The following is a 135,699-nucleotide window of genomic DNA, read 5'->3' on the forward strand; positions in this document are numbered from 1 at the left end:
CACGCAATCAATTCTCTTGGAACTGCCCAGGCATTTGCATGTGGAATTGAAGTTATTCACAGCTTATTATTCCCCGTTTGGTTGCTCAAAGCGGGGAGATCATTGGCATTTCACTCATCGGCGTTTGAAACGCTGATGGTCTTCCACTAATTTGCCCAATGCATGTTTGGTTGTTATTTTGTGTTGAAACTCACTTTGAACCCAAACATCTTCCAGACATCATAATTGCCTTTTTGGCATATGTGGCGCCTACATGGCGGCAATGTTCCCTCCTCTAATCTTCTCCTCATCTTTCACTATTTTGGTGGAATTTGGGTGAAAGAATAGGAGAATAATCTTGCCATATTATGTTTTCTCTCTCTTCCCTTTCTCTCACTTCCACCCTCTATTTTGGTAATGACATTCCTACATCTTCCACTAATCTTCTCGAGGATTGCAGCGCAACCAAACACTACTTACCACTCCTCCGCTATTCTTCTCCCCATCTTCCATACTTGTCTACTCTCCTTCTTCTCTTGATCTTCCAGCCACCATTTAGCAGTTATTGTATTCTATTAGGCTCTATTTCTTTCGGTAAAAATGGGCATACAAAATTTACGCTCATTTTTAATTGAATAAGTGGGTGTAAAATTTGTTTTACGCCCATTTTATGTCAAAGGAACCAGAGCCTGAGAGAACAATGTAAAAATATCCAACAACCTTTTCAGGGAAAACCATCTAAAGCTCGTATGACATTGGAAATATGACAGAGATTACCTTTTTATTTGATACGAAGAAAAAGATTGGTAATAGTGTGTTTGGATCGCTTGAAAAAGGAATCGGAATAGGCATCATATTCTGATTCCTGTTTTGATTCTCCATTAAACATAATCTTAAAAATAATAATAATTAATTAAATTTTAGTTCAAAAAATTCTAATAAAAGTTCCATTCCGACTGGGTGGAACAGAATACCTCCTCTTGGGGCAAGAAAAAAAAATTCTGGCATATCCACCACCCCCACCACGCCCCACCCCACAAATACAACCATAGTCTTAATTCACTCTATTGATTCCATTCTTTTTTTGAACCAAACATTGGAATCTGGTGGGATTGCTTGATTCTGGCAATCCAAACGCACCCTTATGGGGAATGACAATGCTAGAACCCTCGGAAGATTTAGCGATCTTTTACTTTAACCGTTGTTAATAATTTTTGGAAAAAATCCCTCATGTTGTACCCTTCTCTTGACCACCTTGGCCTACGAGTTTGTCTTTTATGTTTATATATCTCTCACTATTTTAAAAAAAAATTGGAAAAAAAATTAAATATATTTTTTTCAATGTCTACCATGACCATTGATTAGTAACTGTCCCCTAAAACTGATTTAGTTTAATGTTAAACTGAAGGGTGAAGGGTGAATGGTGCCCTTGCAAAAATCCAGGGCAAACACGCTTGTCATTAGATCCAAGCTGATCAAACATGCATTTATAACCATTTAGGGGCCATTTGGATACGCGGATTTTAGAATCCGAGATTTCATCAAAATTGTAGCTAAGAGACAAGACAAGAAGCGGACCAGCCGTCGTTTTTGACTTCTCACCCTTCTTTCCGACAGCAAGAGAGTAGCAGATCCTCCCATTTTTCTAGGTTTTAGAAATCTCAGGAGAGATTTCTAAAACCTGGGTTTCTAACTTTAAATCCAAGAAATGCTGCCAGGACAGCGGCGGCAGCTTGATCATGAACCATCTTTTACACTATTTTCAAACTAAAAACCTGGATTCTAAAATTTGCGGTTTGGATTCGCGGATTTTAGAATTCACGTTTTTAGTTTGAAAACAGTGAAGCGTTTCTTGGATTTTAAGTAAGAAATCCAGGTTTTAGAAATCTCTCCTGCATCCTGAGATTTCTAAAACAAACATGGGATGATCTGCTACTCTCTTGCTGAAAGAAACAAGGGCGAAAAATCAGAAAACGACGGCTGGTTCACTTCTTCTCTTGTCTCTCATCTACAATTTTGAAGAAATCTCGGATTCTAAAATCCGCGTATCCAAACGGCCCCTTACGATTCTTTAAATTTAGCATTCCTGTTCTTATTATTACAAGAACATGCTCTGTTAAAACTTAAAAGTGGCTTTAATAAAGGAGGACAGCTTTGGCTCCTAGCCCACACCTCTCTTCCTCGCTTTGGCTTCATGCTAGGGTTTAGGGCAAGTTGGTTTTTCTCTTCATACACCATTTTCCCTAGAATACACAAGACATACCCCAGGATTTTCATAAGTGTGCAAAGCTTAATCTCTCTAAACTATGCTGAAACTAGACAGCAATACAAATTTACTAACAGGGTGAAAATGCTAAGGGGTGGAAATATCACTTCACAGAGTTAAAATGCATTAATGTCATATTTTAGGTCCTGTCTAGGGCTGGAATCTTCCACACTCCGAAGTCTGGGTCGTCTTCTTCTTCTTTTTTTCTTGTAAGACCATAGAATTATATAAAGGAAAGCCTTTGTAAATTGCTCTTCAATGCATTTTTCCATAATTGTAAACATTAGTCTACAAAGTGCTTCATCTAGTTTTGGTTATCTCCTACACCTTTGTAATTTAGACAGGTTTCTTTTAGACTTGTGAGACCTACACATCTCTGTTCTTCCATGAGATGACCTCTTAGATCATAGCGGCATTGGATCTTTATTTTTCATATGTTAATGATTTTACATAGCGTAATCATATCTTGAAATGGATACACATTTTCTATCAGCCTATCATCGTCCATTTCCATCTTCATAGTGTAAAAGCTCCTCTAAAGCTGTCCGTGGCAGCTATCTTTGTACTTCACCTTGCGTAGGTGACTTTATAGAATGTAACTCTCTCTCTCTCTCTCTCTCTCTCTCTCACACACACACACACACACACACACACAACACATGAGCACATTCAACTGTACATAAAGGTTCTTAAAATATAAGAGAGTAAGAGAGATAGGCTCTAACAACATGCAATAATTTTTATGATAAAAGAGAGGAAACTTGGTGAATTACGTACAAATTTGGCTCAATTCATACTGGCCTCTTCTTCAATCCTTCCAAGCATTTGTTTAACAGCAGTTGCGATTTCATCAACCAAAGTAAGCCCACTGTCATCCTCAACCTACATGAATGGAGGGAGTTTGATTAGTGCATTATGTTGAAGTATAAATGATCAAATAACACCAACTCTACCAACTTAAGCTTTTGGACTGATTAATTATTTCACTTGGTATCAGAGCTATTGCCTCACGGCTCTGGGTTTGAAACCCAACAACTATTTGATATTAAAAATCCACATGCACGGCTAACCCAAAAGAGAGGCTACATGTGCCATGTGTACGGCCAACCAAAAAAAAATTGTGGCCACATGTGAGGAAGAGTGTTGAAGTAGAAATGATTAAATAACACCAACTCTTAACATATACGCTTTTAGAATAGTTGGTTGTTTCACAAACTATTCGTGGAAAAGAATAAGAACACCAGAATAAAATAGTGAGAGAAAGGTGATTTTTTTTAACCTTGATAGTGATAGAGTGGAGAACCATTTGAACAATGGTGGTTACATTGAGATGAAGAACTGTGAGATGGATGTTTTGCAACCCGGCCACCTTTTTTAGAGTACTTTGAGGTTGGCATGACTTTCCACCATGGTTACTTCAATATCGGCAATGGAGGAGCGATTCCCTGCCACCGTCTCATTCGTCGAGTTGGAATTCACTGAGCAAGAGGAGAACTGAGGGAAGGCAACGAAATTGGTGAAAGGAGAGGTGAAACCTGCATCTGATTGTTGTGTTTTTCTCTTTTGAGCTTCAAGAGATTGGAGAAGTTGTTGAAGCTTCTTAACGAAATTTATAGCCCCTCCAATTATAGATGCTTGGTCACTCTGAGAAGTCAAAGAGAAACAAAACAACGAGAGCTCGAGGATTAAAACAATACAAGTAGATAAAGTATGATTGTAATATAAGCAAAGTGCTCTATATAAGCACTGATTATGCCTAATTGTAATCAAACAAGATTAGTGAAAATAATTTTTTTGTAAGTGCTCTATTAAGTACTGATTGTGGCTAATTGTAATCAAGTAACATTAGTGAAAATAATCTTTTTCATGGTATCATAGCCGGGCGATCGGAGCCTGCCCTGGTCACAACATCGAGCGTGTTAAAGTATAAAAGATTAAATAACACCATCTTCAACAGCTCAAGCTTTTGGAGTAATTGATTGTTTCACATGGTAACAGAGCAAAGGTCCTATGTTCAAAATTCCTCTATACTAAAATTCCACATGTAATGGCCAACCCAAAAGAGGGGCCACTTGTGCCACATGTAGGCCAATCCTAACAAGAGGGGCCACATGTAAGGGGGAGCGTTAACGTATTGAAGATTAAATGACGCCATCCCCAACAGCTTAAGCTTTTGGAATAATTGCCTGTTTCACATGGTATCCGAGCTGATTAAATAACTCCATCTCCAAAAGCGTAAGCTTCGGTACCATGTGAAACAACCAATTACTCCATAAGCTTAGTGCATAGGGTTCACTACTATCTGTGGTAATAGAATTCTCCATGGTGCAACTATTGTAGTCATTCGAGCTCACCTCATCCACAGTATGTGCACCTCCTTCATAGTTAAACATTGTCAGCTCAACTCAACTCAACTAAGCCTTTGTCCCAAGCTAGTTGGGGTCGGCTAATGAATCTTTTAGAAAATTTACACGAAGAAAGTGAACGGATCTACCCGATTCAAATTGACTAAGTCTAATCCTGACACTAGCTGGGTTCGTCTACATGGATCATTTTCTTCCATTCTATCCTATCCAAGGTCTTGTTCTCTGTTATGTTCCTAGCTCTCAGGTCTTTTCCTTACTGTCTCTACCCAAGTTGTTTTCGGTCTTCCCCTACCTCTTTTTACTCCATCAACTTGGCATGAGTCACTTCTTCTCACTGGAGCATCCAAAGGCCTACATTTGCTATGCCCAAACCATCTTAAGCGGTACTCTCTCATAGTTAAACATTGTCGTGACAAAAAATGTAGGTTAATAAAAGGTTAGGGGTCATATAATTTCAGACATTAATCCCCATTTGACGGGTATGTATTATACTCCCGAAAAAGAGAAGAGGAAGAACTTTAATTGTGATTGAGCCTCTAGATCAATGGTCAAGGATTTGTTCTTCACCTTGGTGGTCGGAGTTTAAATCCCAGCTTACACACAAAAAGAAGAGAAGAAGAAATAGGAGAAAGCTTTAACTCCTAATTGCATTAGGATGCGCTCTAATTCTCGTATATTTCAATAGATTTTACAACTATGTACACACGAACGTATGGGTGGGCTCATAGCTTCAGAACAATTGAATATCACCCATATCAATTTGAATTAGAATAACACTTCGGAGTGTATGTAGAGGAAAATTTTAATCCATATGGCCTGTTTGGATTGCAAGAATTATATATCTGGACAAGTTTGGGAAGGAAAATATTCCTAAACTTTTCTACTTTTTGAAACACAAAAAATATAACTTGAAGCAACCCTATTCAATTGTTATATTGAGGGACCTTTGATTTATAAGAATATTTTGGGCTTTCACCGTCATTCATGAGCGCCTGTGAAAATACGGATGAATGCCAGTCTAACGAAGGTTTTGCCGATCGTTGGTAAATAAAGCGTCCCTAAAGGGTTACACCAACGTTCAATAAAAAATGTTGGTGAATATCTTTACACCGATGTTTACGACCGTCCCAAAAAAGTTCTTAAATGCTGGAAATTACAAATTCACGACGTTGGTGAAAAATAGCATTCACTGACGGTATTCTAGCGATGGATAAAAGGCTTAGTCTTTACTGTCGTTTATAAAACGTTGGAAACTTTAGCAACATATGTCGGCGAAAATAATAACACTGCCGGATTCCATGTTTCACTTACGGTTTGTGACCGTCAGTGATTGTTATATCCACCGACCCTTTCATTTAAACGCCGGTGAATATTTTATTCACCAACGTTTTTAATCAACGCCGGTAAATATGCATTTTTTACTTCAATTACAAATAAACCCCAAATAGGGTACAAGAACCTGTTAATTTTGACGTACATTTAATACCTGCTATTCTGTCACACATACACATTCACATTCAATCCCATTAGAGAGATGTGTGGATCAAATATAAAAGGTGGCACCTTGATTATGCTCATGTATTCGTTGGCACTATATAAAAGCTTAGGTTTTGATATCTCCTACTGTTTGAGCTATTTTTACCGAGGGATTGAGAGAGTCTCATTACCAAGAGGTCATCAAATGCTTGAGGATTATTGACTCTGCTAGAGATGTAGAAATCAGGCTGCGGATAGTTGTTGATGTAGTCATTGCGGCCAATATTAACCATGAAAATGGCTTTAGCCAAATACTCAGAAAGGGCTTCCCGGGTTTGAAAATTTCTTCTCAAATAAATTTCTAGAGTTTCATGAAAGTAATCAAGCAGTTTTTCAAGGAACAGGCGCTCCCCCTGCAAAAATCCACAAGTTAGGAAATGGGTTTCCTTTGCTTACACATAGGATTAAAAGAAATAGGTTCCATTTATTTATAGGGCTACAATATTTACACCCATTATTTCCCAATATGTCCTGCCCTTCGGTTTGTCATTTCTTGGAAATGACTTCATTTTCAAGAAAAAAGATACATAAAAGATGGAAACGCATGAAGACATAGAAAAGGAAGTGGAAATATTATTTTTCATTATTTATATTGCAAACGAAGATAATGCTTGCGTCTCTTAGCCATTGCTGATACATAAAAAGGGATATATGCAACGCGTATAAAGGTTCAATAGTCATAAACATAGTAAGGGATTTGTTAGGCAATTTCGTGGAAAGCCATTTCCACTACAAGAAAAAGGGTTTTCACCGGCGTTCATGAGCAAATCCCAATAAAATAAATCTGCCCCACTGACGAATGCTCTTGATAAAATATTCCGATCAAAATTTAATTCCCAAAAAAGGTCGATGATGACACCAAACCATAGCGAACAAAAGAAAATACACATAAACATGCACACACTCATACAGACATACATATGCATATGATGCTGACATTTCATTTGGGTGACACAACTTATAAACGTTGAGGAGTATTCACCAATAAGAGTATGCAAGAAAGAAAATAAGCTCTAAAAGCTCCAATTGCCATGTGCCCCTGTGGCAATTTCCAACTAGGAAACATGTAATATAAAGACCAGCAATGTAAGTATGAAATAAAATATATCCCACATTTCCAAGTGACATTACCTACTTCAATAAACTAATGAATATATAAAAGCTGCGTGGAGTTCACTTTTAAGTCATGTTAAGTGGTTCCATAGATATGTTTTTTTATAGAAAATAGTATACAATTAAACCCTAGATTGCAGTATAGAATTTTGAAGATTTCAAAAGTATACAACTAATTCCGTCGTGTGAATTAAAATGTTCACAAGCAGTCCCAGAGTTGAGTTTGAATGCAGCCAAGCAATCAAACAAATTATTGTATAAAATTATATGGAAAATGATTGAAGTTGAGTGATTCCATCAAGAAGAAACCATGTATGAATGAAAACAAACAAAGTCGTTATTAACAGACCTCGAGCAAAACAGAAACATGGTTTAGAAAATATGAAATAATTATCTCTTGTACTGATATTTCATTAGAGGGAACAGAAGGTGGTGTGATGGGCTTTTCATTTTTGGGTTGGGGAATGGCTTTTGGTCTGAATTATCTGAAAAAGAATAAGACACAACATACATGAAGCCACTTCCAAAAGAAAAGGAAATACAAATAGATCTTATATGAAATAAAAAGAAGATAAAAAAAATTGCCTATTTTCGATATGTTGTCTTTGGTCCTCATTGCTCTGAAGTAGAAGTTAGCCTTAGAATATGGAACGCTAGGCCACTTCTTTAGTTGAGGATCTGTCATCATATTTTCACTTGGAAACTATATTTCCAACATTCCAAGAAACATTTAAGTTACATACAAATAAAATCATAGAATTGAGGGCAGCTCCTTCGCATTACAAATTCAGAGATGATTACCTTGCCTCCTTTGGAGCAGTGTTGAAGAACACAAAACTTACGAATTTCAACCTTTAAAACGAATTTCTACCTATAGAGCAGTGTTGAAGAACACAAAACTTACATATATACACTGAAAGCAAAATATGTTCCAAAACATAAGGATGACAAAGTCAAATACAATGCACTAAAACAAGAGGCAACAAAAGCCACAAACATAATAAATAGTCTCAAGATAGCCCGTACGTGAAACATTAACTCCGAACTGAATACGTAAGAAACATGAAGACAATGTCGATCAAGTACTCTGGGCTCATCTAACATGATAAAGAAAGGGAACACAAACAGATAACGAATCAAAAATCAATATACTTGTCAATGTAGTATCATCATTCAAATTTCAATCTATCCTCGTATCTAAAGTACTTACCAAGAAGGACGGCCAAGCGATTTCTCCTCCTAAAGCATCTCCAATAAATTCATTGAGTTCGGATTCTCTTATCAGAGGCTCTTTTGGCTGCAATGCAACCGTGATCTGCACCTCAGTGAAAAACTGTCCTAATGGCTGCCCGTTGTCTAGATGTGTCAGATCAACGCTCTTACGAATGATGTGCGCCACTTCAACCCCCTCATTCGAATGCTCAATAAGGTAACCTTAGAAAATGAACAATGATTAGGAATTAAAAAAAAAAGCAGTTATTTAATTAAGAAGAAAACCAAGACTAGATTTATATTAAAATTCAACGACATTTATACCCATTCGTCAGTGAGGTCTCTATGGCTATCAGAGGAGGTTGCACATGATCGTGACGGAGTCGGATCGTTGATTTTGTTCCATTTGGGCCTTCTCTCTCATACCTACCACCTCATTTGTGAGTTGCTCGTTGGCCCTTTCAAGTGATGCAACCCTCCCCTGTGACATCACACCGCTGCGCATAGAGCCAAATAATACATTAGGGGTAGGTCCGGGCTCCATCATGTGCACTCTGTCGCGTCTCTCGACACCAAATATCCAGCCAAGGCTGTCATCTGGGGCGGGTGCTGGGCTGATATCGGGATGCTGATATTTGCTATGTTCTGTAGATCATGTCCCTCCGGATAATATTACCTAATTAGTCATTGAATTATATGCATATCATGGATATGACGAAAAGTGAACTATATTATGATATTATATTGAGAATAGTATTTCTGAGCTAGAGCTAAGATAAGCTTATCTGATCTTGAGCTCAAAAATAGGTGTGGGCCCACATTGTTGGGTGATCCAAAGCATTCATTTGGAAGCCCCTATCATGGATAGGGTGTCCACAAAAAATCAGCTCCATAGGATCATCCTAATCCTTCCATTTGTGGAGGGGAAAATGAACAGATATTGTTTCTCCACAAATTTGCCCATTTTTACCTCCACAAATGGAAGCATTAGGATGATCCTATGGACCTGATTTTTGGTACACAGACTATCCATGATAGGGTCTTATAAATGAATGCTTTGGATCCCCCCCCAAAAACATGGGGCCATATGAGTTTTTGATGCTCGAGTTCAGAAACACTATTCTCTCTCTCTCTCTCTCTCTCTCTCTCTCTATATATATATATATATATATATATATATATATATATATATATATATATATATATATATGAGGAAACTGTTGGTGAGCCCCCCATCTATGTAAGGGACTTTCAAATGAATGCTTTGGATCACCAAACTTATGGTGAGCTAGCTTGCCCAATCACATGGGTCCCACATTTTAGGGAGTGATCCAAATCATTCATTTGCAAGTCCTTATCATAGATAGGGGGTGTACCAAAAATGAGCTCCATAGGATCATCCTAACCCCTCCATTTGTGGAGGACAAAAATGGGGCAGATTTGTATCTGTCCATTTTTGTCCTCCACAAATGGAGGGGTTAGGATGATCCTATGGAGCTGATTTTTGGTACACCCCCCATCTATGTAAGGGACTTTCAAATGAATGCTTTGGATCATCTTAACAAAGTGGGCCCCCATGTGATTGGGCAAGCTAGCTCACCATAAGTTTGGTGAGCTTAAGCTCACCAACAGTTTCCTCTATATATATATATACACATACTAGTAAAAAACCCCGTGCGATGCACGGGCTGACAAAGAACTGTACGGACCATGTCATAGGTTGATCCAAACCGTCCATGTGATGGAACACAACATAAATAGGTTGTGCCCCAGAAATCATTTCCATAGGCTGATCCTAGCCCTCCAATCTATAGAGGTTTCCATAATTCCTCTTAAATCGGACGGTTAAGATCACCCAATAGATTTTTTTATTAAAAAACTATAAAGGAGGGGGTAAGATTGATATTATGTGGCTTTAATGGGTGCCTTTATTAAAAAGCATAAAGGAGGGGGTAGGATTGAAAATATATGGGTTGAATGGGTGCATTTGTTAAAAAAAGTCAAAAAAGTAATGTGTAATTCTCATAGAATTTTCAAAAAATTCAAAATATATATATATATATGAGAAAAGTGATTGTGAGCGGCCCCTCATATAAGCTTATATGAGGTGACCGCTAAAATATGGTGGGCTCACATTTTTGGGGTGATCCGAACCGGTCATTTGATAGGCCCTGACGTAGATAAGGGGTGCCCAAAAAATCAGCTCCATAGGATCATCCCAACCCTTCGTACTATGGAGGTGAAAGAGGGGAAAATGGACGGGTAAGTGGGCAAAACTATACTCGCCCATTTCCCCTCTTTCACCTCCACAATTCGAAGGGTTGGGATGATCCTATGGAGCTGATTTTTTGGGCACCCCCTATCTATGTCAGGGCCTATCAAATGACCGGTTCGGATCACCCCAAAATGTGGGCCCACCATGTTTTTGGCGGTCACCTCATATAAGCTTATATGAGGGGCCGCTCACAATCACTTTCCCCTATATATCCGTCAGAGGGGGGAAAATATCATTCCCCGTTCAAAATTATAAAATTCATATTGAGGCTACTCAGAGATGGCAAATATTTCCTAAATGGAAATGATAAATGCGCCCCTTTTCATTACTAGGGACACCCAACTACAGTGTATCTATGACTGAAAAAGTGCTGATGTACTTCATATTTGAAGGAATGAGGTAACTAGATTGCCACGGACAGTGCAGCTGGGTGTCCCAAGTGATGAAAAGGGGCACATTTATCATTTCCCTTACTAAATATTCATAAATGTCATAACTATAACGGGTTTAGAAATCACAAAGAGAAGGTCGATCAAAGCAAATTTGAAATGCCCTTGAACGAAGGTCTAATCTATCCCAAGCCAAGCCTCGGGTTGAGGAGGGTCAGCCCTAAACCAACCTGCAGGTAAATCTCGCAACCCTAAGCCAACCCATCTAACCTGATTTGCTAAATGGGGTTGGGTAGGGTTCGGTTTGGCTTGGGGCAAAAAAAAATAGAAAAACTATATATAAAAGAAACCATTAACACATAATTCTCAAAATCACAATAAAATCAGAGGGAAGATGGTTGGGATTGGATTGGATCCAGTTGCCCAAAGCCTCAGCCCTAACCCAAACCGAAATTAAATAGGATTGACTTTTCCCAACCCTAACCCAACCCAACTCAAGAAAATGCCAACCCAGCCTGAGCTGAAATCCCAACATTGTTCCCGTCCCAAGTTGAGGCATGATAGATTAGTGGCCCAATGGATCCGACCGCATAGACAAAGTTGTACTGCTGTACAAAAAATTTAGTAGGGTTGCAACTCGGGTCAGGAGGGTCGGGGTTTTTCCAAACCCTACCCTGCCCAAGAAATTATCTCGGGTCTGGTGTTTTTTACAAAAGCCCGAGATTCAAAAACCCGGCCCTACCCGTGATAGTTTCTCTAGTCGGGTTCGGTCGGGTTTTTTCACATTTACGCGGAAGTATATGTTAATTTTTTTCGCTTATTTCTCTAAAGGATTCATTTAGCCGACCCCAACTAGTTTTGGACAAAAGGTTGGTTGGGTTGAGTTGAGTTGCACTAAACCTACTGATACGACAATACAAATAAATAAAAAAATTAAGAAACTAAAAATGGGTACATTATTTACTCGCCTAAAACCCTCTTGCTGAGCCATTTCCCCTCAGCCGACGAGTGCACGGGTCTTTTTTTTTCTATCCAGGGGTTTTCTTTGTTTAAGAACTTCCCTATCTAAATGACCATACGACCCATGTTATCTTGTACATTTGTATTGCACATTTGCACTATTGCTAGATGAGGGTAATGTGGTAATTTTATATAAGTCTCAAAATTTGGCTGTCACATTGGTCTTCCTGTTTTGATGGGATTCAGGAATGACCCATTTGCTTGTTAACGAAGGTTGTACCAGAGAGTGTCAATTTTACTGTTCACATTTGCCATGTAAATGACTACATTGTCCTTAGTTGCTTTTGTACTACCCTTCTTTTTTACAAAGCGACGAGGATAGTTTAGTCATATCCAATAATATTTTACAGCAAAAGTTAAAAAAAAGTGTTTGTACTTTGTCATCAATAGCACTCGGGTCGGGTTTTTTTTTCTGTCAAACCCAACCCGACCCGAGAATAAGCTGGGTTTTTCAACATGAAACCCTACCCTACCCAAGACGGCAAGACCCACTATTTTAAAACCCGGCTCGTGGTTTTTTCGGGTCGGGTCGATGCAGGCAGGGAAAACCCGACCCAAGTTGCAACCCTACAATTTAGAAAGGAGCCTAACCACTCTAGGTTCTTAGCGTTTTCATTATAAACTGAAACATTGAGTACAGATGTAAATTGGGCTCAAATATGACTAAGAGCAAGATAAACTAAATATATAGCTAGACTTCAAGTTATTATATGCTTAAAACATTTCCATCATTTAAGTTTGGAAACATATAGTCCTTCAAAGGAGTTGGGTCAAGTGAATCTAGCAATTGTTCCCACCTGGTCCCCCGAAAAGTATAGCATAAGCCTCACCAGGCACTTTTTCAGTAACCCCAATTTGATAGCATGACGGGGAGGTTCGAATCATCTCACGAGGAGTTTCGAGTTTGATGGAATGACCATTGCCATCTTCATCTATAAACTGCATGCCTCCAATGTAACTTGATTTCCTATATTCTTGACCGACTTCTGGCATATGGCCACTCCCCATTTCAGGCCAAGGTAATACACCATCATTATATACAACCCCTCCCCATTGAAGAAAATCAGCATAGTCAGCGAATGTAGAATTAAAGATGGCCTTTGGCCAATAGCCCACCCTCTCTTCGCCATATAATAACCACCAATCTTTACTCGCAGGATCCTACGATAAAATGGAAAACCAAAGAGTAAAATGGTTAAAATAAAAAAATTAGTATGTCAAGTGAGAAGTAATGTTTCACAAGGTGCAACTCATTTTAACTATATTATGATGCAAAATCTCTTTTAGCTATTGCTTTTCCATTGGCCGGACTGTAAGATTTAATAAATAAGGGATTTGAAACATCTAATGGGAGAGAATTTTTTGGCAAGACATATCTGATAAATAATTTAGATCTTTGAACAAGTGTCACCTTCTCCTTCTCCCCAATAATATTTTTCCTTCTTCCATGATGTAACAAATATAGGTATACATATCATTTCCCTTTTCTTAGAAATATAATGATTGGAATTACCTTGTACACAGTGACTGTAATGTAATGTTGGGTTCCATTGTAGACCGAAGATGGGGTAATGCTAGCGCCTACGGGTATTTGTTTGGAAATTTGTACAAAACCTGAGCAGAGAACATCATGGCAGCCCGTTTTTCCAAAATTATCATTCTGTAGGGATGCAGAGTAAACGAAGGAAAAATCAGTAGAACATCTTAATGAATTTAAATGACAGAAAGAGTGTGTTATTGTTGAAGCATACCGTCCATCCTGTGTATAGGTGTGGGTGAAAGTCATTATAAAAGTCATTATTTACCTGGAGATTTGAAAAACTTCAAAATTAGAATACGAGAATACGAGATATGGTCTTGCATTTTTACTATGATTGATCATTTCCTAACTCTCCGTTTCTTTGAACATAAAATATGTGTAAAAGAAATTGTATGGGCGTAAAATTTGTTTTATGCCCATTTTATGTCAAAAGAAACAGGTCCTAAGGGAATGACCAAACATATAAAGGACCCTATCCGCATGTTGCATATCAATGAATTATTTGATAATGTTTCAACAGTATAATAAGATCACACATTTTCTGATCTTGGAATTATGATATGTTGTTAATTCTTGGGCATTAGTTACATTCAATAGATAACTCAATCTTTTTCTAAAGAATGTATCAAACAATAATGGATAGTGGAATTAGAAAACTTACCATCCATCCAGCCTGTATCGCGTGTCTTTGCTCACTTGGTGACGCATCAAGAAGTATAACAAGAGCAGCACTATTTTGCCTGGCTATAATTTTTGGCTCCCATACATTGAGAACTGCCCTGGATCCATATACGCCGCCATCACCTTTGAGTGTAGATTGCAATGCAAACTGAACAGGCACAGAGTACAACAAACTAAACAAATCATACTATTGTTGATAAGAAAATAAAGATACATTTTTAAGAGGTTCCAATCATTCGGTTACTATTTCCATTCGTATGAAAGTAGGGGTATATTTTTTATTTAATTAAAAAAAAAAACCTTATCATGAAAAGTGTAATTAATTTTGTTAGGTCTAAAATCGGTAACAGGTTATGGTAGGGCCGGAAGGGCTGATTTGACAAGCCACGGCTAGAGGGCTGGTGGAGTCCTGCGCTGCACAAGGTCACAGACAAGAAGACAAAGGGTCAGAAGACCGACCCGGAGTGGTACTCCGGACGGACGCTTCAACACTCAAGTCAGTATGAGCAGGAGTGCAGAGCAATGTCAGAGGACAGGTGTTGGCTTTGCAGCGGCCCCTGTGAGGGCCACGTGTCAACAGCCGGTTGGTCGTATATTTTGGACCCCATCAAATTTGGTGTTGAACACATGGTATGAAAGGTGGGTTTGTTAGATATATCCTTGAAAATTGGAATCTCTATCTATACAAGCTATCAGTAATATAAAGCTTTCGGTTGAACAAATAGTAACAAGACATAGCTATTCATCTTTACATAGAAATTAAACTCAACAACTCAGGAAAAATGACTAAAATTGAGAGAAAACGTGTTGAGTTATCAGATGATTTCATTGGTTTTTCTAATTAAATTCTACAAGAATGTACATAATGTATAAAATTTGCAGATTTTGATGTATAAAACTACTTGATTTTTATTTAAGTATTGAGCAAGTAGGTCAGGTAGATTTGACACACCTCACTTTTCAAGTCCGAGTTTCCAATTATTTGAATTATTGAATATAACTACTCTTTCCTCCAGTCATAAATTTAAATTTAGAGTAAAATAGGATGACAATAAATACGACTTACATTAAAATGGCCTTGACCATTTGAAGGGGACAGAGCATTTGAAGGATATCCTTTCCCAAAATTTGGGGAAGATTTAGCCCTTATTAGGTCTTCCTTTTTAATTCTCCGAATAGGAACTGTTCCTAGCGGGCATCCTCCATTCTTGAATCCTATCTTTAATGATACATCTAATGATGAAGCTTTTTTATCTTTAATACCTTTTGGAAGAGATCCTAGGCTCATCTGCATAAAGACATTTTTCATCAATAAAAGTGTGGTTTCCTTTTCTTCCAAAAAAAGAAGATATTTTTCCATAGACAATCGTTGTAAGTTCCCAAGTGATGTCAAAGAAAAAGTTAATCCCAAATTTAAGAAATAATAAATAAATGAATATATCACATAAAATATTAAGAACATAAGGAGAAAATTAAAAAACCTGGATCTTATGATTCTTCAGTAAGGGATGATCAAAAGCAGGTTGTTTGTTTATATCAACACAACTAAATACCTGTCCATATTTCGTCTGCAAAATTGTGAAAGAAAAAAGTAAACGCTAATAATATTGTATCAATATATATATATATATATATATATATATATATATATATATATATATAGGAATAAGATTGTACGCTCGACCGTACCTAAAGTTAGGTACGGTAGAGTGCCAAATCACATGGGTCCCACATTTTTGGTGAGCATCTAAACCATTCATTTGCAAGGCCCCATCATAGATAGGGTGTGTACCAAAAAGCAGCTACAGAAGATCATCCTAACCCATCCAAAAGTGGGTGGCAAAATGGACAGACACTGCTTGTCCACAAATCTGCCCATTTTTGCCACCCACTTTTGGATGCGTTAGGATGATCCTATGGAGCTGATTTTTGGTACACACTCTATCTGTGATAGAGCCTTGCAAATGAATGGTTTGGATCACCACAAAAAATATGGGACCCATGTGTTTGGGGAGCTCTAGCGCACCATAAGGATGGTGCATTCAAGCTCACCATCCTTTTCCTCTCTCTCTCTCTCTCTCTCTCTCTCTCTCTCTATATATATATATATATATATATATATATATATATATATATATATATATGAGAAAACGGTTCCTACACATATGTGTAGAGAGTTCTCTACACACTAGCTTAAAATACAGTGGGGGCCCACATTGTTTGGGTGATCCAAGCCATCCATTTTAAAGGCCCTCACATAGATAGGGTGTCTACAAAAAATCAGATCCATAGGATCATCCCAACCCTACGATTTGTGGAGGTAAAATGGATGTCTTTAAACCTTCACAAATTAGTCCATTTTTTGCCTCCACAGTTTGAATGGTTAGGATGATCCTATGGATCTGATTTTTTGTGGACACCCTATCTATGTGAGGGCCTTAAAAATGAATGGTTTGGATCACCCAAATAATGTGGCCCCCACTGTATTTTAAGCTAGTGTGTAGATAACTTATCTACACATATGTGTAGGAACCGTTCTCTCTCTCTCTCTCTCTCTCTCTCTCTCTCTCTATATATATATATATATATATATATATATATATATATATATATATATACGGTTCCTACACATATGTGTAGAGAGTTCTCTCTCTCTCTCTCTCTCTCTCTCTCTCTCTCTATATATATATATATATATATATATATATATATATATATATATATATATATATATATATATATATATATATATCATTTTCAAATGCTAAAGAAATAGTGATACCTTAATGGTCTTAACTGCCGGTTTATTGATAATTTTCAGTTGTCTCTCAAGCTCCAAATCCTCTTCTTTGGACATACTTATACTCCCTCTTCCTTCTGCAATATTTCCAATGATACCAAGAGAAAGTAGTAGAAAAAGTAGCAAAAACATTTCCTTCAAACTCATAGTCCAACGATTAAAAAACTCCTCTATCAAAGCCCTGAAACAAACTTCCTTCTTTCTTTCCCCAAACGCCCTTCGGCAATGTGAGATGTTGTATTTATAATCACAAGAGATAAGGATATGTTTGGAAATCAATGTATGTTTGGAAAAAACTATGAAAGAAGGCAAAGAGATATATAAAGCAAGATTATTGCTTGTGATGCAGCTGTAAGAGACCTCCTTTGAAGAGACACCCTTGTAAGAAATCTTTTACGTATTAACATGGATTCCATATATTTGATGCTTTCCATATATTTGATATTGTGAAGATTTAAGGATAAGGATTATTTAAAATAAATCTTAGGAGAGATTTGCAGTTATTCTAATGTATTTGATGCTGTGAAGATTTAAGGATAAAGATTATTTAAAATAAATCTTAGGGGAGATTCACAGTTATTCTCACTTAATTGGAGAAAATAAAAAGAAAGAAAGAGAGATCTAAAAAATAAAAATTAAAAAGGAAGAGAGACTTAATTCCTTGTATTTGCTGCTTAGAAGGTATTAGTGTAAGGGTAATTTAAAGAAATAAATCTTAAGGAGAGATTCGTGACTGCTCTCAATTTGATAAATGTTCGGTGCAAGGAAATGTATTACAAGATCTCTGTCTAAAATCATGCCAATTGGATAATCATAATATATATATATATATATATATATATATATATATATATATATATATATTGAAATTTGGTTATTTTAATATACTCAACGATAATGGATCAGATTTGGGCACATTGGATGGATCTCAAAAGGCCCGAAAATTAGGTTTCTCAGTAGACCTAGCCAGTCCGATGGATCTAGAGGATGAGAACATTAATGAATGGGATTTGAGGTTGGGCCTGTAGCTCAATGGTTGAGGTTTTGTTTCTCAACCTTGAGGTCTCAGGTTCGATCCCACCTTACCGATCAACAAAAGTTAATGGATGGGATTTGGGCACATTGGCTGGATCCAATCATGTCCATTGGATCCATATCATAAGGTCCAAACTTTTTTCGATCATGACCTAAACATAGCTACAAAACCCAATGGAACGTGCTCTAGATGTTGAGTAAAATACCCTTCATAATTTTCATCATTTTCTGTTTATTGATGGGGTAATTTTGTAAAATTTTATAACTTACTTGAAATGACAATCAATTTTTTTAATTTTTTTTTGCTTTTCATTCTAATGAAGACTCTCCTCTTTCTATCTCGAGTTTGGTCACTCTTCCCACCCTTAACCCTAAGACAAAACTATCAGTATTCCCACCCTTAACCCTAAATCCAAACTATGTACATTGTAAGTAGGACCTAGGACAATCCAATGGATGGTCCAATTTGAAATTGATCATGGTCCAGACTTGGGGCGTAGTCTGAAAAGCACTTTGAAAAGAATATATATGGCCGTTAAGAGATCTGAACGGATCGTTACCAAGTCATAGGTGGGTCCAATTTAAAGTGGATCAATTGACACCCCTACTAAAAATCATACCAGTAATCCAATCCTAAAAACCCAATAATTTGTATTTTTTTGTCAATGATGTAAGGTTAAAAACTACATATAATTTCTCCATTCCAACTAAGGGTGTGTTTGGCATACCGTTTGAAATAGCGTTTAAAACGCCGTTTTGCAAAACGGCATTTTGGTTCAAAACGGCGTTTTCATGTTTGGTTGGCCAGATCAAAACGGCGTTTTAAACGGCAAACAGAGGTATTGTGTGTTTGGTTGCAAATGCCCCAAAACGGAGTTTTAGTGGTAAAATGACCAAAAAGGGCATTGTTTGGTTGGCCTCAATGTAACTCAACTACTCTCTCATTAGGCCCAATATTAAAATGTCATTAGGATCTCATTCAAACACTATTAAAATTAAACATCATTGCCAAAAAAATAAATGGTTGTACCTTTGGGGTTCTTCTCCTCCTTCTCAACAGCCGGATTTGATGGACGAGTGGAGGCGCTGAGGCAGTGAGGCGTGAGAGGGTTTGCAATTTTGCAAAGTAGATGAAGAAAGTAAGAAACTAGGGTTTCTTTTAATTCTTTTGTCTTTAGAAAATCAAAGTTAAGAGATCATAAAATGATATTAGCAGCCCCTTGTTTTGAATCAAATATTAACAATTTAACAAATTGTGTCCTCAAGAATGATATTAACACCCCCACTTTTTTGGTATTTGACGTAACGCATAAAATCACGCGCATATACGTAAAAATGGGTTTTGGTGAGGGCAAACATGTAACAACCCACAGCCCAAAAACTCCGTTCAAAACGGCGTTTTGCAAACGGACCTTCCCCCCCTCCGTTTGCAAAACACCGTTTTGAGGGTTCAAAACGGTGTTTCAAACGGTGGTGTAGACACCCCATTTTGACTGAACCCCAAATTGTCATTCTGAATAAGGTTCCTCTAAATAAGTGAATTAGTGTTCCCAAATATGCCCTAACCTGGTTTAGAACCTCAATAATGTGTCCGCTAAATTTCGTCGAAAACCGTTAGAGTTTGCCTAGCAAACGAGCGTAGTGCAGTGTGCATAGTGCAAAGGCAGAAGGGGAGTGGATTGTCCATTCAGGAAGGTGCCTATATCAATCCAGAAAAGAAGAGAAAACGTGCCCTGTTTTCTACTTGGACCACCCCCTGTAGAGTTGAAAAGAGCATTCATAATACACTAGAAGGGGCTCTTAAGAGTAACAGAAGGAGTGCTAATATATCATTATTTTGTATGGTCATTCTTACCCTAGTCCACCCCTCGTAGGTAAAAAGAGTAGTCATAAAATACTAGATGAGTTTGTCCAAGGCAAGAAGAAGGGGACTGAATTTGTCCTTTTTGCTTGTCTTGCAAGCATCAAGCAAGGACCATAGGATTAAAAGGGAAATGGATGGCTGAGATTAGGAGGAGGGTGGCAACCCTAGCTATAAAATCATAAATCTCGTGGGTATAGAGGAGGGATTTTCGTAGAAAATGACAGAGTAGAGAGAAGAGGGAGAGAAAGCAAGAGGAGATCGAGTCCTCTTCTCCGACCGGCCAGCTACCCACCACCACCTCCACTTGGATTTTCACCCAACCACCATCCCTCCAACTACCATCTTATTCTTCTTCTTCTTCTTCTTCGTTTCATCTGCACCACCACCACCATCACTGGAATCCGAGCCACCTCCATTAAACCCAAACCCTCTTCCATCATCTTCCACCTTCTCAAACACCACCACCACCACCACCATAACCCACCACCTTCTTCTTCTACTCTCCTCTACCGACCTTAGCACCACCTCTCTAAAACCCAATACCCAAACCCATTTCACGATCTTCATAAACCCATTCTCGTCTCTGCCATTAATCCACCACCAATCCAACCAACTCCATTAAATCAGACCACCTCCACCATCATCACCTTCTGATTAAACCCACTCTAATCAAACCCTCATTTAACCCCAAACCCCTTCTCCATTTTGAAAATCATAGTAGCGTGTAAGGAGGAGAAACCCATTCTCGTCGAGGAAAAACACACACACAGAGAGAGAGAGAGAGAGAGAGAGAGAGAGAGAGAGAGAGAGAGAGAGAGAGAGAGAGAGAGAGAGAGAGAGAGAGAGAGAGAGATGGGAGAATCCGATTCCCTCTACCCATCTTCTCCGGTGGTTTTCTTACCGGAATCCGGCCTCATCAACCCCAAACCTCCATCTACACCACCACCTCCATTAAACCCAAACCCTCTTCCATCATCTTCCACCCCCTCAAATCCGACCCCGTCTACTTCTCTTCATCTCCTCCACCTTCTCAGCCACCAGCTACCATCTCAGCCACCACTTCAAGCTTCGGCCATTACCCCTACCCTCAAACCTTTGTTATTTAACCCTCATTGAAACCCCTCTCCCTTAGCCTCCATTCAAACCCATTCTAATTCACTTCCAAGGAAAAGAAAAAAAGGAATGTTGCAGAGAAATCAACATCGGCAGCAAAGGGAGGCTCTTCATTTATTTTGGGAGAACTGACAGAGAGAGAGCTTTGAATAGAAAGGAAAAATTGAGGGAGCCAGACCGCCATCAACTCCATCTTCTCCCAGCCATCATCCCATCATTTCTCTCTACCCCGCTCTCCGGCCACGTATCTGGCAAACCTGATCCCATCTCTACTAAATGTTCTTCACTCAGGTAGCTCATTTGACATTTTTATCTTTTCTTTGTGATTGATGATTTTCTCCTTTTAAAATTTTAGTTCCCTATTCTTCTATTAGATTGGTTTATGGGCTTCTATATCTACTAGTTTTGCTTTAACAGCCTTACGGATTTCTAATTCAAATGGTACTTTTATTGGGAAAATTTCAGTAGCTAATATCTCACTTGATTATCACTGGGCTGGAATTATAAGTGCTGGGCGAGGTTGAAGCTCATATGAATTTAGTTTTAATGATGTGTAGAGTGAAATCTGTGTGTCATGATATTGGTGTGGATGATGGACTAAAATAACAACCTTGGGCACTTCATTTGTAAATATCTATACTGCCTTGCTTTAATGTTCTAAAAGCCGAACCTGTTTCTATTATTTTAGCTGAGCATTTGCAGTTGTTAGGAAGGCTATAGAACCATTTATTCAGGTAGCTTAAGAAAGCCTTGTTCAAGGTTGTGTTGGGGCAGTTTTGGGAGAACTGTAGCATTAACATTTTCTTGGATGAATCTAACCTGTGATATCAAACCAATTATATCTAGCTAATCGCACAGCCCTGCCTTGTCTCTCTCTCTAAGTTGTGCCTCAACTTGTCCCCCGACTAGTTGGAGACCAACTTGGTCTGTTAGTTGCCTTTGTCTTTAATCATTGCCAGAGCGATGACGGAATGTTTCTTGAGCCAGCCCCTTGCCCTTCTTATCATTTCCCCATCTTAGGGTCTTCGCAGGGTTTGAGGGGTTTTCTTTCTTTCCGGGACTATTCTTTGCATGTTCCTCGAGATCCTTTTCGAGTTTCGGGATTCTATCGATTTAGTGGTTCTTCGTATATGGTTTTTGTCTATCCCTTTTCATTTAGAAGTTTGCCCTTTGGGGTTAGAAGCTTTTCATCTCTCGTTTATTTAGGGTTTTTCCTCATAGGTTAGAACTCGTCTCTTTTGGATGCTGGCTAAGCCCCGTCAGCATTTGGTCATCTCTTTGAGATTATTTTTCTCGTTTCGGAATTTTGGTCCCTCGTTTGTCTTCTTTCCCCCAAGGCTGTAGGGATCCCGTTTCCCTCTTTAATACCCTACCGTGATATGGTGGGTATAGAGGCTCTTCTATCGGATCCCCTTTAGCCGAAAGGGTGTTAACACACTTTTAATCGTCAAAAATATAAAAACACTTCAAAAACATTTGAAAACATCAAAAACCTTTAAAAAATCTAAAGTGTTGAGTTTTATAGCGTATTAAGAAAGTTCGTTTCGAACTACGTTGGCTTGATCCTCTTTCACGAGGTACGTAGTGCAGCTTGGGATTCTTATCCCAGGTCCAACCAAACCTTTGTAAATAAATCATTCAAACTCTTTAAAAAAGTACAAAAAATATTTCATAAACTTGTTTTCGAAAAATCTTCCTTTAGAGTTAGGACTTTGTCCTAGAAGGAGCGTTTTAGAGTTAGGGGTTTGTCTTTGGTTTTAGTCTTTGATTTGTTATGTGTTTGTTTGCGTTTGTTTTAGAGTTAAGAGTTTCGTCCTTGGTATGTTTTTTGATTGTTGTGTGTTTTGTTTGTGTTTGAGTTAGAGTTAGGGGTCTGTTGCGCCTCCGTCCGATCAGTTGGCGATTCACATCACCGACTGATGACTAGGTCTAAGATGCGTTAGTGATCCCATTATTTTCCTTAGGACGCACAGCCTAGTTACACATAGGTTGTAGGAACCACCTGCATTAGGTTAGGGCTAACCTGCATTTAGTTAGGGCATATAGGGTGTCCTAAAATCTACAATCCATTGGAATTTAAATAATCGCACCAGAAGCTTTAACAACTAGTCCGGTCTTTTAGGTCGAATCTAGGATAGAGGTCTAGATGTCTTAAGCATCATAGTTTAGAATATGTGCGAAGAACTACGTTGCCTTGATTCTCGTAGAGGCGGGGATACGTAGGCTTCTTTGGATGAATATCAGACCATCCGAGGACTCGGGCTAATCGTTTAGAGTCTTAGGATTTGTTGTGTTGTTATTGTATGTTTTGATGTGTTTTCTTACTTTCTTGTACTGATCCTATACCTTTAGCTGTAGCTTGTATGTGTTTGTCCATCAAAACATAGACACCAGTTAGGTATGTCACTCATAACCTAGCAATATTTAGGTGGCACCTCTTTCATTTATTTTTTGTGTGCTTATTATTTCTATTCTCAGGAAATGCATGCTTAGATAGACGACTCTGAGGATTGTTCCCATTTCACATGATTTTTGCCCAAAACTCTTCGACGTTAATAATAAATGGCATAAGAGACCAAGTGTTCGCACTCGGGCGAATTGGGGGTGCTCTTCAGACCTTCTCCATTCGTCATCAGGCACAGACCTTTTGTATCTCTGGTTATCCATTGCAAACAGAGCATTTGTTTTGGTTCCATGGCGCATCCATGGATGACGACTCTGAGTTTATTTTAGGTACATCTTGGTTTCGAGCCCTGGCTCCGGATCAGGATGTATCTCATTCTTTTTATATCGCCACTCATGCTATGCTGTGAGGGTGGCACCTGTTTCGAGAGTTCCTTGGCAGAGCTCTCCTTCACGTTGTGGAGATCCTGAGGGTGTTAGGGACTCGTTCCCTCACCGTCCTCGGATAGGGGTCCACAGGTGGCTGTGCACCCAAACACTCCCAAACGGCCGTTTGGCCCCAAAACGGTGTTTCAAACGCCAAACGGTGTTTTAAATGGTACGCCAAACACGCACTAAGTGTGTGACCCAGGAATGAGCCTTTCCCCCTTAAGGACTGAGATTAAAATACATGTTTTTAGTGAGACTAATCTCAGCCCTCTACAAAAAGTGGAACGCAGCTTTCGGGCAACACACTTAATTCTTAGTATTAGGAACCATGATACATAGCCAACCTACATAAGTCATCATCCATATTATGTGAAATCCTCACCATGGGGGGCCAAAGTTGCACATACCATATAACAAGGAGAAATTTTTGGGATTTTGTATTCACAATAGTGCTGGGTTAGAGTTGCAATATCATGTTCACTCTTATAATTAATTGGATATCTTGGGAACATTCCTTCTACTTCTATATGTGTATGTATATTCAAGAACTCTCTTTAAGTTTATCTTAAAACTAGAGTGACCATGCAAATGTCAAAGCCATGCAATCAATCCTGTTGGAACTGCCCAGGCATTTGCATGTGGAATTGAAGTTATTCACAGCTTATTAATCCCTGTTTGGTTGCTCAAAGCGAGGAGATCATTGGCATTTTACTCATCGGCGTTTGAAACGCTGATGGTCTTCCACTAATTTGCGCAATGCATGTTTGGTTGTTATTTTGTGTTGAAACTCACTTTGAACCCAAACATCTTCCAGACATCATAATTGCCTTTTTGGCATATGTGGCGCCTACATGGCGGCAATGTTCCCTCCTCTAATCTTCTCCCCATCTTTCACTATTTTGGTGGAATTTGGGTGAGAGAATAGGAGAATAATCTTGCCAAATTATGTTTTCTCTCTCTTCTCTTTCTCTCACTTCCACCCTCTATTTTGGTAATGACATTCCTACATCTTCCACTAATCTTCTCGAGGATTGCAGCGCAACCAAACACTACTTACCACTCTTCCGCTATTCTTCTCCCCATCTTCCATACTTGTCTACTCTCCTTCTTCTTCTCTTGATCTTCCACCCACCATTTAGCAGTTATTGTATTCTATTAGGCTCTATTTCTTTAGGTAAAAATGGGCATACAAAATTTACGCTCATTTTTAATTGAATAAGTGAGTGTAAAATTTGTTTTACGCCCATTTTACGTCAAAGGAAACAGAGCTTGAGAGAAAAATGTAAAAATATCCAACAACCTTTTCAGGGAAAACCATCCAAAGCTCGTATGACATCGGAAATATGACATAGATTACCTCTTTATTTGATACGAAGAAAAAGATTGGTAATAGTGTGTTTGGATCTCTTGAATAAGGAATCAGAATAGGCATCATATTCTGATTCCTGTTTTGATTCTCCATTAAACATAATCTTAAAAAAAATAATTCTTAATTAAATTTTAGTTCAAAAAATTCTAATAAAAGTTCCATTCCGACCGGGTGGAATCAGAATACCTCCTCTTGGGGCAAGAAAAAAAATTCTGGCATATCCACCACCCCCACCACGCCCCACCCCACAAATACAACCATAGTCTTAATTCACTCTGTTGATTCCATTCTTTTTTTGAACCAAACATTGGAATCTGGTGGGATTGCTTGATTCTGGCTATCCAAATGCACCCTTATGGGGAATGACAATACTAGAACCCTCGGAAGATTTAGCGACCTTTTACTTTAACTGTCACGCCCCGAACCCAGAATTCGAGGTAAGGCGCACGTGACAGCCGCCGCACGCCCATAGGGTCGTCCCCACAAGCATGCAAGGCTCCTTCCCAATCAACTATTCTCAACATTCATAGTAACTAATAAATGCGGAAATTTTAGTCTCAATTAAAGTTCAAATGAAATACATATATAGATTAGGTCCATAAGTCTAAATCCAAACAATTCTTATTAGACGACAATCACCTTAATAAAGTAACAAAAGTTTTTTAAATTGGAATAATGAAATAAAGCAAGGAATTTCCTAAGCTCCAATCCAAGTGCCTGATCTCAGCAAGTCTACAGTCGCTCCTCTGTATCTGAAAATTGTTAAACCACATAATGAGCTAACAGCCCAGCCGGTTTTCCAAATCCAAGCCAGCTAATAGGAAAACGCAAACAATGCAGATGCGGAAAAGAAGTAACATGCTATAGAAATTTAGCCAATGCAGAAATTGATAGGAAGCAAATCATTTCTACATAAGCTTAAATAAGAAAATACATTCTTTTACAAAAAAAAAGTTCCAACTACTCGGTTATGCAGTTTTCCGCTTTGAAATCAATGACTAAGAATATAAATTTCTAAACACTTGGTTTTGCAGTTTTCCACTTAGAAATCAAATACTTAACAGTCTTCTCTGTGGCCAATTTCCAACCTTATTGGCAAGTATCATACCCAAGGCGAACACTCGTTTGCAGGACTCACAGGTCCTAAAGTGCGCAATGTAATAATATCAATAGCCAGAGGACTCCCTACTGGCCGCCCGAGATCAACCTTACGGGCAGATAAAATTTGACCGGTCTACGTGATCACGTCCAGTGTACTGACCCACTGGCAGGTTGGGCACTTGATCCCCACCAGAGATCAACCTTACTGGCGGAATCCATTCCATACCAAGACTGTATACAAATATAGAGAGAAGCAATTTAATGTTTGCAATACCGTGCCATAAATTTTGTAGACGTTTCAAACCATTGGGGGCTCCCCCGTTCCAAACCATTGAAACCATATCATATATAAAATGCTTTTCAATAGTGTTTCATGAACTTGAGTTTCCAAAAATCATTTTACTCACAAAGCTCTTTTCTTTTATAATTAAGGAAGCATGTTAAGACTAAAGCATTTCATGGATAATGACAATTCAATCATTTGGAATGACATGCTAAAAGAAAACAGTGAGAAACCTTTTCAAAACAAGTTCCATGTAATGAACTGTAATAAAAGCTTGCAACAAATCTAAGTACATGGAATATACGTAATACACTGACATAGGGTAGGATCACCTACCTTATGCACTATCTCCAGAAATTTCCTTTGCAAAGGTCAAGTCCCACAAAGATCTTCTTAGAGCGTAGAGAGATGTGATGTAAAGTAAGAGGCTGAAAGGAAATCCAAACCTAGAGTTATATAGGACTGTTGAGGTGGGAAAAATACACTCATAAATGTTAGTTAAAAGAACTGTTTGCAATAGTTTCGCTTTCTAAACTTGTGGCTATGAAAGCAAGGCACATGACCATTAATGGGTTTTCGAAACAAAGGGGTAGTTGGTGATGGAGAGAACTTCCAAGAACTGGTTTACTAATGCTAATGACAGCCTCAATGGGCATCAACCTAACGACTAGTAGTGGGCTTTGGAGATTAAAGCAAATAAAACAAGGGCTGCTGTCAAGTAAGAATGTGTTGTTGGCTGATCAAGAAATGAGCAGCCAGCTAGCTTGTGTTAAAGGACATCAAGGTAATGAGATTGGTTGATACAACTAAAAAATATAGTGGGGCTGCCAGGTTGGAATCAAGGCAAAGAAAAACATAAAACATGATGTAGGATTTTCATTTTTGTAGCAGTGTACTAACCTGGATTGCAATGCGAGAAGAGATAGTAGATGTTGCCGTCACTTTGTCCTATTGAAGCTTGAAGAGATGCTGAAATTGTGAGAGGAAAGACTCTAATGGCTGGCGACGATTCAGCAATATACTTGTTGGAGTTTTGACTAAAAGCGGCTACTTTTGCAAGTGCTACGAGTTCAAAAAAAATTCTAAACTTTTGCAAGATGTTTGATCATTAAAGACAAGGACAACAAGATGGTGGAAAGTGGTTTATTTACCGGGCAGCAATAGCAGTTTGCAGAGGTTCTAGGACTGGTTTGCCATGGTTTCCAGGGCTGATTATAGACTTCGAAAGTGCTGTAGAACTCGGTCTTGTAGGAGAGTTTCAATCATCCCGATGGCCTCAAACACCACCTATATTCCTTCTTTCTAAAGCCCACAAACAACCAACTTTCATGTAATGAACAGAGGAGAGTGGAGAGAAAAGGTAGCAGCGTAGGAAAGTTTCAAATTTCCATACGTTTGAGAAGAGTAATAGTCTCAAAATCATTCTTGGTGCTGATATGTAAAGTAAGAGTAGTAACCTACCAACTTTAAGCCAAGTAAAAGAAGGAAAGAAAATCTCAGCCGTGTAGGCACTCCTATAAATAGAAGGGATGAATTCCAGTCTTCTGTCTTTACTAAAATAAGGATTTCTACTACATTAAGAAAAAGATCCATAATAATATACTCATATGGAACGTTCCCACATAAATAGAGGTGCTTCCCTTTTTGGTTTGCAAGGTGCCAACTCAATTCAATGCATTAGGTTGGTATAATTCCTAATTAGGCTTAATAATTCAAGAGGCATGGATCGTTTACTTAGCCTCTTACATTCTCAAAATGGTTTGAATTTCTAATGTGGCAAAATTCTGTAGGGTTTCTTTTCTAATTTACCCACCTAGTAACTGATAATGACACCCCATTATATGCAAATACCCATATGCTCACTATGATAATGACACCCGTTTCAAACAAATAGTTGTAAGTTAAAAATTGATAACGACACCCATTAGAAAACAAATAGCTAATTTGATAAGGACAACTATATATAAAAAAAATTTATTACTTGGGACCGGGTATTACATTAACCGTTGTTAATAATTTTTTGGAAAAAATCCCTCATGTTGTACCCTTCTCTTGACCACCTTGGCCTAGGAGTTTGTCTTTTATGTTTATATATCTCTCACTATTTAAAAAAAAATTGGAAAAAAAATTAAATATATTTTTTCAATGTCTACCACGACCATTGATTAGTAACTGTCCCCTAATACTGATTTAGTTTAATGTTAAACTGAAGGGTGAAGGGTGAAGGGTGCCCTTGCAAAAATCCAGGGCAAACACGCTTGTCATTAGATCCAAGCTAATCAAACATGCGTTTATAACCATTTAGGGGCCATTTGGATACGCGGATTTTAGAATCCTAGATTTCATCAAAATTGTAGCTAAGAGACAAGACAAGAAGTGGACCAGCCGTCGTTTTTGACTTGTTTTTTACTTCTCACCCTTCTTTCCGACAGCAAGAGAGTAGCAGATCCTCCCATTTTTCTAGGTTTTAGAAATCTTAGGAGAGATTTCTAAAACCTGGTTTTTGAACTTTAAATCCAAGAAATGCTGCCAGGACAGCGGCGGCAGCTTGATCATGAACCCTCTTTTACACTATTTTCAAACTAAAAACCTGGATTCTAAAATTTGCGGTTTGGATTCGCAGATTTTAGAATCCACATTTTTAGTTTGAAAACAGTGCAGCGTTTCTTAGATTTTAAGTAAGAAATCCAGGTTTTAGAAATCTCTCCTGCATCCTGAGATTTCTAAAATAAACATGGGATGATCTGCTACTCTCTTGCTGAAAGAAACAAGGGTGAAAAATCAGAAAACGACGGCTGGTCCACTTCTTCTCTTGTCTCTCATCTACAATTTTGAAGAAATCTCGGATTCTAAAATCCGCGTATCCAAACGGCCCCTTACAATTCTTTAAATTTAGCATTCCTGTTCTTATTATTACAAGAACATGCTCTGTTAAAACTTAAAAGTGGCTTTAATAAAGGAGGACAGCTTTGGCTCTTAGCCCACACCTCTCTTCCTCGCTTTGGCTTCGTGCTAGGGTTTAGGGCAAGTTGGTTTTTCTCTTCATACACCATTTTCCCTAGAATACACAAGACATACCCCAGGATTTTCATTAGTGTGCAAAGCTTAATCTCTCTAAACTATGCTGAAACTAGACAGCAATACAACTTTACTAACAGGGTGGAAATATCACTTCACAGAGTTAAAATGCATTAATGTCATATTTTAGGTCCTGTCTAGGGCTGGAATCTTCCACACTCTGAAGTCTGGGTCGTCTTCTTCTTCTTTTTTTCTTGTAAGACCATAGAATTATATAAAGGAGAGCCTTTGTAAATTGCTCTTCAATGCATTTTTCCATAATTGTAAACATTAGTCTACAAAGTGCTTCATCTAGTTTTGGTTATCTCCTACACCTTTGTACTTTAGACGGGTTTCTTTTAGACTTGTGAGACCTACACATCTCTGTTCTTCCATGAGATGACCTCTTAGATCATAGCGGCATTGGGTCTTTATTTTTCAAATGTTAATGATTTTACATAGCGTAATCATATCTTGATTTTATTTTTCACCCTTGGAATCATTACATGGATACACATTTTCTATCAGCCTATCATCATCCATTTCCATCTTCATAGTGTAAAAGCTCCTCTAAAGCTGTCCGTGGCAGCTATCTTTGTACTTCACCTTGCGTAGGTGACTTTATAGAATGTAACACACTCTCTCTCTCTCTCTCTCTCTCTCTCTCTCTCTCTCTCTCTCTCTCTCACACACACACACACACACACACACACACAACACATGAACACGTTCAACTGTACATAAAGGTTCTTAAAATATAAGAGAGTAAGAGAGATAGGCTCTAACAACATGCAATAATTTTTATGATAAAAGAGAGGAAACTTGGTGAATTACATAGAAATTTGGCTCAATTCATACTGGCCTCTTCTTGAATCCTTCCAAGCATTTGTTTAACAGCAGTTGCGATTTCATCAACCAAAGTAAGCCCACTGTCATCCTCAACCTACATGAATGGAGGGAGTTTGATTAGTGAATTATATTGAAGTATAAATGATCAAATAACACCAACTCTACTTAAGCTTTTGGACTGATTAATTATTTCACTTGGTATCAGAACTATTGCCTCACGGCTCTGGGTTCGAAATCCAACAACTATTTGATAATAAAAATCCACATGCACGGCCAACCCAAAAGAGAGGCTACATATGTCATGTGTACGGCCGACCAAAAAAATAATTGTGGCCACATGTGAGGAAGAGTGTTGAAGTATAAATGATTAAATAACACCAACTCTTAACAGATACGCTTTTAGAATAGTTGGTTGTTTCACAAACTATTCATGGAAAAGAATAAGAACACCAGAATAAAATAGTGAGAGAAAGGTGATTTTTTTTAACCTTGATAGTGATAGAGTGGAGAACCATTTGAACAATGGTGGTTACATTGAGATGAAGAACTGTGAGATGGATGTTTTGCAACCCGGCCACCATTTTCAAGAGCTGCTTAGGCCACCTTTTTTAGAGTACTTTGAGGTTGGCATGACTTTCCACCATGGTTACTTCAATATCGGCAATGGAGGAGCGATTCCCTGCCACCATCTCATTCGTCGAGTTGGAATTCACTGAGCAAGAGGAGAACTGAGGGAAGGCAACGAAATTGGTGAAAGGAGAGGTGAAACCTGCATCTGATTGTTGTGTTTTTCTCTTTTGAGCTTCAAGAGATTGGAGAAGTTGTTGAAGCTTCTTAACGAAATTTATAGCCCCTCCAATTATAGATGCTTGGTCACTCTGAGAAGTCAAAGAGAAACAAAACAACGAGAGCTCGAGGATTAAAACATTACAAGTAGATAAAGCATGATTGTAATATAAGCAAAGTGCTCTATATAAGCACTAATTATGCCTAATTGTAATCAAACAAGATTAGTGAAAGTAATCTTTTTGTAAGTGCTCTATATAAGTACTGATTGTGCCTAATTGTAATCAAGTAACATTAGTGAAAATAATCTTTTTCATGGTATCATAGCCGGGCGATCGGAGCCTGCCCTGGTCACAACATCGAGCGTGTTAAAGTATAAAAGATTAAATGACACCATCTTCAACAGCTCAAGCTTTTGGAGTAATTGGTTGTTTCACATGGTACCAGAGCAAAGGTCCTATGTTCAAAATTCCTCCATACTAAAATTCCACATGTAATGGCCAACCCAAAAGAGGGGCCACTTGTGCCACATGTAGGCCAATCCTAACAAGAGGGGCCACACGTAAGGGGGAGCGTTCACGTATTGAAGATTAAATGACGCCATCTCCAACAGCTTAAGCTTTTGGAATAATTGCCTGTTTCACATGGTATCAGAGCTGATTAAATAACTCCATCTCCAAAAGCGTAAGCTCCGGTGCCATGTGAAACAACCAATTACTCCATAAGATTAATGCATAGGGTTCATTACTATCTGTGGTAATAGAATTCCCCATGGTACAACTATTGTAGTCATTCGAGCTCACCTCATCGACAGTATGTGCACCTCCTTCGTAGTTAAACATTGTCAGCTCAACTCAACTTAACTAAACCTTTGTCCCAAGCTAGTTGGGGTCGGCTAATGAATCTTTTAGAAAATTTACACGAAGAAAGTGAACGGATCTACCCGATTCAAATTGACTAAGTCTAATCTTGACACTAGCTGGGTTCGTCTACATGGATCATTTTCTTCCATTCTATCCTATCCAAGGTCTTGTTCTCTGTTATGTTCCTAGCTCTCAGGTCTTTCCTTACTGTCTCTACCCAAGTTGTTTTCGGTCTTCCCCTACCTCTTTTTACTCCATCAACTTGGCATGAGTCACTTCTTCTCACTCGAGCATCCAAAGGCCTACATTTGATATGTCCAAACCATCTTAAGCGGTACTCACTCATAGTTAAACATTGTCATGACAAAAAATGTAGGTTAATAAAAGGTTAGGGGTCATATAATTTCAGACATTAATCTCCATTTGACGGATATGTATTATACTCCCGAAAAAGAGAAGAAGAAGAACTTTAATTGCGATTGAGCTTCTTGATCAATGGTCAAGGATTTGTTCTTCACCCGGGAGGTCGGAGGTTAAATCCCAGCTTACACACAAAAAGAAGAGAAGAAGAAATAGGAGAAAGCTTTAACTCCTAATTGCATTAGGATGCGGTCTAATTCTCGTATATTTCAATAGATTTTACAACTATGTACACACGAACGTATGGGTGGGCTCATAGCTTCAGAACAATTGAATATCACCCATATCAATTTGAATTAGAATAACACTTTGGAGTGTATGTAGAGGAAAATTTTAATCCATACGGCCTGTTTGGATTGCAAGAATTATATATCTGGACAAGTTTGGAAAGGAAAATATTCCTAAACATTTCTACTTTTTGAAACACAAAAAACATAACTTGAAGCAACCCTATTCAATTGTTATATTGGAGGACCTTCGATTTATAAGAATATTTTGGGCTTTCACCGGCATTCATGAGCGCCTGTGAAAACACGGATGAATGCCGGTGTAACGAAGGTTTTGCCGATCGTTGGTAAACACAGCGTCCCTAAAGGGTTACACCAACGTTCAATAAAAAACGTTGGTGAATATCTTTACACCGATGTTTACGACCGTCCCAAAAAAGTTCTTAAATGCTGGAAATTACAAATTCACCGACGTTGGTGAAAAATAGCATTCACTGACGGTATTCTAGCGATGGATAAAAGGCTTAGTCTTTACTCTCATTTATAAAACGTCGGAAACTTTAGCAACATATGTCGGCGAAAATAATAACACTGCCGGATTCCATGTTTCACTTACGGTTTGTGACCGTCAGTGATTGTTATATCCACCGACACTTTCATTTAAACGTCGGTGAATATTTTATTCACCAACGTTTTTAATCAACGCCGGTAAATATGCATTTTTTACTTCAATTACAAATAAACCCCAAATAGGGTACAAGAACCTGCTAATTTTGACGTACATTTAATACCTGCTATTCTGTCACACATTCACATTCAATCCCATTAGAGAGATGTGTGGATCAAATATAAAAGGTGGCACCTTGATTATGCACATGTATTCGTTGGCACTATATAAAAGAAATAGGTTCCATTTATTTATAGGGCTACAATATTTACACCCCATATTTCCCAGTATGTCCTGCCCTTCGGTTTGTCTTTTCTTGGAAATGACTTCATTTTCAAGAAAAAAGATACATAAAAGATGGAAACGCATGAAGACATAGAAAAGGAAGTGGAAATATTATTTTTCATTATTTATATTGCAAACGAAGATAATGCTTGCGTCTCTTAGCCATTGCTGATACATAAAAAGGGATATATGCAACGCGTATAAAGGTTCAATAGTCATAAACATAGTAAGGGATTTGTTAGGCAATTTCGTGGAAAGCCATTTCCACTACAAGAAAAAGGGCTTTCACCGGCGTTCATGAGCAAATCCCAATAAAATAGATCTGCCCCACTGACGAATGCTCTTGATAAAATATTCCGATCAAAATTTAATTCCCAAAAAAGGTCGATGATGACACCAAACCATAGCGAACAAAAGAAAATACACATAAACATGCACACACTCATACAGACATACATATGCATATGATGCTGACATTTCATTTGGGTGACACAACTTATAAACGTTGAGGAGTATTCACCAATAAGAGTATGCAAGAAAGAAAATAAGCTCTAAAAGCTCCAATTGCCATGTGCCCCTGTGGCAATTTCCAACTAGGAAACATGTAATATAAAGACCAGCAATGTGGGTATGAAATAAAATATATCCCACATTTCCAAGTGACATTACATACTTCAATAAACTAATGAATATATAAAAGCTGGGTGGAGTTCACTTTTAAGTCATGTTAAGTGGTTCCATAGGTATGTTTTTTTATAGAAAATAGTATACAATTAAACCCTAGATTGCAGTCTAGAATTTTGAAGATTTCAAAAGTATACAATTAATTCCCTCATGTGAATTAAAATGTTCACAAGCAGTCCCACAGTTGAGTTTGAATGCAGCCAAGCAATCAAACAAATTATTGTATAAAATTATATGGAAAATGATTGAAGTTGAGTGATTCCATCAAGAAGAAACCATGTATGAATGAAAACAAACAAAGTCGTTATTAACAGACCTCGAGCAAAACAGAAACATGGTTTAGAAAATATGAAATAATTACCTCTTGTCCTGATATTTCATTAGAGGGAACAGAAGGTGGTGTGATGGGTTTTTCATTTTTGGGTTGGGGATTGGCCTTTGGTCTGAATTATCTGAAAAAGAATAAGACACAACATACATGAAGCCACTTCCAAAAGAAAAGGAAGTACAAATAGATCTTATATGAAATAAAAAGAAGATAAAAAAAATTGCCCATTAATTCACCTTTCGATATGTTGTCTTTGGTCCTTATTGCTCTGAAGTAGAAGTTAGCCTTAGATTATGGAACGCTAGGCCACTTCTTTAGTTGAGGATCTGTCATCATATTTTCACTTGGAAACTATATTTCCAACATTCCAAGAAACATTTAAGTTACATACAAATAAAATCATAGAATTGAGGGCAGCTCCTTCGCATTACAAATTCAGAGATGATTACCTTGCCTCCTTTGGAGCAGTGTTGAAGAACACAAAACTTACGAATTTCAACCTTTAAAACGAATTTCTACCTTTAGAGCAGAGTTGAAGAACACAAAACTTACATATATACACTGAAAGCAAAATATGTTCCAAAACATAAGGATGACAAAGTCAAATACAATGCACTAAAAAAAGAGGCAACAAAAGCCACAAACATAATAAACATTGTCTCAAGATAGCCCGTGAAACATTAACTCCGAACTGAATACGTAAGAAACATAAAGACAATGTCGATCAGGTACTCTGGGCTCATCTAACATGATAAAGAAAGGGAACACAAACAGATATCGAATCAAAAATCAATATACTTGTCGATGTAGTAGTTATGATCATCATTCAAATTTCAATCTGTCCTCGTATGTAAAGTACTTACCAAGAAGGACGGCCAAGCGATTTCTCCTCCTAAAGCATCTCCAATACATTCATTGAGTTCGGATTCTCTCATCAGAGGCTCTTTTGGCGGCAATGCAGCCGTGATCTGCACCTCAATGAAAAACTGTCTTAATGGCTGCCCGTTGACTAGATGTGTCCGATCAACGCTCTTACGAATGATGTGCGCCACTTCAACCCCCTCATTCGAATGCTCAATAAGGTAACCTTAGAAAATGAACAATGATTAGGAATAAAAAAAAAAAGCAGTTATTTATTAAGAAGAAAACCAAGACTAGATTTATATTAAAATTCAACGACATTTATACCCAATCGTCAGTGAGGTCTCTATGGCTATCAGAGGAGGTTGCACGTGATTGTGACGGAGTCGGATCGTCGGGAGGCTAACATATAACAAGATAGATACATAAAGGTAATAGTGGCCTAGAAGAACTATTTACTGAAATAATTAATGACTTACATTGATATTTTGGACGTACTAGAAATGAGCTAAGAGTACCGACAGCTATCGTTCCATATTGGCCTGATTTTGTTCCATTTGGGCCTTCTCTCTCATACCTACCACCTCGTTTGTGAGTTGCTCGTTGGCCCTTTCAAGTGATGCAACCCTCTCTTGTGACATCACACCACTGCGCATAGAGCCAAATAATACATTAGGGGTAGGCCCGGGCCCCATCATGTGCACTCTGTCGCGTCTCTCGACACCAAATATCCAGCCAAGGCTGTCATCTGGGGCGGGTGCTGGGCTGATATCGGGATGCTGATATTTGCTGTGTTCTGTAGATCATGTCCCTCCAGATAATATTACCTAATTAGTCATTGAATTATATGCATATCATGGATATGACGAAAAGTGAACTCTATTATGATATTATATTGAGAATAGTATTTCTGAGCTAGAGCTAAGATAAGCTTATCTGAGCTTGAGCTCAAAAATAGCTATGGGCCCACATTGTTGGGTGATCCAAAGCATTCATTTGGAAGCCCCTATCATGGATAGGGTGTCCACAAAAAATCAGCTCCATAGGATCATCCTAACCCTTCAATTTATGGAGGGGAAAATGAACAGATATTGTTTCTCCACAAATTTGCCCATTTTTACCTCCACAAATGGAAGGATTAGGATGATCCTATGGACCTGATTTTTGGTACATAGACTATCCATGATAGGGACTTATAAATGAATGCTTTGGATCCCCCCCAAACACTTGGGCCCACATGAATTTTTTATGCTCGAGCTCAGAAACACTATTCTCTATTTTATATATATATATATATATATATATATATATATATATGGGAAAAGTGATTGTGAGCGGCCCCTGATGTACTTCATATTTGAAGGAATGAGGTAACTAGATTGCCACGGACAGTGCAGCTTGGTGTCCCAAGTGATGAAAAGGGGCACATTTATCATTTCCCTTACTAAATATTCAAAACTGTCATAACTTAACGGGTTTAGAAATCACAAAGAGAAGGTCGATCAAAGCAAATTTGAAATCCCTTGAACGAAGGTCTAATCTATCCCAAGCCAAGCCTCGGGTTGAGGAGGGTCAGCCCTAAATTAACCTGCTGGTAAATCTCGCAACCCTAAGCCAACCCAACTAACCTGATTTGCTAAATGGGGTTGGGTAGGGTTCGGTTTGGCTTGGGGCAAAAAAAAAATAGAAAAACTATATATAAAAGAAACCATTAACACATAATTCTCAAAATCACAATAAAATCAGAGGGAAGATGGTTGGGATTGGATCGGATCCAGTTGCCCAAAGCCTCAGCCCTAACCCAAACCGAAATTAAATAGGATTGACTTTTCCCAACCCTAACCCAACCCAACTCAAGAAAATGCCAACCCAGCCTGAGCTGTAATCCCAACATTGTTCCCGTCCCAAGTTGAGGCATGATAGATTAGTGGCCCAATGGATCCAACCGCATAGACAAAGTTGTACTGCTCTACACAATTTAGTAGGGTTGCAACTCGGGTCAGGCGGGTCGGGGTTTTTCCAAACCCTACCCTGCCCAAGAAATTATCTCGGGTTTGGTGTTTTTTACAAAAGCCCGAGATTCAAAAACCCGGCCCTACCCGTGATAGTTTCTCTGGTCGGGTTGGGTCGGGTTTTTTCTCATTTACGCGGAAGTATATGTTAATTTTTTTCACTTATTTCTCTAAAGGATTCATTTAGCCGACCCCAACTAGTTTTGGACAAAAGGTTTCTTGGGTTGAGTTGAGTTGTACTAAACCTACTGACACGACAATAAAAAAAATAAAAAAATAAAGAAACTAAAAATGTGTACATTATTTACTCGCCTAAAACCCTCTTGCTGAGCCATTTCCCCTCCGCTGACGAGTGCACGGGTCCTTTTTTTTCTGTCCAGTGTTTGTACTTTGTCATTATTGGCCGTGCCTTCTTCCTTTTCCTATAATCCTATCTATAGTTTGCTGTTTGAATTTTTGTGATGAGTAGAAATTTGGAAGTAGAAAACAAAGTAAAACTAGACGAAATAGCATTCGGGTCGGGTTTTTTTTTCCGTCAAACCCAACCCGACCCGAGAATAAGCTGGGTTTTTCAACATGAAACCCTACCCTACCCAAGACCCACTATTTTTAAACCCAGCTCGTGGTTTTTTCGGGTCGGGTCGATGCAGGCAGGGAAAACCCGACCCAAGTTGCAACCCTACAATTTAGAACCACTCTAGTTTCTTAGCATTTTCATTATAAACTGAAACATTCAGTACAGATGTAAATTGGGCTCAAATATGACTAAGAGCGTGATAAACTAAATATATAGCTAGAGTTCAAATTATTATATGCTTAAAACATTTGCATCATTTAAGTTTGGAAACATATAGTCCTTCAACGGAGTTGGTTCAAGTGAATCTAGCAATTGTTCCCACCTGGTCCCCCGAAAAGTATAGCATAAGCCTCACCAGGCACTTTTTCAGTAACCCCAATTTGATAGCATGATGGGGAGCTTCGAATCATCTCATGAGGAGTTTCGAGTTTGATGGAATGACCATTGCCATCTTCATCTATAAACTGCATGCCTCCAATGTAACTTGATTTCCTATATTCTTGACCGACTTCTGGCATATGGCCACTCCCCATTTCAGGCCAAGGTAATACACCATCATTATATACAACCCCTCCCCATTGAAGAAAATCAGCATAGTCAGCGAATGTAGAATTAAAGAGGGCCTTTGGTCAATAGCCCACCCTCTCTTCGCCATATAATAGCCACCAATCTTTACTCACAGGATCCTACGATAAAATGGAAAACCAAAGAGTAAAATGGATAAAATAAAAAAATTAGTATGTCAAGTGAGAAGTAATGTTTCACAAGGTGCAACTCATTTTAACTATATTATGATGCAAAATCTCTTTTAGCTATTGCTTTTCCATTGGCTGGACTGTAAGATTTAATAAATAAGGGATTTGAAACATCTAATGGGAGAGAATTTTTTGGCAAGACCTATCTGATAAATAATTTAGATCTTTGAACAAGTGTCACCTTCTCCTTCTCCCCAATAATATTTTTCTTTAGCAAAATAAGGCTTCCATGATGTAACAAATATAGGTATACATATCATTTCCCTTTTCTTAGAAATATAATGATTGGAATTACCTTGTACACAGTGACTATAATGTAATGTTGGGTTCCATTGTACACCGAAGGTGGGGAGTGTGCAAGTATATGTGATTGGAAATTTGTACAAAACCTGAGCAGAGAACATCATGGCAGCCCGTTTTTCCAAAATTATCATTCTGTAGGGATGCAGAATAAACGAAGGAAAAATTAGTAGAACATCTTAATGAATTTAAATGACAGAAAGAGTGTGTTATTGTTGAAGCATACCGTCCATCCTGTGTATAGGTGTGGGTGAAAGTCATAATAAAAGTCATTATTTACCTGGAGATTTGAAAAACTTCAAAATTAGAATACGAGAATACGAGATATGGTCTTGCATTTTTACTATGATTGATCATTTCCTAACGCTCCATTTCTTTGAACATAAAATATGTGTAAAAGAAATTGTATGGGCGTAAAATTTGTTTTATGCCCATTTTATGTCAAAAGAAACAGGTCCTAAGGGAATGACCAAACATATAAAGGACCCTATCAGCATGTTGAATATCAATGAATTATTTGATAATGTTTCAACAGTATAATAAGATCACACATGCATTTTCTGATCTTGGAATTATGATATTTTGTTAATTCTTTGCCATTAGTTACATTCAATAGATAGCTCAATCTTTTTCTAAAGAATGTATCAAACAATAATGGATAGTGGAATTAGAAAACTTACCATCCATCCAGCCTGTATCGCGTGTCTTTGCTCACTTGGTGACGCATCAAGAAGTATAACAAGAGCAGCACTATTTTGGTTGGCTATAATTTTTGGCTCCCAAACATTGAGAACTGCCCTGGATCCATATACGCCGCCATCACCTTTGAGTGTAGATTGCAATGCAAACTGAACAATAATCACATTTTTGTTATAAGTTAGCTAAGTGGCAGCAATAAACAGGCACAGAGTACAACAAACTAAATAAATCATACTATTGTTGATAAGAAAATAATGATACATTTTTAAGAGTTTCCAATCATTCGGTTACTATTTCCATTTGTATGAAAGTAGGGGTATATTTGTATGAATATCTATCTATACAAGCTCAGTAATATAAAGCTTTCGGTTGAACAAATAGTAACAAGACATAGCTATTCATCTTTACATAGAAATTAAACTCAACAACTCAGGAACAATGACTAAAATTGAGAGAAAACGTGTTGAGTTATCAGATGATTTCATTGGTTTTTCTAATTAAATTCTACAAGAATGTACATAATGTATAAAATTTGCAGATTTTGATGTATAAAACTACTTGATTTTTATTTAAGTATTGAGCGAGTAGGTCAGGTAGATTTGACACACCTCACTTTTCAAGTCCGAGTTTCCAATTATTTGAATTATTGTTGAATATAACTACTCTTTCCTCCCGTCGTAAATTTAAATTTCGAGTAAAATAGGATGATAATAAATACGACTTACATTAAAATGGCCTTGACCATTTGAAGGGGACTGAGCATTTGAAGGATATCCTTTCCCAAAATTTGGGGAAGATTTAGCCCTTATTAGGTCTTCCTTTTTAATTCTCCGAATAGGAACTGTTCCTAGCGGGCATCCTCCATTCTTGAATCCTATCTTTAATGATACATCTAATGATGAAGCTTTTTTTATCTTTAATACCTTTTGGAAGAGATCCTAGGCTCATCTGCATAGAGACATTTTTCATCAATAAAAGTGTGGTTTTCTTTTCTTCGAAAAAAAAAGATATTTTTTCATAGACAATCGTTGTAAGTTCCCAAGTGATGTCAATGAAAAAGTTAATCACAAAATTAAGAAATAATAAATAAATGAATATATCACATAAAATATTAAGAACATAAGGAGAAAATTAAAAAACATGGATCTTATGATTCTTCAGTAAGGGATGATCAAAAGCAGGTTGTTTGTTTATATCAACACAACTAAATACCTGTCCATATCTCGCCTGCAAAAATTGTGAAAGAAAAAAGTAAACACCAATAATATTATAATATATATATATATATATATATATATATATATATATATATATATATATGAGGAAAAGGATGGTGAGCTTGAGCGCACCATCCTTATGGTGCACCCTTATGGTGCACTTGAGCTCCCCAAACACATGGGTCCCACATTTTTTGTAGTGATCCAAACATTCATTTGCAAGGCCCTGTCATAGATAGGGTGTGTACAAAAAATCAGCTCCATAGGATCATCCTAACCCATCCAAAAGTGGTGGCAAAAAGTGCAGATGTATGGATATATGAGGAAAGGGATGGTGAGCTTGAGCGCACCATTCTTATGGTGCTCTTGAGCTCCCCAAACACATGGGTCCCACATTTTTTGTAGTGATCCAAACCATTCATTTGCAAGACCCTGTCATAGATAGGGTCTGTACAAAAAATCAGCTCCATATGATCATCCTAACCCATCCAAAAGTGGTGGCAAAAAGAGCAGATGTATGGACAAACAATGTCTTTGCATTTTGCCACCCACTTTTGGATGGGTTAGGATGATCCTATGGAGCTTATTTTTTGTACACACTCTATCTATGATAGGGCCTTGCAAATGAATGGTTCGGATCACCACAAAAATGTGGGACCCATGTGTTTGGGAGCTCAAGCGCACCATAAGGATGGTGCGCTCAAGCTCACCATCCTTTTCCTCTCTCTCTCTCTCTCTCTCTCTCTCTCTCTCTCTATATATATATATATATATATATATATATATATATATATATATATAAGGTCAGGGATACCTCATAAAACTTTTCGTGGCTAGTCTGTCGCATGTGAGACCAGCCACCTCGTGAATGGAGAGAACAGTTGCCTTCTGAGATGGACGCTAGCAATTCCCATATATATTGAGTTATATTATATGTAGCAATTCCCAAATATATATATATATATATATATATATATATATATATATATATATATATATATATATATATATATATATATATATATATATATATATAGAGGAAACTGTTGGTGAGCTTAAGCGCACCAAACTTATGGTGCGCTTAAGCTCCCCAATCACATGTGTCCCACATGTTCTGTGGTGATCCAAACCATTCATTTGCAAGGCCTTATCATAGATAGGGGGTGTACCAAAAATCAGCTCCATAGGATCATCCTAACCCCTCCATTTGTGGAGGACAAAAATGGGGCAGATTTGTGTCTGTCCATTTTTGTCCTCCACAAATGGAGGGGTTAGGATGATCCTATGGAGCTGATTTTTGGTACACTCCCCATCTATGTAAGGGACTTTCAAATGAATGCTTTGGATCATCCTAACAAAGTGGGCCCCCATGTGATTGGGCGCTTAAGCTCACCATAAGTTTGGTGAGCTTAAGCGCACCAACAGTTTCATATATATATATATGAGGAAAGTGTCTCTAGTCTCTCCCCTAGATAAGCTTATCTACTCCTCCCTTTAAAAAAACACAGTGGGCCCACGCTGTTTGGATGATCCAAAGCATTCATTTGATAGGTCCTAACATAGATAGGGTGTGCCCAAAAAATCAGCACCAAAGGGTCATCCTAGAACTTCGTTTTGTGGTGCCTTGTGGTACCCAGAATGGACACATATAAACGTCCACGTTTATATGCGTCCATTTTGGACACGGTGTGCCCAACAAAATGAAGTTCTAGGATGATCCTTTGGTGCTGATTTTTTGGGCACACCCTATCTATGTTAGGACCTATCAAATGAATGCTTTGGATCATCCAAACAGCGTGGGCCCACTGTGTTTTTTTAAAGGGAGGAGTAGATAAGCTTATCTAGGGGAGAGACTAGAGACACTTTCCTCTATATATATATATATATATATATATATATATATATATACAAACACACACACAATATATATATATATACACACACACAATATATATATGGCGATGATACACATAATGTGTGTGTGTGTGTGTGTGTGTGTGTGAGAGAGAGAGAGAGAGAGAGAGAGAGAGAGAGAGAGAGAGAGAGAGAGAGAGAGAGAGAAGAGAGAGGAAAATGATGGTGAGCTTGAGCGCACCATCCTTATGATGCACTCGAGCTCCCAAATACATGGGTCCCACATTTTTGTGGTGATTCAAACCATTCACTTGCAAGGCCCTATCATAGATAGGGTGTGTACCAAAAATCAGCTACATAAGATCATCCTAACCCATCCAAAAGTGGGTGGCAAAATGGACAGACACTATTTGTCCACAAATCTGCCCATTTTTGCCACCTACTTTTGGATGCGTTAGGATGATCCTATGGAGCTGATTTTTGGTACACACCCTATCTATGATAGGGCCTTGCAAATGAATGGTTTGGATCACCACAAAAAAATGTGGGACCCATGTGTTTGGGGAGCTCTAGCGCACCATAAGGATGGTGCGCTCAAGCTCACCATCTGTTTCCTCTCTCTCTCTCTCTCTCTCTCTCTCTCTATATATATATATATATATATATATATATATATATATATATATATATATATATAGAGAGAGAGAGAGAGAGAGAGAGAGAGAGAGAGAGAGAAAACGGTTCCTACACATATGTGTAGAGAGTTCTCTACACACCAGCTTAACAGCTTAAAATACAGTGGGGGCCCACATTGTTTGGTTGATCCAAGCCATCCATTTTAAAGGCCCTCATATAGATAGGCTGTCTACAAAAAATCAGATCCATAGGATCATCCCAACCCTACGATTTGTGGAGGTAAAATGGATGTCTTTAAACCTTCACAAATTAGTCCATTTTTTGCCTCCACAGTTCGAATGGTTAGGATGATCCTATGGATCTGATTTTTTGTGGACACCCTAACTATGTGAGGGCCTTAAAAATGAATGGTTTGGATCACCCAAATAATGTGGCCCCCACTGTATTTTAAGCTAGTGTGTAGCTAACTTATCTACACATGTGTGGACACCCTATATATACGGTTCCTACACACATGTGTAGATAAGTTATCTACACACTAGCTTAAAATACAGTGGAAACCACATTATTTGGGTGATCCAAACCATTCATTTTTAAGGCCCTCACATAGATAGGGTGTCCACAAAAAATCAGATCCATAGGATCATCCTAACCATTCGAACTGTGGAGGCAAAAAATGGACTAATTTGTGAAGGTTTAAAGACATCCATTTTACCTCCACAAATCGTAGGGTTGGGATGATCCTATGGATCTGATTTTTTGTAGACAGCCTATCTATGTGAGGGCCTTTAAAATGGATGGCTTGGGTCACCCAAACAATGTGGGCCCCCACTGTATTTTAAGCTGGTGTGTAGAGAACTCTCTACACATATGTGTAGGAACTGTTTTCTCATATATAAATATATATCATTTTCAAATGCTAAAGAAATAGTGATACCTTAATGGTCTTGACTGCTGGTTTATTGATAATTTTCAGTTGTCTCTCAAGCTCCAAATCCTCTTCTTTGGACATACTTATACTCCCTCTTCCTTCCGCAGCAATGCCAATGGTACCAAGAGAAAGTAGTAGAAAAAGTAACAAAAGCATTTCCTTCAAACTCATAGTCCTATGATTAAGAAACTCCTCTATCAAAGCCATGGAATGCAGTTCGGCTATGTGAGATGCTGTATTTATAATCACTAGAGATAAGGATATGTTTGGGAACCAATGTATTTTTGGAAAAAAAGTGTTAAAAAGGCAACGAAATATAAAGCAAGATTATTGCTTTTTATAGTGGTAAGAGATGTTGGATTAGCATGGATTCCATATATTTGAGGAGAGACCCGTGTAAGAAAAAATCATAGTATCAGCATGGATATCATATATTTGATGGTTTGAAGATTTAAGGATAAGGATAATTTAAAACAAACCTTAGGAGAGATTCACAGTTATTCTCATACATTTGATGCTGTGAAAATATAAGGATAAAGATAATTCAAAATAAATCTTTGGAGAGAGTCGCAGTTACTCCGGACGGACGCTTCAACACTCAAGTCAGTATGAGCAGGAGTGCAGAGCAATGTCAGAGGACAGGTGTTGGCTTTGCAGCGGCCCCTGTGAGGGCCACGTGTCAACAGCCGGTTGGTCGTATATTTTGGACCCCATCAAATTTGGTGTTGAACACATGGTATGAAAGGTGGGTTTGTTAGATATATCCTTGAAAATTGGAATCTCTATCTATACAAGCTATCAGTAATATAAAGCTTTCGGTTGAACAAATAGTAACAAGACATAGCTATTCATCTTTACATAGAAATTAAACTCAACAACTCAGGAAAAATGACTAAAATTGAGAGAAAACGTGTTGAGTTATCAGATGATTTCATTGGTTTTTCTAATTAAATTCTACAAGAATGTACATAATGTATAAAATTTGCAGATTTTGATGTATAAAACTACTTGATTTTTATTTAAGTATTGAGCAAGTAGGTCAGGTAGATTTGACACACCTCACTTTTCAAGTCCGAGTTTCCAATTATTTGAATTATTGAATATAACTACTCTTTCCTCCAGTCATAAATTTAAATTTAGAGTAAAATAGGATGACAATAAATACGACTTACATTAAAATGGCCTTGACCATTTGAAGGGGACAGAGCATTTGAAGGATATCCTTTCCCAAAATTTGGGGAAGATTTAGCCCTTATTAGGTCTTCCTTTTTAATTCTCCGAATAGGAACTGTTCCTAGCGGGCATCCTCCATTCTTGAATCCTATCTTTAATGATACATCTAATGATGAAGCTTTTTTATCTTTAATACCTTTTGGAAGAGATCCTAGGCTCATCTGCATAAAGACATTTTTCATCAATAAAAGTGTGGTTTCCTTTTCTTCCAAAAAAAGAAGATATTTTTCCATAGACAATCGTTGTAAGTTCCCAAGTGATGTCAAAGAAAAAGTTAATCCCAAATTTAAGAAATAATAAATAAATGAATATATCACATAAAATATTAAGAACATAAGGAGAAAATTAAAAAACCTGGATCTTATGATTCTTCAGTAAGGGATGATCAAAAGCAGGTTGTTTGTTTATATCAACACAACTAAATACCTGTCCATATTTCGTCTGCAAAATTGTGAAAGAAAAAAGTAAACGCTAATAATATTGTATCAATATATATATATATATATATATATATATATATATATATATATATATATATATATAGGAATAAGATTGTACGCTCGACCGTACCTAAAGTTAGGTACGGTAGAGTGCCAAATCACATGGGTCCCACATTTTTGGTGAGCATCTAAACCATTCATTTGCAAGGCCCCATCATAGATAGGGTGTGTACCAAAAAGCAGCTACAGAAGATCATCCTAACCCATCCAAAAGTGGGTGGCAAAATGGACAGACACTGCTTGTCCACAAATCTGCCCATTTTTGCCACCCACTTTTGGATGCGTTAGGATGATCCTATGGAGCTGATTTTTGGTACACACTCTATCTGTGATAGAGCCTTGCAAATGAATGGTTTGGATCACCACAAAAAATATGGGACCCATGTGTTTGGGGAGCTCTAGCGCACCATAAGGATGGTGCATTCAAGCTCACCATCCTTTTCCTCTCTCTCTCTCTCTCTCTCTCTCTCTCTCTCTCTCTCTCTATATATATATATATATATATATATATATATATATATGAGAAAACGGTTCCTACACATATGTGTAGAGAGTTCTCTACACACTAGCTTAAAATACAGTGGGGGCCCACATTGTTTGGGTGATCCAAGCCATCCATTTTAAAGGCCCTCACATAGATAGGGTGTCTACAAAAAATCAGATCCATAGGATCATCCCAACCCTACGATTTGTGGAGGTAAAATGGATGTCTTTAAACCTTCACAAATTAGTCCATTTTTTGCCTCCACAGTTTGAATGGTTAGGATGATCCTATGGATCTGATTTTTTGTGGACACCCTATCTATGTGAGGGCCTTAAAAATGAATGGTTTGGATCACCCAAATAATGTGGCCCCCACTGTATTTTAAGCTAGTGTGTAGATAACTTATCTACACATATGTGTAGGAACCGTTCTCTCTCTCTCTCTCTCTCTCTCTCTCTCTCTATATATATATATATATATATATATATATATATATATATATATATATATATATACGGTTCCTACACATATGTGTAGAGAGTTCTCTCTCTCTCTCTCTCTCTCTCTCTCTCTCTCTCTCTATATATATATATATATATATATATATATATATATATATATATATATCATTTTCAAATGCTAAAGAAATAGTGATACCTTAATGGTCTTAACTGCCGGTTTATTGATAATTTTCAGTTGTCTCTCAAGCTCCAAATCCTCTTCTTTGGACATACTTATACTCCCTCTTCCTTCTGCAATATTTCCAATGATACCAAGAGAAAGTAGTAGAAAAAGTAGCAAAAACATTTCCTTCAAACTCATAGTCCAACGATTAAAAAACTCCTCTATCAAAGCCCTGAAACAAACTTCCTTCTTTCTTTCCCCAAACGCCCTTCGGCAATGTGAGATGTTGTATTTATAATCACAAGAGATAAGGATATGTTTGGAAATCAATGTATGTTTGGAAAAAACTATGAAAGAAGGCAAAGAGATATATAAAGCAAGATTATTGCTTGTGATCCAGCTGTAAGAGACCTCCTTTGAAGAGACACCCTTGTAAGAAATCTTTTACGTATTAACATGGATTCCATATATTTGATGCTTTCCATATATTTGATATTGTGAAGATTTAAGGATAAGGATTATTTAAAATAAATCTTAGGAGAGATTTGCAGTTATTCTAATGTATTTGATGCTGTGAAGATTTAAGGATAAAGATTATTTAAAATAAATCTTAGGGGAGATTCACAGTTATTCTCACTTAATTGGAGAAAATAAAAAGAAAGAAAGAGAGATCTAAAAAATAAAAATTAAAAAGGAAGAGAGACTTAATTCCTTGTATTTGCTGCTTAGAAGGTATTAGTGTAAGGGTAATTTAAAGAAATAAATCTTAAGGAGAGATTCGTGACTGCTCTCAATTTGATAAATGTTCGGTGCAAGGAAATGTATTACAAGATCTCTGTCTAAAATCATGCCAATTGGATAATCATAATATATATATATATATATATATATATATATATATATATATTGAAATTTGGTTATTTTAATATACTCAACGATAATGGATCAGATTTGGGCACATTGGATGGATCTCAAAAGGCCCGAAAATTAGGTTTCTCAGTAGACCTAGCCAGTCCGATGGATCTAGAGGATGAGAACATTAATGAATGGGATTTGAGGTTGGGCCTGTAGCTCAATGGTTGAGGTTTTGTTTCTCAACCTTGAGGTCTCAGGTTCGATCCCACCTTACCGATCAACAAAAGTTAATGGATGGGATTTGGGCACATTGGCTGGATCCAATCATGTCCATTGGATCCATATCATAAGGTCCAAACTTTTTTCGATCATGACCTAAACATAGCTACAAAACCCAATGGAACGTGCTCTAGATGTTGAGTAAAATACCCTTCATAATTTTCATCATTTTCTGTTTATTGATGGGGTAATTTTGTAAAATTTTATAACTTACTTGAAATGACAATCAATTTTTTTAATTTTTTTTTGCTTTTCATTCTAATGAAGACTCTCCTCTTTCTATCTCGAGTTTGGTCACTCTTCCCACCCTTAACCCTAAGACAAAACTATCAGTATTCCCACCCTTAACCCTAAATCCAAACTATGTACATTGTAAGTAGGACCTAGGACAATCCAATGGATGGTCCAATTTGAAATTGATCATGGTCCAGACTTGGGGCGTAGTCTGAAAAGCACTTTGAAAAGAATATATATGGCCGTTAAGAGATCTGAACGGATCGTTACCAAGTCATAGGTGGGTCCAATTTAAAGTGGATCAATTGACACCCCTACTAAAAATCATACCAGTAATCCAATCCTAAAAACCCAATAATTTGTATTTTTTTGTCAATGATGTAAGGTTAAAAACTACATATAATTTCTCCATTCCAACTAAGGGTGTGTTTGGCATACCGTTTGAAATAGCGTTTAAAACGCCGTTTTGCAAAACGGCATTTTGGTTCAAAACGGCGTTTTCATGTTTGGTTGGCCAGATCAAAACGGCGTTTTAAACGGCAAACAGAGGTATTGTGTGTTTGGTTGCAAATGCCCCAAAACGGAGTTTTAGTGGTAAAATGACCAAAAAGGGCATTGTTTGGTTGGCCTCAATGTAACTCAACTACTCTCTCATTAGGCCCAATATTAAAATGTCATTAGGATCTCATTCAAACACTATTAAAATTAAACATCATTGCCAAAAAAATAAATGGTTGTACCTTTGGGGTTCTTCTCCTCCTTCTCAACAGCCGGATTTGATGGACGAGTGGAGGCGCTGAGGCAGTGAGGCGTGAGAGGGTTTGCAATTTTGCAAAGTAGATGAAGAAAGTAAGAAACTAGGGTTTCTTTTAATTCTTTTGTCTTTAGAAAATCAAAGTTAAGAGATCATAAAATGATATTAGCAGCCCCTTGTTTTGAATCAAATATTAACAATTTAACAAATTGTGTCCTCAAGAATGATATTAACACCCCCACTTTTTTGGTATTTGACGTAACGCATAAAATCACGCGCATATACGTAAAAATGGGTTTTGGTGAGGGCAAACATGTAACAACCCACAGCCCAAAAACTCCGTTCAAAACGGCGTTTTGCAAACGGACCTTCCCCCCCTCCGTTTGCAAAACACCGTTTTGAGGGTTCAAAACGGTGTTTCAAACGGTGGTGTAGACACCCCATTTTGACTGAACCCCAAATTGTCATTCTGAATAAGGTTCCTCTAAATAAGTGAATTAGTGTTCCCAAATATGCCCTAACCTGGTTTAGAACCTCAATAATGTGTCCGCTAAATTTCGTCGAAAACCGTTAGAGTTTGCCTAGCAAACGAGCGTAGTGCAGTGTGCATAGTGCAAAGGCAGAAGGGGAGTGGATTGTCCATTCAGGAAGGTGCCTATATCAATCCAGAAAAGAAGAGAAAACGTGCCCTGTTTTCTACTTGGACCACCCCCTGTAGAGTTGAAAAGAGCATTCATAATACACTAGAAGGGGCTCTTAAGAGTAACAGAAGGAGTGCTAATATATCATTATTTTGTATGGTCATTCTTACCCTAGTCCACCCCTCGTAGGTAAAAAGAGTAGTCATAAAATACTAGATGAGTTTGTCCAAGGCAAGAAGAAGGGGACTGAATTTGTCCTTTTGGCTTGTCTTGCAAGCATCAAGCAAGGACCATAGGATTAAAAGGGAAATGGATGGCTGAGATTAGGAGGAGGGTGGCAACCCTAGCTATAAAATCATAAATCTCGTGGGTATAGAGGAGGGATTTTCGTAGAAAATGACAGAGTAGAGAGAAGAGGGAGAGAAAGCAAGAGGAGATCGAGTCCTCTTCTCCGACCGGCCAGCTACCCACCACCACCTCCACTTGGATTTTCACCCAACCACCATCCCTCCAACTACCATCTTATTCTTCTTCTTCTTCTTCTTCGTTTCATCTGCACCACCACCACCATCACTGGAATCCGAGCCACCTCCATTAAACCCAAACCCTCTTCCATCATCTTCCACCTTCTCAAACACGACCACCACCACCACCATAACCCACCACCTTCTTCTTCTACTCTCCTCTACCGACCTTAGCACCACCTCTCTAAAACCCAATACCCAAACCCATTTCACGATCTTCATAAACCCATTCTCGTCTCTGCCATTAATCCACCACCAATCCAACCAACTCCATTAAATCAGACCACCTCCACCATCATCACCTTCTGATTAAACCCACTCTAATCAAACCCTCATTTAACCCCAAACCCCTTCTCCATTTTGAAAATCATAGTAGCGTGTAAGGAGGAGAAACCCATTCTCATCGAGGAAAAACACACACACACACAGAGAGAGAGAGAGAGAGAGAGAGAGAGAGAGAGAGAGAGAGAGATGGGAGAATCCGATTCCCTCTACCCATCTTCTCCGGTGGTTTTCTTACCGGAATCCGGCCTCATCAACCCCAAACCTCCATCTACACCACCACCTCCATTAAACCCAAACCCTCTTCCATCATCTTCCACCCCCTCAAATCCGACCCCGTCTACTTCTCTTCATCTCCTCCACCTTCTCAGCCACCAGCTACCATCTCAGCCACCACTTCAAGCTTCGGCCATTACCCCTACCCTCAAACCTTTGTTATTTAACCCTCATTGAAACCCCTCTCCCTTAGCCTCCATTCAAACCCATTCTAATTCACTTCCAAGGAAAAGAAAAAAAGGAATGTTGCAGAGAAATCAACATCGGCAGCAAAGGGAGGCTCTTCATTTATTTTGGGAGAACTGACAGAGAGAGAGCTTTGAATAGAAAGGAAAAATTGAGGGAGCCAGACCGCCATCAACTCCATCTTCTCCCAGCCATCATCCCATCATTTCTCTCTACCCCGCTCTCCGGCCACGTATCTGGCAAACCTGATCCCATCTCTACTAAATGTTCTTCACTCAGGTAGCTCATTTGACATTTTTATCTTTTCTTTGTGATTGATGATTTTCTCCTTTTAAAATTTTAGTTCCCTATTCTTCTATTAGATTGGTTTATGGGCTTCTATATCTACTAGTTTTGCTTTAACAGCCTTACGGATTTCTAATTCAAATGGTACTTTTATTGGGAAAATTTCAGTAGCTAATATCTCACTTGATTATCACTGGGCTGGAATTATAAGTGCTGGGCGAGGTTGAAGCTCATATGAATTTAGTTTTAATGATGTGTAGAGTGAAATCTGTGTGTCATGATATTGGTGTGGATGATGGACTAAAATAACAACCTTGGGCACTTCATTTGTAAATATCTATACTGCCTTGCTTTAATGTTCTAAAAGCCGAACCTGTTTCTATTATTTTAGCTGAGCATTTGCAGTTGTTAGGAAGGCTATAGAACCATTTATTCAGGTAGCTTAAGAAAGCCTTGTTCAAGGTTGTGTTGGGGCAGTTTTGGGAGAACTGTAGCATTAACATTTTCTTGGATGAATCTAACCTGTGATATCAAACCAATTATATCTAGCTAATCGCACAGCCCTGCCTTGTCTCTCTCTCTAAGTTGTGCCTCAACTTGTCCCCCGACTAGTTGGAGACCAACTTGGTCTGTTAGTTGCCTTTGTCTTTAATCATTGCCAGAGCGATGACGGAATGTTTCTTGAGCCAGCCTCTTGCCCTTCTTATCATTTCCCCATCTTAGGGTCTTCGCAGGGTTTGAGGGGTTTTCTTTCTTTCCGGGACTATTCTTTGCATGTTCCTCGAGATCCTTTTCGAGTTTCGGGATTCTATCGATTTAGTGGTTCTTCGTATATGGTTTTTGTCTGTCCCTTTTCATTTAGAAGTTTGCCCTTTGGGGTTAGAAGCTTTTCATCTCTCGTTTATTTAGGGTTTTTCCTCATAGGTTAGAACTCGTCTCTTTTGGATGCTGGCTAAGCCCCGTCAGCATTTGGTCATCTCTTTGAGATTATTTTTCTCGTTTCGGAATTTTGGTCCCTCGTTTGTCTTCTTTCCCCCAAGGCTGTAGGGATCCCGTTTCCCTCTTTAATACCCTACCGTGATATGGTGGGTATAGAGGCTCTTCTATCGGATCCCCTTTAGCCGAAAGGGTGTTAACACACTTTTAATCGTCAAAAATATAAAAACACTTCAAAAACATTTGAAAACATCAAAAACCTTTAAAAAATCTAAAGTGTTGAGTTTTATAGCGTATTAAGAAAGTTCGTTTCGAACTACGTTGGCTTGATCCTCTTTCACGAGGTACGTAGTGCAGCTTGGGATTCTTATCCCAGGTCCAACCAAACCTTTGTAAATAAATCATTCAAACTCTTTAAAAAAGTACAAAAAATATTTCATAAACTTGTTTTCGAAAAATCTTCCTTTAGAGTTAGGACTTTGTCCTAGAAGGAGCGTTTTAGAGTTAGGGGTTTGTCTTTGGTTTTAGTCTTTGATTTGTTATGTGTTTGTTTGCGTTTGTTTTAGAGTTAAGAGTTTCGTCCTTGGTATGTTTTTTGATTGTTGTGTGTTTTGTTTGTGTTTGAGTTAGAGTTAGGGGTCTGTTGCGCCTCCGTCCGATCAGTTGGCGATTCACATCACCGACTGATGACTAGGTCTAAGATGCGTTAGTGATCCCATTATTTTCCTTAGGACGCACAGCCTAGTTACACATAGGTTGTAGGAACCACCTGCATTAGGTTAGGGCTAACCTGCATTTAGTTAGGGCATATAGGGTGTCCTAAAATCTACAATCCATTGGAATTTAAATAATCGCACCAGAAGCTTTAACAACTAGTCCGGTCTTTTAGGTCGAATCTAGGATAGAGGTCTAGATGTCTTAAGCATCATAGTTTAGAATATGTGGGAAGAACTACGTTGCCTTGATTCTCGTAGAGGCGGGGATACGTAGGCTTCTTTGGATGAATATCAGACCATCCGAGGACTCGGGCTAATCGTTTAGAGTCTTAGGATTTGTTGTGTTGTTATTGTATGTTTTGATGTGTTTTCTTACTTTCTTGTACTGATCCTATACCTTTAGCTGTAGCTTGTATGTGTTTGTCCATCAAAACATAGACACCAGTTAGGTATGTCACTCATAACCTAGCAATATTTAGGTGGCACCTCTTTCATTTATTTTTTGTGTGCTTATTATTTCTATTCTCAGGAAATGCATGCTTAGATAGACGACTCTGAGGATTGTTCCCATTTCACATGATTTTTGCCCAAAACTCTTCGACGTTAATAATAAATGGCATAAGAGACCAAGTGTTCGCACTCGGGCGAATTGGGGGTGCTCTTCAGACCTTCTCCATTCGTCATCAGGCACAGACCTTTTGTATCTCTGGTTATCCATTGCAAACAGAGCATTTGTTTTGGTTCCATGGCGCATCCATGGATGACGACTCTGAGTTTATTTTAGGTACATCTTGGTTTCGAGCCCTGGCTCCGGATCAGGATGTATCTCATTCTTTTTATATCGCCACTCATGCTATGCTGTGAGGGTGGCACCTGTTTCGAGAGTTCCTTGGCAGAGCTCTCCTTCACGTTGTGGAGATCCTGAGGGTGTTAGGGACTCGTTCCCTCACCGTCCTCGGATAGGGGTCCACAGGTGGCTGTGCACCCAAACACTCCCAAACGGCCGTTTGGCCCCAAAACGGTGTTTCAAACGCCAAACGGTGTTTTAAATGGTACGCCAAACACGCACTAAGTGTGTGACCCAGGAATGAGCCTTTCCCCCTTAAGGACTGAGATTAAAATACATGTTTTTAGTGAGACTAATCTCAGCCCTCTACAAAAAGTGGAACGCAGCTTTCGGGCAACACACTTAATTCTTAGTATTAGGAACCATGATACATAGCCAACCTACATAAGTCATCATCCATATTATGTGAAATCCTCACCATGGGGGGCCAAAGTTGCACATACCATATAACAAGGAGAAATTTTTGGGATTTTGTATTCACAATAGTGCTGGGTTAGAGTTGCAATATCATGTTCACTCTTATAATTAATTGGATATCTTGGGAACATTCCTTCTACTTCTATATGTGTATGTATATTCAAGAACTCTCTTTAAGTTTATCTTAAAACTAGAGTGACCATGCAAATGTCAAAGCCATGCAATCAATCCTGTTGGAACTGCCCAGGCATTTGCATGTGGAATTGAAGTTATTCACAGCTTATTAATCCCTGTTTGGTTGCTCAAAGCGAGGAGATCATTGGCATTTTACTCATCGGCGTTTGAAACGCTGATGGTCTTCCACTAATTTGCGCAATGCATGTTTGGTTGTTATTTTGTGTTGAAACTCACTTTGAACCCAAACATCTTCCAGACATCATAATTGCCTTTTTGGCATATGTGGCGCCTACATGGCGGCAATGTTCCCTCCTCTAATCTTCTCCCCATCTTTCACTATTTTGGTGGAATTTGGGTGAGAGAATAGGAGAATAATCTTGCCAAATTATGTTTTCTCTCTCTTCTCTTTCTCTCACTTCCACCCTCTATTTTGGTAATGACATTCCTACATCTTCCACTAATCTTCTCGAGGATTGCAGCGCAACCAAACACTACTTACCACTCTTCCGCTATTCTTCTCCCCATCTTCCATACTTGTCTACTCTCCTTCTTCTTCTCTTGATCTTCCACCCACCATTTAGCAGTTATTGTATTCTATTAGGCTCTATTTCTTTAGGTAAAAATGGGCATACAAAATTTACGCTCATTTTTAATTGAATAAGTGAGTGTAAAATTTGTTTTACGCCCATTTTACGTCAAAGGAAACAGAGCTTGAGAGAACAATGTAAAAATATCCAACAACCTTTTCAGGGAAAACCATCCAAAGCTCGTATGACATCGGAAATATGACATAGATTACCTCTTTATTTGATACGAAGAAAAAGATTGGTAATAGTGTGTTTGGATCTCTTGAATAAGGAATCAGAATAGGCATCATATTCTGATTCCTGTTTTGATTCTCCATTAAACATAATCTTAAAAAAAATAATTCTTAATTAAATTTTAGTTCAAAAAATTCTAATAAAAGTTCCATTCCGACCGGGTGGAATCAGAATACCTCCTCTTGGGGCAAGAAAAAAAATTCTGGCATATCCACCACCCCCACCACGCCCCACCCCACAAATACAACCATAGTCTTAATTCACTCTGTTGATTCCATTCTTTTTTTGAACCAAACATTGGAATCTGGTGGGATTGCTTGATTCTGGCTATCCAAATGCACCCTTATGGGGAATGACAATACTAGAACCCTCGGAAGATTTAGCGACCTTTTACTTTAACTGTCACGCCCCGAACCCAGAATTCGAGGTAAGGCGCACGTGACAGCCGCCGCACGCCTATAGGGTCGTCCCCACAAGCATGCAAGGCTCCTTCCCAATCAACTATTCTCAACATTCATAGTAACTAATAAATGCGGAAATTTTAGTCTCAATTAAAGTTCAAATGAAATACATATATAGATTAGGTCCATAAGTCTAAATCCAAACAATTCTTATTAGACGACAATCACCTTAATAAAGTAACAAAAGTTTTTTAAATTGGAATAATGAAATAAAGCAAGGAATTTCCTAAGCTCCAATCCAAGTGCCTGATCTCAGCAAGTCTACAGTCGCTCCTCTGTATCTGAAAATTGTTAAACCACATAATGAGCTAACAGCCCAGCCGGTTTTCCAAATCCAAGCCAGCTAATAGGAAAACGCAAACAATGCAGATGCGGAAAAGAAGTAACATGCTATAGAAATTTAGCCAATGCAGAAATTGATAGGAAGCAAATCATTTCTACATAAGCTTAAATAAGAAAATACATTCTTTTACAAAAAAAAAGTTCCAACTACTCGGTTATGCAGTTTTCCGCTTTGAAATCAATGACTAAGAATATAAATTTCTAAACACTTGGTTTTGCAGTTTTCCACTTAGAAATCAAATACTTAACAGTCTTCTCTGTGGCCAATTTCCAACCTTATTGGCAAGTATCATACCCAAGGCGAACACTCGTTTGCAGGACTCACAGGTCCTAAAGTGCGCAATGTAATAATATCAATAGCCAGAGGACTCCCTACTGGCCGCCCGAGATCAACCTTACGGGCAGATAAAATTTGACCGGTCTACGTGATCACGTCCAGTGTACTGACCCACTGGCAGGTTGGGCACTTGATCCCCACCAGAGATCAACCTTACTGGCGGAATCCATTCCATACCAAGACTGTATACAAATATAGAGAGAAGCAATTTAATGTTTGCAATACCGTGCCATAAATTTTGTAGACGTTTCAAACCATTGGGGGCTCCCCCGTTCCAAACCATTGAAACCATATCATATATAAAATGCTTTTCAATAGTGTTTCATGAACTTGAGTTTCCAAAAATCATTTTACTCACAAAGCTCTTTTCTTTTATAATTAAGGAAGCATGTTAAGACTAAAGCATTTCATGGATAATGACAATTCAATCATTTGGAATGACATGCTAAAAGAAAACAGTGAGAAACCTTTTCAAAACAAGTTCCATGTAATGAACTGTAATAAAAGCTTGCAACAAATCTAAGTACATGGAATATACGTAATACACTGACATAGGGTAGGATCACCTACCTTATGCACTATCTCCAGAAATTTCCTTTGCAAAGGTCAAGTCCCACAAAGATCTTCTTAGAGCGTAGAGAGATGTGATGTAAAGTAAGAGGCTGAAAGGAAATCCAAACCTAGAGTTATATAGGACTGTTGAGGTGGGAAAAATACACTCATAAATGTTAGTTAAAAGAACTGTTTGCAATAGTTTCGCTTTCTAAACTTGTGGCTATGAAAGCAAGGCACATGACCATTAATGGGTTTTCGAAACAAAGGGGTAGTTGGTGATGGAGAGAACTTCCAAGAACTGGTTTACTAATGCTAATGACAGCCTCAATGGGCATCAACCTAACGACTAGTAGTGGGCTTTGGAGATTAAAGCAAATAAAACAAGGGCTGCTGTCAAGTAAGAATGTGTTGTTGGCTGATCAAGAAATGAGCAGCCAGCTAGCTTGTGTTAAAGGACATCAAGGTAATGAGATTGGTTGATACAACTAAAAAATATAGTGGGGCTGCCAGGTTGGAATCAAGGCAAAGAAAAACATAAAACATGATGTAGGATTTTCATTTTTGTAGCAGTGTACTAACCTGGATTGCAATGCGAGAAGAGATAGTAGATGTTGCCGTCACTTTGTCCTATTGAAGCTTGAAGAGATGCTGAAATTGTGAGAGGAAAGACTCTAATGGCTGGCGACGATTCAGCAATATACTTGTTGGAGTTTTGACTAAAAGCGGCTACTTTTGCAAGTGCTACGAGTTCAAAAAAAATTCTAAACTTTTGCAAGATGTTTGATCATTAAAGACAAGGACAACAAGATGGTGGAAAGTGGTTTATTTACCGGGCAGCAATAGCAGTTTGCAGAGGTTCTAGGACTGGTTTGCCATGGTTTCCAGGGCTGATTATAGACTTCGAAAGTGCTGTAGAACTCGGTCTTGTAGGAGAGTTTCAATCATCCCGATGGCCTCAAACACCACCTATATTCCTTCTTTCTAAAGCCCACAAACAACCAACTTTCATGTAATGAACAGAGGAGAGTGGAGAGAAAAGGTAGCAGCGTAGGAAAGTTTCAAATTTCCATACGTTTGAGAAGAGTAATAGTCTCAAAATCATTCTTGGTGCTGATATGTAAAGTAAGAGTAGTAACCTACCAACTTTAAGCCAAGTAAAAGAAGGAAAGAAAATCTCAGCCGTGTAGGCACTCCTATAAATAGAAGGGATGAATTCCAGTCTTCTGTCTTTACTAAAATAAGGATTTCTACTACATTAAGAAAAAGATCCATAATAATATACTCATATGGAACGTTCCCACATAAATAGAGGTGCTTCCCTTTTTGGTTTGCAAGGTGCCAACTCAATTCAATGCATTAGGTTGGTATAATTCCTAATTAGGCTTAATAATTCAAGAGGCATGGATCGTTTACTTAGCCTCTTACATTCTCAAAATGGTTTGAATTTCTAATGTGGCAAAATTCTGTAGGGTTTCTTTTCTAATTTACCCACCTAGTAACTGATAATGACACCCCATTATATGCAAATACCCATATGCTCACTATGATAATGACACCCGTTTCAAACAAATAGTTGTAAGTTAAAAATTGATAACGACACCCATTAGAAAACAAATAGCTAATTTGATAAGGACAACTATATATAAAAAAAATTTATTACTTGGGACCGGGTATTACATTAACCGTTGTTAATAATTTTTTGGAAAAAATCCCTCATGTTGTACCCTTCTCTTGACCACCTTGGCCTAGGAGTTTGTCTTTTATGTTTATATATCTCTCACTATTTAAAAAAAAATTGGAAAAAAAATTAAATATATTTTTTCAATGTCTACCACGACCATTGATTAGTAACTGTCCCCTAATACTGATTTAGTTTAATGTTAAACTGAAGGGTGAAGGGTGAAGGGTGCCCTTGCAAAAATCCAGGGCAAACACGCTTGTCATTAGATCCAAGCTAATCAAACATGCGTTTATAACCATTTAGGGGCCATTTGGATACGCGGATTTTAGAATCCTAGATTTCATCAAAATTGTAGCTAAGAGACAAGACAAGAAGTGGACCAGCCGTCGTTTTTGACTTGTTTTTTACTTCTCACCCTTCTTTCCGACAGCAAGAGAGTAGCAGATCCTCCCATTTTTCTAGGTTTTAGAAATCTTAGGAGAGATTTCTAAAACCTGGTTTTTGAACTTTAAATCCAAGAAATGCTGCCAGGACAGCGGCGGCAGCTTGATCATGAACCCTCTTTTACACTATTTTCAAACTAAAAACCTGGATTCTAAAATTTGCGGTTTGGATTCGCAGATTTTAGAATCCACATTTTTAGTTTGAAAACAGTGCAGCGTTTCTTAGATTTTAAGTAAGAAATCCAGGTTTTAGAAATCTCTCCTGCATCCTGAGATTTCTAAAATAAACATGGGATGATCTGCTACTCTCTTGCTGAAAGAAACAAGGGTGAAAAATCAGAAAACGACGGCTGGTCCACTTCTTCTCTTGTCTCTCATCTACAATTTTGAAGAAATCTCGGATTCTAAAATCCGCGTATCCAAACGGCCCCTTACAATTCTTTAAATTTAGCATTCCTGTTCTTATTATTACAAGAACATGCTCTGTTAAAACTTAAAAGTGGCTTTAATAAAGGAGGACAGCTTTGGCTCTTAGCCCACACCTCTCTTCCTCGCTTTGGCTTCGTGCTAGGGTTTAGGGCAAGTTGGTTTTTCTCTTCATACACCATTTTCCCTAGAATACACAAGACATACCCCAGGATTTTCATTAGTGTGCAAAGCTTAATCTCTCTAAACTATGCTGAAACTAGACAGCAATACAACTTTACTAACAGGGTGGAAATATCACTTCACAGAGTTAAAATGCATTAATGTCATATTTTAGGTCCTGTCTAGGGCTGGAATCTTCCACACTCTGAAGTCTGGGTCGTCTTCTTCTTCTTTTTTTCTTGTAAGACCATAGAATTATATAAAGGAGAGCCTTTGTAAATTGCTCTTCAATGCATTTTTCCATAATTGTAAACATTAGTCTACAAAGTGCTTCATCTAGTTTTGGTTATCTCCTACACCTTTGTACTTTAGACGGGTTTCTTTTAGACTTGTGAGACCTACACATCTCTGTTCTTCCATGAGATGACCTCTTAGATCATAGCGGCATTGGGTCTTTATTTTTCAAATGTTAATGATTTTACATAGCGTAATCATATCTTGATTTTATTTTTCACCCTTGGAATCATTACATGGATACACATTTTCTATCAGCCTATCATCATCCATTTCCATCTTCATAGTGTAAAAGCTCCTCTAAAGCTGTCCGTGGCAGCTATCTTTGTACTTCACCTTGCGTAGGTGACTTTATAGAATGTAACACACACACTCTCTCTCTCTCTCTCTCTCTCTCTCTCTCTCTCTCACACACACACACACACACACACACACACACACACACAACACATGAACACGTTCAACTGTACATAAAGGTTCTTAAAATATAAGAGAGTAAGAGAGATAGGCTCTAACAACATGCAATAATTTTTATGATAAAAGAGAGGAAACTTGGTGAATTACATAGAAATTTGGCTCAATTCATACTGGCCTCTTCTTGAATCCTTCCAAGCATTTGTTTAACAGCAGTTGCGATTTCATCAACCAAAGTAAGCCCACTGTCATCCTCAACCTACATGAATGGAGGGAGTTTGATTAGTGAATTATATTGAAGTATAAATGATCAAATAACACCAACTCTACTTAAGCTTTTGGACTGATTAATTATTTCACTTGGTATCAGAACTATTGCCTCACGGCTCTGGGTTCGAAATCCAACAACTATTTGATAATAAAAATCCACATGCACGGCCAACCCAAAAGAGAGGCTACATATGTCATGTGTACGGCCGACCAAAAAAATAATTGTGGCCACATGTGAGGAAGAGTGTTGAAGTATAAATGATTAAATAACACCAACTCTTAACAGATACGCTTTTAGAATAGTTGGTTGTTTCACAAACTATTCATGGAAAAGAATAAGAACACCAGAATAAAATAGTGAGAGAAAGGTGATTTTTTTTAACCTTGATAGTGATAGAGTGGAGAACCATTTGAACAATGGTGGTTACATTGAGATGAAGAACTGTGAGATGGATGTTTTGCAACCCGGCCACCATTTTCAAGAGCTGCTTAGGCCACCTTTTTTAGAGTACTTTGAGGTTGGCATGACTTTCCACCATGGTTACTTCAATATCGGCAATGGAGGAGCGATTCCCTGCCACCATCTCATTCGTCGAGTTGGAATTCACTGAGCAAGAGGAGAACTGAGGGAAGGCAACGAAATTGGTGAAAGGAGAGGTGAAACCTGCATCTGATTGTTGTGTTTTTCTCTTTTGAGCTTCAAGAGATTGGAGAAGTTGTTGAAGCTTCTTAACGAAATTTATAGCCCCTCCAATTATAGATGCTTGGTCACTCTGAGAAGTCAAAGAGAAACAAAACAACGAGAGCTCGAGGATTAAAACATTACAAGTAGATAAAGCATGATTGTAATATAAGCAAAGTGCTCTATATAAGCACTAATTATGCCTAATTGTAATCAAACAAGATTAGTGAAAGTAATCTTTTTGTAAGTGCTCTATATAAGTACTGATTGTGCCTAATTGTAATCAAGTAACATTAGTGAAAATAATCTTTTTCATGGTATCATAGCCGGGCGATCGGAGCCTGCCCTGGTCACAACATCGAGCGTGTTAAAGTATAAAAGATTAAATGACACCATCTTCAACAGCTCAAGCTTTTGGAGTAATTGGTTGTTTCACATGGTACCAGAGCAAAGGTCCTATGTTCAAAATTCCTCCATACTAAAATTCCACATGTAATGGCCAACCCAAAAGAGGGGCCACTTGTGCCACATGTAGGCCAATCCTAACAAGAGGGGCCACACGTAAGGGGGAGCGTTCACGTATTGAAGATTAAATGACGCCATCTCCAACAGCTTAAGCTTTTGGAATAATTGCCTGTTTCACATGGTATCAGAGCTGATTAAATAACTCCATCTCCAAAAGCGTAAGCTCCGGTGCCATGTGAAACAACCAATTACTCCATAAGATTAATGCATAGGGTTCATTACTATCTGTGGTAATAGAATTCCCCATGGTACAACTATTGTAGTCATTCGAGCTCACCTCATCGACAGTATGTGCACCTCCTTCGTAGTTAAACATTGTCAGCTCAACTCAACTTAACTAAACCTTTGTCCCAAGCTAGTTGGGGTCGGCTAATGAATCTTTTAGAAAATTTACACGAAGAAAGTGAACGGATCTACCCGATTCAAATTGACTAAGTCTAATCTTGACACTAGCTGGGTTCATCTACATGGATCATTTTCTTCCATTCTATCCTATCCAAGGTCTTGTTCTCTGTTATGTTCCTAGCTCTCAGGTCTTTCCTTACTGTCTCTACCCAAGTTGTTTTCGGTCTTCCCCTACCTCTTTTTACTCCATCAACTTGGCATGAGTCACTTCTTCTCACTCGAGCATCCAAAGGCCTACATTTGATATGTCCAAACCATCTTAAGCGGTACTCACTCATAGTTAAACATTGTCATGACAAAAAATGTAGGTTAATAAAAGGTTAGGGGTCATATAATTTCAGACATTAATCTCCATTTGACGGATATGTATTATACTCCCGAAAAAGAGAAGAAGAAGAACTTTAATTGCGATTGAGCTTCTTGATCAATGGTCAAGGATTTGTTCTTCACCCGGGAGGTCGGAGGTTAAATCCCAGCTTACACACAAAAAGAAGAGAAGAAGAAATAGGAGAAAGCTTTAACTCCTAATTGCATTAGGATGCGGTCTAATTCTCGTATATTTCAATAGATTTTACAACTATGTACACACGAACGTATGGGTGGGCTCATAGCTTCAGAACAATTGAATATCACCCATATCAATTTGAATTAGAATAACACTTTGGAGTGTATGTAGAGGAAAATTTTAATCCATACGGCCTGTTTGGATTGCAAGAATTATATATCTGGACAAGTTTGGAAAGGAAAATATTCCTAAACATTTCTACTTTTTGAAACACAAAAAACATAACTTGAAGCAACCCTATTCAATTGTTATATTGGGGGACCTTCGATTTATAAGAATATTTTGGGCTTTCACCGGCATTCATGAGCGCCTGTGAAAACACGGATGAATGCCGGTGTAACGAAGGTTTTGCCGATCGTTGGTAAACACAGCGTCCCTAAAGGGTTACACCAACGTTCAATAAAAAACGTTGGTGAATATCTTTACACCGATGTTTACGACCGTCCCAAAAAAGTTCTTAAATGCTGGAAATTACAAATTCACCGACGTTGGTGAAAAATAGCATTCACTGACGGTATTCTAGCGATGGATAAAAGGCTTAGTCTTTACTCTCATTTATAAAACGTCGGAAACTTTAGCAACATATGTCGGCGAAAATAATAACACTGCCGGATTCCATGTTTCACTTACGGTTTGTGACCGTCAGTGATTGTTATATCCACCGACACTTTCATTTAAACGTCGGTGAATATTTTATTCACCAACGTTTTTAATCAACGCCGGTAAATATGCATTTTTTACTTCAATTACAAATAAACCCCAAATAGGGTACAAGAACCTGCTAATTTTGACGTACATTTAATACCTGCTATTCTGTCACACATTCACATTCAATCCCATTAGAGAGATGTGTGGATCAAATATAAAAGGTGGCACCTTGATTATGCACATGTATTCGTTGGCACTATATAAAAGAAATAGGTTCCATTTATTTATAGGGCTACAATATTTACACCCCATATTTCCCAGTATGTCCTGCCCTTCGGTTTGTCTTTTCTTGGAAATGACTTCATTTTCAAGAAAAAAGATACATAAAAGATGGAAACGCATGAAGACATAGAAAAGGAAGTGGAAATATTATTTTTCATTATTTATATTGCAAACGAAGATAATGCTTGCGTCTCTTAGCCATTGCTGATACATAAAAAGGGATATATGCAACGCGTATAAAGGTTCAATAGTCATAAACATAGTAAGGGATTTGTTAGGCAATTTCGTGGAAAGCCATTTCCACTACAAGAAAAAGGGCTTTCACCGGCGTTCATGAGCAAATCCCAATAAAATAGATCTGCCCCACTGACGAATGCTCTTGATAAAATATTCCGATCAAAATTTAATTCCCAAAAAAGGTCGATGATGACACCAAACCATAGCGAACAAAAGAAAATACACATAAACATGCACACACTCATACAGACATACATATGCATATGATGCTGACATTTCATTTGGGTGACACAACTTATAAACGTTGAGGAGTATTCACCAATAAGAGTATGCAAGAAAGAAAATAAGCTCTAAAAGCTCCAATTGCCATGTGCCCCTGTGGCAATTTCCAACTAGGAAACATGTAATATAAAGACCAGCAATGTGGGTATGAAATAAAATATATCCCACATTTCCAAGTGACATTACATACTTCAATAAACTAATGAATATATAAAAGCTGGGTGGAGTTCACTTTTAAGTCATGTTAAGTGGTTCCATAGGTATGTTTTTTTATAGAAAATAGTATACAATTAAACCCTAGATTGCAGTCTAGAATTTTGAAGATTTCAAAAGTATACAATTAATTCCCTCATGTGAATTAAAATGTTCACAAGCAGTCCCACAGTTGAGTTTGAATGCAGCCAAGCAATCAAACAAATTATTGTATAAAATTATATGGAAAATGATTGAAGTTGAGTGATTCCATCAAGAAGAAACCATGTATGAATGAAAACAAACAAAGTCGTTATTAACAGACCTCGAGCAAAACAGAAACATGGTTTAGAAAATATGAAATAATTACCTCTTGTCCTGATATTTCATTAGAGGGAACAGAAGGTGGTGTGATGGGTTTTTCATTTTTGGGTTGGGGATTGGCCTTTGGTCTGAATTATCTGAAAAAGAATAAGACACAACATACATGAAGCCACTTCCAAAAGAAAAGGAAGTACAAATAGATCTTATATGAAATAAAAAGAAGATAAAAAAAATTGCCCATTAATTCACCTTTCGATATGTTGTCTTTGGTCCTTATTGCTCTGAAGTAGAAGTTAGCCTTAGATTATGGAACGCTAGGCCACTTCTTTAGTTGAGGATCTGTCATCATATTTTCACTTGGAAACTATATTTCCAACATTCCAAGAAACATTTAAGTTACATACAAATAAAATCATAGAATTGAGGGCAGCTCCTTCGCATTACAAATTCAGAGATGATTACCTTGCCTCCTTTGGAGCAGTGTTGAAGAACACAAAACTTACGAATTTCAACCTTTAAAACGAATTTCTACCTTTAGAGCAGAGTTGAAGAACACAAAACTTACATATATACACTGAAAGCAAAATATGTTCCAAAACATAAGGATGACAAAGTCAAATACAATGCACTAAAAAAAGAGGCAACAAAAGCCACAAACATAATAAACATTGTCTCAAGATAGCCCGTGAAACATTAACTCCGAACTGAATACGTAAGAAACATAAAGACAATGTCGATCAGGTACTCTGGGCTCATCTAACATGATAAAGAAAGGGAACACAAACAGATATCGAATCAAAAATCAATATACTTGTCGATGTAGTAGTTATGATCATCATTCAAATTTCAATCTGTCCTCGTATGTAAAGTACTTACCAAGAAGGACGGCCAAGCGATTTCTCCTCCTAAAGCATCTCCAATACATTCATTGAGTTCGGATTCTCTCATCAGAGGCTCTTTTGGCGGCAATGCAGCCGTGATCTGCACCTCAATGAAAAACTGTCTTAATGGCTGCCCGTTGACTAGATGTGTCCGATCAACGCTCTTACGAATGATGTGCGCCACTTCAACCCCCTCATTCGAATGCTCAATAAGGTAACCTTAGAAAATGAACAATGATTAGGAATAAAAAAAAAAAGCAGTTATTTATTAAGAAGAAAACCAAGACTAGATTTATATTAAAATTCAACGACATTTATACCCAATCGTCAGTGAGGTCTCTATGGCTATCAGAGGAGGTTGCACGTGATTGTGACGGAGTCGGATCGTCGGGAGGCTAACATATAACAAGATAGATACATAAAGGTAATAGTGGCCTAGAAGAACTATTTACTGAAATAATTAATGACTTACATTGATATTTTGGACGTACTAGAAATGAGCTAAGAGTACCGACAGCTATCGTTCCATATTGGCCTGATTTTGTTCCATTTGGGCCTTCTCTCTCATACCTACCACCTCGTTTGTGAGTTGCTCGTTGGCCCTTTCAAGTGATGCAACCCTCTCTTGTGACATCACACCACTGCGCATAGAGCCAAATAATACATTAGGGGTAGGCCCGGGCCCCATCATGTGCACTCTGTCGCGTCTCTCGACACCAAATATCCAGCCAAGGCTGTCATCTGGGGCGGGTGCTGGGCTGATATCGGGATGCTGATATTTGCTGTGTTCTGTAGATCATGTCCCTCCAGATAATATTACCTAATTAGTCATTGAATTATATGCATATCATGGATATGACGAAAAGTGAACTCTATTATGATATTATATTGAGAATAGTATTTCTGAGCTAGAGCTAAGATAAGCTTATCTGAGCTTGAGCTCAAAAATAGCTATGGGCCCACATTGTTGGGTGATCCAAAGCATTCATTTGGAAGCCCCTATCATGGATAGGGTGTCCACAAAAACTCAGCTCCATAGGATCATCCTAACCCTTCAATTTATGGAGGGGAAAATGAACAGATATTGTTTCTCCACAAATTTGCCCATTTTTACCTCCACAAATGGAAGGATTAGGATGATCCTATGGACCTGATTTTTGGTACATAGACTATCCATGATAGGGACTTATAAATGAATGCTTTGGATCCCCCCCAAACACTTGGGCCCACATGAATTTTTTATGCTCGAGCTCAGAAACACTATTCTCTATTTTATATATATATATATATATATATATATATATATATATATATGGGAAAAGTGATTGTGAGCGGCCCCTGATGTACTTCATATTTGAAGGAATGAGGTAACTAGATTGCCACGGACAGTGCAGCTTGGTGTCCCAAGTGATGAAAAGGGGCACATTTATCATTTCCCTTACTAAATATTCAAAACTGTCATAACTTAACGGGTTTAGAAATCACAAAGAGAAGGTCGATCAAAGCAAATTTGAAATCCCTTGAACGAAGGTCTAATCTATCCCAAGCCAAGCCTCGGGTTGAGGAGGGTCAGCCCTAAATTAACCTGCTGGTAAATCTCGCAACCCTAAGCCAACCCAACTAACCTGATTTGCTAAATGGGGTTGGGTAGGGTTCGGTTTGGCTTGGGGCAAAAAAAAAATAGAAAAACTATATATAAAAGAAACCATTAACACATAATTCTCAAAATCACAATAAAATCAGAGGGAAGATGGTTGGGATTGGATCGGATCCAGTTGCCCAAAGCCTCAGCCCTAACCCAAACCGAAATTAAATAGGATTGACTTTTCCCAACCCTAACCCAACCCAACTCAAGAAAATGCCAACCCAGCCTGAGCTGTAATCCCAACATTGTTCCCGTCCCAAGTTGAGGCATGATAGATTAGTGGCCCAATGGATCCAACCGCATAGACAAAGTTGTACTGCTCTACACAATTTAGTAGGGTTGCAACTCGGGTCAGGCGGGTCGGGGTTTTTCCAAACCCTACCCTGCCCAAGAAATTATCTCGGGTTTGGTGTTTTTTACAAAAGCCCGAGATTCAAAAACCCGGCCCTACCCGTGATAGTTTCTCTGGTCGGGTTGGGTCGGGTTTTTTCTCATTTACGCGGAAGTATATGTTAATTTTTTTCACTTATTTCTCTAAAGGATTCATTTAGCCGACCCCAACTAGTTTTGGACAAAAGGTTTCTTGGGTTGAGTTGAGTTGTACTAAACCTACTGACACGACAATAAAAAAAATAAAAAAATAAAGAAACTAAAAATGTGTACATTATTTACTCGCCTAAAACCCTCTTGCTGAGCCATTTCCCCTCCGCTGACGAGTGCACGGGTCCTTTTTTTTCTGTCCAGTGTTTGTACTTTGTCATTATTGGCCGTGCCTTCTTCCTTTTCCTATAATCCTATCTATAGTTTGCTGTTTGAATTTTTGTGATGAGTAGAAATTTGGAAGTAGAAAACAAAGTAAAACTAGACGAAATAGCATTCGGGTCGGGTTTTTTTTTCCGTCAAACCCAACCCGACCCGAGAATAAGCTGGGTTTTTCAACATGAAACCCTACCCTACCCAAGACCCACTATTTTTAAACCCAGCTCGTGGTTTTTTCGGGTCGGGTCGATGCAGGCAGGGAAAACCCGACCCAAGTTGCAACCCTACAATTTAGAACCACTCTAGTTTCTTAGCATTTTCATTATAAACTGAAACATTCAGTACAGATGTAAATTGGGCTCAAATATGACTAAGAGCGTGATAAACTAAATATATAGCTAGAGTTCAAATTATTATATGCTTAAAACATTTGCATCATTTAAGTTTGGAAACATATAGTCCTTCAACGGAGTTGGTTCAAGTGAATCTAGCAATTGTTCCCACCTGGTCCCCCGAAAAGTATAGCATAAGCCTCACCAGGCACTTTTTCAGTAACCCCAATTTGATAGCATGATGGGGAGCTTCGAATCATCTCATGAGGAGTTTCGAGTTTGATGGAATGACCATTGCCATCTTCATCTATAAACTGCATGCCTCCAATGTAACTTGATTTCCTATATTCTTGACCGACTTCTGGCATATGGCCACTCCCCATTTCAGGCCAAGGTAATACACCATCATTATATACAACCCCTCCCCATTGAAGAAAATCAGCATAGTCAGCGAATGTAGAATTAAAGAGGGCCTTTGGTCAATAGCCCACCCTCTCTTCGCCATATAATAGCCACCAATCTTTACTCACAGGATCCTACGATAAAATGGAAAACCAAAGAGTAAAATGGATCAAATAAAAAAATTAGTATGTCAAGTGAGAAGTAATGTTTCACAAGGTGCAACTCATTTTAACTATATTATGATGCAAAATCTTTTAGCTATTGCTTTTCCATTGGCTGGACTGTAAGATTTAATAAATAAGGGATTTGAAACATCTAATGGGAGAGAATTTTTTGGCAAGACCTATCTGATAAATAATTTAGATCTTTGAACAAGTGTCACCTTCTCCTTCTCCCCAATAAGGTATACATATCATTTCCCTTTTCTTAGAAATATAATGATTGGAATTACCTTGTACACAGTGACTATAATGTAATGTTGGGTTCCATTGTAGACCGAAGATGGGGTAATGCTAGCGCCTACGGGTATGTGTTTGGAAATTTGTACAAAACCTGAGCAGAGAACATCATGGCAGCCCGTTTTTCCAAAATTATCATTCTGTAGGGATGCAGAATAAACGAAGGAAAAATCAGTAGAACATCTTAATGAATTTAAATGACAGAAAGAGTGTGTTATTGTTGAAGCATACCGTCCATCCTGTGTATAGGTGTGGGTGAAAGTCATAATAAAAGTCATTATTTACCTGGAGATTTGAAAAACTTCAAAATTAGAATACGAGAATACGAGATATGGTCTTGCATTTTTACTATGATTGATCATTTCCTAACGCTCCATTTCTTTGAACATAAAATATGTGTAAAAGAAATTGTATGGGCGTAAAATTTGTTTTATGCCCATTTTATGTCAAAAGAAACAGGTCCTAAGGGAATGACCAAACATATAAAGGACCCTATCAGCATGTTGAATATCAATGAATTATTTGATAATGTTTCAACAGTATAATAAGATCACACATGCATTTTCTGATCTTGGAATTATGATATTTTGTTAATTCTTTGCCATTAGTTACATTCAATAGATAGCTCAATCTTTTTCTAAAGAATGTATCAAACAATAATGGATAGTGGAATTAGAAAACTTACCATCCATCCAGCCTGTATCGCGTGTCTTTGCTCACTTGGTGACGCATCAAGAAGTATAACAAGAGCAGCACTATTTTGGTTGGCTATAATTTTTGGCTCCCAAACATTGAGAACTGCCCTGGATCCATATACGCCGCCATCACCTTTGAGTGTAGATTGCAATGCAAACTGAACAATAATCACATTTTTGTTATAAGTTAGCTAAGTGGCAGCAATAAACAGGCACAGAGTACAACAAACTAAATAAATCATACTATTGTTGATAAGAAAATAATGATACATTTTTAAGAGTTTCCAATCATTCGGTTACTATTTCCATTTGTATGAAAGTAGGGGTATATTTGTATGAATATCTATCTATACAAGCTCAGTAATATAAAGCTTTCGGTTGAACAAATAGTAACAAGACATAGCTATTCATCTTTACATAGAAATTAAACTCAACAACTCAGGAACAATGACTAAAATTGAGAGAAAACGTGTTGAGTTATCAGATGATTTCATTGGTTTTTCTAATTAAATTCTACAAGAATGTACATAATGTATAAAATTTGCAGATTTTGATGTATAAAACTACTTGATTTTTATTTAAGTATTGAGCGAGTAGGTCAGGTAGATTTGACACACCTCACTTTTCAAGTCCGAGTTTCCAATTATTTGAATTATTGTTGAATATAACTACTCTTTCCTCCCGTCGTAAATTTAAATTTCGAGTAAAATAGGATGATAATAAATACGACTTACATTAAAATGGCCTTGACCATTTGAAGGGGACTGAGCATTTGAAGGATATCCTTTCCCAAAATTTGGGGAAGATTTAGCCCTTATTAGGTCTTCCTTTTTAATTCTCCGAATAGGAACTGTTCCTAGCGGGCATCCTCCATTCTTGAATCCTATCTTTAATGATACATCTAATGATGAAGCTTTTTTTTATCTTTAATACCTTTTGGAAGAGATCCTAGGCTCATCTGCATAGAGACATTTTTCATCAATAAAAGTGTGGTTTTCTTTTCTTCGAAAAAAAAAGATATTTTTTCATAGACAATCGTTGTAAGTTCCCAAGTGATGTCAATGAAAAAGTTAATCACAAAATTAAGAAATAATAAATAAATGAATATATCACATAAAATATTAAGAACATAAGGAGAAAATTAAAAAACATGGATCTTATGATTCTTCAGTAAGGGATGATCAAAAGCAGGTTGTTTGTTTATATCAACACAACTAAATACCTGTCCATATCTCGCCTGCAAAAATTGTGAAAGAAAAAAGTAAACACCAATAATATTATAATATATATATATATATATATATATATATATATATATATATATATATGAGGAAAAGGATGGTGAGCTTGAGCGCACCATCCTTATGGTGCACCCTTATGGTGCACTTGAGCTCCCCAAACACATGGGTCCCACATTTTTTGTAGTGATCCAAACATTCATTTGCAAGGCCCTGTCATAGATAGGGTGTGTACAAAAAATCAGCTCCATAGGATCATCCTAACCCATCCAAAAGTGGTGGCAAAAAGTGCAGATGTATGGATATATGAGGAAAGGGATGGTGAGCTTGAGCGCACCATTCTTATGGTGCTCTTGAGCTCCCCAAACACATGGGTCCCACATTTTTTGTAGTAATCCAAACCATTCATTTGCAAGACCCTGTCATAGATAGGGTCTGTACAAAAAATCAGCTCCATATGATCATCCTAACCCATCCAAAAGTGGTGGCAAAAAGAGCAGATGTATGGACAAACAATGTCTTTGCATTTTGCCACCCACTTTTGGATGGGTTAGGATGATCCTATGGAGCTTATTTTTTGTACACACTCTATCTATGATAGGGCCTTGCAAATGAATGGTTCGGATCACCACAAAAATGTGGGACCCATGTGTTTGGGAGCTCAAGCGCACCATAAGGATGGTGCGCTCAAGCTCACCATCCTTTTCCTCTCTCTCTCTCTCTCTCTCTCTCTCTCTCTCTCTCTATATATATATATATATATATATATATATATATATATATATATATATATATATATATATATATATATATATATATATAAGGTCAGGGATACCTCATAAAACTTTTCGTGGCTAGTCTGTCGCATGTGAGACCAGCCACCTCGTGAATGGAGAGAACAGTTGCCTTCTGAGATGGACGCTAGCAATTCCCATATATATTGAGTTATATTATATGTAGCAATTCCCAAATATATATATATATATATATATATATATATATAGAGGAAACTGTTGGTGAGCTTAAGCGCACCAAACTTATGGTGCGCTTAAGCTCCCCAATCACATGTGTCCCACATGTTCTGTGGTGATCCAAACCATTCATTTGCAAGGCCTTATCATAGATAGGGGGTGTACCAAAAATCAGCTCCATAGGATCATCCTAACCCCTCCATTTGTGGAGGACAAAAATGGGGCAGATTTGTGTCTGTCCATTTTTGTCCTCCACAAATGGAGGGGTTAGGATGATCCTATGGAGCTGATTTTTGGTACACTCCCCATCTATGTAAGGGACTTTCAAATGAATGCTTTGGATCATCCTAACAAAGTGGGCCCCCATGTGATTGGGCGCTTAAGCTCACCATAAGTTTGGTGAGCTTAAGCGCACCAACAGTTTCATATATATATATATGAGGAAAGTGTCTCTAGTCTCTCCCCTAGATAAGCTTATCTACTCCTCCCTTTAAAAAAACACAGTGGGCCCACGCTGTTTGGATGATCCAAAGCATTCATTTGATAGGTCCTAACATAGATAGGGTGTGCCCAAAAAATCAGCACCAAAGGGTCATCCTAGAACTTCGTTTTGTGGTGCCTTGTGGTACCCAGAATGGACACATATAAACGTCCACGTTTATATGCGTCCATTTTGGACACGGTGTGCCCAACAAAATGAAGTTCTAGGATGATCCTTTGGTGCTGATTTTTTGGGCACACCCTATCTATGTTAGGACCTATCAAATGAATGCTTTGGATCATCCAAACAGCGTGGGCCCACTGTGTTTTTTTAAAGGGAGGAGTAGATAAGCTTATCTAGGGGAGAGACTAGAGACACTTTCCTCTATATATATATATATATATATATATATATATATATATATATACAAACACACACACAATATATATATATATATACACACACACAATATATATATGGCGATGATACACATAATGTGTGTGTGTGTGTGTGTGTGTGTGTGTGTGAGAGAGAGAGAGAGAGAGAGAGAGAGAGAGAAGAGAGAGGAAAATGATGGTGAGCTTGAGCGCACCATCCTTATGATGCACTCGAGCTCCCAAATACATGGGTCCCACATTTTTGTGGTGATTCAAACCATTCACTTGCAAGGCCCTATCATAGATAGGGTGTGTACCAAAAATCAGCTACATAAGATCATCCTAACCCATCCAAAAGTGGGTGGCAAAATGGACAGACACTATTTGTCCACAAATCTGCCCATTTTTGCCACCTACTTTTGGATGCGTTAGGATGATCCTATGGAGCTGATTTTTGGTACACACCCTATCTATGATAGGGCCTTGCAAATGAATGGTTTGGATCACCACAAAAAATGTGGGACCCATGTGTTTGGGGAGCTCTAGCGCACCATAAGGATGGTGCGCTCAAGCTCACCATAAGGATCGCTCAAGCTCACCATCTGTTTCCTCTCTCTCTCTCTCTCTCTCTATATATATATATATATATATATATATATATATATATATATATATATAGAGAGAGAGAGAGAGAGAGAAAACGGTTCCTACACATATGTGTAGAGAGTTCTCTACACACCAGCTTAACAGCTTAAAATACAGTGGGGGCCCACATTGTTTGGTTGATCCAAGCCATCCATTTTAAAGGCCCTCATATAGATAGGCTGTCTACAAAAAATCAGATCCATAGGATCATCCCAACCCTACGATTTGTGGAGGTAAAATGGATGTCTTTAAACCTTCACAAATTAGTCCATTTTTTGCCTCCACAGTTCGAATGGTTAGGATGATCCTATGGATCTGATTTTTTGTGGACACCCTAACTATGTGAGGGCCTTAAAAATGAATGGTTTGAATCACCCAAATAATGTGGCCCCCACTGTATTTTAAGCTAGTGTGTAGCTAACTTATCTACACATGTGTGGACACCCTATATATACGGTTCCTACACACATGTGTAGATAAGTTATCTACACACTAGCTTAAAATACAGTGGAAACCACATTATTTGGGTGATCCAAACCATTCATTTTTAAGGCCCTCACATAGATAGGGTGTCCACAAAAAATCAGATCCATAGGATCATCCTAACCATTCGAACTGTGGAGGCAAAAAATGGACTAATTTGTGAAGGTTTAAAGACATCCATTTTACCTCCACAAATCGTAGGGTTGGGATGATCCTATGGATCTGATTTTTTGTAGACAGCCTATCTATGTGAGGGCCTTTAAAATGGATGGCTTGGGTCACCCAAACAATGTGGGCCCCCACTGTATTTTAAGCTGGTGTGTAGAGAACTCTCTACACATATGTGTAGGAACTGTTTTCTCATATATAAATATATATCATTTTCAAATGCTAAAGAAATAGTGATACCTTAATGGTCTTGACTGCTGGTTTATTGATAATTTTCAGTTGTCTCTCAAGCTCCAAATCCTCTTCTTTGGACATACTTATACTCCCTCTTCCTTCCGCAGCAATGCCAATGGTACCAAGAGAAAGTAGTAGAAAAAGTAACAAAAGCATTTCCTTCAAACTCATAGTCCTATGATTAAGAAACTCCTCTATCAAAGCCATGGAATGCAGTTCGGCTATGTGAGATGCTGTATTTATAATCACTAGAGATAAGGATATGTTTGGGAACCAATGTATTTTTGGAAAAAAAGTGTTAAAAAGGCAACGAAATATAAAGCAAGATTATTGCTTTTTATAGTGGTAAGAGATGTTGGATTAGCATGGATTCCATATATTTGAGGAGAGACCCGTGTAAGAAAAAATCATAGTATCAGCATGGATATCATATATTTGATGGTTTGAAGATTTAAGGATAAGGATAATTTAAAACAAACCTTAGGAGAGATTCACAGTTATTCTCATACATTTGATGCTGTGAAAATATAAGGATAAAGATAATTCAAAATAAATCTTTGGAGAGAGTCGCAGTTATTCTCACTTAATTGGAGAAAATAAAAAGAAAGAAAGAGAGATGTTAGAAATTTTAAATTAAATCAAAGTTGAAAAGTCAAAGATGCTCTTTTCTTTAGATTAAAATTTAGAGGGAAGATTCAAATTAAAATTTCCCTCTCTTATTTTGAAAACAAAAGACTTTGTTTGAATGGGGACTTGAACCCAAGGCCTTGATGTGTGTGTTTGAAAAAGGGTTCTCATCTACAAGCAAAATCAAATAGTCTCACTTTGCTTTGGAAGAAAATTCTACTCATCCATATAAGATGGAGAGTTGGAGAAAGGCTTGGGCCTTCAAGGGCTTTAGAATTTGTTGGATCCTAGGCTTTTAGAAGTGCATAAGTCCATGTTCAAAACACACACACGCCTCGATGGGCCGGACCGTGGCTGTGGTCCCCAATTAAAGTATCTTTTTAGTGCCCAAAATTCTATTTAATTTTTCCCATTAAATTAAAACAGTTTTAATCTCCCCACGGTTTTGGTATTAGCACTCTTATTAAGTGCCCAATTAAGTGGATGACCCGTTTCATATCCAACAGTCATATTTGTAACTATTGGGAGGAAAACATTTAAGGCACTAATGGGTAGTTAATCTTTTCCCAACGGTTGTGGACCCCGATCCGAGAGAGAGGCGGGGAACGGGCCCCACGCTAAGTCTCAGGATCATCCACGTGAATGGAGAGCTCTGCCAAGGAACTCTCGAAAGAAGTGCCTCTCACAGCATGAGTGGCGATATAAAAGGTGAGATACCTCTCGATTCGGGGACTAGCCCAGATTCGAGGCGTACCTTAAACAAAGAAGAGTCGCCATCCAAGGAAAAAAAGCAAATGGGCCCTGGATCCCATACTATGCTCTGTTACAACGGATAACCAGAGATATAAAATAGGGTTCGTGCCTGGTTACGAATTCGGAAGGTCTAAAGAGCACCTCATCCGCTCAAGTGCAAACACCTGGTCTCTTATGCCATTTACTTAATAATTTTGAAGAGCTTTGGGCGAAAATCATATGAAATGAGAATGAATATCTCCGAGAAGACGTCTATCTAATCATGCATGTCTCGGAGATGAAATCAAAGGCACGCAAGATAAAATAAAAGAAACATGTGTCACCTAAGCATAGCTAGGTTATAAGTGACATGCCTAATGGGTGTCTAAGTTCTGATGAACAAACACATGCATGACACCCCAAAAAAGTATAAGGTATGCGCAATAAAGTAAGAAAACACTGCAAAACATAGAAAATGACTCGATATCATACAACCCTAAAACTCTAATCTATACCTAGGCCCGAGTCTTTAGATGATCTGATGTTCATCCAAAGAAGCCTACGTATCCCCGCCCCCACGAGAATCAAGGCAACGTAGTTCTTCGCACCTATTCTAAGCTATGATGCCTAAGACATCTAGATCTCTATCCTAGACTCGATCTAAAAGACCAGACTAGTTCTTAAAGCTTCTTATGCGATTATTTAAATTCCAATGGATTGTAGATTTTAGGATACCCTATATGCCCTAACTAAATGCAGGTTAGCCCTAAGCTAATGCAGGTGGTTCCTATAATCTATGTGTAGCTAGGCTGTATATCCTGAAGAAAACAGTAGGATCTATCGCATCTTAGACCTAGTCATCAATTGGCGATGTGGATCGCCAACTGACCGGACGGAGGCGTAAAACTCCTAGCTAGGACTCACTCCTAACTCTAACACAAACAAATAAAACACACAACAAACAAACAACGAACGAGGGAGCAACTCCCGACTCAAAAACTCTCTAACTAGGACAACCTCCTAACTCTAGAGGAAGATCCTTTCAAAAAAACAATATTTTGAAAGATTTTTGGTATTTTTTCTTTAAATGGGTAAATGATTTATTTACAAAGGTTTGGCTGGACCTGGGATGTGGATCCCAAGCTGCACTACGTACCTCGTGGAAGAGGATCAAGCCAACGTAGTTCGGAACAGATTTCCTAACTACTCCTAATGACTCAAGATTTTTGAGATTTTTTGGTTTTTTAGATGTTTTTGTTGTTTTTAAGTGTTTTTGACTCAAGGGAGACAAATCCTATCATCATAAAGGGGAGGACAGACTCCTGATATCCCGCAAAGGTTGGACAGCATCCTATGCTTTACGGGGGAAAAGAACAGAAACACAGCTTTGCAAGGGTTGGACAGCATCCTATACCTTGCAAGAGCGGATAGAAAAACACAAGATTTGATGAGAGGTTGGATAAAATCCTAACCCCTATGATGATAGGACTGACTCTGAAAATAGGATTCTAAGAAGAAGGTGCTAATGAGACAAAGCCTGTCTCCTAAAAGAAAAAGAGATAAAGAAGGGTGCTAGTGAGACTATCAAGCTGATAAAACTCACAAGTAATGAGGAAAAAGAAACCTTGTGCATATTTGGCAAAGGTAAAATAACCAGCCGGGCCGGACAGCTACCTAGCCCTAGGGTGCAACAAATGTGCAACCCAATACCCATAAGGGTAAGGGGTATGTTGCCAAGCCGAGTAGGATGTTCTCCCAAAACCAAATGATGCACAAAGAGGAGGTTTAGCAAGAAAATGAGACTAGGTAAGTCTCTTAGACACAGAGGTAGGATAAAGAAAAATACTAACAAGGAAAAAGAGACCTTGTGCATATTTGGCAAAGGTAAAACACCCAGCCGGGCCGGACAGCTACCTAGCCCTAGGGTGCAACAAATGTGCAACCCAATACCCATAAGGGTAAGGGGTATGATGCCAAGCCGAGCAAGGTGTTCTTCCAAAAACCAAGAGACGCACAAAGATGAGGTTTAGAAAGAAAAATGAGATTGTGAGAGACTCCTAAACAAAAAGATAAGCTCCAAGAGAGGTGCTGACGAGACACGGCATGTCTCCTAAGGATGGACTCACTAACGAGACAAAGCTTGTCTCTAAAGGATACAACTTTCTCTGTCTGAGACATAGCCTGTCTCCCTGAGAGGGCTCTAGAGAACTCTTTCATTGCCCTTGCAATGAATGGATTTCTAATTTCTAGGGGATACACACCATAAAGACTTGGATAAGTCTTTAAATAAATAAGAGGAGTGCTATTTGGACTAAGCGAGTCCCCTAAGGATGGGCTTAGGCTAGCGCCTTCATCGCCCTTGCAACGAGAGGGATTCTAATATCTAAAGAATCTTAACAGAAATCTATAAGACTGTGTTAGTCTATCAAAAAGAGAAGAAAAGGCTATCAGATAATCGCAAATTTTATTCTAAAAATAAATCAATTGCCAAGCAAAGAAAAATATACAATCTAATAGCAATCATAAAATGATAAATAACATTAATTAGTCCAGACCAGCCGCTGGATAGCCTAATAAAGTAAAAACAACATCAAACACTTCAAAACCATCCACAAACCCCAATACGGGGACTCCAATGAAATCAGATGATGCCAAAGTAATCATCTGATATCATATACACATGATAATATTTCTAATCCCGCCTTGAGATCAGACAGTACTCATGTCGATGATATCGAATAGAGTAGTCATCTGATCTCCTCCTTCCTATTAACAATTCATTTAAATAATAAGGAATGAATATAATAAGCTTTGAGATAATCTCACCTGAACAACCCATTTATTACCGTCTTCGAACCCTAACTCAAAGTTTAGTATGAAAGAGAAGTAATAAATTTCCAACAGATTATAGAAACACATTAAATGATATTTTCAATTTGTACAAATTTTAATACATAACAGGGCATCAACTTGTGCAGATTCAAATGTAAAAACTGTGAGAGTGAAATTTAAGCAGATTTGTGCAAATAGTGGGGCCGATGAGACAAAGCCTATCTCCAAAAGGGGTTTGATTTTTCTGAGACACAGCTTGTCTCCTAAGAGAAAGCTCTAGATGACTCTTTCATTGCCCTTGCAATGAAAGGACAAATTCTAAAGGTTTCTAAAGACTATGTAAGTCTATAGAGAGTGAAGAAGAAAGAAGGGGGGACTACAATGACCAGGTAAATCCATCTAGAGATGGGCTTGGGCTATCGCCTTCATCGCCCTAGCAATGATAAGGCTACTAAATGACAACAGCAGGTTGGATCAAGGGGAAATTGTGTTTAATTCTTCAAGGTTTTGATCATCTCCAACCAATGCTTCCATACTAGAAGATCTACAAGTAAAGTAGAACACTGCACTCATCATAGAATCAATGAGCACCACGAAGGAATACATAATCACCAACAGAGGTCCCTCCCATATCCTGGAAGACCCGTCTCCATATTCCAGAGTCTTCACTCGATGCTCAAACAACCCCTCTACAAAAGCCATCCCGATCGAGGATCTAAGAAATATCAGAAGCCCCACATGAGTCTGACCCTTTATCAGAAAAACTGACCTAACTAAAACCTGTGGTCCTGATACCTCTTCCAAAACAGGTATGACACTGGCAAGACTACAGACAATAATCGCATGAACGAAAACCACTTAAAATACAACTGCCACTACAAATGCGGGGTAGAGAATTAGCTCCGAAGGAAAACCTAACATTGCAAATGTGTTGCAGACAGTGACCAAGAGAACGAGAAACAAGACTAGGCAACCCACAACCATCATACACACTCATAGATATGTTGAAAATACATGCCTCCAGATTTTGATAACAACAGCAAAGAACTTGGAAGTAACAACCTTTCTACTAGAATATGTGCAGGCTACTGAGTAGACAATCGTGACTTTGGATAACAGAGAGAATGAGATGAATAGAGGGAAACAGAATATGCGGGAGACAACCATTTCGGATAAACGTTGGCAGGACCGCTTGACTATATGATTCAAAGGAAGTCCACTCGACCAAGCGATCAACAAAAATCTAATGGATAATCTCTTTACAAAGGACTGATTGACTAGTGAATTTGAGAGGATGATTGCAGATATGGGGCAAATAAGCACTGCCACTATTACCACGAAACCTATGGAATTGAAACGAAGGATCCTAATGGTTTCTCCCAAGATCTCCAGTGCATTCATTGAGTAAAAACGCTGGCCAGAACCAAAGCTCTGCGGGATACCACATCCAGAGAGTTCGAATTTCGGGCTCTGTAACCCTGATTCTTCAGATCTTTCATTTTCCGAAGAATCCAAAGCAACTCTACAAATATTTCCACTAGAAACCTCCATCTTTTACAAGATCTTCACAATCCAAAGTATATTTCAAACATACACCAGAAGCTTCTGTAGAATCAAACGCTTAATTTACATTAGCTGACTCTCAACATAACGAATTCTTGCTTCTCGGAAAGATTTCTCACTATGTATATCCAATTTGTCTAAACAAACTTCCAGTACCCAAGAACATCGAAGAAACTCTCCATTTACAAGATCTATGGAGGATTCAACAAAAATGCAGATAGAGATCGATAAAATCTCCGTATTCAAATTTACATCACACGGCAAGGAAAAGAATATAAAAAAGCATGAAAACGAGATTTATACGATGTCCTGTTCAAAAAAAATGCGTAAGATCTAAAAAAAAATTTCAACGAGAATTGCAGGTAAAAAAAAAAGAAAAAAGAACCAGATCTGGAGAAGAGAATGACCTGATTTTCTTTTTTACGAATTCAATGCAAGATCTGATTCCCTTACTCTTCCACCGTGATAGCCAATCGAAGAACTCTAATTCCCGGAGCACACCGGAGAAGATGATCGGAACACACTTTCTCTCTCTTTCTTTCTCACAGATCTAGTAAACTTGTGGGAAAAGATGATCGGCCGGAGCTCAAGCTCACCGGAGGAGGTGGATTTGCCGGAGAAGAAAGGAAGAGAGATTAGGGTTTAGGAATTTAGGGAAAATTACAAATCTAGGAATTTCAGAGGAGCTAGGGTTTAGATCTTGATAATAGAATAGGTTACAAAGGTTTGTGGAAGAAGAATCTGATCAAAAACTGATCGTAATCTCACCGGATTTCGATCGGAAAAGAAGCATGAAGGATTAGGTTTTCTCAGCTGAAGTTAGAGTTACAGAGTAATGGCTGAAGAGGATAGTCGGACATCATGGTGAAAATAAACGAAATTCCAGTCACCTTGCCGGAGAAAATGGATCATGACCGGAGCTTCGCCGGAAAACAAACGGAGAAGAAGAGGGAAATGGATCTCGGGATTTCGAAAATTCCAGATCTGGAAAAATTCTCTTCCCTTCTAAACGAAATTTTTTTATCTTTATAGGCAAAAAGGAAATTGATAACGGCACTACTATTTGATAATTGCACAAATGCGCGAATCTGACCGGATGATTCACCCCCTTACAGCTTGATAACTGCACTAACTCCGCTTGTCTTTTCTGAATTTTTTTGGCGAAACTTTCTGAAATTTTGCGAGGATTTTTCTGAGGTTATAAGGCTTCTAAAAATGTATTCATGGGCACTTAGGGGCTTGATTTGGTTTGGTTTTTTCTAAAATACAAGGTTTTTGGGGTAAATCAAGGAAACAATGCGGGCCACCTTCTCCTTGCACTACACATATCTTCTCAATCTGCTCGCTAAGCAAACGAACCCTGATCTCGATGAAATTTTGCAGGGGGGAAGAGAAAACCATAATCCAACCTAGGGTGAAGCTTGGGACCTTAACTCATTCATTTGATGGGGTTTAGGTCAAACTTGAAAGGTTTAGAGCACAGTCAAAATGGGGTGTCTACAGATGCCCCTCTTTGGCAGAGCGTGTTTGTCACGCGAATGTCAAAGCTGAACAGACAGCACATTTTGACTGGCCTAAAATTAAAGAGTTGTAAAATTTTTGATTTTTGATTTTTAAAAATGTTATCTACAAGATACATGGTGAAATAGCCTTTCACCAGACTCTGACTCTGCAAACGCTGGTGAGATAGCCTCTCTCCAACTCTTAACTCAGTACATATTGACGAGATAGCCTCTCTTGCAAAACATTAAATGACAGATTTGATTGTAAATGATCTTGAAATTTGGAGAGAAAATGGATTTGAATGCCGTGTAGAAACGGACTTGAATGCCATGTGAAAATGGACTTGAAATGACTTTGGATGCCGTGTGAAAACGGACTTTGAATGCTATGTGAAAATGTACTTGAATGCCATGTGAAAATGGACTTCAAATGACTTTGAATGCCGTGTGAAAACGGACTTTGAATGCCATGTGAAAATGGACTTGAATGCCAAATGGTGAAAGAAATGACCAAACTCCAAATCGCGGAGCTATTGGCGAAAACAACTTTTAAAATCTTTCAAATGGTGAAAGAAAAGACCAAACTCCAAATCGCGGAGCCATTGGCGAAAACAACTTTTAAAATCTTTCAAATGGTGAAAGAAAAGACCAAACTCCAAATCACAGAGCCATTGGCGAAAATAGCTTTTAAAATCTTTCAAATGGTGAAAGAAAAGACCAAACTCCAAATCACGGAGCCATTGGCGAAAACAGCTTTTAAAATCTTTCAAATGGTGAAAGAAATGACCAAACTCCAAATCGCGGAGCCATTAGCGAAAACAGCTTTTAAAATCTTTCAAATGGTAAAAGAAATAACCAAACTCCAAATCGCGGAGCCATTGGCGAAAACAGCTTTTAAAATCTTTCAAATGGTGAAAGAAATAACCAAACTCCAAATCGCGGAGCCATTGGCGAAAACAGCTTTTAAAATCTTTCAAATGGTGAAAGAAATAACCAAACTCCAAATCGCGGAGCCAAAGGCAGAAATTTTTTTTTTTTATGAAAGGAAAATTCATTGAAATGATTGAAGATATGACCAACTTTGATCAATTTCACAAGGTGAATAAGTCCTTCTTTGTCAAGAATGATTGAAAACGTATGATCTTTGCTGAAGATAAAAACTCAAGAAACTTGAAGAAAATTTCAGGTAATGACCCTTTTAAAATAAGTGAAAAAAAAGCATTTTGCTGAGGGTTTGACGATTGTAGGAGCAAATTCTAGACTCCGCTAGGGATAAGATTTTCTGAAAACTGGGCTTCAAAAGAAAAGATTGCACTCAAACTTCTCTGGTTTTCTTTTGCTGAGAATAGTTATCCCAGTTATCATCACGCTTGATATCTTTTATGACGTAAGTCATAAAAGATGCCCCTAGTATGAAATACTTCCATGACAGATTCATAAGAGAGCAAATCACAGGAAATGGTCAAAAATTTTCATTTCATTGAATATCTGAGGTTACAAAGCTTTCAGGTTTACAACAGGCTGTATCTGCCCGACAATTGCCTTTCAATTCTAACGATCTCTGCCATTTCATATGGGCTTGAAATCCTGCCATATGGACTTGAGAATCAATCATCTTCTGAACTTCACTCTGCTGCGCATCACCCTTGAGGGGATACAAATTCATCATTTTTTTTATCACCCCAGCCTTGGGAGGAATATTAACCACACAGGACTCTGAAATTTGACCTTGACTCGACATAGAAAAAGACTTGGACAACCAACAAATGAGAACTTCGACGGGCACAATGACTTAAACTTTAAGAGAGACTGAATCTGCTTCTTAGTCTGATAAGTATTTTTAAAATGGTACAGTCTACCACTCTTAAAATCTTTTAAAAACCGTATTTAAAGGTGTTTCATTCCTTTTTCCGGTATTCCCATCATGGTTATTATTCCCTTGGATTGCTTAGTCTTAACCCCTTAGCCTTGAGAGTGTCATAAGAATTTCTGTCGGTACTTACTCAGACTTTGAAGTAGTGCTGCCGAAGAAATGAAAGTCTTGCTGGCTTTCAGAGGTTCTGTCCTTTATGAAGTCACTGCCATGACCAAATTGCCTTTTCAGGTTTTCGATTTGGCGGACCGTATGCCTTAATTTTTGCCTAAGCCGCCCTTTCAGGTTTTCAGCTTAGCGGGCGAATGACCCTAACTTTTGCCTAGACCACCCTTGCGGGTTTTCAGTCTAGCGGGTCTAAGACTCCATTATTTTTTTATTTTCTTTCTGCTTTTCTACAAACCTGGGCCTAAGTACACCAGAAGGACTTTTAGGTAGGCTTGGGTTCAAACAGGTTAACATTTGGTAAGTTTTCATGTATTTGACCGAATCTGGCCTTCCAGACTGCCTACGTATCCCCAAAGAAATGAGAATCAGGGCCGCGTAGTTCGCCCATTTGGGTTTCAAAAATTGTTTATTTTGTTCTTTCTTTCCTTCTCTTTTTTTTAAGGATTTGAAAGGTTTGAAGGATTTGACCGAACCCGAATTAATCAGGCTACCTACGTACCCTGTAGAGAGGGATCAGGTCATGACGTAGTTCAGGTTATTATCTTTTATGACGCAAGTCATAAAAGATGCCCCTGGTTTGAGTTTATCAAAGAATGAAAGTGTTTTTTTTTTTTTATTTAGGCCCAAAGTGTTTGCAAATGGTTTTTTGACTTTGAGGTTGTTGGCTTTTGAGCTCTGATCGATCAAAGACGGCCTCCTGGTGTATCTAAGCATAGTACTTTTTTAGTTGGTCCAGGTTTGTAGGTTCTGTTAATTTTTCTCCATTTTCATTGAGGAGTCTTACGGCTTTTCCAGGCAGGACTTCATCAACAATGTAAGGACCAGACCAATTTGGCCTGAACTTCCCTCTGGGATCAAACACCGGTGCCCTGTAAGACTTCAAGACGAGATCTCCTGGTTTCAGGTCTCGGACCTTGACTTTCTTGTTAAAGGCTCTTTCAATTCTTCTCTGATACCCTTAGATGTGATACAAGGCTCTCAGCCTCTTTTCATCAATCATCTGCAATTCCTGATGTCTGGCTTTGGCCCACTCAGACTCTGGCAGATTTGCTTCCATCATAACTCTTAGAGACGGGATTCTCACTTCAACTGGGAGGACTGCTTCCATTCCATACACTAGAGAATATGGAGTTACACCTGTAGAGGATCTGATCGATGTCCTGTAAGCCCATAAAGCAAAAGGAAGTTTGTTCGACCAGTCCTTATAAGTCTCGGTCATCTTACTGATTATGACCTTGATATTCTTATTCGCTGCCTCTACAGCCCCGTTGGTCTGCGGTCTGTAAGGAGATGACTTGTGATGCTTGATTTTAAACTCTTCGCACAGGTGCACTACTTCTTTCTTGAAATGAGATCCATTATCAGAAATCAATTCATGAGGTACTCCATATCTGCAAATGATGTTTGCACGGATGAACTTCGCAACGGTATTGGAAGTTATGGAAGCATATGAAGCAGCTTCTATCCACTTCGTGAAATAATCAATGGCCACCAAGATGTACTCGTGTCCACTTGACGATTTGGGATAGACTTTGCCAATGATGTCAATTCCCCATACTGAGAATGGCCATGGCGAGGTCATAGAATGCAGCTCTGACGGAGGCACATGAATAAGATTCGCATAGACTTGGCATTTATGACATTTCTTCACGAATGCGAAACAATCTGTTTCCATTGTGGGCCAATAGAATCCAAGTCTTAGGATCTTCCTTGACAACATTTTACCGTTCATGTGAGGACCACACACACCTTCATGTGTTTGTTCTATGAGCTCCGCAGCCTGATCTTCATCAACACACAGAAGCTGAATACCGTCAAATGACCTTCTGTACAACTCTTCACCACAAATGATGAAGTTGGCAGCGAACTTCTGAAGAGTTTTCCTCTCTTTGCTGGAAGCTTCAGGCGGATGCCCCTTGCCTGAAATGAAATTTCTGATATCTGTATACCATGGCTTTCCATCTGGACACCTGGCAGATATTTCAATGGCATTCACATGTGCTGGAGCCCATTGCAACCTTACAGCTAAAGGTTGAACCTCCATTGTAGCAGAAATGTCCAACATTGATGCCAGAGTAGCCAGAGCATCAGCAAAGTGATTTCTCGTCCTCGACAGATGAGTGAAGGTGACATTCCTGAACTTTTTGACCAGAGATTCGAGATAAGTATGATATGAGATCAACCTCGCCTCTTTTGTCTTCCAATCCCCATTTATTTGACAAATGATCAGGATTGAATCTCCGAATACGTCGATGTCTTGAATTCGCAAAGCCAAAGCTGCCTCAAGTCCTGCGATGCATGCTTCATATTCTGCCATGTTATTGGTGCACTCAAATTGCAACTTGATGGATAATGGAATGTACTCCTTCTTTGGAGATACCAAAACTGCCCCTATTCCTTGACCGTGATTATTGACAGCTCCGTCAAAATACATAAGCCACTTGGAACTCGGAGTCTCTTCTTCAATGTCCATAATCTCCTCATCAGGAAAATCAGCTTTCAGAAAAGCATTCTCTTCAACAGGAGCATCAGCCAACTGCTCAGTGATGACCCGTCCCTTAATTGATTTCTGAGTGACATAAGTGATGTCAAACTCAGACAATAATAGCAACCATCTGGCTGTTCTTCCAGTAAGAGCGGGTTTCTCAAACAGATATTTCAGCGGATCCATCCGTGAGAGCAGAAATATCTTATTCGACAACAGGTAATGTCTAAGCCTTTGAGTCGCCCAAACCAATGCTAAACACGTCTTTTCCAAGACAGTGTACTTGATTTCATATTCCAACATTTTCTTGCTAATGTAGTAAATGGGCTTTTCTTTCTTAGACCCTGCTTCCTGTTGAGCAAGCATACAACCCATTGCTGTATCCGTGATGGACAAATACATCAACAACGGTTGGCCAGGAATGACTGGGGATAAGACAGGAGGCAAAGACAAACACTGCTTGACCTTTTCAAACGCTTCCTGACATTCTTCATTCCATTTCTTAGAGGAATTCTTTTTCAATAACTTGAAGATGGGTTCACACGTCATAGTTAAATGAGATATGAATCTCCTCAAGTATTGCACTTTGCCAAGGAATCCACGAATCTGCTTTTCTGTCTTTGGTGGTTGCATTTCTTGGATAGCCTTGATCTTCTGAGGGTCCACTTCGATTCCTCTTTCACTGACCATGAATCCAAGCAACTTCCCTGACGTGACCCCAAATACACATTTATTAGGGTTCAAGCGAAGCTGAAACTTCTGGATTCGCTCGAAGAACTTTCTCAAAGCGATTGTATGCTCTGGCCGAGTCCTGCCTTTGACAATCATGTCATCTACATAGACCTCGACTTCCTTATGAATCATGTCATGAAGAAGAGTAGTCGCGGCCCTCTGATAGGTGGCACCAGCATTCTTGAGACCAAATGGCATCACTCTGTAGCAATATGTCCCCCACTGAGTAATAAATGCCGTCTTCATCATGTCCTCAGGCGCCATTTTGATCTGGTTATACCCTGAGAATCCATCCATAAAGGATAAGAGTGCATGTCCAGCGGTATTGTCAACCAGGAGATCAATATTTGGAAGCGGAAAATCATCTTTTGGACTTGCCTTGTTCAGATCTCTGAAATCGACACACATCCTGACTTTCCCGTCCTTCTTGGGCACCGGTACAATATTTGCAAGCCATTCAGGGTATTCAACTACTTCGATGAATTTCACTTCGAGTAGTTTCTTAACCTCGTCATGAACTTTCAACTCCCATTCTGTTTTAAGTTTCCGGAGTTTTTGCTTCTTAGGCTTGATGCCAGGGATTAGAGGTAATTTGTGTTGGACAATATCCTCGCTCAATCCCGGCATGTCGTCGTAAGACCAAGCAAAAATCTCCTTAAACTCTTTTAGCAAGGTGATTAATTCTTCGCGTTCCTCAGGAGATAAAATTTTGCCAATTCGTATTTCCCGAATTAAGGTTTCATCACCTATATTTACGGTTTCAATTTCCTCTTCAAGTGGTTTAGCGCGGCGACTCTCCTCTTGTTGAATCATATGCTTGATTTCAAGGGGAGTTTCGTCGGCTACCTCATTAGAGGGGGAGTCTTGATTATCATTATTAGTTACTTGATCAGGTTTAGAAGCAGGATCAGTAGAAGAGACAAGTACAGGAATGTAAGCAAAAGAATCTTTTATTTCATCAGAATGAATGATTACATCAGATGACTTGCCCACATCAGGCGTTACAGACTTTGAAACAGAATGAAAAAATAAGCCGACATCAGTATCGACGCGATGAGAAACATGTACAGCCAAAGAATCAATGAATACACCCTCAGACTCGGACTCAACACCACCAAGGACAGACTCGTCACCCACTCCAGAGGTAGACCCGACTTCTACAGTACCTGCATCAAAAGAAAAGTTAGAAATGACAGACTCTGGGATGGACTCAGAAACTGACACATACTTTGAAATAACTGACTCTTTTGAAGGGACTGGAATGTACTGAGGGATTACTTGGGGTATAACCTGTGAGGTCCAGTTATCCAGAGGTCCCTCGGCTGGGGTGATATAGTCCTCTGGGTTCAGAAAAGGTGCGTCTCTTCCAATCATAGCAATGACTGGTGCCTCGGTCTGAAACAAAGAATTCAAGAGTTCCGGTTCGAAGTTCTCAACCCAGTCTAAATCTGATTCCTCTGTTACAACTGACTCCGCAATCTGCTTACTGAAAAAGTCTACTGGCAGCTCATCTGCGAAGAAGATCTCAAGACCAGGCAGCTTTACCCCGCTCTCATCATACCATGGCTCTGAAAAACCGTAATAAGGGCAATCAGCTCCTTCTTTCCAAAATCTGCCATTCATTATCATACTGAAGGGTCCCATTGGAAATTCTAAACCTTTGCGGCGACACTCGGCCCATTTGAACATGTAAGCTCTCATTTCTTGCATCTCCTTGCGAGTTGGCTTGTATCCCAACCCAAACAACCCATCAGATGCTTTCAACTCGGGCCGCTCAGTCGGACCCTGCATATTCTTTCCCAAACCTGCCCCTGGGAGATACCCAAATCGGCGCATCATCTTGACTACCCGAGTATTGGTGCTAGAGAGAAACATAATTTCTTCACTCATAGCCTCTTTCATGGTGATAGCCGAAACCTCCACTGAAAATCCTGTCAGACTGATATCTCTTGTGTTTTCAGTAGCAAGCTCTTGAGATATTTGTCCGACTTCTGGCTCGGGATCTCCCTTGACTGTGATCACCCGGTTGTTTCGAATGAATTTCAATTTTTGGTGAAGCGTAGAAGGGATAACTCCAACCTTGTGCAGCCAAGGTCGACCAAGCAACAGACAAAAAGAAGTCTTGATATCTAACACCTGAAATTCAATGTCAAAGGTTTCTCCTCCAATGACAATCTCAGTAGCCAATGTTCCAATAACATCTCTTCGAGTCCCATCATATGCCAGTATGCCTTGCTCAGACGGAATGAAGTCTTCAGGCCCAAAACCCAGAGTAGTGGCAGTGCTCAAAGGACACACGTTCAAAGCTGACCCATTGTCTACCAGTACTTCGGAGACTTTCTTCTGGTTGCAAAGCAGGGTAATTTTGAGAGGACGAGTATGGTCCTTCCCTTCTGACGGAAAATCTTCGTCTGAGAAAGACAAAGCTTTTGAAGCTTTGGTCATGGCTACCAGGCCGACCAACTCATCTGGAGTAATCTCAACAGATACTTGGGACGAGTTCAGCTCACGAAGTACAACCTGTCTGTGCTTCGGCGATGCCATCAATAAACCCCAAATGGACACATTAGCTTGTGTCTTCTTGAGCTGATTCAACAAATTGTCTTCTTCTTCCTCAAGCCTCTGTTTCTGTTTCTGATTGTCAACCCCTCTTGCAACCTCAGCTGGATTATCAACTCTGAGTTCAGCTGGCTTAAATACTCGTCCACCTCGTGTGACGTGGCGGAGTTCATCACATTGATCGTTCAGAAGCAACAAATCTTCATCTTCTATCCTAAGGGTGTAAGGGGTTTTTATTTCTTCTCCCTCATCATCACTCACCCTTAAGACATATAGAGATTCAGAATCTTTCTCCTCATCTTCACACTGGAAAATATATGACTGGTTTGATGGCCCAGCCACATCAGGATCGTTCCAGGATAAAACATATGGCCTTTCGGATTCTGCCAACTGATCTCCTTCTTCAAATTTCCAGACATAGGGTTCTTCGGATTCCACAGCACATATGAAGGAAGCCGGATCAATGATAGACTCCTTGGCGCAAATGACATTGACCGAGGATGGAGGCGGCATTGCATGCGTAGGAAGGGGGTTTCTAGTTACATTTGGTAACTCGATTGACAGTTCCTTCCTATCAATCATGTTTTGAATTTGGTGTTTCAAAGCTAAACACCTATCAGTGATATGGCCCGTGTTACGGTGGTAATCACAGAATTGATCTTCTCTCCAGGATCTTGGCAACGGGTTGGGAGGAGGTTTAATGTCAGGCAACTTGATCTTCTTGTCCTTCAATAGCTTCTTCAAAGCTACGGACAAAGAATACGGAAGGGGATCGAAATGACGAAGAGGCTTCTGCTCCATTGTCGGCCTTCTTACTTCAGTAACTACTCTGGGTGGGGGCGGCCTGACATAATTGACATTATGGACCTCTTTCGGCGCCATCACAGGTCGCTTCCCTTCTCTGCCATCAGATGGTACTCTAGATCTCAGGCCTTTAGCCAATGCATCTTCTATCTGAGTCCCAGTCTTAATAAGATGGTTAAAATCAAGGAAATATTGGATAGCCATATGGTGGTAATATTGTGGTGATAGATTTTTCACCACAATCTTGATCTGATCCTCATCTAACAACCGATGAGTCATCTGGGCAGCTTTTCTTCTCCATCTACGGATGAAGGAAGTGAAGGTTTCATTATGGCCCTGTTTCAAAGCCTTCAAATCTCTCTTAGTCACGTCGATTCCCTCCTCCATGGAAAACTGCTCGACGAACCTATTTGCAATATTCTCTAGAGTTCGGATCTCCTCTGACTTTAAGCTCAAGAACCACTTATTAGCCACTCCGACCAAAGATCTGGGAAATAATAGAGCAACTTGCTCCGGAGATAGACCATGCTGTTGTAAAAGCGGAAGAACTGACATTAGATGGCTTCGAGGACACCCGGTCCCATCGTATTTATCCATGTCCGGAACTTTGAATCTAGGAGGCAATGTGACTCCCGGATACAACATAAAATCGGCCATGTTCAACTTTTTCGGGCCTTGAAATTTTATGTTTTCCATCTCTTGGGCCAGCCTATCCATTCTGTCCGCCATCGCTCTGTCCTCATTGGCTCTATTCAGATTAGGATGACAATTCTCTTCTTCATACTGCTCATTATCAAGATCGTCTTCGACGTTCAAGACCGCAGGCCCGGCCATTGCAGGAGGGGGAGGAGGTATAACTGATGGGTGCTGAGCTACATGTTCTCTGGAAGTAGACTCTCTGTCATTTTTCAGACGTGCTATCTCTTCCTTCATGTTATTCATCTGTTGGAGCATAGCCTTCATCATCTCACTCATCTCGGCCAAAGCATTTCCAGAGTCAGCCATCTGTGCAATAGGAAATTGGACAGGCGAAGGGATTTCCTGGAGATTGGAGAAAGGTAATGCAGGGGAGGTAAAAGAAATTGGTGAGGAAGAAAAACGACTCAGCCTGGAATCAGCGGACTGACGGGACCAGGTTGATTTTGAAACAAGGATTTTCTTAGGAGCAATGGTTGCTTAATTAAGAATCCTGATTTGGAAGTATAAGCACTAGATTAAAATTTTGATAATCGAGATAAACTATTTTGATCAAACAATGACAAAAGAAACAAAAACACACTTTCATTAACAAAATTCAAATTGTGATTACAAAGGATGAAAACTATTGTTCTCTGATCACAGCTGGATAAGCAGACTGACAATGATGTGAAATGCAGAAATAAAATAAAAAAACAAAACAAGATATAGATTTTCAAGGTTCCTCAATCCGAGCTCTCTTGCTCACGGGCTCTTCTCGTAACTCTTTCCGATGGACCTTAGATGATAAAGCAAATCTTTTATATGTAACCTTATTTCCCCAAGCAGCTACAATAGACTTTATGAGATCGGGAGTAAGCTTTTCGCAAGGAGGAGGATTTACAAATCCGGGAGGACATGGATTTCCCGTGATCTGGTAAAGTAAATGAGTGGGTGCATAAAAGGTTGACTTCTCCAAACCCATAAGATACACAAATGGGTGTGGGTAAGTACTAGTGATAACGTATAAACATGAATGACTTACCCAGTGGAATTGATCCTTCTCCACGTGCTGCAACCAATTATGCCACTCATCAATGGATTTGGGTTTATTAGCCATTGGTTGCCACGAAAGGTGATCCTTGAGGGTGTACTGAAGGGAGCTCCGCGGCCGAAGGATGGTGAGTTTTTCACAAAGCCACAAATAAAGCAGTTTGACACACCCATGGAAGTTATCTTTAACCTCTTGCCGAGCAATAAGATCCAGCCCAGAGAAGGTTTCCGCTAGCATGATTGGGACAGGATTCCTTCCTTCGCTAATTTGGTCGACCACACTCAGTAAAGTCACTGGGGCAATACTGGAGTCTTCACGAATAACGTGACGTGCAAGGACACCAAAGATTAAAGCATTGCGCCGACAATTTTGAAAACGGGAATCGGTAGGGTCAATGCTTTTAGAAAAACGCTCAATGAGGTCATCGAATTGCACGTACGTTTCCTTGAAATAGGGTATAGCATCAACAGTTTTGTTCTCGAAAAGCTTACAAAAAAGGGAACGAGGAGACGCTATACTCGAAGGTTGGATCCAGAGTCCCTCAGGTGGGAGTTCTAACAGGGCGCACCAATCCTCGAATATAGGACAGATTTCAAAGGGACCTAATTGAAAAACATGAAGAATAGGATCCCAAAGTTTTGCAGCTGCTTGAAGAAATTGCCAGTTCACACCGGATGCGCTCAAATGATTAAACGTGCTGATGAACTTGTCGGCCATACTCCACTCTGTATGTTCACGCGGGAGAGCTCGAATTGACTCACTTATCCAAACCTTCATCACTTTGTTCGACATGATTCAACCTGATCACAGATAGGATAAGATCAGAAAAGAGTGAAGATGATCCTGAATAATGAAATAACAGGGATAAACTTGACCAATCATATGGGAAGGATACAACTGGCGACACTGATTTTGCTCATCAATAATCATAGACTTTCGAATAGATCAGAAAAGCAGACCACGGCCACAAAATGACAGAAGTAGGTCATAGACTGGATCTCAAATCTGATGATGGACAATGACAACTGTATGATCAAGATGATCGATAATGGTAGATCATGGTCACAGATATAGCGGACAAACCATCAACCACATCTAAGACAAAGCATGCAAATAGCAAAATCTAACACAATGAGTAATTTCCATACACAGCATGAACCTTTGGCACATCAAAAGAATGAGTACACGGTCGAAGGATAATATACATATATGACATGTATCTGTGTACTCAACCTGAATGAACTCATGATCCGAGGGAAATGAATAGATCATTGGCCATAAGAAGATCGATTATAGACCACTAATTATGTGACTTTGAGATAATGTACATACAAGTGATTAAACCAGGAATCCCTCATTGGAAAGGAGGGTTCTAATCTAACCGAACAACCAAACCGAATATACAGAAAAAATTCGTACAATCTGAAGACGAAATGACAGATATAGCCCCAACACAAGTAGAGGAAACACTATCAAATGCATCAAAAGATTGCAAATAGGATGAATCAGATCTGGAACATCTACTGCAAAAAGGGCCTAATCTGAACGACTGACTCGACAAATAGGGTATGTACAAGAAGATAGCAAAACTGTACATCGACTCAATGAGTAATACATGTACGAAGGAACACTACCATACACTCAGGAGACAAAAACATAGACCATGATCAGGATAAAGACCGGGGAAAACGATTAACCATTTTGGAAGACTGAAGAATGAAGCTATGTAGCTGACAGTTAGACCAGAAAATTCTATTGACAGACAGACCCTGGTCTAACAGGTTAGCAGAAAGGCCGATCAGGACAACGAGGAATCAGGGATTAGACCATGGCCATAAAAGGTGATGAACAAAAGTCATTGGCCAAACCCACAATTGAAAGAACAAGCAAGCTCTAAATGATGATAACGGATCAGAAAATCTTACGGACATAAACCTAAGATACTGGAATAATCATATGATAAAAGGTTACAGGGTAGATCATGACTCGGGTGACGACCAAGAAAAGGCAATGGTCACTGATCAGGTCTAAAGAAAAGCATGACTGCGATATATAAAAAAAACTTAATCTAGGAGACAAGTCCTAATCTAAGAATAGATATAACACATGCTCGTACATATATACATACATACCCTAACCAGGGGCACCAGCCCTAACCTGATCTAGCAGAGCCAAGAAAATCTTGACTCGAAAATGTCTGTGAGTGAATTAGATAACGCGGCGGATAATCACGATGTGACTTACCCTTCTACACTACATGGGTGGGCCGGCTTCTATCCTAGGCTCACATATGCTGGTCGCACATGTTCGTCCTATATGAATATATATATATATAATGTCCTAGCAAGGGTTCCCTAATTTTGGTTCTAAAGGGAGCAGCTAATATATATACATAATATAATGAAATAAAAGTAAGGCCCGGGCATTTCTGCAGGGTACTATGCTTATGACCATACCCTTGATGTATAATGCCAGCACACCCAGCATTATACAGAGTATGTTCATCGCTCATCGGCTGCTGTAGAACACCAGCACACCCAGTGTCTACGGCTGCAGCTCTGGCGCATAGCTTGGAAATAGATACAATAGTACTAGTAGGGTAATGACATCCCATCTGGCACGCATTGTATCTATCCCGTGGAGCCCATAATAACAAAATCAAAAAAAGAAAAACGAAAATAAAAAATGATGTATGTTGTGTAGTGTGTGAATCCCTTGTTTTAAACACCTATTTGGTGCCCCTGGATTCTAAGCGATTACATTCTCATTTATAATGATTTTAGCTCAAAATTCTTCAAAATTAATAACAAATGGCATTTTAACAGAGTTAGGCAATGTTCCAAGAAATCCCCAGCAGAGTCGCCAGCCTGTGGACCCCGATCCGAGAGAGAGGCAGGGAACGGGCCCCACGCTAAGTCTCAGGATCATCCACGTGAATGGAGAGCTCTGCCAAGGAACTCTCGAAAGAAGTGCCTCTCACAGCATGAGTGGCGATATAAAAGGTGAGATACCTCTCGATTCGGGGACTAGCCCAGATTCGAGGCGTACCTTAAACAAAGAAGAGTCGCCATCCAAGGAAAAAAAGCAAATGGGCCCTGGATCCCATACTATGCTCTGTTACAACGGATAACCAGAGATATAAAATAGGGTTCGTGCCTGGTTACGAATTCGGAAGGTCTAAAGAGCACCTCATCCGCCCAAGTGCAAACACATGGTCTCTTATGCCATTTACTTAATAATTTTGAAGAGCTTTGGGCGAAAATCATATGAAATGAGAATGAATATCTCCGAGAAGACGTCTATCTAATCATGCATGTCTCGGAGATGAAATCAAAGGCACGCAAGATAAAATAAAAGAAACATGTGTCACCTAAGCATAGCTAGGTTATAAGTGACATGCCTAATGGGTGTCTAAGTTCTGATGAACAAACACATGCATGACACCCCAAAAAAGTATAAGGTATGCGCAATAAAGTAAGAAAACACTGCAAAACATAGAAAATGACTCGATATCATACAACCCTAAAACTCTAATCTATACCTAGGCCCGAGTCTTTAGATGATCTGATGTTCATCCAAAGAAGCCTACGTATCCCCGCCTCCACGAGAATCAAGGCAACGTAGTTCTTCGCACCTATTCTAAGCTATGATGCCTAAGACATCTAGATCTCTATCCTAGACTCGATCTAAAAGACCAGACTAGTTCTTAAAGCTTCTTATGCGATTATTTAAATTCCAATGGATTGTAGATTTTAGGATACCCTATATGCCCTAACTAAATGCAGGTTAGCCCTAAGCTAATGCAGGTGGTTCCTATAATCTATGTGTAGCTAGGCTGTATATCCTGAAGAAAACAGTAGGATCTATCGCATCTTAGACCTAGTCATCAATTGGCGATGTGGATCGCCAACTGACCGGACGGAGGCGTAAAACTCCTAGCTAGGACTCACTCCTAACTCTAACACAAACAAATAAAACACACAACAAACAAACAACGAACGAGGGAGCAACTCCCGACTCAAAAACTCTCTAACTAGGACAACCTCCTAACTCTAGAGGAAGATCCTTTCAAAAAAACAATATTTTGAAAGATTTTTGGTATTTTTTCTTTAAATGGGTAAATGATTTATTTACAAAGGTTTGGCTGGACCTGGGATGTGGATCCCAAGCTGCACTACGTACCTCGTGGAAGAGGATCAAGCCAACGTAGTTCGGAACAGATTTCCTAACTACTCCTAATGACTCAAGATTTTTGAGATTTTTTGGTTTTTTAGATGTTTTTGTTGTTTTTAAGTGTTTTTTACTCAAGGGAGACAAATCCTATCATCATAAAGGGGAGGACAGACTCCTGATATCCCGCAAAGGTTGGACAGCATCCTATGCTTTACGGGGGAAAAGAACAGAAACACAGCTTTGCAAGGGTTGGACAGCATCCTATACCTTACAAGAGCGGATAGAAAAACACAAGATTTGATGAGAGGTTGGATAAAATCCTAACCCCTATGATGATAGGACTGACTCTGAAAATAGGATTCTAAGAAGAAGGTGCTAATGAGACAAAGCCTGTCTCCTAAAAGAAAAAGAGATAAAGAAGGGTGCTAGTGAGACTATCAAGCTGATAAAACTCACAAGTAATGAGGAAAAAGAAACCTTGTGCATATTTGGCAAAGGTAAAATAACCAGCCGGGCCGGACAGCTACCTAGCCCTAGGGTGCAACAAATGTGCAACCCAATACCCATAAGGGTAAGGGGTATGTTGCCAAGCCGAGTAGGATGTTCTCCCAAAACCAAATGATGCACAAAGAGGAGGTTTAGCAAGAAAATGAGACTAGGTAAGTCTCTTAGACACAGAGGTAGGATAAAGAAAAATACTAACAAGGAAAAAGAGACCTTGTGCATATTTGGCAAAGGTAAAACACCCAGCCGGGCCGGACAGCTACCTAGCCCTAGGGTGCAACAAATGTGCAACCCAATACCCATAAGGGTAAGGGGTATGATGCCAAGCCGAGCAAGGTGTTCTTCCAAAAACCAAGAGACGCACAAAGATGAGGTTTAGAAAGAAAAATGAGATTGTGAGAGACTCCTAAACAAAAAGATAAGCTCCAAGAGAGGTGCTGACGAGACACGGCATGTCTCCTAAGGATGGACTCACTAACGAGACAAAGCTTGTCTCTAAAGGATACAACTTTCTCTGTCTGAGACATAGCCTGTCTCCCTGAGAGGGCTCTAGAGAACTCTTTCATTGCCCTTGCAATGAATGGATTTCTAATTTCTAGGGGATACACACCATAAAGACTTGGATAAGTCTTTAAATAAATAAGAGGAGTGCTATTTGGACTAAGCGAGTCCCCTAAGGATGGGCTTAGGCTAGCGCCTTCATCGCCCTTGCAACGAGAGGGATTCTAATATCTAAAGAATCTTAACAGAAATCTATAAGACTGTGTTAGTCTATCAAAAAGAGAAGAAAAGACTATCAGATAATCGCAAATTTTATTCTAAAAATAAATCAATTGCCAAGCAAAGAAAAATATACAATCTAATAGCAATCATAAAATGATAAATAACATTAATTAGTCCAGACCAGCCGCTGGATAGCCTAATAAAGTAAAAACAACATCAAACACTTCAAAACCATCCACAAACCCCAATACGGGGACTCCAATGAAATCAGATGATGCCAAAGTAATCATCTGATATCATATACACATGATAATATTTCTAATCCCGCCTTGAGATCAGACAGTACTCATGTCGATGATATCGAATAGAGTAGTCATCTGATCTCCTCCTTCCTATTAACAATTCATTTAAATAATAAGGAATGAATATAATAAGCTTTGAGATAATCTCACCTGAACAACCCATTTATTACCGTCTTCGAACCCTAACTCAAAGTTTAGTATGAAAGAGAAGTAATAAATTTCCAACAGATTATAGAAACACATTAAATGATATTTTCAATTTGTACAAATTTTAATACATAACAGGGCATCAACTTGTGCAGATTCAAATGTAAAAACTGTGAGAGTGAAATTTAAGCAGATTTGTGCAAATAGTGGGGCCGATGAGACAAAGCCTATCTCCAAAAGGGGTTTGATTTTTCTGAGACACAGCTTGTCTCCTAAGAGAAAGCTCTAGATGACTCTTTCATTGCCCTTGCAATGAAAGGACAAATTCTAAAGGTTTCTAAAGACTATGTAAGTCTATAGAGAGTGAAGAAGAAAGAAGGGGGGACTACCATGACCAGGTAAATCCATCTAAAGATGGGCTTGGGCTATCGCCTTCATCGCCCTAGCAATGATAAGGCTACTAAATGACAACAGCAGGTTGGATCAAGGGGAAATTGTGTTTAATTCTTCAAGGTTTTGATCATCTCCAACCAATGCTTCCATACTAGAAGATCTACAAGTAAAGTAGAACACTGCACTCATCATAGAATCAATGAGCACCACGAAGGAATACATAATCACCAACAGAGGTCCCTCCCATATCCTGGAAGACCCGTCTCCATATTCCAGAGTCTTCACTCGATGCTCAAACAACCCCTCTACAAAAGCCATCCCGATCGAGGATCTAAGAAATATCAGAAGCCCCACATGAGTCTGACCCTTTATCAGAAAAACTGACCTAACTAAAACCTGTGGTCCTGATACCTCTTCCAAAACAGGTATGACACTGGCAAGACTACAGACAATAATCGCATGAACGAAAACCACTTAAAATACAACTGCCACTACAAATGCGGGGTAGAGAATTAGCTCCGAAGGAAAACCTAACATTGCAAATGTGTTGCAGACAGTGACCAAGAGAACGAGAAACAAGACTAGGCAACCCACAACCATCATACACACTCATAGATATGTTGAAAATACACGCCTCCAGATTTTGATAACAACAGCAAAGAACTTGGAAGTAACAACCTTTCTACTAGAATATGTGCAGGCTACTGAGTAGACAATCGTGACTTTGGATAACAGAGAGAATGAGATGAATAGAGGGAAACAGAATATGCGGGAGACAACCATTTCGGATAAACGTTGGCAGGACCGCTTGACTATATGATTCAAAGGAAGTCCACTCGACCAAGCGATCAACAAAAATCTAATGGATAATCTCTTTACAAAGGACTGATTGACTAGTGAATTTGAGAGGATGATTGCAGATATGGGGCAAATAAGCACTGCCAATATTACCACGAAACCTATGGAATTGAAACGAAGGATCCTAATGGTTTCTCCCAAGATCTCCAGTGCATTCATTGAGTAAAAACGCTGGCCAGAACCAAAGCTCTGCGGGATACCACATCCAGAGAGTTCGAATTTCAGGCTCTGTAACCCTGATTCTTCAGATCTTTCATTTTCCGAAGAATCCAAAGCAACTCTACAAATATTTCCACTAGAAACCTCCATCTTTTACAAGATCTTCACAATCCAAAGTATATTTCAAACATACACCAGAAGCTTCTGTAGAATCAAACGCTTAATTTACATTAGCTGACTCTCAACATAACGAATTCTTGCTTCTCGGAAAGATTTCTCACTATGTATATCCAATTTGTCTAAACAAACTTCCAGTACCCAAGAACATCGAAGAAACTCTCCATTTACAAGATCTATGGAGGATTCAACAAAAATGCAGATAGAGATCGATAAAATCTCCGTATTCAAATTTACATCACACGGCAAGGAAAAGAATATAAAAAAGCATGAAAACGAGATTTATACGATGTCCTGTTCAAAAAAAATGCGTAAGATCTAAAAAAAAATTTCAACGAGAATTGCAGGTAAAAAAAAAAGAAAAAAGAACCAGATCTGGAGAAGAGAATGACCTGATTTTCTTTTTTACGAATTCAATGCAAGATCTGATTCCCTTACTCTTCCACCGTGATAGCCAATCGAAGAACTCTAATTCCCGGAGCACACCGGAGAAGATGATCGGAACACACTTTCTCTCTCTTTCTTTCTCACAGATCTAGTAAACTTGTGGGAAAAGATGATCGGCCGGAGCTCAAGCTCACCGGAGGAGGTGGATTTGCCGGAGAAGAAAGGAAGAGAGATTAGGGTTTAGGAATTTAGGGAAAATTACAAATCTAGGAATTTCAGAGGAGCTAGGGTTTAGATCTTGATAATAGAATAGGTTACAAAGGTTTGTGGAAGAAGAATCTGATCAAAAACTGATCGTAATCTCACCGGATTTCGATCGGAAAAGAAGCATGAAGGATTAGGTTTTCTCAGCTGAAGTTAGAGTTACAGAGTAATGGCTGAAGAGGATAGTCGGACATCATGGTGAAAATAAACGAAATTCCAGTCACCTTGCCGGAGAAAATGGATCATGACCGGAGCTTCGCCGGAAAACAAACGGAGAAGAAGAGGGAAATGGATCTCGGGATTTCGAAAATTCCAGATCTGGAAAAATTCTCTTCCCTTCTAAACGAAATTTTTTTATCTTTATAGGCAAAAAGGAAATTGATAACGGCACTACTATTTGATAATTGCACAAATGCGTGAATCTGACCGGATGATTCACCCCCTTACAGCTTGATAACTGCACTAACTCCGCTTGTCTTTTCTGAATTTTTTTGGCGAAACTTTCTGAAATTTTGCGAGGATTTTTCTGAGGTTATAAGGCTTCTAAAAATGTATTCATGGGCACTTAGGGGCTTGATTTGGTTTGGTTTTTTCTAAAATACAAGGTTTTTGGGGTAAATCAAGGAAACAATGCGGGCCACCTTCTCCTTGCACTACACATATCTTCTCAATCTGCTCGCTAAGCAAACGAACCCTGATCTCGATGAAATTTTGCAGGGGGGAAGAGAAAACCATAATCCAACCTAGGGTGAAGCTTGGGACCTTAACTCATTCATTTGATGGGGTTTAGGTCAAACTTGAAAGGTTTAGAGCACAGTCAAAATGGGGTGTCTACAACGGTCACTTCCTCGTATATATAAAGGAGAGAACAGCACCATTAGTAGACACAGCATTTACAAAGAATTCTTATTTCCAAATGAAAAATACAAAGGCATTAGTTCTGTTTTTGTATCTTCTTCCTCCGTTCTTTCTGTGTCTGAGCACTGTTCCAAGGTGGTTCTGGGTGGGTGGACCAGTCAGCGAATGCACGTGGACTGGAGCCTTTCTGGCTGTTTTATCTTGAAGCATCGGTTCACGGATCCCGTTGCACCGTAGGGGCGAATACGATTCTTAAGAAGAGTGACCGTGTGGCACGACTCAGCCTCTATTCCTCAATTCTGATTGTACAAGGTTTTCGTCAAAACAGATAAGTATAAATCCGTTTTCTTTTCTTACTGAAAATCTAAAACAGTAACCAATTTGGAGACCGAATAACCTTTTCCATCTCTGGATTTGATCAAGCCATAAATTAGACCCTCTGGACAAACTATATTTTTTCCAACAAGAGATCTAAAAAATAAAATTAAAAAAGGAAGAGAGACTTAATTCCTTTTATTTGGTGCTGAGAAGGTTTAAGTGTAAAGGTAATTTAAAGAAATAAATCTTATGGAGAGATTCGTGACTGCTCTCACTTGGTGAGAATAAGAAAGGGAAGAAACTGTTGAAAACGTGTTATCACCAGGATGGCCCATAATTTGATAAATGTTCGGTGCAAGGAAATGTATTACAAGATCTCTGTCTAAAATCATGCCAACTGGACAATCATCAAAAAAGGGATTTTCGCTAGTCCCTACATTGCAAAATTTACCCCAACCCCAATAATCGGTTTTAGCCTATTTTGATTTCCCTTCCAACATTTTCGGAAATAAATTGGCCAAGATAGGATCTCTTCCAATATTTTGGACAAAAAAGTAATTTAGATGAATTTCATAATAAATTGAAAATCCCTCTCTCTCTCTCTCTCTCTCTCTCTCTCTCTCTCTCTCTCTCTCTCAAATCGGCTCCGTTGTAGTTATCTTTTTTATGTGTAAATAAAGTAAGAAATTTTAGGAATATTTTTTCCTTTCAAACTTTCCCAGATAATTCCTGTCTTGGTTGGATTCCAAGAAAAATAATTCTGATGGAAAATTATTTCTTAGGAAATTTTTTTCATTAATGATTTAAAACGGGAATTAGTTCTGATTAATTTAGAGGGATAACATCATAAACCGAGGGTAAAGTCACAATTTGCTAAAACGTTAACAACTTTGTAGGATTTTACAAGATTTTTGTCGAAAATATTTGAAGAGATATTATTGTCGCCTATTTCCTAATTTCTTTCAAAAAATATTGGAAAGAAAATTAGGAATTTACAAGATTTTTGTCGAAAATATTTGAAGAGATATTATTGTAGCCTATTTCCTAATTTATTTCAAAAAATATTGGAAAGAAAATCAAAATAGGCTGAGTTGGGGGTAAAACTGCCATTTTAAAATTTTAAATGGAGAAAATTGACGTATGTTAGTTTTAGGATCCTTTTAGCAATTATTTTTCAAAAGTAGGACTGCTTGGAAAATATGTTTTTCTCTATTAAGCAATTATTTTGCCATGTAGGGGGACTAATCAGCAAAAATCCCTAATAAATAAACATATTGAATTTCTGTTCTTTTAACGGATCAGATTTGGGCACATTGGATGGATCTCCAAGGCCAGGAAATTAGGTTTCTTGGTGGACCTAGACAGTCCGATGGATCTAGTGGGATTTGGGTTTGGGCCTGTAGCTCAATTGTTGAGGCTTTGTTTCTCAACCTTGAGGTCTCAGGTTCGATCCCAGCTTAACGATAAAAAAAAGTTAATGGATGGGATTTGGGCACATTAACTTTTGCTACTTTTTCTATATATATTTATTTATATTATATGGAGTTTAAAGGTGAGGCCCAATAAGTTGTTTGAGGCAGAAATGAGGCCCAGTAAGTTCTCTTAGAAAGGAGTTTAAAGGTGATTTTCAGTTTAGTATTTTCCAATATTAAGAGGACTGCATCTAACTTTCTATAGAATTTATATTTTATCTCCTGATTTTCTTTTGTCCGATTGTCTTCAAATTCCACATCTGAAATTCTGTATTTATTAACCCCTACAACGAATAGGAACAATTAGGAAATATTGATATGGTGGAAACATCACCAAAACTTCATTTGCATATTGAAGGTTTAACACAGCTTTTCTCAAACAACAACATCTATCTGTAATCGTTGAACCGAACAGTTTTAAAACAGAGCTGGTAGATAAAAAGTTAGTAGCAAACAAATAGAGGAATCATAAAGAGAAAACTGGTACAGAAGGTTATGTTGAGAATTTCGTCCTTAACACAATAGAGATTTGTGAAATTGAAAGGCAATGTTTTGTAATACAACAGAGCAAGTAAGATCAAGTGCATCAGAAGACCACAACAAAAACTTAAGGTTTTCGCTATTGGGCCCTATATGTAGACACCACTAGGATATAATTAATTAGGGATTTGCTAGGCAATTTTGAGGAGTGTCAGATGCCACGAAATGGCTTTCTGCGAAATTGCCTAGCAAATCGCATATAATTAATTACTATACATGTGGTTCTCACTAGTTTTTGGGCAACAGGGCCTTCATCTTAGGACTGCCAGTATATCATTGTTTAGCAAACATGTGGTACCCAAAAGATGGAAACCGGCATGTCAAAGCTTTGCATTAAGAACAAAACAATGTTTGTGCTTGGAGCGTTTCCAAATAGAACTTCAATTTCATGGGATGTAATCCTTGGTCCCTGAAACTGTTAAAATTTCTTGATACTATCTTGTGGACGAAAAAAATTCATGCCTATTCGGGAATAACCAGACCAGCTGAATTTACAAGCTGATGTGCAGAATATGTTAGAAAAGTGTTTCAAATTATATTTTACAAATGCATTTTTGGAAAATTAATTTCTTAGAAATGTGTTTCAAATTATAATCTTAAAAATTAAATTTGGGTTTTTTCATATTCCTTGATATTCTAAGAGTCATTCACAAAAGGACAAAAGAGTTAGCTTTTCTTGGTGACTCTTTGTATTCCATTAATAGTGACTCTTTGATCTTCTCATTTGAGTTGAATGTCTTGAGTTCTCTCATTAAAGGTAAGTCCAAAAATGGAGAGTCTTTTGGGATAGCTTCTATCAAGAGAGAAATAGTTGAGCTTTTGAAGAAGAGAGGAGTATGAAAAATACAATCATTTTCATAGAGTTGAGTTTCAAAGAGAAAAGTCATTTTGACTAAAAACTTGTTTAATCGATCGGAGGTGGATACATGATCCATTGTAGAGAAGTGCAACTCTTTGTCTTTTGGGTTTTTTCATATTCTTTGATATTCTAAGAGTCATTCACAAAAGGACAAAAGAGTTAGCTTTTCTTGGTGACTCTTTGTATTCCATTAATAGTGACTCTTTGATCCTCTCATTTGAGTTGAATGCCTTGAGTTCTCTCATTAAAGGTCAGTCCAAAAATGGAGAGTCTTTTGGGATAGCTTCTATTAAGAGAGAAATAGTTGAGCTTTTGAAGAAGAGAGGAGTATGAAAAATACAATCCTTTTCATAGAGTTGAGTTTCAAAGAGAAAAGTCATTTTGACTAAAAACTTGTTTCACTTGTTTAATCGATCGGAGGTGGATACATGATCCATTGTAGAGAAGTGCAACTCTCTTGGATGTACAGGGAATCTGGGCTTGGTTGAATCCCGGAGATAGTGCTGCCATAGTTGTCTTCTGTTTGCATGTGGAAGAGGCTTCAACTATCTTCAAGAAGCGTTTACACGCCTCTAAGTCTTGGCTCTTTCTTATTTTGTTTCGAGTAACGTCTTATTTTATTTTGTGCATTTGTTCCAACAGAATCTCAATTGAGTATCATATGGCATGAAAATTCACCTTAACCTATTAAAAATCCTCCGGAAGAAGATAATCGAGGTAAAGAGAAACCCATATGGGTATATTTTCTTCTCTTTTACTTTGTATAAGTTCTAGGGTTTTCATCAATTTCTTCAAAAAAGAGTTGTGTAGAGAGGAGAATGCGGAGTCAGTACAACCATGCTGATAATTGCACAAACAGGGTTTGTCTTTTCCTTTTTAATTGGTTTGTAAGTGCACTTTTGGGAACTGTAATAACCCTTGACTGATCTTAAATAATAAAGGACAAGCTGGGTTAGTGTAATTATCAAAACATGGTTGTGCTGATATATGGTCCATCGATCAGAAATAGCGTGGGCCCACATTGTTTGGGTGATCCAAACCATTCATCCAGTACAGACCATTATTCCTCGAGGCAGTTATGTGACCAGTTCTACATAAGAGGTTGGCATAGTTGCTACAGAGACACTGATGAAGTGCCCAACTAGTTGGAATTATTCAAGAATATGGAACCCTGAAATGGTTGACGTGGTGTATCACAGAGACATAGGAAGAAGCAGAGGATTTGCTTTCGTAATCATGGGCAGCATCCAAGATGCTAATGCAGTAATCCGAAATCTTGATGGAAGTGAGTACGCTGGGCGGGTGTTGAGGGTCAACTTTCCATTCAAGCGAAGCCCAAAGAGCCATTGTATCCATAAAGTGAGTACAAGCTTTGTGTGGGTAATCTATCATGGTCAAGAACCCAGGAAATTCTGGCCCTAGTATTGCAAGAATATGGCAATGTGGTCGGACCTCGGGTTCTATACAATGGAGACACCGGCAGGTTATGGCTTTGTATGCTCTACTGACCCCAACAAGAGATGGAAGTCGCCCTTGAAACTCTAAATGGAGTGAAATTGATCGGGAAGTAAATTCAAAAATTCAACGAACACTCCATCCCCTTATGTTGAAGAAGGACCAAGCTTGAGGACAAGCTCTTTCTTAAGGGGGGAAGATGATGTGGATCACAACCCCACCTAGGCAGCCGAAATTGAAGAGAATTGGTAAGAAGAAATATAACCCCTTTGTAGTGCTCCATGAGGACCTGGGGTGGAGATTTGATCCGATCAAAGAGGAGATTTTGGCTTGGAGCATGAAGCAAACAAGGCATTAAGGCTGATAGGAGTAAAATTGTAATTAAAGGATAAGGACTTATTACTAATTTGAGTGTAATGGACGAGTATAAACATTCAAAAATCAATAAATTTTTAACGTCCATAGTTCGAAGGGTTAGGATGATCCTATGGAGCTGATTTTTTGGGCGCACCCTATCTATGTGAGGACCTATCAAATGAATGGTGATCACCCAAACAATCTGGGCCCACTATGTTTTAAGCCGACGGAGTAGAAAACGTACCTACACGATCGTGTAGGAACACTTCTCTCTCTCTCTCTCTCTCTCTCTCTCTCTCTCTCTCTCTCTCTCTCTCTCTCTCTCTCTCTCTATATATATATATATATATATATATACTAGTAAAAAATCCCGTGCGATGCACGGCCGACAAAGAACTGTACGGACCACATCATAGGTTGATCCAAACCGTCCATGTGATGGAACACAACATCAATAGGATGTGCCCATAAAATCATTTCCATAGGCTGATCCTAGCCATCCAATCTATAGAGGTTTCCATAATTAAAAAAGCTTAAGGGGGGAGGGGGGGCTAGGATTGAAATTATGTGCCTTTAATGGGTGCCTTTGTTAAAAAGCACAAATGAGGGGGTATGATTGAAAATATGCAGGTTGAATGGGTGCCTTTGTTAAAAAAAGTTAAAAAAAGTGATGTGACTAGTAAAAAACCCCGTGCGATGAACTGTACAGACCACATCATATGTTGATCCAAACCGTTCATGTGATGGAACACAACATCAATAGGTTGTGCCCGTAAAATCATTTCCATAGGCTGATCCTAGCCCTCCAATCTATAGAGGTTTCCATAATTTAAAAAGCATAAAAAAGGGGGGTAGGATTGAAATTATGTGGCTTTAATGGGTGCCTTTGTTAAAAAGCATAAAGGAGGGGGTAGGATTGAAAATTTGCTGGTTGAATGGGTGCCTTTGTTAAAAAAAGTCAAAAAAAGTGATGTGTAATTCTCATAGAATTTTGGGAGAAATTCAATTAATTCTCTCATTTTCTCTTCTGCTATATAATATACTAGTAATACCCGACGTGCGATGCACGACACTGCCAAAAAAGGACTATAATACCAAGAAAAAAATTAGTTAAAAATATGTAGAAACAATATTTTTAACCACGACGATACACGACACAGCCAAAAAAAAGGAGTATGATACCCGACGTGCAATGCACGACACGACAAAAAAAAAGACTGTTATAACAAAAAAAATATATAGTTAAATATATGTAGAAACAATAAGCAAAAAAGTATGCATAACCACGTACCAAGTAATAAAAAAAATGCAAAAGAAAGAGTTTTCTAATTACTTTTTCTGGAAAAAAAAAATATGCACGATACATCGGAAAAAAAGTATATGATACAAAATTTCGTAATTAATTTTTGTGTAAAAAAAATAAAAATATGCACGACACGGCAAAAGAAAGTATATGATACAAAATTTCGTAATTAATTTTTGTGTAAAAATAAATAAAAATATGCACGACACGGCAAAAAAAAGTATATGATACGAAAAAATGTTATTTAAAAAATACGTAGAAAAAATAGGTAAAAAAAGTAGCTAAAAATAAATCAAAAAAGTATCATATACTTTTTCTAAAAATATATGCTTTTTATATTTTTCTAAAAATATTTTCTAATGCTTTTTAACAAACGAGGGGAGTAGGATTGAACTTATGTAAGTTTAATGGGTGCCTTTGTTAAAAAACATAAAGGAGGAGGTATGATTGAAAATATGTGGGTTGAATGGGTGCTATTGTTAAAAAGCATAAAGGAGGGGGTAAGATTGAAAATATGTGGGTTGAATGGGTGTTTTTGTTAAAAAGCATAAAGGATGGGTAGGATCGAAAATATGTGGGTTGAATGGGTGCCTTTGTTAGAAAAAGTTAAAAAAAGTGAGGTGTAAATTCCATAGATTTTTAAAAAAATTCAAAAAAGCTTGGGCTTTTCCATCCAGCTTATTATAGTAGATATAGATATAGATAATTCAATCTTTTTCTGAAGTATTTGTCGAACAATAATAGATGGTGGAATGTAAAAACTTACCCGCCATCCAGCTTGTATAGCGTGTGTTTGACCAGCTGGTAATGCTTCCCTTTTTTAAAACAAAATATCCACTTGGCCAATCGGATTCGAAGATCTGAGATTTTATATAGTGTAAGCCCATATAGTCCAGTATCTTTCAAAAAGTACTGTTTGTGTTACACCATAGGATGATCCAAACCGTCTATTTGATGGGCCACAACGTAAATAGGTTGTGGCCCAAAACTCATTTCCATGGGATGTTCCCAACCCTCCGATCTATTGAGAAACTGCATATTATGGAAAACTCTATAAATCGGAGGGTGGGATCATCCTATGGAATTGAGTTTTGGGCCACAACCTATTTACATTGTGGTCCATCAAATGGACGGTTTAGACCATCTTCTGTTGTGGCTTGTACAATACTTTTTTTGAAAAATACTGGACTGTACGGGTTTAAACCATATCAAAACTCTCGAAGATCCAAACCGTTCATTTGTTGGGCCCTAACGTAAATAGGCCTTGCCCATAAAATCATCTCTATAGGATGATCCAAACCCTCGGATCAGCACATATCAGAGCGTTAAGATAATCATTTGGAAATGATTTTCGAGGGAGGGCCTATTTACATTGGGCCGATCAGATGAACAGTTTGGATATTGGAATAAGGCCACGATGAATTTTCTAATGAATATGCATTATATGTTGTATGTATGAAGGTGCATGCATTTTTTTTTTAAATAGAGGGGGCACACCTTGTTCAAATATCTAAATCATTAAGTTGACAGGCCCCAACGTAAATATGCCGTACCACCAAATTCATTTCCATTGGATGATCCCACCTCTTCGATAAAATAGAGATTTATATATGGTGTAGTTTATCTATGGCGTAGACGGTTGGGATCATCCAATGGAGCTGATTTTTGGAGCACAGTCTAGTAAAATTAAGGCCCAAAACTGAATGGTTTGGATCTTCGAACAATGTGGGCTTCAATGTATTTTTCGAAATATATGCTCACCTACAAACAGACGCAGTATATAGATACTGGCCCATCTCAACTTTGCGCATGCATCACCGTTTTCGAGTGGGATTGAAGCTTGAAGGGTCTTTAACTTCATTTTCTTTTTTACTGGTATGGTGCTCCATCCTTACTCTCTCTCTTTTCAATTGAGTTCTTCTTATGTTCCCGAAGTTCCGTAAAGTTACATTTTTTTGTCAGGTGTAACACACGTTTTGTTAGAAAATTCACTAGACCACTTTGCTCAAAGATCCAAACAGTTCATTTGTTGAGGTTCAATGTAAATAGGCTACGCCCAACAATCATCTCGATGATCTTCAATCTCCGATCTAATACGATGACATCATATATGAATCACCACGGATCAAAGAGTTAGGATCATCTTAGGGAGATGTTTTTGGCATTTTAATTATAAAATTAAACATTGAGTAGGGCTCCTACCATTCAAAAAAGAGATAAGTAGGACTCCAATATGACTAAGAGCATGACAACTCAATAGCTAAAGTTTAATTTATTATATGCTTAAAATGTTTGCATTATATAAGTTTGAACACGCATGGAGTTTGGACACAAATAGTACTACAAAAGGAGGTGATTCAAGTGAATCTAGCAATTGTTTCCACCTGGTCCTCCGAAAAGCACAGCATAATTCTCACCAGGCACTTGTATGTCATGAAAAAAATCATAGCATGGGGAGCTTGCAATTATTCTATAAGGATTCTCTTTGGTGAACGGAATAGAATCACCATTTTTATCTATAAAATTCACGCCTCCAATGTAACATGCTGTCCTATATTGTTGGTTGATTTCTGGCTTATGACCACTCCCCATCTCACGCCAAGGTAATACACCAGCATTATATACAATCCCTCCCCATTGAGCAACATCAGCATGGTCAGCGAATGTAGAATTAAAGAGGACCTTTGGCCAATAGCCCACCTTCTTTTTTTCGTCTCCATATAATAACCACCAAGCTTCACTCAATAGATCCTACATTGAAATAGAAAATCATAAAATGATTAAAATAGAAGAATGATTCACAAGGCGCAACTCATTTTAAGGGATTATTGTGATGCAAAATCTCTTTTAGCTATTGCTTTTCCATCGGCCAGACTGTAAGATTTAACAAATAAGGGATTATAATCATCTAATGAGAGAGAATTTTTTGGCAAGACTTAAACGGATAAATAATTTAGATCTTTGAAAAAGTGACGCCTTCTCCTCCTAACTGATATTTTTCTTCAGCAAAATATGGCTTCCATGATGTAACAAATATAGCTAAATGTGTGCTTTTTAATTCAAGCTAAAGGGATTCGGAATTACCTTGTACACAGTGACTATAATGTAATACTGGGTTCCATTGTAGATCGAAGTTGGGGAAAGACCAATGCCTACAGGTAAGTCTCTGGAAATTTGTACAAAACCTGGGCAGAGAGAGTCATAGCAGCCCGTTTTTTGGTGATTATCATTCTGTATGTAAGCAGAATAAACGAAGGAAAAAATTAGTAGAGCATCTCAGTGACAAATTTTAATGAATTTAAATGACAGAAACAATAAGTTATGGTTGAAGCATACCGTCCATGCTGTAGATAGGTGGGGGAGAAAGTCATGATATAATCCGTTACTTACCTAGAGATTTGAAAAACTTCAAAATTAGAATACAAGAGTATGAGATATGATCTTGCCTTTTTACTATGATTGATCATTTCTTAAGGCTCCATTTCTTTCAATGTAAAATATGCGTAAAAAGAAATTTTAATTATGGGCATAAAATTTGATTTATGCCCATTTTATATGGAAAAAAATAGGTCCTGAGGGAACAACCAAATATAGAAAGGACCTTATGAGCATGTTGTATAGCAATGAATTATTTGATAATGTTTTTACAATTATGCTAAGATCGCACCTTGTCCAATCTTGGAATTATGACATTTTGTCAATCCTCTATTACATTCAATAGATAATTCAGTCTTTTTATAAAGTACGTATCGAACGATAATGGATGGTGGAATTGGAAAACTTACCAACCATCCAGCATGTATCGAGCGTGTTTGTTCAGGTGGTGACTCATCACGAAGTATAACAAGAGAACCACTACTTTGGTTGCCTGTAATTTTTGGCTGCCATGTATTGAGAACTGCCCAGGATCCAAACTCCGCGCCACCATCTTTATATGTAGATTGCAATTCAAACTGAGCAATAATCACATTTTTGTTAGCCAGTTATGTGGCAGCAATAAACAAACACAGATTATATAAAACTAATTAAATCATATACTCATAAGAAAAGAAAGATACATTTTTAAGATGTTCCAATTATTCAGTTACTGTTTCCATGTGCATGAAAGTTGGGGTATATTTTTTATTTAATTAAAAATTACCTTATCATGAAAAGTTTTATTAATTTGGTGTTGAACACATGGTGAGAAAGGTAGGGTTGTTAGATATATCCTTGAAAATTGGAATCTATATCTATTAGCTATCAATAATATAAAGCTTCCGGTTGAACAAATAGTAACAAGACATATCTATTCAGCTTTACATAGAAATTCAACTCAAAAACTCAAAAACAATTGTCTAAACTTGAGAGAAAACGTGTTGAGTTATCAGATGATTGCATTGGGTTTTCTAATGAAATTCTACAAGAACCCACATAATTTATAAATTTTGTAGATTTTGATGTAAAAAGATACTTGATTTTTAATTGAGTATTGAGCGTGTAGGTCCAGTAGACTTGACTCACCTCACTTTTCAAGTCTAAGTTTCCAATTATTTGAATTATTGTTGAACATAACTACTTTTCCTCCCATCATAAATTTAAATTTGAAGTAAAATTGGATGATAATAAATGTGACTTACGCGAAATTTGCCTTCATCATTTGAAGGATCCTGAGCATTTGAAGGATATCCTTTCCCAATATTTGGGGAAGATTTAGCCCTTTTTAGTTCTTCCTTCGTAATTCTCCTAATAGGAACTGTTCCTAGTGGGCACCCTCCATCCTTGAGCCCTACCTTTAAAGATACACCTAATGATGAAGCCTTTTTATCTTTAATAACTTTTGGAAGAGATCCTGGACCCATCTGCATAGAGACAATTTCCATCAATAAAAGTATGGTTTTAGTTTCTTCCAAGAAAAGAACATATTTTTCATAGTTAAATCATTTTATTTTCCAAAGTGATGTCAAAGAGAAACAAAATCTCAGAATTAATACATAACAGAGAAAAGAACATATCACTTGAAAGATAACATAAGGAGAAAATTAAAAACCTGGATCTTATGGTTCATCAATAAGGGATGATCGAAAGCGGGTTGTTTGTTTATATCAACACAACTAAATATCTGTCCATATCCATCCTGCAAAAAATGTAAAGACCAACAATATTTGTCTCATTTTACCAATATGTATGTTGTATCAATGTACCATATATGTGTGTGTTTTGTTTGTGTGTGTGCATGTGTGAGACAAATCCTAAGCTCAAAGGAGCCAAATTATGCCTACACCATTCAAAATTCTGAGAATAATTAATGCACTGCCATTCTCACTAGTGCTTCTACGTTTTTTCCCCCATTAAGAAGACTGAAATGGGAAAGAATGCATTCAGGAATTCAACCCACAGGCCCTGTTTCTCCAGATCAAACCTTCTAGTAGTAAAATGTATGGTTTTATTTTTTTTCGTCGTGACAATAGGCCATGTAAGTGGACAAAATGAACGACACCCAGGTGAACAAAATATCTCGTTACTACTTTTGAGTTATTAATATTGTAAAAAAACTCCAATGCTAGATACAGCTCAAGAAAGCATATCTTTCTCTCTCTCTCTCTCTCTCTCTCTCTCACACACACACACACACACACACTTTATATATGGGAAATGATATTTCGCCCCCTCTGACGGATAAAATCCCCCCCTTTAATGTTATTAGTTAAGTTTTAAAGGTAAAGAAAAATGTTAAAGGGGGTGAATTTATCCTCAAGCAGTGAACCATTCTCACAGAAACCATGGGGGGATATCATTTCCCTTTATATATATATATATATATATATATATATATATATATATATATATATATATATATATATATATATAGGGAAAGGTGTGCATACTCGGTCGAGTAGATAAGCTTATCTACTTGGTCGGGTTAAAAACAGTGGGGGCCCACATTTTTGGGGTGATCCAAACCATTCATTTGAAAGGCCCTTACCTAGATAGGGTGTCCACAAAAAATCAGCCACATAAGATCATCCTAACCCATCCAACAGTGGAGGGAAAAATGGGCAGATTTGTGGACAAGCTGTGTTTGTCCATTTTTCCCCATTTTTCCTTCCACTATTGCATAGGTTAGGAGGATCCTATGAGGCTGATTTTTTGTGGACACCCTATCTAGGTAAGTGCCTTTCAAATGAATGGTTTGGATCACCCAAAAAATGTGGGCCCCCACTGTTTTTAACCCGACCGAGTAGATAAGCTTATCTACTCGACCGAGTACGCACACCTTTCCCATATATATATATATATGTGTGTGTGTGTGTGTGTGTGTGTGTGTGTGTGTGTGTGTGTGTGTCAAATTTGCACCCCCTGTAGGATAGGTGAATTGACGTCAAAAAGTGTCAGACTTTAACGTTTTTTTACGTCAATTCTCGTTAAAGTTGTGTGAATCATCCTACAGGGGGTGCGAATTTATCATTACCCTATATATATATATATATATATATATATATAGAGAGAGAGAGAGAGAGAGAGAGAGAGAGAGAAAACGGTTCCTACACATATGTGTAAATAAGTTCTCTACACACTAGCTTAAAATACAGTGGGGGCCACATTATTTGGGTGATCCAAACCATTCATTTTTAAGGCCCTCACATAGATAGGGTGTCCACAAAAAATCAGATCCATAGGATCATCCTAACCATTCGAACTGTGGAGGCAAAAAATGGACTAATTTGTGAAGGTTTAAAGACATCCATTTTACCTCCACAAATCGTAGGGTTGGGATGATCCTATGGATCTGATTTTTTGTAGACAGCCTATCTATGTGAGGGCCTTTAAAATGGATGGCCTGGATCACCCAAACAATGTGGGCCCCCACTGTATTTTAAGCTAGTGTGTAGAGAACTCTCTACACATATGTGTAGGAACCGTTTTCTCATATATATATATATATATATATATATATATATATATATAGAGAGAGAGAGAGAGAGAGAGAGAGAGAGAATAGTGTTTCTGAGCTCGAGCATAAAAAATTCATGTGGGCCCAAGTTTTTGGGGGGGATCCAAAGCATTCATTTATAAGACCCTATCATGGATAGTCTATGTACCAAAAATCAGGTCCATAGGATCATCCTAATCCTTCCATTTGTGGAGGTAAAAATGGGCAAATTTGTGGAGAAACAATATCTGTTCATTTTCCCCTCCACGAATGGAAGGGTTAGGATGATCCTATGGAGCTGAGTTTTTGTGGACACCCTATCCATGATAGGGGCTTCCAAATGAATGCTTTGGATCACCCAACAATGTGGGCCCACAGCTATTTTTGAGCTCAAGCTCAGATAAGCTTATCTTAGCTCTAGCTCAGAAATACTATTCTCAATATAATATGATAATAGAGTTCACTTTTCGTCATATCCATGATATGCATATAATTCAATGACTGATTAGGTAATATTATCTGGAGGGACATGATCTACAGAACACAGCAAATATCAGCATCCCGATATCAGCCCAGCACCCGCCCCAGATGACAGCCTTGGCTGGATATTTGGTGTCGAGAGACGTGACAGAGTGCACATGATGGGGCCCGGACCTACCCCTAATGTATTATTTGGCTCTATGCGCAGTGGTGTGATGTCACAAGAGAGGGTTGCATCACTTGAAAGGGCCAACGAGCAACTCACAAACGAGGTGGTAGGTATGAGAGAGAAGGCCCAAATGGAACAAAATCAGGCCAATATGGAACGATAGCTGTCGGTACTCTTAGCTCATTTCTAGTACGTCCAAAATATCAATGTAAGTCATTAATTATTTCAGTAAATAGTTCTTCTAGGCCACTATTACCTTTATGTATCTATCTTGTTATATGTTAGCCTCCCGACGATCCGACTCCGTCACGATCACGTGCAACCTCCTCTGATAGCCATAGAGACCTCACTGACGATTGGGTATAAATGTCGTTGAATTTTAATATAAATCTAGTCTTGGTTTTCTTCTTAATAAATAACTGCTTATTTTTTTTATTCCTAATCATTGTTCATTTTCTAAGGTTACCTTATTGAGCATTCGAATGAGGGGGTTGAAGTGGCGCACATCATTCGTAAGAGCGTTGATCGGACACATCTAGTCAACGGGCAGCCATTAGGACAGTTTTTCATTGAGGTGCAGATCACGGCTGCATTGCAGCCAAAAGAGCCTCTGATGAGAGAATCCGAACTCAATGACTGTATTGGAGATGCTTTAGGAGGAGAAATCGCTTGGCCGTCCTTCTTGGTAAGTACTTTACATACGAGGACAGATTGAAATTTGAATGATGATCATAACTACTACATCGACAAGTATATTGATTTTTGATTCGATATCTGTTTGTGTTCCCTTTCTTTATCATGTTAGATGAGCCCAGAGTACCTGATCGACATTGTCTTTATGTTTCTTACGTATTCAGTTCGGAGTTAATGTTTCACGGGCTATCTTGAGACAATGTTTATTATGTTTGTGGCTTTTGTTGCCTCTTTTTTTAGTGCATTGTATTTGACTTTGTCATCCTTATGTTTTGGAACATATTTTGCTTTCAGTGTATATATGTAAGTTTTGTGTTCTTCAACTCTGCTCTAAAGGTAGAAATTCGTTTTAAAGGTTGAAATTCGTAAGTTTTGTGTTCTTCAACACTGCTCCAAAGGAGGCAAGGTAATCATCTCTGAATTTGTAATGCGAAGGAGCTGCCCTCAATTCTATGATTTTATTTGTATGTAACTTAAATGTTTCTTGGAATGTTGGAAATATAGTTTCCAAGTGAAAATATGATGACAGATCCTCAACTAAAGAAGTGGCCTAGCGTTCCATAATCTAAGGCTAACTTCTACTTCAGAGCAATAAGGACCAAAGACAACATATCGAAAGGTGAATTAATGGGCAATTTTTTTTATCTTCTTTTTATTTCATATAAGATCTATTTGTACTTCCTTTTCTTTTGGAAGTGGCTTCATGTATGTTGTGTCTTATTCTTTTTCAGATAATTCAGACCAAAGGCCAATCCCCAACCCAAAAATGAAAAACCCATCACACCACCTTCTGTTCCCTCTAATGAAATATCAGGACAAGAGGTAATTATTTCATATTTTCTAAACCATGTTTCTGTTTTGCTCGAGGTCTGTTAATAACGACTTTGTTTGTTTTCATTCATACATGGTTTCTTCTTGATGGAATCACTCAACTTCAATCATTTTCCATATAATTTTATACAATAATTTGTTTGATTGCTTGGCTGCATTCAAACTCAACTCTGGGACTGCTTGTGAACATTTTAATTCACATGAGGGAATTAATTGTATACTTTTGAAATCTTCAAAATTCTAGACTGCAATCTAGGGTTTAATTGTATACTATTTTCTATAAAAAAACATACCTATGGAACCACTTAACATGACTTAAAAGTGAACTCCACCCAGCTTTTATATATTCATTAGTTTATTGAAGTATGTAATGTCACTTGGAAATGTGGGATATATTTTATTTCATACCCACATTGCTGGTCTTTATATTACATGTTTCCTAGTTGGAAATTGCCACAGGGGCACATGGCAATTGGAGCTTTTAGAGCTTATTTTCTTTCTTGCATACTCTTATTGGTGAATACTCCTCAACGTTTATAAGTTGTGTCACCCAAATGAAATGTCAGCATCATATGCATATGTATGTCTGTATGAGTGTGTGCATGTTTATGTGTATTTTCTTTTGTTCGCTATGGTTTGGTGTCATCATCGACCTTTTTTGGGAATTAAATTTTGATCGGAATATTTTATCAAGAGCATTCGTCAGTGGGGCAGATTTATTTTATTGGGATTTGCTCATGAACGCCGGTGAAAGCCCTTTTTCTTGTAGTGGAAATGGCTTTCCACGAAATTGCCTAACAAATCCCTTACTATGTTTATGACTATTGAACCTTTATACGCGTTGCATATATCCCTTTTTATGTATCAGCAATGGCTAAGAGACGCAAGCATTATCTTCGTTTGCAATATAAATAATGAAAAATAATATTTCCACTTCCTTTTCTATGTCTTCATGCGTTTCCATCTTTTATGTATCTTTTTTCTTGAAAATGAAGTCATTTCCAAGAAAAGACAAACCGAAGGGCAGGACATACTGGGAAATATGGGGTGTAAATATTGTAGCCCTATAAATAAATGGAACCTATTTCTTTTAATCCTATGTGTAAGCAAAGGAAACCCATTTCCTAACTTGTGGATTTTTGCAGGGGGAGCGCCTGTTCCTTGAAAAACTGATTACTTTCATGAAACTCTAGAAATTTATTTGAGAAGAAATTTTTAAACCCGGGAAGCCCTTTCTGAGTATTTGGCTAAAGCCATTTTCATGGTTAATATTGGCCGCAATGACTACATCAACAACTATCCGCAGCCTGATTTCTACATCTCTAGCAGAGTCAATAATCCTCAAGCATTTGATCACCTCTTGGTAATGAGACTCTCCCAATCCCTCGTTAAAAATAGCTCAAACAGTAGGAGATATCAAAACCTAAGCTTTTATATAGTGCCAACGAATACATGTGCATAATCAAGGTGCCACCTTTTATATTTGATCCACACATCTCTCTAATGGGATTGAATGTGAATGTGTGACAGAATAGCAGGTATTAAATGTACGTCAAAATTAGCAGGTTTTTGTACCCTATTTGGGGTTTATTTGTAATTGAAGTAAAAAATGCATATTTACCGGCGTTGATTAAAAACGTTGGTGAATAAAATATTCACCGACGTTTAAATGAAAGTGTCGGTGGATATAACAATCACTGACGGTCACAAACCGTAAGTGAAACATGGAATCAGGCAGTGTTATTTTATAAACGAGAGTAAAGACTAAGCCTTTTATCCATCGCTAGAATACCGTCAGTGAATGCTATTTTTCACCAACGTCGGTGAATTTGTAATTTCCAGCATTTAAGAACTTTTTTGGGACGGTCGTAAACATCGGTGTAAAGATATTCACCAACGTTTTTTATTGAACGTTGGTGTAACCCTTTAGGGACGCTGTGTTTACCAACGATCGGCAAAACCTTCGTTACACCGGCATTCATCCATGTTTTCACAGGCGCTCATGAATGCCGGTGAAAGCCCAAAATATTCTTATAAATCGAAGGTCCCTCAATATAACAATTGAATAGGGTTGCTTCAAGTTATATTTTTTGTGTTTCAAAAAGTAGAAATGTTTAGGAATATTTTCCTTTCCAAACTTGTCCAGATATATAATTCTTGCAATCCAAACAGGCCGTATGGATTAAAATTTTCCTCTACATACACTCCGAAGTGTTATTCTAATTCAAATTGATATGGGTGATATTCAATTGTTCTGAAGCTATGAGCCCACCCATACGTTCGTGTGTACATAGTTGTAAAATCTATTGAAATATACGAGAATTAGAGCGCATCCTAATGCAATTAGGAGTTAAAGCTTTCTCCTATTTCTTCTTCTCTTCTTTTTGTGTGTAAGCTGGGATTTAACCTCCGACCTCCCGGGTGAAGAACAAATCCTTGACCATTGATCAAGAAGCTCAATCGCAATTAAAGTTCTTCTTCTTCTCTTTTTCGGGAGTATAATACATATCCGTCAAATGGAGATTAATGTCTGAAATTATATGACCCCTAACCTTTTATTAACCTACATTTTTTGTCATGACAATGTTTAACTATGAGAGAGTACCGCTTAAGATGGTTTGGACATATCAAATGTAGGCCTTTGGATGCTCGAGTGAGAAGAAGTGACTCATGCCAAGTTGATGGAGTAAAAAGAGGTAGGGGAAGACCGAAAACAACTTGGGTAGAGACAGTAAGGAAAGACCTGAGAGCTAGGAACATAACAGAGAACAAGACCTTGGATGGGATAGAATGGAAGAAAATGATCCATGTAGACGAACCCAGCTAGTGTCAAGATTAGACTTAGTCAATTTGAATAGGGTAGATCCGTTCACTTTCTTCGTGTAAATTTTCTAAAAGATTCATTAGCCGACCCCGACTAGCTTGGGACAAAGGTTTAGTTGAGTTGAGTTGAGTTGACAATGTTTAACTATGAAGGAGGTGCACATACTGTCGATGAGGTGAGCTCGAATGACTACAATAGTTGCACCATGGGGAATTCTATTACCACAGATAGTAGTGAACCCTATGCATTAATCTTATGGAGTAATTGGTTGTTTCACATGGCACCGGAGCTTACGCTTTTGGAGATGGAGTTATTTAATCAGCTCTGATACCATGTGAAACAGGCAATTATTCCAAAAGCTTAAGCTGTTGGAGATGGCGTCATTTAATCTTCAATACGTTAACGCTCCCCCTTACGTGTGGCCCCTCTTGTTAGGATTGGCCTACATGTGGCACAAGTGGCCCCTCTTTTGGGTTGGCCATTACATGTGGAATTTTAGTATGGAGGAATTTTGAACATAGGACCTTTGCTCTGGTACCATGTGAAACAACCAATTACTCCAAAAGCTTGAGCTGTTGAAGATGGTGTCATTTAATCTTTTATACTTTAACACGCTCGATGTTGTGACCAGGGCAGGCTCCGATCGCCCGGCTATGATACCATGAAAAAGATTATTTTCACTAATGTTACTTGATTACAATTAGGCACAATCAGTGCTTATATAGAGCACTTTGCTTATATTACAATCATGCTTTATCTACTTGTAATGTTTTAATCCTCGAGCTCTCGTTGTTTTGTTTCTCTTTGACTTCTCAGAGTGACCAAGCATCTATAATTGGAGGGGCTATAAATTTCGTTAAGAAGTTTCAACAACTTCTCCAATCTCTTGAAGCTCAAAAGAGAAAAACACAACAATCAGATGCAGGTTTCACCTCTCCTTTCACCAATTTCGTTGCCTTCCCTCAGTTCTCCTCTTGCTCAGTGAATTCCAACTCGACGAATGAGACGGTGGCAGGGAATCGCTCCTCCATTGCCGATATTGAAGTAACCATGGTGGAAAGTCATGCCAACCTCAAAGTACTCTAAAAAAGGTGGCCTAAGCAGCTCTTGAAAATGGTGGCCGGGTTGCAAAACATCCATCTCACAGTTCTTCATCTCAATGTAACCACCATTGTTCAAATGGTTCTCCACTCTATCACTATCAAGGTTAAAAAAAATCACCTTTCTCTCACTATTTTATTCTGGTGTTCTTATTCTTTTCCATGAATAGTTTGTGAAACAACCAACTATTCTAAAAGCGTATCTGTTAAGAGTTGGTGTTATTTAATCATTTATACTTCAACACTCTTCCTCACATGTGGCCACAATTTTTTTTTGGTCGGCCGTACACATGACATATGTAGCCTCTCTTTTGGGTTGGCCGTGCATGTGGATTTTTATTATCAAATAGTTGTTGGATTTCGAACCCAGAGCCGTGAGGCAATAGCTCTGATACCAAGTGAAATAATTAATCAGTCCAAAAGCTTAAGTAGAGTTGGTGTTATTTGATCATTTATACTTCAATATAATTCACTAATCAAACTCCCTCCATTCATGTAGGTTGAGGATGACAGTGGGCTTACTTTGGTTGATGAAATCGCAACTGCTGTTAAACAAATGCTTGGAAGGATTCAAGAAGAGGCCAGTATGAATTGAGCCAAATTTCTATGTAATTCACCAAGTTTCCTCTCTTTTATCATAAAAATTATTGCATGTTGTTAGAGCCTATCTCTCTTACTCTCTTATATTTTAAGAACCTTTATGTACAGTTGAACGTGTTCATGTGTTGTGTGTGTGTGTGTGTGTGTGTGTGTGTGAGAGAGAGAGAGAGAGAGAGAGAGAGAGAGAGAGAGAGAGAGAGAGAGAGAGAGAGAGAGTGTTACATTCTATAAAGTCACCTACGCAAGGTGAAGTACAAAGATAGCTGCCACGGACAGCTTTAGAGGAGCTTTTACACTATGAAGATGGAAATGGATGATGATAGGCTGATAGAAAATGTGTATCCATGTAATGATTCCAAGGGTGAAAAATAAAATCAAGATATGATTACGCTATGTAAAATCATTAACATTTGAAAAATAAAGACCCAATGCCGCTATGATCTAAGAGGTCATCTCATGGAAGAACAGAGATGTGTAGGTCTCACAAGTCTAAAAGAAACCCGTCTAAAGTACAAAGGTGTAGGAGATAACCAAAACTAGATGAAGCACTTTGTAGACTAATGTTTACAATTATGGAAAAATGCATTGAAGAGCAATTTACAAAGGCTCTCCTTTATATAATTCTATGGTCTTACAAGAAAAAAAGAAGAAGAAGACGACCCAGACTTCGGAGTGTGGAAGATTCCAGCCCTAGACAGGACCTAAAATATGACATTAATGCATTTTAACTCTGTGAAGTGATATTTCCACCCTGTTAGTAAATTTGTATTGCTGTCTAGTTTCAGCATAGTTTAGAGAGATTAAGCTTTGCACACTAATGAAAATCCTGGGGTATGTCTTGTGTATTCTAGGGAAAATGGTGTATGAAGAGAAAAACCAACTTGCCCTAAACCCTAGCACGAAGCCAAAGCGAGGAAGAGAGGTGTGGGCTAAGAGCCAAAGCTGTCCTCCTTTATTAAAGCCACTTTTAAGTTTTAACAGAGCATGTTCTTGTAATAATAAGAACAGGAATGCTAAATTCAAAGAATTGTAAGGGGCCGTTTGGATACGCAGATTTTAGAATCCGAGATTTCTTCAAAATTGTAGATGAGAGACAAGAGAAGAAGTGGACCAGCCGTCGTTTTCTGATTTTTCACCCTTGTTTCTTTCAGCAAGAGAGTAGCAGATCATCCCATGTTTGTTTTAGAAATCTCAGGATGCAGGAGAGATTTCTAAAACCTGGATTTCTTACTTAAAATCTAAGAAACGCTGCACTGTTTTCAAACTAAAAATGTGGATTCTAAAATCTGCGAATCCAAACCGCAAATTTTAGAATCCAGGTTTTTAGTTTGAAAATAGTGTAAAAGAGGGTTCATGATCAAGCTGCCGCCGCTGTCCTGGCAGCATTTCTTGGATTTAAAGTTCGAAAACCAGGTTTTAGAAATCTCTCCTAAGATTTCTAAAACCTAGAAAAATGGGAGGATCTGCTACTCTCTTGCTGTCGGAAAGAAGGGTGAGAAGTCAAAAACAAGTCAAAAACGACGGCTGGTCCACTTCTTGTCTTGTCTCTTAGCTACAATTTTGATGAAATCTAGGATTCTAAAATCCGCGTATCCAAATGGCCCCTAAATGGTTATAAACGCATGTTTGATTAGCTTGGATCTAATGACAAGCGTGTTTGCCCTGGATTTTTGCAAGGGCACCATTCACCCTTCACCCTTCAGTTTAACATTAAACTAAATCAGTATTAGGGGACAGTTACTAATCAATGGTCGTGGTAGACATTGAAAAAATATATTTAATTTTTTTTCCAATTTTTTTTAAAATAGTGAGAGATATATAAACATAAAAGACAAACTCCTAGGCCAAGGTGGTCAAGAGAAGGGTACAACATGAGGGATTTTTTCCAAAAAATTATTAACAACGGTTAATGTAATACCCGGTCCCAAGTAATAAATTTTTTTTATATATAGTTGTCCTTATCAAATTAGCTATTTGTTTTCTAATGGGTGTCGTTATCAATTTTTAACTTACAACTATTTGTTTGAAACGGGTGTCATTATCATAGTGAGCATATGGGTATTTGCATATAATGGGGTGTCATTATCAGTTACTAGGTGGGTAAATTAGGAAAGAAACCCTACAGAATTTTGCCACATTAGAAATTCAAACCATTTTGAGAATGTAAGAGGCCAAGTAAACGATCCATGCCTCTTGAATTATTAAGCCTAATTAGGAATTATACCAACCTAATGCATTGAATTGAGTTGGCACCTTGCAAACCAAAAAGGGAAGCACCTCTATTTATGTGGGAATGTTCCATATGAGTATATTATTATGGATCTTTTTCTTAATGTAGTAGAAATCCTTATTTTAGTAAAGACAGAAGACTGGAATTCATCCCTTCTATTTATAGGAGTGCCTACACGGCTGAGATTTTCTTTCCTTCTTTTACTTGGCTTAAAGTTGGTAGGTTACTACTCTTACTTTACATATCAGCACCAAGAATGATTTTGAGACTATTACTCTTCTCAAACGTATGGAAATTTGAAACTTTCCTACGCTGCTACCTTTTCTCTCCACTCTCCTCTGTTCATTACATGAAAGTTGGTTGTTTGTGGGCTTTAGAAAGAAGGAATATAGGTGGTGTTTGAGGCCATCGGGATGATTGAAACTCTCCTACAAGACCGAGTTCTACAGCACTTTCGAAGTCTATAATCAGCCCTGGAAACCATGGCAAACCAGTCCTAGAACCTCTGCAAACTGCTATTGCTGCCCGGTAAATAAACCACTTTCCACCATCTTCTTGTCCTTGTCTTTAATGACCAAACATCTTGCAAAAGTTTAGAATTTTTTTTGAACTCGTAGCACTTGCAAAAGTAGCCGCTTTTAGTCAAAACTCCAACAAGTATATTGCTGAATCGTCGCAAGCCATTAGAGTCTTTCCTCTCACAATTTCAGCATCTCTTCAAGCTTCAATAGGACAAAGTGACGGCAACATCTACTATCTCTTCTCGCATTGCAATCCGGGTTAGTACACGGCTACAAAAATGAAAATCCTACATCATGTTTTATGTTTTTCTTTGCCTTGATTCCAACCTGGCAGCCCCACTATATTTTTTAGTTGTATCAACCAATCTCATTACCTTGATGTCCTTTAACACAAGCTAGCTGGCTGCTCATTTCTTGATCAGCCAACAACACATTCTTACTTGACAGCAGCCCTTGTTTTATTTGCTTTAATCTCCAAAGCCTACTACTAGTCGTTAGGTTGATGCCCATTGAGGCTGTCATTAGCATTAGTAAACCAGTTCTTGGAAGTTCTCTCCATCACCAACTACCCCTTTGTTTCGAAAACCCATTAATGGTCATGTGCCTTGCTTTCATAGCCACAAGTTTAGAAAGCAAAACTATTGCAAACAGTTCTTTTAACTAACATTTATGAGTGTATTTTTCCCACCTCAACAGTCCTATATAACTCTAGGTTTTTATTTCCTTTCAGCCTCTTACTTTACATCACATCTCTCTACGCTCTAAGAAGATCTTCGTGGTGCAAAGGAAATTTCTGGAGATAGTGCATAAGGTAGGTGATCCTACCCTATGTCAGTGTATTACGTATATTCCATGTACTTAGATTTGTTGCAAGCTTTTATTACAGTTCATTACATGGAACTTGTTTTGAAAAGGTTTCTCACTGTTTTCTTTTAGCATGTCATTCCAAATGATTGAATTGTCATTATCCATGAAATGCTTTAGTCTTAACATGCTTCCTTAATTATAAAAGAAAAGAGCTTTGTGACTAACATGATTTTTGGAAACTCAAGTTCATGAAACACTATTGAAAAGCATTTTATATATGATATGGTTTCAATGGTTTGGAACGGGGGAGCCCCCAATGGTTTGAAACGTCTACAAAATTTATGGCACGGTATTGCAAACATTAAATTGCTTCTCTCTATATTTGTATACAGTCTTGGTATGGAATGGATTCCGCCAGTAAGGTTGATCTCTGGTGGGGATCAAGTGCCCAACCTGCCAGTGGGTCAGTACACTGGACGTGATCACGTAGACCGGTCAAATTTTATCTGCCCGTAAGGTTGATCTCGGGCGGCCAGTAGGGAGTCCTCTGGCTATTGATATTATTACATTGCGCACTTTAGGACCTGTGAGTCCTGCAAACGAGTGTTCGCCTTGGGTATGATACTTGCCAATAAGGTTGGAAATTGGCCACAGAGAAGACTGTTAAGTATTTGATTTCTAAGTGGAAAACTGCAAAACCAAGTGTTTAGAAATTTATATTCTTAGTCATTGATTTCAAAGCGGAAAACTGCATAACCGAGTAGTTGGAACTTTTTTTTTGTAAAAGAATGTATTTTCTTATTTAAGCTTATGTAGAAATGATTTGCTTCCTATCAATTTCTGCATTGGCTAAATTTCTATAGCATGTTACTTCTTTTCCGCATCTGCATTGTTTGCGTTTTCCTATTAGCTGGCTTGGATTTGGAAAACCGGCTGGGCTGTTAGCTCATTATGTGGTTTAACAATTTTCAGATACAGAGGAGCGACTGTAGACTTGCTGAGATCAGGCACTTGGATTGGAGCTTAGGAAATTCCTTGCTTTATTTCATTATTCCAATTTAAAAAACTTTTGTTACTTTATTAAGGTGATTGTCGTCTAATAAGAATTGTTTGGATTTAGACTTATGGACCTAATCTATATATGTATTTCATTTGAACTTTAATTGAGACTAAAATTTCCGCATTTATTAGTTACTATGAATGTTGAGAATAGTTGATTGGGAAGGAGCCTTGCATGCTTGTGGGGACGACCCTATGGGCGTGCGGCGGCTGTCACGTGCGCCTTACCTCGAATTCTGGGTTCGGGGCGTGACAGTTAAAGTAAAAGGTCGCTAAATCTTCCGAGGGTTCTAGTATTGTCATTCCCCATAAGGGTGCATTTGGATAGCCAGAATCAAGCAATCCCACCAGATTCCAATGTTTGGTTCAAAAAAAGAATGGAATCAACAGAGTGAATTAAGACTATGGTTGTATTTGTGGGGTGGGGCGTGGTGGGGGTGGTGGATATGCCAGAATTTTTTTTCTTGCCCCAAGAGGAGGTATTCTGATTCCACCCGGTCGGAATGGAACTTTTATTAGAATTTTTTGAACTAAAATTTAATTAAGAATTATTTTTTTTAAGATTATGTTTAATGGAGAATCAAAACAGGAATCAGAATATGATGCCTATTCTGATTCCTTATTCAAGAGATCCAAACACACTATTACCAATCTTTTTCTTCGTATCAAATAAAGAGGTAATCTATGTCATATTTCCGATGTCATACGAGCTTTGGATGGTTTTCCCTGAAAAGGTTGTTGGATATTTTTACATTGTTCTCTCAAGCTCTGTTTCCTTTGACGTAAAATGGGCGTAAAACAAATTTTACACTCACTTATTCAATTAAAAATGAGCGTAAATTTTGTATGCCCATTTTTACCTAAAGAAATAGAGCCTAATAGAATACAATAACTGCTAAATGGTGGGTGGAAGATCAAGAGAAGAAGAAGGAGAGTAGACAAGTATGGAAGATGGGGAGAAGAATAGCGGAAGAGTGGTAAGTAGTGTTTGGTTGCGCTGCAATCCTCGAGAAGATTAGTGGAAGATGTAGGAATGTCATTACCAAAATAGAGGGTGGAAGTGAGAGAAAGAGAAGAGAGAGAAAACATAATTTGGCAAGATTATTCTCCTATCCTCTCACCCAAATTCCACCAAAATAGTGAAAGATGGGGAGAAGATTAGAGGAGGGAACATTGCCGCCATGTAGGCGCCACATATGCCAAAAAGGCAATTATGATGTCTGGAAGATGTTTGGGTTCAAAGTGAGTTTCAACACAAAATAACAACCAAACATGCATTGCGCAAATTAGTGGAAGACCATCAGCGTTTCAAACGCCGATGAGTGAAATGCCAATGATCTCCTCGCTTTGAGCAACCAAACAGGGATTAATAAGCTGTGAATAACTTCAATTCCACATGCAAATGCCTGGGCAGTTCCAAGAGGATTGATTGCATGGCTTTGACATTTGCATGGTCACTCTAGTTTTAAGATAAACTTAAAGAGAGTTCTTGAATATACATACACATATAGAAGTAGAAGGAATATTCCCAAGATATCCAATTAATTATAAGAGTGAACATGATATTGCAACTCTAACCCAACACTATTGTGAATACAAAATCCAAAAAATTTCTCCTTGTTATATGGTATGTGCAACTTTGGCCCCCCATGGTGAGGATTTCACATAATATGGATGATGACTTATGTAGGTTGGCTATGTATCATGGTTCCTAATACTAAGAATTAAGTGTGTTGCCCGAAAGCTGCGTTCCACTTTTTGTAGAGGGCTGAGATTAGTCTCACTAAAAACATGTATTTTAATCTCAGTCCTTAAGGGGGAAAGGCTCATTCTTGGGTCACACACTTAGTGCGTGTTTGGCGTACCATTTAAAACACCGTTTGGCGTTTGAAACACCGTTTTGGGGCCAAACGGCCGTTTGGGAGTGTTTGGGTGCGCAGCCACCTGTGGACCCCTATCCGAGGACGGTGAGGGAACGAGTCCCTAACACCCTCAGGATCTCCACAACGTGAAGGAGAGCTCTGCCAAGGAACTCTCGAAACAGGTGCCACCCTCACAACATAGCATGAGTGGCGATATAAAAATAATGAGATACATCCTGATCCGGAGCCAGGGCTCGAAACCAAGATGTACCTAAAATAAACTCAGAGTCGTCATCCATGGATGCGCCATGGAACCAAAACAAATGCTCTGTTTGCAATGGATAACCAGAGATACAAAAGGTCTGTGCCTGATGACGAATGGAGAAGGTCTGAAGAGCACCCCCAATTCGCCCGAGTGCGAACACTTGGTCTCTTATGCCATTTATTATTAACGTCAAAGAGTTTTGGGCAAAAATCATGTGAAATGGGAACAATCCTCAGAGTCGTCTATCTAAGCATGCATTTCCTGATAATAGAAATAATAAGCACACAAAAAATAAATGAAAGAGATGCCACCTAAATATTGCTAGGTTATGAGTGACATACCTAACTGGTGTCTATGTTTTGATGGACAAACACATACAAGCTACAGCTAAAGGTATAGGATCAGTACAAGAAAGTAAGAAAACACATCAAAACATACAATAACAACACAACAAATCCTAAGACTCTAAATGATTAGCCCGAGTCCTCGGATGGTCTGATATTCATCCAAAGAAGCCTACGTATCCCCGCCTCCACGAGAATCAAGGCAACGTAGTTCTTCGCACATATTCTAAACTATGATGCTTAAGACATCTAGACCTCTATCCTAGATTCGACCTAAAAGACCGGACTAGTTGTTAAAGCTTCTGGTGCGATTATTTAAATTCCAATGGATTGTAGATTTTAGGACACCCTATATGCCCTAACTAAATGCAGGTTAGCCCTAACCTAATGCAGGTGGTTCCTACAACCTATGTGTAACTAGGCTGTGCGTCCTAAGGAAAACAATGGGATCACTAACGCATCTTAGACCTAGTCATCAGTCGGTGATGTGAATCGCCAACTGACCGGACGGAGGCGCAACAGACCCCTAACTCTAACTCAAACACAAACAAAACACACAACAATCAAAAAACATACCAAGGACGAAACTCTTAACTCTAAAACAAACGCAAACAAACACATAACAAATCAAACACTAAAACCAAAGACAAACCCCTAACTCTAAAACGCTCCTTCTAGGACAAAGTCCTTACTCTAGAGGAAGATTTTTCGAAAACAAGTTTATGAAATATTTTTTGTACCTTTTTAAAGAGTTTGAATGATTTATTTACAAAGGTTTGGTTGGACCTGGGATAAGAATCCCAAGCTGCACTACGTACCTCGTGAAAGAGGATCAAACCAACGTAATTCGAAACGAACTTTCTTAATACGCTATAAAACTCAACACTTTAGATTTTTTAAAGGTTTTTGATGTTTTCAAATGTTTTTGAAGTGTTTTTATATTTTTGACGATTAAAAGTGTGTTAACACCCTTTTGGCTAAAGGGGATCCGATAGAAGAGCCTCTATACCTACCATATCACGGTAGGGTATTAAAGAGGGAAACGGGATCCCTACAGCCTTGGGGGAAAGAAGACAAACGAGGGACCAAAATTCCGAAACGAGAAAAATAATCTCAAAGAGATGACCAAATGCTGACGGGGCTTAGCCAGCATCCAAAAGAGACGAGTTCTAACCTATGAGGAAAAACCCTAAATAAACGAGAGATGAAAAGCTTCTAACCCCAAAGGGCAAACTTCTAAATGAAAAGGGACAGACAAAAACCATATACGAAGAACCACTAAATCGATAGAATCCCGAAACTCGAAAAGGATCTCGAGGAACATGCAAAGAATAGTCCCGGAAAGAAAGAAAACCCCTCAAACCCTGCGAAGACCCTAAGATGGGGAAATGATAAGAAGAGCAAGGGGCTGGCTCAAGAAACATTCCGTCATCGCCCTGGCAATGATTAAAGACAAAGGCAACTAACAGACCAAGTTGGTCTCCAACTAGTCGGGGGACAAGTTGAGGCACAACTTAGAGAGAGAGACAAGGCAGGGCTGTGCAATTAGCTAGATATAATTGGTTTGATATCACAGGTTAGATTCATCCAAGAAAATGTTAATGCTACAGTTCTCCCAAAACTGCCCCAACTCAACCTTGAACAAGGCTTTCTTAAGCTACCTGAATAAATGGTTCTATAGCCTTCCTAACAACTGCAAATGCTCAGCTAAAATAATAGAAACAGGTTCGGCTTTTAGAACATTAAAGCAAGGCAGTACAGATATTTACAAATGAAGTGCCCAAGGTTGTTATTTTAGTCCATCATCCACACCAATATCATGACACACAGATTTCACTCTACACATCATTAAAACTAAATTCATATGACCTTCAACCTCGCCCAGCACTTATAATTCCAGCCCAGTGATAATCAAGTGAGATATTAGCTACTGAAATTTTCCCAATAAAAGTACCATTTGAATTAGAAATCCGTAAGGCTGTTAAAGCAAAACTAGTAGATATAGAAGCCCATAAACCAATCTAATAGAAGAATAGGGAATTAAAATTTTAAAAGGAGAAAATCATCAATCACAAAGAAAAGATAAAAATGTCAAATGAGCTACCTGAGTGAAGAACATTTAGTAGAGATGGGATCAGGTTTGCCAGATACGTGGCCGGAGAGCGGGGTAGAGAGAAATGATGGGATGATGGCTGGGAGAAGATGGAGTTGATGGCGGTCTGCCTCCCTCAATTTTTCCTTTCTATTCAAAGCTTTCTCTCTGTCAGTTCTCCCAAAATAAATGAAGAGCCTCCCTTTGCTGCCGATGTTGATTTCTCTGCAACATTCCTTTTTTCCTTTTCCTTGGAAGTGAATTAGAATGGGTTTGAATGGAGGCTAAGGGAGAGGGGTTTCAATGAGGGTTAAATAACAAAGGTTTGAGGGTAGGGGTAGTGGCCGAAGCTTGAAGTGGTGGCTGAGATGGTAGCTGGTGGCTGAGAAGGTGGAGGAGATGAAGAGAAGTAGACGGGGTCGGATTTGAGGGGGTGGAAGATGATGGAAGAGGGTTTGGGTTTAATGGAGGTGGTGGTGTAGATGGAGGTTTGGGGTTGATGAGGCCGGATTCCGGTAAGAAAACCACCGGAGAAGATGGGTAGAGGGAATCGGATTCTCCCATCTCTCTCTCTCTCTCTCTCTCTCTCTTTCTCTCTCTCTCTCTCTCTCTCTCTCTCTCTGTGTGTGTTTTTCCTCGACGAGAATGGGTTTCTCCTCCTTACACGCTACTGTGATTTTCAAAATGGAGAAGGGGTTTGGGGTTAAATGAGAGTTTGATTAGAGTGGGTTTAATCAGAAGGTGATGATGGTGGAGGTGGTCTGATTTAATGGAGTTGGTTGGATTGGTGGTGGATTAATGGCAGAGACGAGAATGGGTTTATGAAGATCGTGAAATGGGTTTGGGTATTGGGTTTTAGAGAGGTGGTGCTAAGGTCGGTAGAGGAGAGTAGAAGAAGAAGGTGGTGGGTTATGGTGGTGGTGGTGGTGGTGTTTGAGAAGGTGGAAGATGATGGAAGAGGGTTTGGGTTTAATGGAGGTGGCTCGGATTCCAGTGATGGTGGTGGTGGTGCAGATGAAACGAAGAAGAAGAAGAAGAAGAATAAGATGGTAGTTGGAGGGATGGTGGTTGGGTGAAAATCCAAGTGGAGGTGGTGGTGGGTAGCTGGCCGGTCGGAGAAGAGGACTCGATCTCCTCTTTCTTTCTCTCCCTCTTCTCTCTACTCTATCATTTTCTACAAAAATCCCTCCTCTATACCCACGAGATTTATGATTTTATAGCTAGGGTTGCCACCCTCCTCCTAATCTCAGCCATCCATTTCCCTTTTAATCCTATGGTCCTTGCTCGATGCTTGCAAGACAAGCCAAAAGGACAAATTCAGTCCCCTTCTTCTTGCCTTGGACAAACTCATCTAGTATTTTATGACTACTCTTTTTAGCTACGAGGGGTGGACTAGGGTAAGAATGACCATACAAAATAATGATATATTAGCACTCCTTCTGTTACTCTTAAGAGCCCCTTCTAGTGTATTATGAATGCTCTTTTCAACTCTACAGGGGGTGGTCCAAGTAGAAAACAGGGCACATTTTCTCTTCTTTTCTGGATTGATATAGGCACCTTCCTGAATGGACAATCCACTCCCCTTCTGCCTTTGCACTATGCACACTGCACTACGCTCGTTTGCTAGGCAAACTCTAACGGTTTTCGACGAAATTTAGCGGACACATTACTGAGGTTCTAAACCAGGTTAGGGCATATTTGGGAACACTAATTCACTTATTTAGAGGAACCTTATTCAGAATGACAATTTGGGGTTCGGTCAAAATGGGGTGTCTACACCACCGTTTGAAACACCGTTTTGAACCCTCAAAACGGTGTTTTGCAAACGGAGGGGGGGAAGGTCCGTTTGCAAAACGCCGTTTTGAACGGAGTTTTTGGACTGTGGGTTGTTACATGTTTGCCCTCACCAAAACCCATTTTTACGTATATGCGCGCGATTTTATGCGTTACGTCAAATACCAAAAAAGTGGGGGTGTTAATATCATTCTTGAGGACACAAATTTGTTAAATTGTTAATATTTGATTCAAAACAAGGGGCTGCTAATATCATTTTATGATCTCTTAACTTTGATTTTCTAAAGACAAAAGAATTAAAAGAAACCCTAGTTTCTTACTTTCTTCATCTACTTTGCAAAATTGCAAACCCTCTCACGCCTCACTGCCTCAGCGCCTCCACTCGTCCATCAAATCCGGCTGTTGAGAAGAAGGAGGAGAAGAACCCCAAAGGTACAGCCATTTATTTTTTTGGCAATGATGTTTAATTTTAATAGTGTTTGAATGAGATCCTAATGACATTTTAATATTGGGCCTAATGAGAGAGTAGTTGAGTTACATTGAGGCCAACCAAACAATGCCCTTTTTGGTCATTTTACCACTAAAACTCCGTTTTGGGGCATTTGCAACCAAACACACAATACCTCTGTTTGCCGTTTAAAACGCCGTTTTGATCTGGCCAACCAAACATGAAAATGCCGTTTTGCAAAACGGTGTTTTAAACGCTATTTCAAACGGTATGCCAAACACACCCTTAGTTGGAATGGAGAAATAATATGTAGTTTTTAACCTTACATCATTGACAAAAAAATACAAATTATTGGGTTTTTAGGATTGGATTACTGGTATGATTTTTAGTAGGGGTGTCAATTGATCCACTTTGAATTGGACCCACCTATGACTTGGTAACGATCCGTTCAGATCTCTTAACGGCCATATATATTCTTTTCAAAGTGCTTTTCAGACTACGCCCCAAGTCTGGACCATGATCAATTTCAAATTGGACCATCCATTGGATTGTCCTAGGTCCTACTTACAATGTACATAGTTTGGATTTAGGGTTAAGGGTGGGAATACTGACAGTTTTGTCTTAGGGTTAAGGGTGGGAAGAGTGACCAAACTTGAGATAGAAAGAGGAGAGTCTTCATTAGAATGAAAAGCAAAAAAAATTAAAAAAATTGATTGTCATTTCAAGTAAGTTATAAAATTTTACAAAATTACCCCATCAATAAACAGAAAATGATGAAAATTATGAAGGGTATTTTACTCAACATCTAGAGCACGTTCCATTGGGTTTTGTAGCTATGTTTAGGTCATGATCGAAAAAAGTTTGGACCTTATGATATGGATCCAATGGACATGATTGGATCCAGCCAATGTGCCCAAATCCCATCCATTAACTTTTGTTGATCGGTAAGCTGGGATCGAACCTGAGACCTCAAGGTTGAGAAACAAAACCTCAACCATTGAGCTACAGGCCCAACCTCAAATCCCATTCATTAATGTTCTCATCCTCTAGATCCATCGGACTGGCTAGGTCTACTGAGAAACCTAATTTTCGGGCCTTTCGAGATCCATCCAATGTGCCCAAATCTGATCCATTATCGTTGAGTATATTAAAATAACCAAATTTCAATATATATATATATATATATATATATATATATATATATATATTATGATTATCCAATTGGCATGATTTTAGACAGAGATCTTGTAATACATTTCCTTGCACCGAACATTTATCAAATTGAGAGCAGTCACGAATCTCTCCTTAAGATTTATTTCTTTAAATTACCCTTACACTAATACCTTCTAAGCAGCAAATACAAGGAATTAAGTCTCTCTTCCTTTTTAATTTTTATTTTTTAGATCTCTCTTTCTTTCTTTTTAGTTTCTCCAATTAAGTGAGAATAACTGTGAATCTCCCCTAAGATTTATTTTAAATAATCTTTATCCTTAAATCTTCACAGCATCAAATACATTAGAATAACTGCAAATCTCTCCTAAGATTTATTTTAAATAATCCTTATCCTTAAATCTTCACAGCATCAAATATATGGAAAGCATCAAATATATGCAATCCATGTTAATACGTAAAAGATTTCTTACAAGGGTGTCTCTTCAAAGGAGGTCTCTTACAGCTGGATCACAAGCAATAATCTTGCTTTATATATCTCTTTGCCTTCTTTTATAGTTTTTTCCAAACATACATTGATTTCCAAACATATCCTTATCTCTTGTGATTATAAATACAACATCTCACATTGCCGAAGGGCGTTTGGGGAAAGAAAGAAGGAAGTTTGTTTCAGGGCTTTGATAGAGGAGTTTTTCAATCGTTGGACTATGAGTTTGAAGGAAATGTTTTTGCTACTTTTTCTACTACTTTCTCTTGGTATCATTGGAAATATTGCAGAAGGAAGAGGGAGTATAAGTATGTCCAAAGAAGAGGATTTGGAGCTTGAGAGACAACTGAAAATTATCAATAAACCGGCAGTCAAGACCATTAAGGTATCACTATTTCTTTAGCATTTGAAAATGATATATATATATATATGAGAAAACGGTTCCTACACATATGTGTAGAGAGTTCTCTCTCTCTCTCTCTCTCTCTCTCTCTCTCTCTCTCTCTCTCTCTCTCTCTCTCTCTATATATATATATATATATATATATATATATATATATATATAGAGAGAGAGAGAGAGAGAGAGGAAAAGGATGGTGAGCTTGAATGCACCATCCTTATGGTGCGCTAGAGCTCCCCAAACACATGGGTCCCACATTTTTTGTGGTGATCCACTCCATTCATTTGCAAGGCTCTATCACAGATAGGGTGTGTACCAAAAATCAGCTCCATAGGATCATCCTAACGCATACAAAAGTGGGTGGCAAAAATGGGCAGATTTGTGGACAAGCAGTGTCTGTCCATTTTGCCACCCACTTTTGGATGGGTTAGGATGATCTTCTGTAGCTGCTTTTTGGTACACACCCTATCTATGATAGGGCCTTGCAAGTGAATGGTTTGAATCACCACAAAAATGTGGGACCCATGTATTTGGGATCTCGAGCGCATCATAAGGATGGTGCGCTCAAGCTCACCATCATTTTCCTCTCTCTCTCTCTCTCTCTCT

General features: G+C 38.4%; 4 protein-coding genes, 1 long non-coding RNA gene and 5 pseudogenes across 7 annotated transcripts in view; 2 read left to right on the forward strand and 8 right to left on the reverse strand.

Annotated features, from left to right (window-relative positions):
* Positions 1 to 30,678: 30,678 nt before the first annotated feature.
* Positions 30,679 to 36,457, reverse strand: LOC143890594 (transcription factor bHLH94-like; annotated as a pseudogene).
* Positions 36,458 to 38,575: 2,118 nt separating this feature from the next.
* Positions 38,576 to 45,128, reverse strand: LOC143890697 (protein neprosin-like). Of its 2 annotated transcripts, XR_013255216.1 has the most exons (6): positions 44,789 to 45,106; positions 40,870 to 41,092; positions 40,126 to 40,293; positions 39,672 to 39,725; positions 39,441 to 39,580; positions 38,576 to 39,076 (listed from the first exon to the last, which is right to left on the reverse strand). XR_013255216.1 is itself a non-coding variant. In XM_077395379.1 (5 exons), exons 1-4 carry the CDS (start codon positions 44,987 to 44,989, stop codon positions 39,455 to 39,457), a joined length of 549 nt encoding a protein of 182 aa, XP_077251494.1. In that variant the 5' UTR covers positions 44,990 to 45,128; the 3' UTR covers positions 38,576 to 39,076; positions 39,441 to 39,454. The 2 variants fall into 2 exon arrangements, 1 of the variants encoding a protein (XP_077251494.1); XM_077395379.1 differs by lacking the exon at positions 40,870 to 41,092 and having other exon boundaries at positions 44,789 to 45,128.
* A 16,003-nt stretch (positions 45,129 to 61,131) lies between these two features.
* On the reverse strand, positions 61,132 to 66,910 carry LOC143890595 (transcription factor bHLH94-like; annotated as a pseudogene).
* Positions 66,911 to 69,032: 2,122 nt separating this feature from the next.
* LOC143889532 (uncharacterized) lies at positions 69,033 to 81,900 on the reverse strand. 2 transcript variants are annotated; one of them, XR_013254851.1, is made up of 6 exons: positions 81,311 to 81,900; positions 71,287 to 71,510; positions 70,543 to 70,710; positions 70,089 to 70,142; positions 69,952 to 69,997; positions 69,033 to 69,533 (listed from the first exon to the last, which is right to left on the reverse strand). It is a non-coding gene; the product is annotated as an uncharacterized LOC143889532 (long non-coding RNA). The 2 variants fall into 2 exon arrangements; XR_013254850.1 differs by lacking the exon at positions 71,287 to 71,510.
* On the reverse strand, positions 79,756 to 81,282 carry LOC143889531 (uncharacterized; annotated as a pseudogene).
* A 6,920-nt stretch (positions 81,901 to 88,820) lies between the features above and the next one.
* On the reverse strand, positions 88,821 to 91,959 carry LOC143890596 (uncharacterized). Its single transcript, XM_077395309.1, has 5 exons — positions 91,811 to 91,959; positions 91,264 to 91,513; positions 89,836 to 91,176; positions 89,047 to 89,448; positions 88,821 to 88,829 (listed from the first exon to the last, which is right to left on the reverse strand). The coding sequence occupies exons 1-5, from the start codon at positions 91,957 to 91,959 to the stop codon at positions 88,821 to 88,823; spliced, it is 2,151 nt and encodes a 716-aa protein (XP_077251424.1).
* A 6,433-nt stretch (positions 91,960 to 98,392) lies between these two features.
* Positions 98,393 to 100,164, reverse strand: LOC143890597 (uncharacterized; annotated as a pseudogene).
* An 11,490-nt stretch (positions 100,165 to 111,654) lies between these two features.
* Positions 111,655 to 115,448, reverse strand: LOC143890598 (protein neprosin-like). Its single transcript, XM_077395310.1, has 4 exons — positions 115,350 to 115,448; positions 113,034 to 113,120; positions 112,624 to 112,845; positions 111,655 to 111,957 (listed from the first exon to the last, which is right to left on the reverse strand). Exons 1-4 carry the CDS (start codon positions 115,446 to 115,448, stop codon positions 111,655 to 111,657), a joined length of 711 nt encoding a protein of 236 aa, XP_077251425.1.
* Positions 115,449 to 115,597: 149 nt separating this feature from the next.
* LOC143890599 (transcription factor bHLH94-like) lies at positions 115,598 to 121,609 on the forward strand (annotated as a pseudogene).
* Positions 121,610 to 134,913: 13,304 nt separating this feature from the next.
* Positions 134,914 to 135,699, forward strand: part of LOC143890600 (protein neprosin-like) — a 5,028-nt gene continuing 4,242 nt past the window's right edge. Inside the window, exon 1 of the mRNA XM_077395311.1 lies at positions 134,914 to 135,078. Coding sequence (XP_077251426.1) covers positions 134,914 to 135,078 — 165 coding nt within the window. The remainder of the gene's footprint in view (positions 135,079 to 135,699) is intronic.

This window comes from Tasmannia lanceolata, unplaced genomic scaffold (genome assembly GCF_043159265.1).
Source record: "Tasmannia lanceolata isolate RefF3 unplaced genomic scaffold, GAP_Taslan_0.1 ptg000013l, whole genome shotgun sequence".
Taxonomy (NCBI): Eukaryota; Viridiplantae; Streptophyta; class Magnoliopsida; order Canellales; family Winteraceae; genus Tasmannia; species Tasmannia lanceolata.

Excerpts from the sequence above, each read along its gene's own strand:
- LOC143890697 (XM_077395379.1), bottom strand. The coding sequence starts at position 44,989 with ATGGCTTTGATAGAGGAGTTTCTTAATCATAGGACTATGAGTTTGAAG. Across the intron at positions 40,294-44,788 it reads CAGCAGTCAAGACCATTAAG|TTTGCATTGCAATCTACACT; the intron begins GTATCACTATTT and ends ATTATTGTTCAG. Across the intron at positions 39,726-40,125 it reads CGATACAGGCTGGATGGATG|GTAAATAATGACTTTTATTA; the intron begins GTAAGTTTTCTA and ends TCAAATCTCCAG.
- LOC143890596 (XM_077395309.1), bottom strand. The coding sequence starts at position 91,959 with ATGAAGGAAGAGATAGCACGTCTGAAAAATGACAGAGAGTCTACTTCC. Across the intron at positions 91,514-91,810 it reads GACGATCTTGATAATGAGCA|ATCTTTGGTCGGAGTGGCTA; the intron begins GTATGAAGAAGA and ends ATTATTTCCCAG. Across the intron at positions 91,177-91,263 it reads AGGATCAGATCAAGATTGTG|ATAGAAGATGCATTGGCTAA; the intron begins GTGAAAAATCTA and ends ACTGGGACTCAG.
- LOC143890598 (XM_077395310.1), bottom strand. The coding sequence starts at position 115,448 with ATGTCCCTCCAGATAATATTACCTAATCAGTCATTGAATTATATGCAT. Across the intron at positions 112,846-113,033 it reads TGATGAACCATAAGATCCAG|ATGGGTCCAGGATCTCTTCC; the intron begins GTTTTTAATTTT and ends GTCTCTATGCAG. Across the intron at positions 111,958-112,623 it reads ATGATGAAGGCAAATTTCGC|TTTGAATTGCAATCTACATA; the intron begins GTAAGTCACATT and ends ATTATTGCTCAG.